The sequence below is a fragment of the Lithobates pipiens genome, unplaced genomic scaffold, assembly GCF_037356315.1.
Source record: "Lithobates pipiens isolate NorthernLeopardFrog02 unplaced genomic scaffold, aLitPip1_a1.2 Scaffold_22, whole genome shotgun sequence".
NCBI lineage: Eukaryota > Metazoa > Chordata > Amphibia > Anura > Ranidae > Lithobates > Lithobates pipiens.
In genome coordinates this window covers 34,165,977-34,310,155 of record NW_027507784.1, presented here as the reverse complement: position 1 = coordinate 34,310,155, position 144,179 = coordinate 34,165,977, and the positions used below count along the sequence as shown (strand labels likewise).

Below are 144,179 nucleotides of genomic sequence, written 5' to 3'. Positions count from 1 at the left end.
CATCTACCGGCCCCCTGGACCAGTATCAACTTTCCTTGATGAGTTCTCTGCCTGGCTACCCTTCTTTCTGTCTTCAGAAATTCCCACAATCCTTCTTGGTGATTTCAACATCCCTGCTAATACAAACACTCCTGTGACTTCTAAACTTCTTAGTCTAACCTCTTCATTTGACCTGAAGCAATGGGTACAGGCTCCTACTCATTCTGATGGCAACACCCTTGACCTTGTATTCTCCTACCTTTGCACTCCATGCAACTTCTCAAATAATCCTTCTCCTCTTTCCGACCATCACTTAATTAGTTTCTCTCTCTCCCTGTCTTCCAACACCCTTCCCTCCAATCGTCTAACAATCACCCGTAGAAACTTTCGCAACTTCAACTCTTCTCTCCTTTATTCTGCTGCTGCCCACCTCTATGACAAAATTTCTCCCCTGTCCTGTCCCAACCAAGCCACTTCCACCTACAATAAAACCCTGTCCTCCATCCTGGACAAGCTCGCTCCAATCACTACACGCAGAATCAGACCTCGACCACTACAACCCTGGCAAACAGATGACACTAGAATTCTCAAAAAACGTAGTCGTGCTCTTGAGCGTCTGTGGCACAAGACCAAGTCTCTCAAAGACTTCAACCAATACAAATCTGCCCTCCAAAAATACTACTCTTCCCTTCACACTGCCAAGCAGACCTACTTTACAACTCTTATTAACACCTTCTCATCCAGTCCCCGTAAACTTTTCTCTACATTCAACTCTCTACTCCGTCCTCCACCGCCTCCACCCACTGACTCACTCACAGCCCAGGAGATTGCCAATCACTTCAAAAACAAGATTGATTCAATCCGTGATGAAATCTCCACTCTACAGGTATCTCCCCCAGTTAAGACCCCACAGGCACTCTCAACACTCCCCTTATTCAAAACTGCCACTACAGACGAAGTTGCTAAACTCCTTTCTAACGCCCACCTAACCACCTGCCCCCTGGATCCTATTCCCTCTCAAACACTACAGTCACCATCTGACTCTATACTACACTCTCTAACCCACATCTTCAATCTCTCCCTCACCTCTGGCATTTTCCCCAATGCTCTAAAACATGCACTGGTCACCCCCATACTTAAAAAGCCATCCTTGGACCCTACCAATCCTAACAACCTACGCCCTATCTCCTTGCTCCCTTTTTCCTCTAAACTCCTCGAGCGCCTGGTTTACAACCAACTGAGTGACTACCTCATCAAAAACAACCTTCTTGATCCCCTTCAATCTGGATTTCGCCCTCAACACTCAACAGAAACTGCTCTTTTAAAACTCACAAATGACCTACTAACTGCAAAAACCAATGGACACTACTCTGTACTCCTACTTCTGGACCTTTCAGCTGCCTTTGACACGGTTGACCACCCTCTCCTCCTCAAAAAACTTTACTCCCTTGGTCTCCGTGACTGTGCTCTTCAGTGGCTCTCATCCTATCTATCCCAACGCACCTTCAGTGTCACTTACAATTCTACTTCCTCCACTCCTCTTCCCCTCTCTGTCGGAGTCCCCCAAGGTTCTGTTCTCGGACCTCTTTTATTTTCAGTCTACACCTCTTCCCTGGGTCAGCTGATAGCCTCTCATGGCTTTCAATATCATTTCTACGCTGACGACACTCAAATCTATCTCTCCACCCCTCAACTTACTCAATCAGTCTCCTCACGCATCACCAACTTATTAACAGACATATCTGTATGGATGTCACAACACTTCCTTAAACTCAACTTGTCCAAAACCGAACTTATAATATTTCCTCCCCAACGCGCCTCTTCCCCTAACTTCTCTGTCAAGAGCAATGGCACAACCATCCACCCATCCCCACATGTCAGGGTGCTAGGTGTTATCCTGGACTCTGAACTCTCCTTTCAGCCCCACATCCAATCACTTTCCAAAGCTTGCCGCCTCAACCTCCGAAACATCTCTAAACTACGCCCCTTTCTAACCAATGAAACCACAAAGCTCCTGATTCACTCCCTGGTTATCTCTCACCTTGATTACTGCAACTCCCTCCTCATTGGTTCACCTTTAAATAGACTATCCCCCCTTCAGTCCATCATGAATGCTGCTGCCAGACTCATACACCTTACAAACCGCACAGTGTCTGCTACCCCTCTCTGCCAATCCCTCCATTGGCTGCCACTTGCCCAACGAATTAAATTCAAAATACTAACACTTACTTACAAAGCCATCCACAACTCTGCCCCCAGCTACATCTCTAGCCTAGTCTCCAAATACCAACCTAATCGCCCACTTCGTTCCTCCCAGGACCTCCTGCTCTCTAGCTCCCTCATCACCTCCTCCCATATCCGCCTACAGGACTTCTCCCGAGCCTCGCCCATCCTCTGGAACTCACTACCCCAATCTGTCAGGCTGTCTCCAAATTTATCCACTTTCAGGCGATCCCTGAAAACCTTCCTCTTCAGAGAAGCCTATCCTGCCTCCATCTAAGAACTTCACTATTCTCTCCATTAGCTCATCCCCCACAGCTATTACCCTTTTGTATAACTTGACCCTCCCTCCTAGATTGTAAGCTCTAACGAGCAGGGCCCTCTAATTCCCCTTGTCTTAGATTGTATTGCATTGTACTGTCTACCGCAATGTTGTAAAGCGCTGCGTAAACTGTCGGCGCTATATAAATCCTGTATAATAATAATAATAATAATAATCTGAGACAAGTCAACAACAGGAGTCTGAAGAGGAGTCAGAGGAGGATGGTGCCAGTGTGGATGAGGAGGAGCAAGAAGAGCATGCTTTAAACCTTTCTGGGATCTCTGTTGTTGTGCGTGGATGGGGAGAGGAGAATGAGGAGGACGACATTATCCTGGATGATGAGCAGGAGCCAGGCCACCACACTGCTTCCAGTTTAGTGCAAATGAGGGTCTTCATGCTCCAGTGTTTTAACAGGGACCCCCGTATAAAAAGCATAAAGGTCAAGGACCAGTACTGGGTGGCAACGTACTTAGACCTCCGGTACAAACACAAAATGGTGGAAATGTTACCACCGTCACAGTGGGCTGACAGAATGAAGCACTTCCAGGCCTTGCTTTGAGAAATGCTGCATTCTGCTTTTGCGTGCGCTGGCAGAGGAGGAATTCCCATTCCCAGAGAAAGAGTTGCGGGTACCAATCCAACAGTGCCTGCAAGAAGAGGGCAGTTTGAAGATGTGTTGGTGACTTCTTATATGAGGTCATTCTTTCAGCCGACCCATCAACAGGTCTCATCCGGATGCAGCATCAGGGAACGCTTAGACCGACAGGTGTCCGATTACATCGGGTTAACGGCCGATGTGGACGCTCTGAGGAGTGATGAACCCCTGGACTACTGGGTGGACAGGCTTGACCTTTGGCCAGAGCTTGCCCAATTTGAAATGGAACTGTTGGCTTGCCCCTCATCCAGTGTCGTGTCTGAAAAGACGTTCAGCGCAGCAGGGGGGATCGTGACCGATAAGCGAACTCGCCAATAAGCTCACGACAGTGTTGACTACCTCACATTTATAAAAATGAATGAGGCATAGATCTCAGAGGAATTCAACACATGTGACCAGTAGACCATGTATATGCATAACTCTATAAACAATTTATTTAATTGAGCAAATAGACCTTTTTTCTACCTTTTGGCTCACTTCCTTGTACAAAAAAAGCACACCATATTATAATGTACCGTCCTGTTTGAAGAGGTTGAGCGGTGTCATATTTTTGGGTCCCACAGCGAGTTGCTGTTATCAGTGCTGCTGTCAGTGCTCTCTATCTCGGTGCTGGTGTCAGTGCTCTCTCTCTATCTCGGTACTGGTGTGGTGTCAGTGCTCTCTATCTCTTTGCTGGTGTGGTCTCAGTGCTCTCTATCACGGTGCTGGTGTCAGTGCTCTCTATCACAGTGCTGGTGTGGTGTCAGTGCTCTCTATCTCGGTGCTGGTGTCAGTGCTCTCTATCTCTGTGCTGGTGTCAGTGCTCTCTATCACGGTGCTGGTGTCAGTGCTCTCTATCTCGGTGCTGGTGTCAGTGCTCTCTATCTTGGTGCTGGTGTCAGCGCTCTCTATCTCTCTTGGTGCTGGTGTCAGTGCTCTCTATCTCGGTGCTGGTGTCAGTGCTCAGTCTCTATCGTGGTGCTGGTGTCAGTGAGCGAGATAGCAGTGGAGAAGCCAATCAGAAAGCAGTGCCAGCACCATGGCTGGGGATCAGCACTGGACTGGCACTCCCAGACCACCGCAATGGAGCCCTGCATAGGTGGGGGTAAGGGCCGGACAGAGGGAGGGGCTCAAGCACAGGTTGGCACACTGGGACACTGGCACAGGACTGCGCTGCCCTGACTGTGGCACTGATCATCTTCATAGCTTGCCCTGACCTTGCCTCTCCTACATGGCCTTCATGCACACCTGAATTGTCAAAATATCACAGATAAAAAAAGAATGCTTGTCGTTGTCGATCCCAGATTCACTTACATTTGTTATGTCAGTGTCCATATTGTGGGACTATGTGTGCACAGCTAGTAAGTATTTTGTGGCTGAAAATATAATCTGGAGGTTTTTAAGATTCGCCTCCCGTTAAAGTCAATGAGGTCTGCCGCAAACCTTGTGGTTCGCAAACTCTTGGCCGCGTTCACGGTTCACGTTCATGAAACGTCCCGTCGGAAGTTTGTCCAGTCACTAGTGATCAGCGCAAACGATATACCAAATATTACTACAAAGATGGAAGATCCTTGTTTGATATGTATTCTACTTCATAGATAAAGTGCAATAAATCAATAATTATATCAATACTATTGGTGAATCCTAATGCAAATTTCTGCTGTGCATGCAATTATTTAACTGCTGTGCAAAATGCTACTGTGCAAACTAAGCAAAAAAATTATTTGCAGTGCATTCAATTATTTAGCTGCTGTGCAAACTGCTACTGTGGAAACTATGCAAATAAATTATTTGCTGTGCATGCGATTATTTAGCTGCTGTGCAATCTGCTACTGTGCAAACTACGCAAATACATTATTTTCAAAAAATGCACAACACATTACCATAAATTCATAAAGTGAATAAAATAGCTGCTGCTGTGCAGATAATTAAACCAAACAATTAATATGGTGAAAAATCATGCAAATCATCATCAGGTGCTGAATATTAAATAATAATTGAATGAACACTAAATAGGGCAAAATGGTGCAAGGTTATCATAAAGTTCTGAATATCAAATGATCCTTTGTGTACACCTTTAAGTGTGTAGGTGTACCAATACAGTCTTATTTATATTGAGTAGTGATACCCATAAAAGTCCATCCATAAACAGTAAACGTGCAAATTAGTGCAAAAAGTGCTGGTGTGCAGCAATGTGACAGGCAAACTCTTCAGATGACATCCACTGTGTACTCTTTTGCCGCGTACACACGAGCGGACTGTCTGGCCAACTTAGTTCGTCAGACAGTCTGACAGACAGTCCGTTCTAATTTCGAATGAACGGACTTGACCACACACGATGAACGAACAGTCCACTGAAAACTTGCGCGATGACGTGTACAGCACGTACGACGGGACTAGAAATAGAACGTCTAATACACAGCAATGCAACCTTCCGCCGTGTAAATCCTTTCTGAGTATGCGCCATACTTAGTCCGTCCAACTAGCCTACTCACGAGCGGACTGTCCGCTGAAACCCAAGTTGAACGGACAGTATTTCGGAAATTCCGAAATACTTAGTCCGCCAGAATGTCCGCTGAAAAAGTCCGCTGAAGCCCACACACAAGCGGATTTCCGCTGAACTGTGTTTCAGCGGACTAAGTTGGACAGACAGTCCGCCCGTGTGTACGCGGCCTTAGTGTGCTCCACTCAGTGCTCTCTATGCGCTTACCTCTAAATGGGTAAGAAATGCCACTCAGATATTTCTAATGATGAGTAGTGATGGACGAACTTCCGACGGGACGTTTTGCCGACGCGAAACGCGAACGGGACCAAACGTTCACGAAACCGAACGTTCGCCGCGGGCCCCATTGACTTCAATGGGAGGCGAACGTTTCAAACGTTCATGTCGAATTTGCAGCCACGTGGTAATTATTAGGAGGGAAAACGTAGTTCCACCACCTGGACAATGACATAATACATGTATGAGGTGAATTTGGGATAGATAACTACAAGCATTCTTTTTTTATTTGGGAAATTGTTCTGACAATTCAGGACTGTGGAGCGCATGAAGGCAATGGAGGAGAGGGAAGGTCAGGGACCAGGGTAGGCAAAGAAGAGGGTGCAGGAGATGATCACCAGCAGCGTGACATACAGCAATGACACCTGCACCGTGATAGAGTCATCTGACAGCAGCACCGTGATAGAGAGTACTGACATCAGAAGCGTGACATAAAGCATTAACACCAGTACCGTGACATACAGCATTGGCAGCAACACAGTGATAGAGAGTACTGACATCAGAAGCGTGACATTAAGCACTGACATCAGCACCGCGATATACAGCACTGACAGCAGCACCGTGACATACAGCACTGACAGCAGCACCGTGACATACAGCACTGACATCAGAAGTGTGACATACAGCACTGACAGCAGCACCGCGACATACAGCACTGACAGCAGCACCGTGACATACAGCACTGACTTCAGAAGCGTGACATACAGCACTGACATCAGCACCGTGATATACAGCACTGACAGCAGCACCGTGATAGAGGGCACTGACATCAGAAGCGTGACATTAAGCACTGACATCAGCACCGTGATATACAGCACTGACAGCAGCACCGTGATAGAGAGTACTGACATCAGAAGCATGACATTAAGCACTGACATCAGCACCGTGATATACAGCACTGACAGCAGCACCGTAAGCAGCCCCAGTAGGAAGTCAGCACAGCACAGGGATGGTGTGATCCCCTCATAATAAGAACCCCCAGGAGGAAGTCAGCACAGCACAGGGATAGTGTGATCCCCTCATAATAAGAACCCCCAGGAGGAAGTCAGCACAGCACAGGGATATCATAAGCAGCCCCAGTAGAAATATGACACCGCTCAACCTCTTCAAAGAGGAGGGTACGGGCATATAGTACGGTGTGCTTTTTTGGGACAAGGAAGTGAGCCAAATGAAGAAAAAAGGTCTGTGTGCTTGATTAAAAAAATTGTTTATAGACATATACATGGTCTACTGGTCACATGTGTTGAATTCCTCCGAGATCCATGCCTCATTCATTTTTAGAAATGTGAGGTAGTTAACACTGTCGTGAGCTAGGCGAGTACGCTTATCGGTCACAATCCCCCCTGCTGCGCTGAACGTCCTTTCGGACAGGACACTGGATGAGGGGCAAGCCAACAGTTCAATTGCAAATTGGGCAAGCTCTGGCCAGAGGTCAAGCCTGCCGACCCAGTAGTCCAGGGGTTCATCACTCCTCAGAGCGTCCACATCGGCCGTTAACCCCATGTAGTCGGACACCTGACGGTCTAGGCGTTCCGTGATGCTGGATCGGGATGACACCTGTCGATGGGTCGGCTGAAAGAATGACCTCATATCCGAAGTCACCAACACATCTTCAAACCGGCCTCTTCTTGCAGGCGCTGTTGGATTGGTACCCGCAAATCCTTCTCTGGGAGTGGGAATTGCTCCTCTGCCAGCGCACGCAAAGGCAGAATGCAGCATTTCTCGAAGCAAGGCCTGGAAGTGCTGCATTCTGACAGCCCTCTGCGACGGCGGTAACATTTCCGCCATTTTGTGTTTGTACCGGGGATCTAAGTACGTTGCCACCCAGTACTGGTCCTTGACCCTTATGCTTTTTATACGGGGGTCCCTATTAAAACACTGGAGCATGAAGGCCCCCATTTGCACTAAAGTGGAAGCGGTGTGGTGGCCTGGCTCATGCTCATCATCCAGGATAATGTCGTCCTCTTCATTCTCCTCTCCCCATCCACGCACAACAGGGATCCCAGAAAGGTTTAAAGCATGCTCTTCTTGCTCCTGCTCATCCGCCCCGGCACCATCCTCCTCTGACTCCTCATCAGACTCCTGTTGTTGACTTGTCTCAGATAGAGTAGCCCCCCCTGAGAATTCATCCAGCATTGCGACTTCCTCATCTTCCCGCTCCTGCTCCTCCACAGCCTGATCAATGACACGACGCAATGCACGCTCCATAAAGAAGGCATAAGGTACCATGTCACTGATGGCGCCATGGCTGCGACTGACCAGTTTGGCGATCTCCTCAAATGGGCGCAGAAGTCTGCATGCGTCGCGCATGAGCAGCCACTGGCGCGGTGAAAAAAACCCCAGCTCCCCAGAACCGTTTCTTTCGCAGAGTTCATACAGGTAGACGTTAACTGCACAATATATAGAAAAAAACGTTACCCTGTGACACTGCGCTATCCAAACAAAACAGAAAAAGCTGCTAACACAATCACAAGGATATAAAACAGTGAATAATTAACAAATATCAAATCATAGTGTAGCGCTAAAGGAATTATAAATGACCTAATTAATACATGATCATACAATAATTAACCCAAAAAAACACCTTAAGTGTGAAAATTCATAAGTGTGTACAGAAATAAAAATGTAACACCAAAAAAGATAAATTAAAAGTCTCTATATAAATGTTGATCCGATCCAGACGTGAAATAAGGGTCACCATCCACCTTCTTGCAATAAAGCTAGCATGCAGACACCCTGTGGTATTCCCGTCACCTTTCAAAATAAAGGCTTACCGGATAACATGGATCCAAACGAATATATATTCGAAGGATCATGCAGGCTTGTACACTCGAATGCGAGATTACAGATGTAAATTATCCAGGGAAGTAACGAGTCAGACTCCTCATACAGATGCCCCAGCTAGTTGTTAAATCCTCAGCGGTAAAATCCAACTCAAAATGTTGAACTCATACAAAGAAAAATAAGGGGCCACAATAGTGTAATTCCGTTTAAAAGAAAAAATTTAATAAAAAAGTAATGAACTCACATGTAACCAAAAAACTACAAGATGGGTACTGTTTTCGGTTGGCAGAAATTGGTTCAGAATACACCCGCCACAGATATACAATCCACAAGTGGTTCCCAATCTGGAGGTTCTACTGCCCCACAGAGGGTCTCTCTGCCTCCTATGTCTTATAGCGAGGCTGCACAGAGTAAGGTGTATGATGGTCCACCCTCCTCTCAGCAGAGGGTGCACCATTATACTCCACACACCCCGAATAATCCTCATAGAGGAAGAGGTAACAATCGAGGAAAGAGAGGGGGTAGAGGTTCCAATAGAGGACGTCCATATAATCATGATGTTCACCAATATAGAGAGTATAATGACTCTTCCTACTATTCTCCATCACCTAGACGTGCTCCTCCTAACCCTCATTATAATGCCCCGTCTAACCCTCATTATAGTGGACCTCAATATTACAACGCGGCTCCTGTTTCTACATATAATAGGTTCTCTCCATTGAGAGAAATACGAGACCCAGACAATGTGAATAATGCCTATATACCACCTGGATATAATCCACCTAATACTAATTATAGGAGCCAGGATTTTCGCGAGGATCCGCATATTCGAAAAAGGGATCAAGACCCAAGAGAGGGTGTAGAGGGGGAGAGCGATTACAGAGGAGGAAAAAGAAGGCGGGTCTAGTGGGACAGGGTGTGTTTAATTTAAGTAAGAAAACCTTCTCCCATGCTGAATTATCAGTACTCGATAAGGGTTTAAAATATGCACCCCCTAAACAACTTAATAAATTCAATACTTTTATAGATATACACAAATTTATTAGAAAGATTAACATTCAGCGGTATTTGACAACTAATCCCTTCAGAACGGATTATCTAGCGGCCACATCGGGAACTGTGCATTCCGGGTTGGCTAATCCGTCTCTGTTTATACCCCCTGTACCCACTGTTCCAGCTGTAAAAATATTTAAGGATTTAGTATTAAAAGATCTTGATAGACTCCCCACGAAATGTAATAATAGAACCACTTTTTCAACAAATGGTTTTAAATCTTTATGTGAACAAAAAGACGTAGTTATACGTCCGGCTGATAAGGGGGGGGGGTGTTGTGATCCTGGACAGGGAACAGTACGAAACTGAAATGCACAGGATTTTGGGTGAGCCAGGTACTTATAAGCAACTCCCCAATAATCCCACGATTGTATATAAAAAACAACTTAAAGATCTTATTAATAGAGGTTATGATCAAAAAATACTGAATAATAAAGAAAAAATTTTTTGGTTCCCATTTCCCCACGAATTCCTGTAATCTATTACTTACCGAAGATCCATAAAGATCTGGTGAGCCCTCCTGGTAGGCCCATAGTGAGTGGCATTAATTCGGTCACCTCACGCATAGGCCGCTATATAGATTTTTATTTGCAACCCCTTGTTAAAAAAACCCCATCCTACCTTAAGGATACTGGTGCTACAATCAGGAGACTTGAAAACTTAGTGCTTCATGAGCAATGTATTATAGCTACAGCTGATGTAGCGTCCCTCTATACTTGCATACCTCAGGGAATGGGTATAGAGGCTGTCCGACATTTTTTGGACCGTGAGGACTCTCTGGCATCATTTCAATGTGATTACCTCATAGAACTTTTAGAATTTGCCATGGAACATAACTATTTTTGGTTTAACGATAAGTATTATTTACAACAACGTGGCGTAGCAATGGGGGCTAAATTTGCCCCCAGTCTTGCTAATTTGTTCATGGCCAAGTGGGAGGAGGATGTCGTCTATGCCCAGGGGAATCCTTCTTTGGTCCTGTGGGCTAGGTACATAGACGACATCCTCCTCCTATGGAGTGGTTCACCGGACTCGTTGACCGAATTCTTTATGAATTTGAACTGTAATGACAGGGGCATCTCACTATCGTTTGAAATGAGCTTTTCTAGGATTAATTTTCTTGATTTAGAGATTGAATTAGTAGACAATAAATTTGTGTTCAAAACGCACTTTAAACCGACGGACAGGAATAGCTTCATTCCCCTCGATAGCTGCCATCACAGATCATGGTTGAGTTCGATACCACGCAGTCAATTTTTACGACTGCGAAGGAACTGCACAGACCTTGATACGTTCAGGACACAGGCAGAAATCCTTAAACAAAAATTTGAGAATAAGGGATATGATGCTAGGGTTCTTGATGTAGAGATACAGAAAGTCATTGATACTAACAGGGAGAGCCTTGTAGTTGAGAAAGTACGCCAGGAACCTGATGATACTTATAGATGGTCTATGCTTACATCTTTTTCGGTACAGCACAAACAAATTAAGACCATTATAAATAAACACTGGGATGTATTAAGAAGTGACCCAGTCCTCAGCTCGAAGTTACCTGAGCGGGCGAAAGTACTCTTCAGGGGTGCACCCTCTCTACGGAACCGTATTGCTCCCAATGTTATTAACCCACCCTGTCGTCCATCATTTTTTCACAACTTAACAGGTTTTTATCCTTGTAAAAAATGTGTGGTATGCCAATTTAATATAGCCGGTAGACATAAAACAACTGAGTTTACATCAACAACAACTAATAGAACACACACTATAAAATCATTTTGTACCTGTAGCACCAGGTATGTAGTATATCTGATCACTTGCCCGTGCGGCAAACAATATGTGGGGAGGACAACAAGGACGTTTGCGATTAGAGTAGGGGAACATATAGCCTTAATAAAGGGTAAGGTCTCTAAACACACTGTCCCGAGACACTACAGGGAATGTCATAACAGCGACCCAACAGGTACCCAGTTTTTGGCTATTGACAAATATACACCCCCGTGGAGGGGTGGTGCCGTGACTCGGGGTGTTTCCAGATTAGAAACCTACTGGATATATACGATTCGATCTTACTCGCCATTTGGCTTAAATGTAGAATGGGATATTAATGCCTTCATTAATAATGGTTAATATGTATATCGGCAACATTTTATTCTAGCTTTTATTTTAGTTTATAATTTTAATATCTTTTGATTCCTATGTAAATGGTAGGTTTTTCTATCGTTGTTATTTATTGTATACTATTCTTGGGACAGAATTCTATCTGCCTTATATGTTATTAGTATCTGTTACGATGTACATTCCGGCATACGTCATATCGGTGCTGGTTTGTATTTTGTATTTTTTTAAGTATTGCCTATATATAATTACTCCCACTCCATACATATTAGTATGATGCCCCTTTGTTTTGGTATTTTTTCACTGGGGAGTAGGGGGGTGTGTAAGTGCACAGCCCCCGTATATTGTTTGGTCCGGAGTATGTTTACATGCGTTCCGCTGGACACCGGAGATGATGTATTTTCCTTCGTGTCACTTCCGGTGTCGGATGCGCTTTGGCCGGAGGTGACGTATTTCTTTTTACGTCACTTCCGATGTTTGATGCTCTCTGAGTGGAGGTGACGTATTTCCTTTTACGTCACTTCCGACGTCGGACGCACCTGTAGTGTTGGCGCTTCCGGTATGCGGTGCGTTCCAGCGCCGCTAGCTAGAAGCGTCAGGGTTCAGGTACATACGATACGCCCACTATGGGAGTAATTTCTCGTGGTGGGGGTGGCCTCGTTGGCGTGATGGGCCGTGATTGGTGACTATTGGAGCCATACCAACGTCTTTTAGTTACTCAGCCATGACCCGGAAACGCTGTTAACGGTACAACAAGGGGAAAAAAATTCCAATGTTCGGTATATTCAGATGGGCCAATGTTTGTTTTACTTATTGGCCTATTTCATATATGTTATGGCATGGATTGTTTGCTAATTCATGTTGTAGCATTGTAATGAGGCGTGGAACGCACGCCGGGCGCCATCTTAAACCGGAAGTGATATGTGGTGACACAGGCAGATGGAATTTTCGCCCTGATTGATTGTTTGCTATAAAAGTAAGGATGCTACAGTTGAGTGTTACCCCAGATGACGTCTTTAGAGGACGAAACGCGTCGGGACTTCTGCTGTAGCACTGTTTTTATGGAATAAGCGCTTGATTTTTTTGGTTACATGTGAGTTCATTACTTTTTTATTAAATTTTTTCTTTTAAACGGAATTACACTATTGTGGCCCCTTATTTTTCTTTGTATGAGTTCAACATTTTGAGTTGGATTTTACCGCTGAGGATTTAACAACTAGCTGGGGCATCTGTATGAGGAGTCTGACTCGTTACTTCCCTGGATAATTTACATCTGTAATCTCGCATTCGAGTGTACAAGCCTGCATGATCCTTCGAATATATATTCGTTTGGATCCATGTTATCCGGTAAGCCTTTATTTTGAAAGGTGACGGGAATACCACAGGGTGTCTGCATGCTAGCTTTATTGCAAGAAGGTGGATGGTGACCCTTATTTCACGTCTGGATCGGATCAACATTTATATAGAGACTTTTAATTTATCTTTTTTGGTGTTACATTTTTATTTCTGTACACACTTATGAATTTTCACACTTAAGGTGTTTTTTTGGGTTAATTATTGTATGATCATGTATTAATTAGGTCATTTATAATTCCTTTAGCGCTACACTATGATTTGATAGACGTTAACTGCACGTTTCTGCTGGAGCAGCCTATCAAGCATATAGAAGGTTGAGTTCCATCGCGTCGGGCAATCGCAAATAAGACGTCTGACCGGCAGATGGTGTCGCCGCTGAATGTCAGCAAGGCGAGCCATGGCCGTGTAAGATCTTCTGAAATGGGCCGAGATTTTCCTTGCCTGCCGCAAGATGTCCTGGACCCCAGGGTATTTGACAAGGAATCGCTGCACGACCAAGTTTAAGACGTGTGCCATGCACGGCACGTGCGTGATTTTGCCCTGTTTCAATGCGCTAAGCAGATTGGCACCGTTGTCACACCACTTTACCAACTGTCAAATTGAGCGGTGTTAGCCACTCATCTGCCTGTGAACGCAAAGCTGAAAGAAGTGCCGGGCCAGTGTGGCTCTTGGCTTCCAGGCACAACAGACGCAGCACGGCATGGCAACGTCTCACCTGGCATGTGGAATAGGTTCTGGGGAGCTTGGGCGGTGCAGCGGAAGAGACGCTAGCAGCGGAAAAGGAGGAGGCAGCTGAGGAGGAGAGGGAGGAGGATGGAGTAGGAGGAGGAGGAGAAGAAGAGCCAGACCTGCATGCAATCCGTGGCGGTAAAACCAAATCTACACGGGTGCCACGGGTTACATGCTTGACGGCCGTCAGAAGGTTCACCCAGTGGGCAGTAAAACTGATATACCTTCCCTGCCCGTGTTTGCTAGACCACGTGTCTGTGGTCAGATGTATCTTGGCACCGACACTGTGTGCCAGAGATACATTCACTTGCCGCTGAACATGGCCATATAGCTCTGGGATGCCCTTCTCTGAGAAATACTTCCTTCCTGGGACCTTCCATTGTGGTGTTCCAATGGCCACAAATTTGCGAAAGGCCTCCGAGTCCACCAGTTTATATGGCAGTAGTTGGCGGGCTATGAGTTCTGACAAGCCAGCCGTCAACCGTTGGGAAAGAGGGTTATCCGGCGTCATCATTTTTTTACGCTCAAACATTAGGCCCACAGAAGCCTGCCTTTTTGCAGAAAAACGTGAGCTTGGCGTGATGGAAGGTGGAGTGGAGGACAATTGTGAGGAGAGAGGAGAAGGAGAAGTAGAAGACGAGGCTGGACGGTGAGAGCCTGCAGTGTGGCTTTGTGTGTTCCGTTGCTCCCACTGGGCTCGGTGATGGCTGCTCATGTGCCTTCTTAAGGCGGTCGTCCCTAGGTGAGTGTTGGGCTTACCGCGACTAACGCATTGACTGCAAAGATTGCAGATGGCAACGCTATTGTCAGCAGCGGACACGTTAAAAAAAGCCCACACTGCGGAGCCATGTGCCGGTGTCCTGGGAGCGCCAGATGTGACCGTACATGGTCGATGACTCGCTCCTGATACATTTGCAGTCTGCTTTGTCCCTGCTGTGCAATGTAAGTTATTGCTGCTTCTCCTCCCTATCTGCTGGTCCATATCTCCCTCTGAACTCCCCTTCTCTTCCTCTCTTGTGGGCACCCACGTGACATCACTAGACACGTCATCATCAACGTCACCTTCCCCACCGCTATAAGTAGAGATCTCGGAGTAGGCAGCAACACCGGGGACCAACCTCCTCCTTGGGCTGATCTGGGTACTGTCGTCAGACTGCTGAGTAGCGCTTGTTGCTACCTCCTCTTCCTGATCCAATACCAAGAGTGGCTGCGCATCAGAAATGTCCTCTTGATATGGATCGGAAAATAATTCCTGTGACTCAAGCGGAAGGTATGTGGTGGTGGTGGTGTTGTTGGTGGTAGTGTCTTTGGGGGTGCACATAGCAGAGAGTGAAGAAGAGGGTGCAGATCGAGAGGATGAGGAGGGTGCAGAAGAGTAAGGCTGAGTGAGCCACTCAACCAAGTCTGGTGCGTCCTTTAAAGTAATTGAACGCACCTTCTGCAACTTCTCACTTTGGCTCAAGGCTGTTGCTCCTGCCCTACCCCTACCACCCCTGCGGAAGGGCCTGCCTCTTCCTCTGCCTGTCATTTTTTAAATCACCCTGTGACAAAACTCTTAGTCCCTATACCGCTGAAGGACTGCTGCAGTATAGGGCAGCAGTCAGCAGTAGTGCACCTCAACCCTATCTATTGTGGACCGATAGCGGTCCTTACAGAACAGCAGACTGTACCGCACTCAAGCTTATGTACCGTAGCACCCTATACCAAGTTACCAGTCCTTATAAGAACTTTTGTGGACCAAGCAGGTTGTGTGTTAGTGTTTAGCAGACTGTACGTCAGTCCCTATACCAATGAAGGACTGCTGCAGTATAGGGCAGCAGTCAGCAGTAGTGCACCTCAACCCTATCTATTGTGGACCGATAGCGGTCCTTACAGAACAGTACCGCACTCAAGCCTATGTACCGTAGCACCCTAGACAGACCAAGTTACCAGTCCTGATAAAGAGCTTTGTAGAACAAGTGAGTTGTGAATGTTTAGCAGACTGCAGCAGAAGGGCAGCAGTCAAGTCTAATATTCTTTCTATATTTGGAAGAAAGAATATTATACGTGTACAAGCCTATTACCGTACCACTGATACCAGTCCTGAAAAGAACCTTTGTGGAACTAATAGTAACAGCAAGTCTTTAAACTGACCCTCACTGCCTGACAACACTGCTTCCTTCCTGTCCCTATACAAAGTGGCAAAAAACAGTAGACTGGAACGATTAGTGGTTATGACACAGCTCTTTTGTGGACCTGATAGTAACAGCTAATGATGATGATGATGATGATGATGATGATGAAAGACTAATTTGGCTGTCCCTGTAGCATACACCGTCCTTTCCCTTTCTCTAAACTGACAAAAGACACTCAGGCTGCTGCAAGAATCAGTAGCACAGCAAACCTATAAACACCTAACACCTATACCAGTCCTGAAAAGAACTTTTGTGTACCAAATAGCTAGTGGCTTATCTCTCCCTACTCCACACAGGAACCTTTCCCTATAGTAACAGAAGAAAGAATGTAAAATGGCCACCGGATCGGGTGTATTTATAGGTTAGGGGGAATGTCCAAGTGTCCATGTGCTGTCATGTCTCAATTGGCTGTCCTGTACCACATGATAAACGTGTCATCAAAGGTTAAAGTTCTTTTACACATTAAACACGTAAGTCCGCCGGGGCGAACGACGGGAAAAGGCGAGCGAACGAGCGGACCGCGAACGACCGAAATTCGCCGCGAAACGACCGCCTGGCGAACCGTTCGACCATCACTAATGATGAGTGCTCCTGAGTGTGGTAACCAGGGATGATTTTGTTAAGAGTGCTGTATTTCAATAATGGCTCCCAGTTGGTTAGTTCGCCCATTCATCCAGGGCAAAAGAAAGCGAGGAATAAGCAGGAAGATCCCATAGCGTAATATGTCTCAAATAGGTTTATTTATGTTTAAAAAAATGGCTACTTACAACAATGCTTAAAACAACAGGCAGATCACACAATGTGTGGTGTTACAAACGTCTCTATGCGTCACTTCCGGTTGTTCCTTAATCCAGTAACTTCCCTATGCATTACGTCACAGGTCATGACTTCATCAGGGGAAGTGTGTGTGTAGCCCTCCCCTAGTTAGGCTGATAGGCTAAATTTAGTTTTTGGCTTCACTGTAGTGAGTAGAGCAGTAACCTATTGGTTTTGTCTGTTCAGGGGTTTCTAAGCCAGGTGTTTGATTCTTCCCAAATGCTTTTGGAAGAAGCTTACCGGATATAGGGTAGGGAGATGATTCAAATGGCAATTATAAATATTTATGATTCCCCAGCCAATCCCTGGAGGAAGGCTGTCATGTACCTGGCTTGTATTTTGTGATCCTATTTTTTGAATAAAAGGCAAAATATGCGGCTGTCCAGAATTTCCTCTTTATCTTGATTGATGTACCTGGGTGTATATAAACCAGGATGTTGCTGGTCCCACAGCTGCAGTGTTACTTGAGGAAATCTGGCGTTATGGCAATGTTCTCTCATTTTGATGCATTACCTTGGACTCACTAGCCCCACCTACTGCCAGCTGTGGACAACCTACAATCGAAACAGCCCATAAATAGCAGCTCTTCCTGTCTCTCAGTGCCCGTTTGTGTGGACTAGCTCCCTGTGTTGTGATTACCGTTTATGAACTTCTGCCTGAATTCCTGACTACTCTCTAGCCTGGTGATTTTGTACTTCCCCGCCAGCTCGTGTATGACCTCTACCTGCCTGACCACTCTCTTGATTTTGATCATGTACCGCTTTGCCTAATCTTTTGCGAACCTGACCTGCCTGACTAAGTTTTCGCCTGAATCCTCAGCACACAAGATCCACTTTGGAAATGACCTACTACAGGTGCCTTACTGTACAAATGGCCCACAATGGCAGTGGACCCTGCTGAGATTGTTAAGGCAATTTAGCTTCAGGGACAATTGAGTGGAGCTCATGAATAGCATCTTTCTTCCCTGGACATCAAGTTAGATGAACTTTGTACTATGCTTAAATCTTGCTTGCCAGGTCCTTCTGCAAAGGTCCAGGCTCCTGCTCCAATCCAACCCGCCTCTTCTGTACCACCCAAACTTCCCCTGCCTGAAAAATTTGGTGGTGATTAGGGATGAGCTTGGTGTTCGAGTCGAACGCATGCTTGACTCGAACATCGGCTGTTCGCCCGTTCAGCGAAGCCGGAAATCTGTGGGCCATTCGTGCAAAATTCGTGTGGCGCTCACGGCCCACAATGCACTGTGCGATCGCAGTGCATTGCTGGCTCATGATTGGCCAAGAATGCACTGTGACCCCACATGCTTGGCCAATCACAGCGCTGACAGCGAAGAGAGCCATAATTGACCACAGGCAGGATGCCTGTGTCCAATTATAGCTCAGGAGTTTTAGTACACACCCCACACTATATCAGGCCTCCAGCATGGCGGCCTTGTGTGTGTGTTCCGGCATGCAGGGAAAGAGCTAGATAGTCAAGGACAGTGTGTTCTTTTCTCAGGCATCTGCAGGAGTTAAAGTGGGTGTTGTGTGTCTCCAGCACAGGATACACATGTATCTACCCTTTATTGCTGGTGTTCTCTAATACAGGCATCTGCAGGAGTTAAAGTGGTTGTTGTGTACCTTCAGCACAGTATACACCTGTATCTACCCTTTATTGCTGGTGTTCTCTAATCCAGGTATCTGCAGGAGTTAGTGGGTGTTGTGTGCCTCCAGCACAGTATACACCTGTATCTACCCTTTATTGCTGCTGATCTCTAATACAGACATCTGCAGGAGTTAATGGGTGTTGTGTGCCTCCAGCACAATATAGACCTGTATCTACCCTTTATTGGTGGTGTTCTCTAATAGAGGCATCTGCAGGAGTTAGTGGGTGTTGTGCGCCTCCAGCACAATATAGACCTGTATCTACCCTTTATTGCTGGTGTTCTCTAATAGAGGCATCTGAAGGAGTTAGTGGGTGTTGTGTGCCTCAGCACAATATACACCTGTATCTACCCTTTATTGCTGGTGTTCTCTAATACAGGCATCTGCAGGAGTTAGTGGGTGTTGTGTGCCTCCAGCACAGTATACACCTGTATCTACCATTTATTGCTGGTGTTATATATTAAAGGCATCTGCAGGAGTTAGTGGGTGTTGTGTGCCTCCAGCACAGCACAGTATACACCTGTATCTACCCTTTATTGCTGGTATTCTCTAATACAGGCATCTGCAGGAGTTAAAGTGGGTGTTGTGTGCCTCCAGCACAGTATACACCTGTATCTACCCTTTATTGCTGCTGATCTCTAATACAGACATCTGCAGGAGTTAATGGGTGTTGTGTGCCTCCAGCACAATATAGACCTGTATCTACCCTTTATTGGTGGTGTTCTCTAATAGAGGCATCTGCAGGAGTTAGTGGGTGTTGTGCGCCTCCAGCACAATATAGACCTGTATCTACCGTTTATTGCTGGTGTTCTCTAAAAAGAGGCATCTGCAGGAGTTAGTGGGTTTTGTGTGCCTCAGCACAATATACACCTGTATCTACCCTTTATTGCTGGTGTTCTCTAATACAGGCATTTGCAGGAGTTAGTGGGTGTTGTGTGCCTCCAGCACAGTATACACCTGTATCTACCCTTTATTGCTGGTGTTATATATTAAAGGCATCTGCAGGAGTTAGTGGGTGTTGTGTGCCTCCAGCACAGCACAGTATACACCTGTATCTACCCTTTATTGCTGGTATTCTCTAATACAGGCATCTGTAGGAGTTAAAGTGGGTGTTGTGTGCCTCCAGCACAGTATACACCTGTATCGACCCTTTATTGCTGGTGTTCTTTAATACAGCCATCTGCAGGAGTTAGTGGGTGTTGTGTGCCTCCAGCACAGCACAGTAGACACCTGTATCAACCCTTTATTGCTGGTGTTCTCGAATACAGGCATCTGCATGAGTTAGTGGGTGTTGTGTGCCTCCAGCACAGCACAGTATACACTTGTATCTACCCTTTATTGCTGGTGTTCTCTAATACAGGCATCTGCAGGAATTAAATAGGGTGTTGTGTGCCTCCAGCACAGTATACACATGTATCTACCCTTTATTGCTATTGTTCTCTAATACAGGGATCTGCAGGAGTTAGTGAGCGTTGTGTGCCTCCAGCACAGTATACACCTGTATCTACCCTTTATTGCTGGTGTTCTATAATAAAGCAATCAGCACGAATTAGTGGGTTTTGTGTGCCTCCAGCACAGTATACACCTGTATCTACCATTTATTGCTTGTGTTCTATAATAAAGGCATCTGCAGGAGTTAGTGGGTGTTGTGTGCCTCCAGCACAACACAGTATACACCTGTATCAACCCTTTGTTGCTGGTATTCTCTAATACAGGCATCTGCAGGAATTAAAGTGGGTGTTGTGTGCCTCCAGCACAGTATACACTTGTATCTACCCTTTATTGCTGGTGTTCTATAATAAAGGAATCTGCAGGAGTTAGTGGGTTTTGTATGCCTCCAGCACAGTATACACCTGTATCTACCGTTTATTGCTTGTGTTCTATAATAAAGGCATCTCCAGGAGTTAGTGGGGGTTCTGTGCCTCCAGCACAGCACAGTATACACCTGTATCTATCCTTTATTGCTGGTGTTCTCTAATACAGGCATCTGCAGGAATTAAAGTGGGTGTTGTAAGCCTCCGGCACAGTATACACCTGTATCTAACCTTTATTGCTATTGTTCTATAATACAGGCATCTGCAAGAGTTAGTGAGTGTTGTGTGTCTCCAGCACAGTATACACCTGTATCTACCCTTTATTGCTGGTGTTCTCTAATACAGGCATCTGCAGGAGTTAGTGGGTGTTGTGTGCCTCCAGCACAGTATACACCTGTATCTACCCTGTATTGCTGGTGATCTCTAATACAGACATCTGCAGGAGTTCATGGGTGTTGTATGCCTCCAGCACAATATAGACCTGTATCTACCCTTTATTGCTGGTGTTCTCTAATAGAGGCATCTGCAGGAGTTAGTGGGTGTTGTGCGCCTCCAGCACAATATAGACCTGTATCTACCCTTTATTGCTGGTGTTCTCTAATAGAGGCATCTGCAGGAGTTAGTGGGTGTTGTGTGCCTCCAGCACAATATACATCTGTATCTACCCTTTATTGCTGGTGTTCTCTAATACAGGCATCTGCAGGAGTTAGTGGGTGTTGTGTGCCTCCAGCACAGTATACACCTGTATCTACCCTTTATTGCTGGCATTCTCTAATACAGGCATCTGCAGGAATTAAAGTGGGTGTTGTGTGCCTCCAGCACAGTATACACCTGTGTCTACCCTTTATTGCTGGTGTTCTATAATAAAGGAATCAGCAGGAGTTAGTGGGTTTTGTGTGCCTCCAGCACAGTATACACCTGTATCTACCGTTTATTGCTGGTGTTCTATAATAAAGGCATCTGCAGGAGTTAGTGGGTGTTGTGTGCCTCCAGCACAACACAGTATACACCTGTATCTACCCTTTATTGCTGGTGTTCTCTAATACAGGCATCTGCAGGAATTAAAGTGGGTGTTGTAAGCCTCCGGCACAGTATACACCTGTATCTAACCTTTATTGCTATTGTTCTATAATACAGGCATTTGCAGGAGTTAGTGAGTGTTGTGTGTCTCCAGCACAGTATACACCTTTATCTACCCTTTATTGCTGGTGTTCTCTAATACAGGCATCTGCAGGAGTTAGTGGGTGTTGTGTGCCTCCAGCACAGTATACATCTGTATCTACCCTGTATTGCTGGTGATCTCTAATACAGACATCTGCAGGAGTTCATGGGTGTTGTATGCCTCCAGCACAATATAGACCTGTATCTACCCTTTATTGCTGGTGTTCTCTAATAGAGGCATCTGCAGGAGTTAGTGGGTGTTGTGCGCCTCCAGCACAATATAGACCTGTATCTACTACCCTTTATTGCTGGTGTTCTCTAATAGAGGCATCTGCAGGAGTTAGTGGGTGTTGTGTGCCTCCAGCACAATATACATCTGTATCTACCCTTTATTGCTGGTGTTCTCTAATACAGGCATCTGCAGGAGTTAGTGGGTGTTGTGTGCCTCCAGCACAGTATACACCTGTATCTACCCTTTATTGCTGGCATTCTCTAATACAGGCATCTGCAGGAATTAAAGTGGGTGTTGTTTGCCTCCAGCACAGTATACACCTGTGTCTACCCTTTATTGCTGGTGTTCTATAATAAAGGAATCAGCAGGATTTAGTGGGTTTTGTGTGCCTCCAGCACAGTATACACCTGTATCTACCGTTTATTGCTGGTGTTCTATAATAAAGGCATCTGCAGGAGTTAGTGGGTGTTGTGTGCCTCCAGCACAACACAGTATACACCTGTATCTACCCTTTATTGCTGGTGTTCTCTAATACAGACATCTGCAGGAATTAAAGTGGGTGTTGTGTGCCTCCAGCACAGTATACACCTGTATCTACCCTTTATTGCTGGTGTTCTATAATAAAGGAATCAGCAGGAGTTAGTGGGTTTTGTGTGCCTCCAGCACAGTATACACCTGTATCTACCGTTTATTGCTTGTGTTCTATAATACAGGCATCTGCAGGAGTTAGTGGGTGCTGTGTGCCTCCAGAACAATACAGTATATACCTGTATCTACCCTTTATTGCTGTTGTTTTCTAATACAGGTATCTGCAGGAATTAAAGTGGGTGTTGTGTGCCTCCAGCACAATATACACCTGTATCTACCCTTTTTTGCTGGTGTTCTATAATAAAGTAATCAGCAGGAGTTAGTGGGTTTTGTGTGCCTGCAGCACAGTATACACCTTTATCTACCATTTATTGCTTGTGTTCTATAATAAAGGCATCTGCAGGGTAGATACAGGTGTATACTGTGCCTCCAGCACAGTATACACCTGTATCTACCCTTTATTGCTGGTGTTCTCTAATACAGGCATCTGCAGGAATTAAAGTGGGTGTTGTAAGCCTCCAGCACAGTATACACCTGTATCTACCCTTTATTGCTATTGTTCTATAATACAGGCATCTGCAGGAGTTAGTGGATGTTGTGTGTCTCCAGCACAGTATACACATGTATCTACCCTTTATTGCTGGTGTTCTCTAATACAGGCATTTGCAGGAGTTAAAGTGGTTGTTGTGTGCCTCCAGCACAGTATACACCTGTATCTACCCTTTATTGCTGGTGTTCTCTAATACAGGCAGCTGCAGGAGTTAGTGGGTGTTGTGTGCCTCCAGCATAGTATACACCTGTATCTACCCTGTATTGCTGTTGATCTCTAATACAGACATCTGCAAGAGTTAATGGGTGTTGTGTGCCTCCAGCACAATATAGACCTGTATCTACCCTTTATTGCCGGTGTTCTCTAAAATAGGCATCTGCAGGAGTAGTGGGTGTTGTGCGCCTCCAGCACAATGTAGACCTGTATCTACCCTTTATTGCTGGTGTTCTATAATTGTCATGGAAAGGTCCACCCGTTGGTGGCACTGTTGATCTCTTGGATTGCAGTACCAGTGTCCACCAGCGGGTGTCTTCTAACACCCAGGGCCTGTAATAAGAGGACCTACCTCCTGGTGGCACTATTGGATCCCTGGACTGTAGTACCGGCGTCCACCAGCGGGTGTACTCCGGCAGTGTGGAGCAGACAGCACCTGCTGCGATCAGCTGTTACGTGAGGGTAATCATCAGTAGTCTTATAAATACCCGGCAAGCCCTAACATGCTTGCCTTGGTGTCGCACTCTCCATGTGCCCTGACCGTGTAACCTGAACCTGAACCTGAACCTCTTGTCTCCTGTTAAAACTAAAGATATGTTGGTATTGCGCTGCTCCTATATTAAATAACCCTCCGAGGGTGATAAGTATAATGCCTAGTTACATAAATCAATAGTGTAATATAAAAATATATATATAAATGTCTACTGAATAATAACAAAAAGTGCAAAGTGCTACATTAAATAAAATAAAATAAACGCACCAAAGCGGTCATAGAATCCAAATAAGTGAAAATCAAGTGAACAAAGGTAAGTAACTAAAAACAATCTCTTAAAAAATTACTATTTTGATAAAGTGCAGAGAAAATGCAAAAAAAAAAAAAGTAAACGCACGACAGAGTCAATTGAAAACCTCCACGGAAACACAACTGCTTCAACTGAGTGCAAAGCCAAAAAACTGTGAATTGATCATAAAGTGCCAAGTGCATCTTATAAATGTGCAAATAAGTAAACACTCTCCAGAGGTGATATAAGTGGACCACCCTAATAGTAAACAAATGATATACAAGAAAATAAGAAAGAGTATACCTAGACCAAAAAGGGGGTACCCTCTCCTGATCACATGGGAATAAACTTTAGAATAAACAAAAAATATATATATAGTAGTAAACGCACTACAGAGCCGGCTGTAACATAAGTTATATCAGAATAAATCCGGCCTCTATAGATTAAATATACATATTGAAATCCATCAAAAAGAAAAAAATATAAATATTCAAGTCCATAAATAAACAACAGTCTCCTTTAAGTGCAAGTGCTTTGTGCAAACTTGTGCAAATTCAACTGAGGTGTGGATCTCCCAGTGCTGAATCCCGCTGTGATCACACTTTAGTGGGCAGTGGCCCCTTACCTATAGCAAGGAGGGATTTGCATAAAGGTATATAGATTTCTTTATATGTCTTCTCTCCTGGTAAATTGGGTCACCTTCTCCTTTAAATTTTATTCTTATTGCTCCATAGGACCCAATAGATTAATAGAGAGGGAATACCATAGTGTAGTATTTCACAAATAGCATTTATTAAAAAATTTCATACACAGGGTACTCACACATTAATAGATAGAAAAAAGCCTTTTTCTAGTAATCAGCAGAAAGTGCATCCACAGTCAGCTTCCTTCCCGTCCCTACGCGTGACATCACATCACGTGACTTCATCAGGGGATCTTGTCTCCTGTTACTTAAGATCCCTGCTCTGCAGCCCATCCATCCGTCCTCTCCCTCTTCTACTGATTCCCCTGTGTATGACCTTGGCCTGGCTTCTGTTGATGACTTTGGTAGTTCCCATTTATTGTATATATTTCTTGTTGTTGGTGGTTGGTAGTGCACTGTGTTTTTACTTTCTTTTATTTATAATAAACACTTTTGTTAATTTACTTACATGCATTTGGTTTTCCTCTGTGCAGTCCACACAGTCTGGTCTACTAATTCCCTGACAGTATACCGAGACCATCCCTGACCAGACGTGGCTGCATTGAGGAAGCATCCTGCCCTGTTAGTCTGCCAATATGGATTCCAATGAAATCTCGTATTATTCTCTGCTGGCAGAAGAGGATGGTGAATATTGTCGCCAGCTTCTAAAAAGGTGGACTAGTGACCAGCTGATGGAGACCATCCGATCAGCTCATTCCCTGGTGGATCAGGGCTACATGTCATTTGAGGATGTGCAGCCCTTAATCCAATTATGTGCAAAGCCAGCCCTGTCATGTTATCCCAAAGGAAGTGATGATTTTTCTCCCCCCTTCAATTTGGGCCAAGTTGAATCTCTGGTATGGTTGTTAGAGGATGATCCAGCCTATTTCATGGAATGTTATTCCTCTTGTCCACAGCAGGTGTTTTCTGATTGCATCCATTCAGTGCAATCTCTGGTTAGTCAGGCTGTGTCTGAATCAGTGTTTGTTCAACCTGTGCTACAGGCATGGTCAGATCTCCTGTATTAAGCCAAGCCACAACCTTCCAGCCCTGTCATTAATCACCTGCCTTCCCAAGTATCTATCTCCCCATTGCCTATGGCAACTTCAGCTACAGCCCAGTCTACTCCACTTCCTACCAAACACTACTATCCTGTCACCAAGTGTTGCACCTATCCTGCCTTCAATCCACCTGCCTCTTCTCCTCCACCTGTAACAGTCCCACAAAACCCACCTCCTGCCACTGTTCCTTGGTCTTCCTTTTGCCCAGATACTTTCTTTTCTCACAGCCCTGCTCCTACATACAAAGCTGCAGCGGCTAAGTCAAAAAAGAAACAAAAGTTCTTTCCGACCCGCACAATCCTGCCAGTAACCCAACCCGCCTCCGCACCAACCAACCCAGTCCCAGCTACCCAGCCTGATGTCCCAGTCCCAGCTACCCAGCCTGACGTCCCAGTTCCAGCTACCCAGGCTGACGTCCCAGTTCCAGCTACCCAGCCTGATGTCCCAGTTCCAGCTACCCAGCCTGACGTCCCAGTTCCAGCTACCCAGCCTGACGTCCCAGTTCCAGCTACCCAGCCTGACGTCCCAGTTCCAGCTACCCAGTCTGACATCCCAGTTCTGGCTACCCAGCCTGATGTTCCAGTTCTGGCTATCCAGCCTGATGTTCCGGCTACCCAGCCTGACGTCCCAGCTACCCAGTCGGACGTCCCAGTGCCTGCTCTCTAGTCCAACGTGACAGCCTTCCAGTCTGATGTCGTGCTGCCTGCCTTCCAGTATGATGTCGTGCCAGCCTTCCAGTCTGATGTCGTGCCAGCCTTCCAGTCTGATGTCCTGCTGCCTGCCTTCCAGTCTGATGTCATGCCGGCCTTCCAGTCTGATGTCATGCCAGCCTTCCAGTCTGATGTCGCTCTGCCTGCCTTCCAGTCTGATGTCGTGCTGCCTGCCTTCCAGTCTAATGTCGTGCCAGCCTTCCAGTCTGATGTCGTGCCAGCCTTCCAGTCTGATGTCCTGCTGCCTGCCTTCCAGTCTGATGTCCTGATGCCTGCATGCCAGCCTTCCAGTCTGATGTCATGCCAGCCTTCCAGTCTGATGTCATGCCAGCCTTCCAGTCTGATGTCCTGCTGCCTGCCTGCCAGTCTGATTACGTGCTAGCCTTCCAGTCTGATGTCCTGCTGCCTGCCTTCCAGTCCAACGTGCCAGCCCTCCAGTCTGATGTGCCAGCTTCCCAGTCTGATGTGCCAGCTTCCCAGTCTGATGTGCAGGCTTCCCAGTCTGATGCCCCTACTTCCCATCCTGATGCCCCTGCTTGCCAGCCTGATGCTCCTGCTTGCCAGCCTGATGCTCCTGCTTCTCAGTCTGATGTCCCAGCTTCCCAGTCTGATGTCTCTGCTTCCCAGTCTGATGTTCCAGCTTCCCAGTCTGATGTCTCTGCTTGCCAGCCAGATATTCCGGCTTCCCAGATTGATGTCTCTGCTTGCCAGCCTGATGTTCCGGCTTCCCAGATTGATGTCTCTGCTTGCCAGCCTGATGTTCCGGCTTGCCAGCCTGATGTTTCGGCTTGCCAGCCTGATGTTCCGGCTTACCAGCCTGATGTTCCAGCTTCCCAGATTGGTGTCTCTGCTTGCCAGTCTGATGTGCCGGATTTCCAGTCTGATGTGCCAGTTTCCCAGCCTGATGCTTGGATATTGGTGTTCCAGTCTGAAGTGCCGTGTCTCAGCCTGAAGTTTCGGTGCCCGCTACCCAGTCTGTGGAGTCGGTGCCTGCTACCCAGTCTGCGGAGTTGGTGCCCGCTACCCAGTCTTTTGAACCAGTGTCCATTAACTGGCCTGTTAAGCTTGTGCCCATTATTCGGCTTGCTGGACCAGTACCTGGTGTCCAGCTCGCTGAGCCGAGGCCCGTCACCCAGCCTGCTGGGCCAGGGCCCATTACTCAGCTTGCTGAGCCAGTGCCTATGATACAGCTTGCCCTTACAGTACTTGCTGTTCGGCCTAAAGACCCAGAGATTGCTGTTCAGCTCAAAGACCCGGAGCCCGCTGTCTGCCCGGATGTGCCCGCTGTCTGCCCGGATGTGCCCGCTGTCTGCCCGGATGTGCCCGATGTCTGCCCTGATGTGCCTGCTGTCCTGTTTGAAGTGCCCGGTACCCAGCTTGACGTGCCCTCATCCATGGTGTGGTTTGAGGCCATTAACTTTGGACAATTACACCTAGTTGGAGCGTCCGGAGATCGCTCCTTTGAAGGGGGGTACTGTCATGGAAAGGTCCACCCGTTGGTGGCGCTGTTGATCTCTTGGATTGCAGTACCACCAGGGGGGGTGTCTTCTAACACCCAGGGCCTGTAATAAGAGGACCTACCTCCTGGTGGCACTATTGGATCCCTGGACTGTAGTACCGGCGTCCACCAGCGGGTGTACTCCGGCTGTGTGGAGCAGACAGCACCTGCTGCTATCAGCTGTTATGTGAGGGTAATCATCATTAGTCTTATAAATACCCGGCAAGCCCTAACATGCTTGCCTTGGTGTCGCTCTCTCCATGTGCCCTGACCGTGTAACCTGAACCTGAACCTCTTGTCTCCTGTTACCTAAGATCCCTGCTCTGCAGGCCCTCCATCCGTCCTCTCCCTCTTCTACTGATTCCCCGGTGTATGACCTCGGCCTGGCTTCTGTTGATGACTTTGGTAGTTCCCATTTATTGTATATATTTCTTGTTGTTGGTGGTTGGTAGTGCACTGTGTGTTTTCACTTTCTTTTATTTATAATAAACACTTTTATTAATTTACTTACATGCGTTTGGGTTTCCTCTGTGCAGTCCAACAGGCTGGTCTAATAATTCCCTGACAATAATAAAGGCATCTGCAGGAGTTAAAGGGGGTGTTGTGTGCCTCCAGCACAATATATACCTATATCTACCCTTCATTGCTGGTGTTCTCTAAAATAGGCATCTGCAGAAGTTAGTGGGTGTTGTGCGCCTCCAGCACAATGTAGACCTGTATCTACCCTTTATTGCTGGTGTTCTCTAATACAGGCATCTGCAGGAATTAAAGTGGGTGTTGTAAGCCTCCAGCACAGTATACACCTGTATCTACCCTTTATTGCTATTGTTATATAATAAAGGCATCTGCAGGAGTTAGTGGGTGTTGTGTGCCTCCAGCACAGCACAGTATACACCTGTATCTACCCTTTATTGCTGGTATTCTCTAATACAGGCATCTGCAGGAGGTAAAGTGGGTGTTGTGTGCCTCTAGCACAGTATACACCTGTATCTACCCTTTATTGCTGGTGTTCTTTAATACAGCCATCTGCATGAGTTAGTGGGTGTTGTGTGCCTCCAGCACAGCACAGTATACACCTGTATCTACCCTTTATTGCTGGTGTTCTCTAATACAGGCATCTTCAGGAATTAAAGTGGGTGTTGTGTGCCTCCAGCACAGTATACACCTGTATCTACCCTTTATTGCTGGTGTTCTCTAATACAGGCATCTGCAGGAAATAAAGTGGGTGTTGTGTGCCTCCAGCACAGTATACACCTGTATCTACCCTTTATTGCTCGTGTTCTATAATTAGGGATGAGCTTCGTGTTCGAGTCGAACATACGTTCAACTCGAACATCGGCTGTTCGCCCGTTCGGCGAATTCCAAAAGTTATGGGCCGTTCGCGGCAAATTCGTGTGGCGCTCACGGCCCACAATGCACTGCGTCATCGCAGTGCATTGCTGGCTCATGATTGGCCAAGCATGCACTGTGACCCCGCATGCTTGGCCAATCACAGCGCCAGCAGCGAGGAGAGCCATGATTGGCCACAGGCAGGATGCCTGTGGCCAATCATAGTTCAGGCTGTGTAGTACATGCCCCACACTATATAAGGCCGCCAGCCCAGCAGTTAGTGGGTGTTCTGTGTACCTTCAACACAGTACACACTGATTGTTTTCGGCCGATTTTCGATCTTGCTGTTGTGTAGTGGTTGTTCTCTATGTGCCCTGACCGCAGTATACACCACTATATTCACCTCACCTATATAGCTAGTGAAATATCTTTTATAATAGAGCTTGCAGTCAGTAGTGTTAGGAGCTTGTACGTGCTGTCTGCGTGCTCTGTACCCAGTACACACCGCTATATCCACCTACATAGCTCTTCTCTATTTGAGCCCACTTGCCATCTGCAGGAGTTATTGGAAGTTGTGTGTGCCTCCAGCATAGCACAGTATACATCTATATATACCCCTTTATCTCTGGTGTTCTATAAAAAAGGCATCTGCAGGAGTTAGTGGGTTTTTTGTGCCTCCAGCACAATATACACCTGTATCTACCCTTTATTGCTGTTCTCTAATAGAGCCATCTGCAGGGCTTAGTGGGTGTTGTGTGACTCAATTACAGTATAACCCTTTATCTCTGGTGTTCTATAATAAAGGCATCTGCAGGAGTTAGTGGGTGTTGTGTGACTCCATTACACTGCTGTTTTACCCAACTCCCTTCAGGCCATTACCATGTCTGGAAGGCCAGCAAGGAGAGGCAGACAGGCGCGAGCCGATAAAAGAGGGCAAGCAGGCTCTGTGTCTAGAGACAACAGTGCTGGTCGTGAACGCGGTGCATTGTCATCAGCACGTGGCCATGGGACACGCTTGTCCTTCTTTTCGGCAGCTGTACATGTTGAGCCGCAACATGCCAACGACTTGGTAGAGTGGATGACCAAGCCCTCTTCATCCTCCTCATCCTCTCTCACCCAGTCTCAGGGTACTAGCAAAGCAGCTGCCAACGCATCGTCTTCCCTCCTCTCAATGTCATCATCAGTGACTCCTTCCCTAGACCCACCACGTCCTCCTGAGGAGTCTCCTGAACTCTTTGAGCACAGTGTTGGGTACATGCTCCAGGAGGATGCCCAGTGTTTTGTGGGCTCTGATGATGACACTCAGCTAGAGGAAGGCAGTAGCGTGAGCGCAGAGAGAGGGGATGCTCAAGAAGGACAGCAATCTGGCAGTCATGTTCCACAAGCTGCAGCATACTGCCAGGTTTGCTACAGCGATGAAGAGGGAGGGGATGATGAGGGCACTGACTCCACGTGGGTGCCTGGAAGGAGAGAGGAGGAGGAGGCACATGTCCAACGAGGCAGGATGCCCTACGGGGGCTAGCTTAGGGGCAGCACACCGACTGAATCACACTGCAGAGCTCCGCCTGTGCAGGGCGCTGCCTCTGCGCGTTATTCTAAAAGTTCTTTGGTGTGGGCCTTTTTTGAGACGAGTGCATCAGATCACAGCGTTGCTATTTGCAGCATATGTCTCAAGCGTATCTTGCGTGGCCAAAACATCAGCCGCTTGGGCACCACATGCTTGACCAGACATATGTTGACCTGCTATGCAGCTTGTTGGCAAGCGTACCTCAAAGACCCACACCAAAGAACAAAGCGGACCTCTCCTTGCTCCTCATCAGCTGGCATCTCCAACCCCACTAGACCTTCAGTCCTCTCTGAAACCTGCTCTGAGAGTAATGAAGGTGTAGAATTAGGTGTGTCACAGTCAAGTGCTTCCGGGAACTCTGCTAGTGGTACACCCACGTCTGATTATAGCAGGCAAATGTCCCTGCCCCAGCTGCTGGACCGGCGAAAGAAGTTCACTCCCAGCCATCCACATGCCCAGCGGTTGAATGCTAGCTTGGCTAAATTGCTAGCACTTCAACTGCTGCCTTTTCAGTTGGTAGACTCGGCCCCCTTCCGTGAGTTTGTACAATGTGCGGTTCCTCAGTGGCAGGTCCCCAAACGCCACTTTTTCTCACAGAAGGCGATTCCGGCTCTCTACCGGCATGTGAAAGGCAATGTCCTTGCCTCGCTGGACAGGGCGGTCAGTGGTAAGGTGCATATTACCGCTGACTCATGGTCCAGCAGGCATGGACAGGGACGTTACCTGTCTTTCACGCCCCATTGGGTCACTCTTCTGGCAGCTGGGAAGGATGCAGGACAAGGTGCAGTAGTGTTGGAGGTTGGTCCGCCACCATGCCTCCAAAATGCTACTATTGGTTGTGACACACCTCTCTCCTCCACCCCCTCCTCTTCTTCTTCCTCCATGGCCTCTTCCAGTGCTCTGTCCTCAGAACCAGCGGTGCTCCGTAGGCTTTCCAGGGGCTACCCAAGTACGCAGACAAAACGATGCCATGCCGTGCTTGCGCTGATTTGTTTGGGGGACAGGAGCCACACTGGGGCGGATGTTTTGTCAGCTCTGCAGGGGCAGGCCGAGAGGTGGTTGACGCCACGCCAGCTTAAGCCAGAAATGGTGGTTTGTGACAATAGCACCAACCTCCTCTCCGCCCTCCGACAGGGACAACTGACCCAAATGCCCTGTGTAGCTCACGTCCTTAACCTGGTGGTGCAGCGGTTCTTGGGCAGGTACCCCGGCTTACAGGATGTCCTGAAGCAGGCCAGGAAAGTCTGTGTGCATTTCTGCCTATCATTTATTGCCTGTGCTCGGCTGGCTGAGCTCCAAAAGGAGTTGAACCTGCCCAAGAACCGCCTTATATGTGACATGCTGCAGCGGCTGCACACGCAGTAGAGGGCCATCAATGAGTACCTGTGCGACTACGGCACCAGGACAGGGTCAGGGGAGCTCAGTTATTTCTCACCACGCCAGTGGGGCATAATCAGGGATGCATGCACTGTCCTGTCACTGTTTGAGGAGGCCACAAGGATGGTGAGCAGTGACAGTGCATGCATCAGTGACACTGTACCTCTTGTCCACTTCTTGGAGCATACGCTGCGTGGAATAATGGACAGGGCACTTGAGGCAGAACAGAGGCAGGAAGAGGAGGACTTCCTTGCCTCTCAAGGCCCCCTTTATCCAGACAGTGTTTCTGCTGTCCCACCCATCACACAGGAAGAGGATGAGGAGGAGGAAGAGGAGGAGGAGGATGATTGTGTCAGCATGGAGGTGGAGGCTGGCACTCAGCATCAGCAGCAGCAGTCTTGTAGGGATGATTTACAGTCCCAAGAAACACGTGGACTTGTACGTGGCTGGGAGGAGGTAGCTGCGGATCATGTTGTCCTTAGTGACCCAGAGGACTCTGGACCGAATGCCTCAGCTAACCAACGCTGCATGGCCTCCCTGATCCTGCAAAGCCTGCGGAAGGATCCTCGCATTCTTCAGATCAAGGAGAGGGACCATTACTGGCTGGCCACTCTCCTTGATCCACGGTACAAAGGTAAGGTTGCGACCTTATCTTGCCATCGCAGAGGGAGCAGAGGATGAGACGTCTCCGGGAGGCCTTGCAGAAAGGTCTGTGCAACGCGTTCCCAGAGACTGGGAGGTTACAAACTCCTGGTCCTGGACAACGTGTTGCTGAGGCATCGGTCAGAAGGAGCGGTGGAGAAGGTGGCCGTCTGACTGATGCTTTCAGACAATTTTTTAGTCCGCAGCCCCAAGGTATGATCGGTTCCAGCACCCATCGCCAACGTCTGATTTACATGGTGCAGGAATACCTAGGGGCAAGGTCAGACTTGGACACCTTTCCCACCGAAAATCCTCTGGCTTACTGGGTCTTGAGGATGGATCACTGGCCAGAGCTTGCACAGTATGCAATTGAGCTACTGGCCTGTCCTGCATCCAGCGTTCTTTCGGAACGCACCTTCAGTGCTACTGGTGGCTTTGTTACCGATCACAGGGTGCGCCTGTCCACCGAATCAGTTGATCGACTGACCTTCATCAAGATGAATCAGTCTTGGATCACCCACAGCTACCAAGCACCTGAAGCTGATGTAACAGAATAATTTTTTTTGAAATATCACATCCCTTCAAGACTGCCTATGCTGATGCTGAGTGACTGTCCTGTTATGTTGATTGTCTATCCTCTTCCTCCTCCGCTGATATGTTGGAAGAACATTTCTGGTTCTGGGCGATGCCTAAGGCCCAATTTTTCTGCCCCTGTTTAACAGGGGTGTTTAAGTACAATTTTTGATGCAATGCTTTGCAGCAGGGCTAATTCCTGCAATCAAACAAGAGTATATGGGAGAGGTTGCAGTGTGGTGGCACCAGTGCCTAAGGCCCAATTTTTCTGCCCCTGTTTAACAGGGGCGTTTAATTACAATTTTTGATGCAATGCTTTGCAGCAGGGCTAATTCCTGCAATAAAACAAGTGTATATGGCAGAGGTTGCAGTGTGGTGGCACCAGTGCCTAAGGCCCAATTTGTCTGCCCCTGTTTAACAGGGGCGTTTAATTACAATTTTTGATGCAATGCTTTGCAGAAGGGCTAATTCCTGCAATAAAACTAGAGTATATGGCAGAGATTGCAGTGTGGTGGCACCAGCACCAGTGCCTAAGGCCCAATTTTTCTGCCCCTGTTTAACAGGGGTGTTTAAGTACAATTTTTGATGCAATGCTTTGCAGCAGGGCTAATTCCTGCACTAAAACTAGAGTATATGGGAGAGGTTGCAGTGTGGTGGCACCAGCACCAGTGCCTAAGGCCAAATTTTTCTGCCCCTGTTTAACAGGGACATGTAATTACAATTCTTGATATAATATTTCACAGGAGGGCCCCTTCCTGTGCCCACCCAGAGTAACGGTGAGGACTTATAGTGTTGTGGCACCAGCACCACAACCACCAAAGGTCAGTTTTTCTACCACTGTTCAACAATGCCATGTAATTACAATTCTTGATATAATCGTTCACAGCAGGGCGCTCCAGCGCCCACCAAGAGTCACTTTGAGGGCTTACAATGTTGTGGCAAAACCAACACCTTGTTCTGCCATTTCTGCAGAGCATATAGGGCAGGCCCCTACTTTTAAACATCCAACTTACAAACATCTCCTACTTGCAAACGGAAGGAGACAACAGCAAGTGAGATGAAAAAAGATGTACGACAAAACAAATTATACAGGGGTGATAACCCTTCCCTATGTTTTCCAAAAAGCTTAAAAATAGTTTTTTTGACTGGAGCTACACTTTAAAAATGTACCAGTTGAAAATTACAAACAGATTCAACTTAACACAACAAACCTACACAGTCCCTGTCTTGTTTGCACCGCCTGTATACTGCTGTTCTGAGTATATAGGGCCTGGGGGCCACACACATTTCCTTTTTTTAATATGGGTACGGGGTTCCCCTTAATATGCGTACAAGACCCAAAGGGGCTGGTAATGGGCAGGGAGGGCTACCCATGCCATTTTTCTCAATGACTTTCAACCATATTGCAGGAACCAGAAATAACATTAAAACCGCAAGCAGTTTTAAATGGTGTTATTTCCGCTTAATATCATTTTGTGCAGGAACTGTTCTAAACACGGGAAACACGTGACATTTCATACTAAAGACACCCCCCAGGCACCATATTTAAAGGAATATTTCACTTTTTTTTTCACTTTAATCGTCATTAAAATCAGTGCTCCCGCCAAAACGGCCATTTTTAAAACTTTTTTTTGCACTGACCCATGTCCCCTGGGGCAGGAGCCAGGTCCCCAAAGGGACAGTATCTTGCATATTAGCCGTTAAAATGAGCACTTTTAATTTCGAACGTTCGAGTCCCTTAGACTTCAATGGGGTTCTAAAGTTCGTATGAATTTGGGGTCCGTTTGAAAGTTCTGGTGCGAACCGAACCGGGGGGTGTTCGGCTCATCCCTATCTATAATAAAGGCATCTGCAGGAGTTAGTGGGTGTTGTGTGCCTCCAGCACAACACAGTATATACCTGTATCTACCCTTTATTGCTGGTGTTCTCTAATACAAGCATCTGCAGGAATTAAAGTGGATGTTGTGTGCCTCCAGCACAGTATAAACCTGTATCTACCCTTTATTGCTGGTCTTCTATAACAAAGGAATCAGCAGGAGTTAGTGGGTTTTGTGTTCCTCCAGCACAGTATACACCTGTATCTACCGCTTATTGCTTTGTTCTATAATAAAGGAATCTGCAGGAATTAGTGGGTTTTGTGTGCCTCCAGCACAGTATACACCTGTATCTACCGTTTATTGCTGGTGTTCTATAATAAAGGCATCTACAGGAGTTAGTGGGTGTTGTGTGCCTCCAGCACAGTATATACCTGTATCTACCCTTTATTTCTGGTGATCTCTAATACAGACATCTGCAGGAGTTAATAGGTGTTGTGTGCCTCCAGCACAATATAGACCTGTATCTACTCTTTATTGCTGGTGTTCTCTAAAATAGGCATCTGCAGGAGTTAGTGGGTGTTCTAAGCCTCCAGCACAATGTAGACCTGTATCTACCCTTTATTGCTGATGTTCTATAATAAAGGCATCTGCAGGAGTTAGTGGATGTTGTGTGCCTCCAGCTCAGCACAGTATATACCTGTATCTACCCTTTATTGCTGGTGTTCTCTAATACAGGCATCTGCAGGAATTAAAGTGGCTGTTGTGTGCCAGCACAGTATACACATGTATCTACCCTTTATTGCTGGTGTTCTCTAATACAGGCATCTGCAGGAATTAAAGTGGGTGTTGTAAGCCTCCAGCACAGTATACACCTGTATCTACCCTTTATTGCTATTGTTCTATAATACAGGCATCTGCAGGAGTTAGTGGGTGTTGTGTGCCTCCAGCACAGTACAGTATACACCTGTATCTACCCTTTATTGCTGGTGTTCTCTAATACAGGCATCTGCAAGAGTTAGTGGGTGTTGTGTGCCTCCAGCACTGTATACACCTGTATCTACCCTTTATTGCTGGTGTTCTCTAATACAGGCATCTGCAGGAGTTAATGGGTGTTGTGCGCCTCCAGCACAATGTAGACCTGTATCTACCCTTTATTGCTGATGTTCTATAATAAAGACATCTGCAGCAGTTAGTGGGTGTTGTGTGCCTCCAGCACAGTATACACATGTATCTACCCTTTATTGCTGGTCTTCTCTAATACAGGCATCTGCCGGAATTAAAGTGGGTCTTGTACGCCTCCACCACAGTATACACCTGTATCTACCCTTTATTGCTATTGTTCTATAATACAGGCATCTGCAGGAGTTAGTGGGTGTTGTGTGCCTCCAACTCAGTACAGTATACACCTGTATCTACCCTTTATTGCTGGTGTTCTCTAATAAAGGCATCTGCAGGAGTTAGTGGATGTTGTGTGCCTCCAGCACAGTATATACCTGTATCTACCCTTTATTGCTGGTGATCTCTAATACAGACATCTGAAGGAGTTAATGGGTGTTGTGTGCATCCAGCACAATATAGACCTGTATCTACCCTTTAATGCTGGTGCTTCTGTTCTGTAATAAAGGCGTCTGCAGAAGTTAGTGGGTGTTGTGTGCCTCCAGCACAACACAGTATACACCTGTATCTACCCTTCATTTCTGGTGTTCTCTAATAAAGGTGTCTGCAGGAATTAAAGTGTGTATTGTGTGCCTCCAGCACAGAATACACCTGTATGTACCCTTTATTGCTGGTGTTCTCTAATATAGGCATCTGCAGGAATTAAAGTGGGTGTTGTGTGCCTCCAGCACAGTATACACCTGTATCTACCGTTTATTGCTGGTGTTCAATAATAAAGGCATCTGCAGGAGTTAGTGGGTGTTGTGTGCCTCCAGCACAACACAGTATACACCTGTATCTACCCTTTATTGCTGGTGTTCTATAATACAGGCATCTGCAGGAGTTAGTGGACGTTGTGTGCCTCCAGCACAGTATACACCTGTATCTACCGTTTATTGCTGGTGTTCTATAATACAGGCATCTGCAGGAGTTAGTGGGTGTTGTGTGCCTCCAGTACAGTATACACCTGTATCTACCCTTTATTGCTGGTGATCTCTAATACAGACATCTGCAGGAGTTAGTGGATGTTGTGTGCCTCCAGCACAGTATACACCTGTATCTACCGTTTATTGCTGGTGTTCTATAATACAGGCATCTGCAGGAGTTAGTGGGTGTTGTGTGCCTCCAGCACAGTATACACCTGTATCTACCCTTTATTGCTGGTGTTCTCTAATACAGGCATCTGCAGGAATTAAAGTGGGTGTTGTGTGCTCCCAGCACAATATAGACCTGTATCTACCCTTTATTGCTGGTGTTCTATAATAAAGGCATCTGCAGGAGTTAGTGAGTGTTGTGCGCCTTCAGCACAGTATACACCTGTATCTACCTTTTATTGCTGGTGTTCTCTAATACAGACATCTGCAGGAGTTAATGGGTGTTGTGTGCTCCCAGCACCGTATACACCTGTATCTACCCTTTATTGCTGGTGTTCTCTAATACAGGCATCTGCAGGAATTAAAGTGGGTGTTGTAAGCCTCCAGCACACTATACACCTGTATCTACCCTTCATTGCTATTGTTCTATAATACAGGCATTTGCAGAAGTTAGTGGGTGTTGTGTGTCTCCAGCACAGTATACACATGTATCTACCCTTTATTGCTGGTGTTCTCTAATATAGGCATTTGCAGGAGTTAAACCGGTTGTTGTAAGCCTCCAACACAGTATACACCTGTATCTACCCTTTATTGCTGGTGTTCTCTAATACAGGCATCTGCAGGAGTTAGTTGGTGTTGTGTGCCTCCAGCACAGTATACATCTGTATCTACCCTTTATTGCTGGTGTTCTCTAATACAGGCATCTGTAGGAGCTAACGGGTGTTGTGTGCCTCCAGCACAATATAGACCTGTATCTACCCTTTATTGCTGGTGTTCTATAATAAAGGCATCTGCATGATTTAGTGGGTGTTGTGCGCCTCCAGCATAGTATACACCTTTATTTACCCTTTATTGCTGGCGTTCTCTAATACAGGCATCTGCAAGAGTTAGTGGGTGTTGTGTGCCTCCAGCACTGTATACACCTGTATCTACCCTTTATGGCTGGTGTTCTCTAATACAGGCATCTGCAGGAGTTAGTGGGTGTTGTGTGCCTCCAGCACAGTATATACCTGTATCTACCCTTTATTGCTGGTGATCTCTAATACAGACATCTGCAGGAGTTAATAGGTGTTGTGTGCATCCAGCACAATATAGACCTGTATCTACCCTTTATTGCTGTTATTCTCTAAAATAGGCATCTGCAGGAGTTAATGTGTGTTGTGCGCCTCCAGCACAATGTAGACCTGTATATACCCTTTATTGCTGATGTTCTATAATAAAGGCATCTGCAGGAGTTAGTGGGTGTTGTGCACCTCCAGCGCAGTATACACCTGTATCTACCCTTTATTGCTGGTGTTCTCTAATACAGGCATCTGCAGGAATTAAACTGGGTGTTGTAAGCCTCCAACACAGTATACAATTGTATCTACCCGTTATTGCTATTGTTACATAATACAGGCATCTGCAGGAGTTAGTGGGTGTTGTGTGTCTCCAGCACAGTATACACATGTATCTACCCTTTATTGCTGGTGTTCTCTAATACAGGCATTTGCAGGAGTTAAAGTGGTTGTTGTGTGCCTCCAGCAGAGTATACACCTGTATCTACCCTTTATTGTTGGTGTTCTCTAATACAGGCATCTGCAGGAGTTAGTGGGTGTTGTGTGCCTCCAGCACAGTATACACCTGTATCTACCCTTTATTGCTGGTGTTCTCTAATACAGGCATCTGCAGGAGTTAGTGGGTGTTGTGTGCCTCCAGAACAGTATACACCTGTATCTACCCTTTATTGCTGGTGATTTCTAATACAGACATCTGCAGGAGTTAATGGGTGTTGTGTGCCTCCAGCACGATATAGACCTGTATCTACCCTTTATTGCTGGTGTTCTCTAATACAGGCATCTGCAGGAGTTAGTTGGTGTTGTGTGCCTCCAGCACAGTATACATCTGTATCTACCCTTTATTGCTGGTGTTCTCTAATACAGGCATCTGCAGGAGCTAACGGGTGTTGTGTGCCTCCAGCACAATATAGACCTGTATCTACCCTTTATTGCTGGTGTTCTATAATAAAGGCATCTGCATGATTTAGTGGGTGTTGTGCGCCTCCAGCATAGTATACACCTTTATTTACCCTTTATTGCTGGCGTTCTCTAATACAGGCATCTGCAAGAGTTAGTGGGTGTTGTGTGCCTCCAGCACTGTATACACCTGTATCTACCCTTTATGGCTGGTGTTCTCTAATACAGGCATCTGCAGGAATTAGTGGGTGTTGTGTGCCTCCAGCACAGTATATACCTGTATCTACCCTTTATTGCTGGTGATCTCTAATACAGGCATCTGCAGGAGTTAATAGGTGTTGTGTGCATCCAGCACAATATAGACCTGTATCTACCCTTTATTGCTGTTGTTCTCTAAAATAGGCATCTGCAGGAGTTAATGTGTGTTGTGCGCCTCCAGCACAATGTAGACCTGTATCTACCCTTTATTGCTGATGTTCTATAATAAAGGCATCTGCAGGAGTTAGTGGGTGTTGTGCACCTCCAGCGCAGTATACACCTGTATCTACCCTTTATTGCTGGTGTTCTCTAATACAGGCATCTGCAGGAATTAAACTGGGTGTTGTAAGCCTCCAACACAGTATACACCTGTATCTACCCATTATTGCTATTGTTACATAATACAGGCATCTGCAGGAGTTAGTGGGTGTTGTGTGTCTCCAGCACAGTATACACATGTATCTACCCTTTATTGCTGGTGTTCTCTAATACAGGCATTTGCAGGAGTTAAAGTGGTTGTTGTGTGCCTCCAGCAGAGTATACACCTGTATCTACCCTTTATTGTTGGTGTTCTCTAATACAGGCATCTGCAGGAGTTAGTGGGTGTTGTGTGCCTCCAGCACAGTATACACCTGTATCTACCCTTTATTGCTGGTGTTCTCTAATACAGGCATCTGCAGGAGTTAGTGGGTGTTGTGTGCCTCCAGAACAGTATACACCTGTATCTACCCTTTATTGCTGGTGATTTCTAATACAGACATCTGCAGGAGTTAATGGGTGTTGTGTGCCTCCAGCACGATATAGACCTGTATCTACCGTTTATTGCTGGTGTTCTCTAGAATATGCATCTGCAGGAGTTAGTGGGTGTCGTGCGCCTCCAGCACAATGTAGACCTGTATCTACCATTTATTGCTGGTGTTCTATAATAAAGGCATCTGCAGGATTTAGTGGGTGTTGTGTGCCTCCAGCACAGTATACACCTGTATCTACCATTTATTGCTGGCGTTCTCTAATGGAGGCATCTGTAGTAGATAAAGTGGGCGCTGTGTGCCTCCAGCACAGTATACACCTGTATCTACCATTTATTGCTGGTGTTCTATAATAAAGGCATCTGCAGGAGTTAGTAGGTGTTGTGTGCCTCCAGCACAGCACAGTATACACCTGTATCTACCCTTTATTGCTGGTATTCTCTAATACAGGCATCTGCAGGAGTTAAAGTGGGTGTTGTGTGCCTCCAGCACAGTATACACCTGTATCTACCCTTTATTGCTGGTGTTCTTTAATAAAGCCATCTGCAGGAGTTAGTGGGTGTTGTGTGCCTCCAGCACAGCACAGTATACACCTGTATCTACCCTTTATTGCTGGTGTTCTCTAATACAGGCATCTACAGGAATTAAAGTGGGTTTTGTGTGCCACCAGCGCAGTATACAACTGTATCTACCCTTTATTGCTGGTGTTCTCTAATACAGGCATCTGCAGGAATTAAAGTGGGTGTTTTGTGCCTCCAGCACAGTATAAACCTGTATCTACCCATTATTGCTGGTGTTCTCTATTACAGGCATCTGCAGGAATTAAAGTGGGTGTTGTAAGCCTCCAGCACAGTATACACCTTTATCAGGCCTTTATTGCTATTGTTCTATAATAAAGGAATCTTCAGGAGTTAGTGGGTGTTGTGTGCCTCCAGCACAGTATACACCTGTATCTACTGTTTATTGCTGGTGTTCTATAATAAAGGCATCTGCAGGAGTTAGTGGGTGTTGTGTGCCTCCAGCACAGTATACACCTGTATCTACCGTTTATTGCTCATGTTCTATAATAAAGGCATCTGCAGGAATTAGTGGGTTTTGTGTGTCTCCAGCACAGTATACACCTGTATCTACCCTTTATTGCTTCTGTTCTATAATAAAGGTGTCTGCAGAAGTTAGTGGGTGTTGTGTGCCTCCAGCACAGAATACACCTGTATCTACCGTTTATTGCTGGTGTTCTCTAATATAGGCATCTGCAGGAATTAATGTGGGTGTTGTGTGCCTCCAGCACAGTATACACCTGTATCTACCGTTTATTGCTGGTGTTCAATAATAAAGGCATCTGCAGGAGTTAGTGGGTGTTGTGTGCCTCCAGCACAACACAGTATACACCTGTATCTACCCTTTATTGCTGGTGTTCTATAATACAGGCATCTGCAGGAGTTAGTGGGTATTGTGTGTCTCCAGCACAGTATACACATGTATCTACCCTTTATTGCTGGTGTTCTCTAATACAGGCATTTGCAGGAGTTAAAGTGGTCGTTGTGTGCCTCCTGCACAGTATGCACCTTTATCTACCCTTTATTGCTGGTGTTGTCGAATACAGGCATCTGCAGGAGTTAGTGGATGTTGTGTGCCTCCAGCACAGTATACACCTGTATCTACCGTTTATTGCTGGTGTTCTCTAATACAGGTATCTGCAGGAGTTAGTGGGTGTTGTGTGCCTCCAGCACAGTATACACCTGTATCTACCCTTTATTGCTGGTGATCTCTAATACAGACATCTGCAGGAGTTAATGGGTGTTGTGTGCTCCCAGCACAATATAGACCTGTATCTACCCTTTATTGCTGGTGTTCTATAATAAAGGCATCTTCAAGAGTTAGTGAGTGTTGTGCGCCTCCAGCACAGTATACACCTGTATCTACCCTTTATTGCTGGTGTTCTCTAATATAGGCATCTGCAGGAATTAAAGTGGGTGTTGTAAGCCTCCAGCACACTATACACCTGTATCTACCCTTTATTGCTATTGTTCTATAATACAGGCATTTGCAGAAGTTAGTGGGTGTTGTGTGTCTCCAGCACAGTATACACATGTATCTACCCTTTATTGCTGGTGTTCTCTAATATAGGCATTTGCAGGAGTTAAACAGGTTGTTGTAAGCCTCCAACACAGTATACACCTGTATCTACCCTTCATTTCTGGTGTTCTCTAATATAGGTGTCTGCAGGAATTAAAGTGTGTGTTGTGTGCCTCCAGCACAGAATACACCTGTATGTACCCTTTATTGCTGGTGTTCTCTAATACAGGCATCTGCAGGAGTTAGTGGGTGTTGTGTTCCTCCAGCACAATATACATCTGTATCTACCCTTAATTGCTGGTGTTCTCTAATCCAGCCATCTGCAGGAGTTAGTGGGTGTTGTGTGCCTCCAGCACAACACAGTATACACCTGTATCTACCCTTCATTTCTGGTGTTCTCTAATACAGGTGTCTGCAGGAATTAAAGTGTGTGTTGTGTGCCTCCAGCACAGAATACACCTGTATGTACCCTTTATTGCTGGTGTTCTCTAATACAGGCATCTGCAGGAGTTAGTGGGTGTTGTGTGCCTCCAGCACAATATACATCTGTATCTACCCTTAATTGCTGGTGTTCTCTAATAGAGGCATCTGCAGGAGTTAGTGGGTGTTGTGTGCCTCCAGCACAATATACATCTGTATCTACTCTTAATTGCTGGTGTTCTCTAATCCAGCCATCTGCAGGAGTTAGTGGGTGTTGTGTGCCTCCAGCAACATATACACCTGTATCTACCCTTTATTGCTTGCGTTCTCTAATACAGGCATCTGTAGGAGCTAAAGTGGGCGCTGTGTGCCTCCAGCACAGTATGCACCTGTATCTACCATTTATTGCTGGTGTTCTATAATAAAGGCATCTGCAGGAGTTAGTGGGTGTTGTGTGCCTCCAGCACAGCACAGTATACACCTGTATCTACCCTTTATTGCTGGTGTTCTCTAATACAGGCATCTGCAGGAATTAAAGTGGGTGTTGTGTGCCTCCAGCACAGTATACACCTGTATCTACCCTTTATTGCTGGTGTTCTATAATAAAGGAATCTGCAGGAGTTAGTGGGTGTTGTGTTCCTCCAGCACAATATACACCTGTATCTACCCTTTATTGCTGGTGATCTCTAATACAGACATCTGCAGGAGTTAATGGGTGTTGTGCGCCTCCAGCACAACACAGTATACACCTGTATCTACCCTTCATTTCTGGTGTTCTCTAATACAGGTGTCTGCAGGAATTAAAGTGTGTGTTGTGTGCCTCCAGCACAGAATACACCTGTATGTACCCTTTATTGCTGGTGTTCTCTAATACAGGCATCTGCAGGAGTTAGTGGGTGTTGTGTGCCTCCAGCACAATATACATCTGTATCTACCCTTAATTGCTGGTGTTCTCTAATAGAGGCATCTGCAGGAGTTAGTGGGTGTTGTGTGCCTCCAGCACAATATACATCTGTATCTACTCTTAATTGCTGGTGTTCTCTAATCCAGCCATCTGCAGGAGTTAGTGGGTGTTGTGTGCCTCCAGCACCATATACACCTGTATCTACCCTTTATTGCTTGCGTTCTCTAATACAGGCATCTGTAGGAGCTAAAGTGGGCGCTGTGTGCCTCCAGCACAGTATGCACCTGTATCTACCATTTATTGCTGGTGTTCTATAATAAAGGCATCTGCAGGAGTTAGTGGGTGTTGTGTGCCTCCAGCACAGCACAGTATACACCTGTATCTAACCTTTATTGCTGGTGTTCTCTAATACAGGCATCTGCAGGAATTAAAGTGGGTGTTGTGTGCCTCCTGCACAGTATACACCTGTATCTACCCTTTATTGCTGGTGTTCTATAATAAAGGAATCTGCAGGAGTTAGTGGGTTTTGTGTGCCTCAAGCACAGTATACACCTGTATCTACCCTTTATTGCTGGTGATCTCTAATACAGACATCTGCAGGAGTTAATGGGTGTTGTGCGCCTCCAGCATAATATAGACCTGTATCTATCCTTTATTGCTGGTGTTCTCTAAAATAGGCATCTGCAGGAGTTAGTGGGTGTTTTGTGCCTCCAGCACAATGTAGGCCTGTATCTACCCTTTATTGCTGGTGTTCTATAATAAAGGCATCTGCAAGAGTTAGTGTTTGTTGTGCGCCTCCAGCACAGTATACACCTGTATCTACCCTTTATTGCTTGTGTTCTCTAATACAGACATCTGCAGGAATTAATGTGGGTGTTGTAAGCCTCCAGCACAGTATACACCTGTATCTACCCTTTATTGCTATTATTCTATAATACAGGCATTTGCAGGAGTTAGTGGGTGTTGTGTGTCTCCAGCACAGTATAAACATGTATCTACCCTTTATTGCTGGTGTTCTCTAATACAGGCATCTGCAGGAGTTAATGGGTGTTGTGCGCCTACAGCACAGTATACACCTGTATCTACCCTTTATTGCTGGTGTTCTCTAATGGAGGCATCTGCAGGAGTTAGTGGGTGTTGTGTGCCTCCAGCACAATATGCACCTGTATCTACCCTTTACTGCTGGTTTTCTCTAATCCAGGCATCTGCAAGAGTTAGTGGATGTTGTGTGCCTCCAGCACAGTATGCACCTGTATCTACCCTTTATTGCTGGTGTTCTCTAATACAGACATCTGCAGGAGTTAATGGGTGTTGTGCGCCTACAGCACAGTATACACCTGTATCTACCCTTTATTGCTGGTGTTCTCTAATGGAGGCATCTGCAGGAGTTAGTGGGTGTTGTGTGCCTCCAGCACAATATGCACCTGTATCTACCCTTTACTGCTGGTTTTCTCTAATCCAGGCATCTGCAAGAGTTAGTGGATGTTGTGTGCCTCCAGCACAGTATGCACCTGTATCTACCCTTTATTGCTGGTGTTCTCTAATACAGGCATCTACAGGAATTAAAGTGGGTTTTGTGTGCCACCAGCACAGTATACACCTGTATCTACCCTTTATTGCTGGTGTTCTCTATTACAGGCATCTGCAGGAATTAAAGTGGGTGTTGTAAGCCTCCAGCACAGTATACACCTTTATCAGGCCTTTATTGCTATTGTTCTATAATAAAGGAATCTGCAGGAGTTAGCGGGTGTTGTGTGCCTCCAGCACAGTATACACCTGTATCTACCATTTATTGCTGGTGTTCTATAATAAAGGCATCTGCAGGAGTTAGTGGGTGTTGTGTGCCTCCAGCACAGTATACACCTGTATCTACCGTTTATTGCTCATGTTCTATAATAAAGGCATCAGCTGGAGTTAGTGGGTGTTGTGTGCCTCCAGCACAGTATACACCTGTATCTACCGTTTATTGCTCATGTTCTATAATAAAGGCATCAGCTGGAGTTAGTGGGTGTTGTGTGCCTCCAGCACAGTATACACCTGTATCTACCCTTTATTGCTGGTGTTCTCTAATACAGGGATCTGCAGGAGTTAACGGGTGTTGTGTGCCTCCAGCACAATATAGACCTGTATCTACCCTTTATTGCTGGTGTTCTATAATAAAGGCATCTGCAGGAGTTAGTGGGTGTTGTGCACCTCCAGCACAGTATACACCTGTATCTACCCTTTATTGCTTTTGTTCTCTAATCCAGGCATCTGCAGGATTTAGTTGGTGTTGTGTGCCTCCAGCACAGTATACACCTGCATCTACCCTTTATTGCTGGCTTTCTCTAATACAGGCATCTGTAGGAGTTAAAGTGGGCGCTGTGTGCCTCCAGCACAGTATGCACCTGTATCTACCATTTATTTCTGGTGTTCTATAATACAGGCATCTACAGGAGTTAAAGTGGGTGTTGTGTGCCTCCAGCACAGTATACACCTGTATATACCCTTTATTGCTGGTGTTCTTTAATACAGTAATCTGCAGGAGTTAGTGGGTGTTGTGTGCCTCCAGCACAGCACAGTACACATCTGTATCTACCCTTTATTGTTGGTGTTCTCGAACACAGGCATCTGCATGAGTTAGTGAGTGTTGTGTGCCTGCAGCACAGCACAGTATACACCTGTATCTACCCTTTATTGCTGGTGTTCTCTAATACAGGCATCTACAAGAATTAAAGTGGGTTTTGTGTGCCACCAGCACAGTATACACCTGTATCTACCCTTAATTGCTGGGGTTCTCTAATACAGGCATCTGCAGGAATTAAAGTGGGTGTTGTGTGCCTCCAGCAAAGTATGCACCTGTATCTACCCTTTATTGCTGGTGTTCTCTAATACAGGCATCTGCAGGAATTAAATTGGGTTTTGTGTGCCTCCAGCACGGTACACACCAGTATCTACCGTTTATTGCTGGTGTTCTATAATAAAGGCATCTGCAGGAGTTAGTGGGTTTTGTGTGCCTCCAGCACACTACAGTATACACCTGTATCTACCCTTTATTGCTGGTGTTCTCTAATATAGGCATCTCCAGGACTTAAAGTGGGTGTTGTGTGCCTCCAGCACAGTATACACCTGTATCTACCCTTTATTGCTGGTGTTCTATAATAAATGCATTTGCAGGAGTTAATGGGTGTTGTGTGCCTCCAGCACAGTGTACACCTGTATCTACCCTTTTTTGCTGGTGTTCTCTAATACAGGCATCTGCATCCTTTACAGTTGGTGTGTGCCTCCAGCACAATATACACTACTCAATTGCTGATTTTCCCATCTCCGTGCAGGCCATTACTATGTCTTGAAGGCCATCAAGGAGAGGCAGACAGTCACGAGCCAATAAAAGAGGGCAAGCAGGCTCTGTGTCTAGAGAAAACAGTGCCGGTCGTGGATGCGGTGCATCGTCATCAGCACGTAGCCATGGGACACGCTTGTCCTTATTTTTGGCAGCTGGACGTGTTGAGCCGCATCATACTGAAGACTTGGTAGAGTGGATGACCAAACCCTCTTCATCCTCTTCGTTCTCTCTCACCCAGGCTCAGGGTACTAGCAAAGCAGCTGCCAACATGTCCTCTTCCCCCATCTCAATTCCACCAGTCACTCCTTCCCTAGACCCATCATGTCCTCCTGAGGAGTCCCCCGAACTGTTTGAGCACAGTGTTAGGTACATGTTCCAGGAGGATGCCCAGCATTTTTAAGGCTCTGCTGATGATACCCATCTAGAAGAAGGCATTAGCGTGAGCGCAGAGAGAGGGGATGCTCAAGAAGGACAGCAATCAGGCAGTCATGTTCCACTAGCTGGAGCACTTCTAGGTTTGCTCCAGTGATGAAGAGGGAGGGGATGATGAGGTCACTGACTCCACATGGGTGCCTGATAGGAGAGAGGAGGAGAAGGAGGCACATATACATTGAGGCAGGATGCCCTCCGGGGGCCAGCTTAGGGGCAGCACACCGACTGAATCACACCGCAGAGCTCCGCCTGTGCAGTGCACTGCCTCTGTACATTATTCCAAAAGGTCTTTGGTGTGGGCCTTTTTTGAGACCAGTGCATCAGATCGCACCGCTGCTATTTGCAACATATGTCTCAACCGTATCTCGCGTGGCCAAAACATCAGCCGCTTAAGCACCACATGCTTGACCTGCCATGCAGCTCGTTGGCAAGCATACCTTAAAGACCCACACCAAAGAACAAAGCAGACCTCTCCTTGCTCCTCATCAGCTGGAATCTCCAACCCCAGTAGACCTTCAGTCCTCTCTGAAACCTGCACTGAGAGGAATGAAGGTGTAGAATTAGGTGTGTCACAGCCAAGTACTTGCGTGCACTCTGCTAGTAGTACACCCACATCCGATTGTAGCAGGTAAATTTCCCTGCCCCAGCTGCTGGACCGTAGAAAGAAGTTCACTCCCAGCCATCCACATGCCCAGCGATTGAATGCTAGCTTGGCTAAATTGCTAGCACTTCAACTGCTGCCTTTTCAGTTGGTAGACTCAGTCCCTTTCCATGTGCAATGTATGGTTCCTCAGTGGCAGGTCCCAAAACAACACTTTTTCTCACGGAAGGCGATTTCGGCTCTCTAGCGGCATGTGGAAGGCAATGCCCATGCCTCGCTGGACAGGGCGGTCAGGGTTAAGGTGCATATTACCACTGACTCATGGCCCAGCAAGCATGGACAGGGATGTTACCTATCTTTCACGGCCCATTGGGTCACTCTTCTGGCAGCCGGGAAGGATGTAGGACAAGGTGCAGTAGTGTTGGAGGTTGGTCCGCCACCATGCCTCCAAAATGCTACTACTGGTTGTGACACACCTCTCTCCTCCACCCCCTCCTCTTCTTCTTCCTCCATGGCCTCTTCCAGTGCTCTATCCTCGGAACCAGCGGTGCTCCATAGGTGTTCAAGGGGCTACGCAAGTACAAAGGCAAAAAGATGCCATGCCGTGCTTGCGCTAGTTTGTTTGGGGGACAGGAGCCACACTGGGGCAGATATTTTGTCAGCTCTGTAGGGGCAGGCCGAGAGGTGGTTGAAGCCACGCCAGCTAAAGCCAGGAATGGTGGTTTGCGACAATGGCACTAACCTCCTCTCTGCCCTCCGACAGGGACAACTGACCCATGTGCCCTGTGTAGCTCACGTCCTTAACCTGGTGGTGCAGCGGTTCTTGGGCAGGTACCCCGGCTTACAGGATGTCCTGAAGCAGGCCAGGAAAGTCTGTGTGCATTTCCGCCGATCATTTAATGCCAGTGCTCGGCTGGCTGAGCTCCAAAAGGAGTTGAACCTGCCCAAGAACCGCCTTATATGTGACATGCCCACCAGGTGGAACTCAACGTTGGCCATGCTGCAGCGGCTGCACATGCATCAGAGGGCCATCAATGAGTAGCTGTGTGACTACGGCACCAGGACAGGGTCAGGGGAGCTCTTATTTTTCACCACGCCAATAGGGCATGATCAGGGATGCATGCAGTGTCCTGTCACCATTTGAGGAGGCCAAGAGGATGGTAAGCAGTGATAGTGCATGCATCAGTGACACTGTACCTCTTGTCCACCTCTCGGAGCATAAGCTGCGTGGAATAATGGACAGGGCACTTGAGGCAGAACAGAGGCAGGAAGAGGAGGACTTCCTTGCCTCTCAAGGCCCCCTTTATCCAGACACTGTTCCTGCTGTCCCACCCATCACACAGGATGAGGAGGAGGAGGAGGATTGTGTCAGCATGGAGGTGGAGGCTGGCACTCAGCATCAGCAGCAGTCTTTTAGGGGTGATTTACAGTCCCAAGAAACACGTGGACTTGTACGTGGCTGGGAGGAGGTGGCTGCGGATCATGTTGTCCTTAGTGACCCTGAGGACTCCGGACCGAATGCCTCAGCTAACCTACGCTGCATGGCCTCCCTGATCCTGCGAAGCCTGCGGAAGGATCCTCATATTCTTCAGATCAAGGAGAGGGACATTACTGGCTGGCCACTCTCCTTGATCCAAGGGTAAGGTTGTGGACCTTATCTTGCCATCGCAGAGGGAGCAGAGGATGAGACATATCCGGGAGGCCTTGCAAAAAGTTCTGTGCAACGCTTTCCCAGAGACTGGGAGGTTACAAACTCCTGGTCCTGGACAACGTTTTGCTGAGGCTTCGGTCAGTCACAGAAGGAGCCGGGGGAAGGTAGCCATCTGATAGATGTGTTCAGACAATTTTTAGTCCGCAGCCCCAAGGTTTGATCGGTTCCAGCAACTATCGCCAGCATCTGATTTACATGGTGCAGGAATACCTAGGTGCAAGGTCAGACTTGGACACCTTTCCCACTGAAGATCCTCTGGCTTACTGGGTCTTGTGGATAGATCACTGTCCAAAGCTTGCACAGTATGCATTTGAGCTACTGGCCTGTCCTGCATCCAGCGTTCTTTCAGAACGCACCTTCAGTGCAGCTGGTGGCTTTGTAACTGATCACAGGGTGCGCCTGTCCACCGACTCGGTTGATCGACTGACCTTCTTAAAGATGAATCAGTCTTGGATCACCACCAGCTACCAATCACCTGAAGCTGATGTAACTGAATATTTTTTTTTTGAAATGTCACATCCCTTCAAGACTTCCTATGCTGATGCTGAGTGACAGACCAGTCATGTTGAAAGGCTATCCTCTTCCTCCTCAATGATCCTGCTGATATCTTGGAAGAACATTGTTGGTTCTGGGTGATGCCACAAGCCCAATTTTTCAGCCCCTGTTTAACAGGGACGTGTAATTACAGTTTTTGTTGCAACGCTTTGCAGCAGGGCTCATTCTTGCACTCCAAATAGAGTATATGGGAGAGGTTGCAGTGTCGTGGCACCAGCACCAGTGCCTAAGGCCCAATTTTTCAGCCCTTGTTTAACAGGGGCATGTAATACAACTTTTGATGCAATGCTTTGCAGCAGGGCTCATTCTTGCACTCTAACTAGAGTATATGAGAGAGGTTGCAGTGTCGTGGCACCAGCACCAGTGCCTAAGGCTCAATTTTTCAGCCCCTGTTTAACAGGGGAGTGTAATTACAATTCTTGATGCAATTCTTTGCAGCAGGGCTCATTCCTGCACTCCAACTAGAGTATCTGGGAGAGGTTGCAGTGTCGTGGCACCAGCAAGCAGTGCTTAAGGCCCAATTTTTCAGCCCGATTTTTTTTTTTAAACAGGGGCATGTAATTCCAATTCTTAATATAATATTTCAGAGCAGGGCTTTTTCCTGTGCCCACCGAGAGTAACTGTGAAGACTTATAGTGTTGTGGCACCAGCACCACCACCACAACCACCAAAGGCCCAATTTTTCTATCACTGTTCAACAATGGCATGTAATTATAATTCTTGATATAATCGATCACAGCAGGGTGCTCTAGCACCCACCAAGAGTGACTTTGAGGGCTTACAGTGTCGTGGCAACAACAACACCGTGTTCAGTCAAAACAAACATCCAATTTACAAACGTCTCCTACTTGCAAACGGAAGGAGAAAACAGAAAGTGAGATGAAAAAAAGACAGACGGCAAGAAAAATTATACAGGGGTGATAACCCTTCCCTATGTTTTCCAAAAAGCTTAAAAATATTTTTTTTTTTCTGGAGCTACACTTTAAAAATGTACCAGTTCAAAATTACAAACAGATTCTACTTAACACAACAAACCTACACAGATATTACATTAAAATCGCAAGCAGTTTTAAATGACTTTTTTTCCGTTAAATGTCATTTTGTGCAGGGACTGTTCTAAACACGGGAAACACGTGGCAATTCACAGGCATACTATAGACACCCCCCCCCCCCCCGGCACGATATTTAAAGAAATATTTCACTTTTTTTTTCACTTTAATCATCATTAAAATCAGTGCCCCCGAAAAAACTGCCATTTAAAAAAAATTTTTTGCCAATGACCCATGTCCCCTGGGGCAGGAGCCGGGTCCCCAAACCCTTTTTAGGACAATATCTTGCATATTAGACATTAAAATGAGCACCTTTTATTTTGAACATTCGAGTCCCATAGACTTCAATGGGGTTCTAAAGTTCCACAAATTTTCGGTCCGCTCGAAAGTTCTGGTGCGAACCGAACCGGGGGGTGTTCAGCCCATCCCTATACACGTAACATCATAAGTGCTAAGGAAAATAAATTTCTCCGAGATAAATTGGCATATGAAAATCATTTTGTCTATAAATGGCAAAACTCCAATCAAACCACTCCCAAAAGAAAACCTTTCATTTCAAATGTTCCTCAAACAGATACACTGATACCTAATGCTGTCTCTTTCTCTTCCAGTACCTCTACATCTTATCGAGACTTAACCCAGGACAGGATTCCTAAGAAAAGGAAGGGAGACTGCTTGGATACGTCCACAGCTTCGTCACCTAGATCTACGGGAACGGTACACCAATTCACTATGGTCCCACCCAAGGCACATCGCACACAAGTTTTCACCCCTATGCCCAACACCCTTTCACGCCCAACCACTACAGTAGACCCCTCTAGCCACCATGCACTTAGCACTCCTGCACCTAGTTCACATCCTGCTCTTATTCACTCTGGACTCTCATCTAGGAGAGCCAGTGAACCTGCACTTTCTTCTATGTTTCCACCTCATTCACAACCCTCGGATCCCCGTATCGCACCTATTTTTTTAGCACAGACTCCGGAACCCAAAACACACCCACCCTCACTACCCCACTCTCAAATGCACAGAATCTCGAGGTTGTGAACCTATCCTCGGTCTCCTTAACCAAGGAACAAATTGAAGTTTTGAAATTTGGTTTATCATTTTGTCCATCTACTGATTTAGACAAATTTCAATTTGTTAAAGACATACATCTTTTTGCCAGACGTCTTCTTTTCAAGGTACTTTATGATAAAACTCAACACACAACTGATCCCAGTACCATCTCTGTGGAACCATCATCCAGTGAGCTTCGGGCCATGGAAGACCTGATGTCACTGTGGGACGATGGAAGCACAGATGATGAACAGTCTTCTGAGTTAATCACTCCTCATGTATCAGCCCTGGGAGTATTATTTCCTGCCCCGGCTATGTTCAAACCAAAATCAAAAACATTTCCTTTGCTTCAAAGCAACCCTAACATTTGGGCTTTTGTGAGCCAATTAACTCTTGAAATCAAGCATCTAAATTTGAAAACACAAGAACCCCACAATCTACCTTTCAAACACTGACAGGCACTTCAAAACCTTCAAAATAACCCTGATATAATCATTAAACCTGCTGACAAGGGTGGCAATGTATGCGTTATGGATGTAGGGGCATATAGGAAAATGTGCCTAGACATCCTCAATAATAGGGACTGGTATCGTCCAATATCCCAACTCATCATTGAGAATTCCACTACCAAGTATTATCATCTTATTTTTCAGGCGTACCGACATGGTACCATTGATCTTAATACATGGAAGTATCTAAATGTAAAAAACCCACAAACCCCCACATTTTATTCGTTACCGAAACTGCACAAATCCTTAGTTAACCCACCGGGTCGACCCATAGTATCAGGTTGCCAATGTCTGACTGAGAACGCTAGTGCTCTCATTGACAAACACCTTTTTCCACATGTACTATCTTTGCCATCCTATGTAAAGGATACCATCGATCTATTACGGATTTTAGATGGTAAACAACTTCCCCCAGGTACATGGCTGGTGGCCCTGGATGTTGAGTGTCTTTATAATTCCATCCCGCACTCAACAGGTATCCAAGTCATGCATTCCTTCCTTCGGGAACGGGGTTCTACTTCGCAGAACTATGACAAATTTGTGCTTCAACTCTTGGAGTTCATTCTCACGCACAACTATTTTATGTTTGATCGTTCCCACTACCTCCAGGTGCAGGGCGTAGCTATGGGCACCAAATGTGCCCCTACCTACGCCAATCTGTACCTGGGGGAGTGGGAACGACAAATTTTTTCAGGTGACCAATCCCGGACTGGTGCCAGTTCATCTTGGGTTGGCACCGTTACATTGATGACATTTTGGTATTATGGACTGGTTCCCTTGATGAACTACATGAATTTTTTGATAATCTGTCCACTAACCAATTTAATCTCAAATTTACGATGGTATTTAGTCAGACCCAGATCAATTTTCTGGATATACACATTAAATTGGATAAAAATGGTGTTATTGATTCAGCTCTGTATCGTAAACCTTCTGCGGGTAATACCATTCTTCATGCTGGAAGTGCTCACCCTAGACCACTTCTTGATAGCATCCCCTACAGCCAATACCTCCGTTTACGTCGCAACTGTTCTCAAGACATTGATTTCGAATTAGCAGCACGGGACCTTACCACACGACTTAGTCAACGTGGATACAGCAAAGCATTATTAAAACGCACCTACAACAAAGTATTAAAATTGAACAGAAGTGATTTAATTTACCCTAAACCCAGACCTACCTCTCATACACCTATACGTATCATAACACAGTACTCACGTCAACATCATCAAATGAGAGCAATTCTAGACAAATATTGGCCCTTATTAACGGCGGATCCAACAATTCATAAATATATCAAGCCTTTTCCCCAATTGACATACCGTAGATCCCAGTCCATGAGAGACCGACTAGTTACAAGTCATTTTAATACTCATCAACCTGTCAAACCTAATCGTACTGGCACCTATCCATGTGGCCACTGCGATATCTGTCGCTTCATTTTAGGATCAGCACAAGTCACACTGCCTAATGGTTCCATTCGCACCATTAAACACAATGTGACTTGCAAAACTGTGGGGATTGTCTACATTGCTAATTGCCCTTGTGGATGTTTCTACATTGGAAAGACCAAGTGCCCATTCTATAAAAGAATCAGAGATCACATGTTGCCCCTATCTAAACGATTATGCACTACAGCATTAAACAGACATATAGGTAATTCCCACAATTTTGACTCTTTGACTTTAACGGTGTACATTTCGCAGCTCTGGAGCATGTGCCCATTCATGCTCGGGGTGGTGAAATAGACACGTGTTTACTTCAACTGGAAACCCAATGGATATATACCCTAGAAGCCACTAATTATCCAGGTTTAAATGAATACATTACATTCAAACATTTTCTGTAAAAATCATTATCCTTCATACTATACAATAACCAATATGTTCAACTCTGAACCCATGGAATTCTCCATGGGGTGCCTGATTCTTTGGAAATAGGGCCACCCACTTTCCGCTAAACCGTCAGTTTTTTCATACTCTTTTTTTTTTTTTTTTCTACTATTTTGCTTTGTCCTGATGTTTGTCCATCTGTCGTCGCGTCAGTCCTTTCTGTTTTGTTTCTATGTTTCCTGGTTGACATGTGTTACTTACCCTGGCTACACCTTATTCCTTGTTTTCACAGTCTGAAACAAAACATCACAGATTTACTTAACAACTGTTGGTTTATCCATTTTTTATTTTATTCATTTCCTTTCTGGTCTGTGCATTAACTAACTAGATTCATTCTTACTTTCACATAGTATTTTAAACATTATTGACTTTTTGCTTATGCTCCCTAAATAGTGCAGTTATCTTTATTGACGTTCTGTAGTGATACATACGTTCCCAACTAATTACAACTTGTTCATTGTTTCATTTTACATCTTTGAATCTGTTTGGAGTCGGCCGACAGGCACAGTCCTCTCCCCTTCTTTTTGTCCATATGTCTCAAAGGATCTAGTCGAATTCAGATTAAATAGCCACTTTTTGGCTGTGAATTACTAAGACCAATCCATATTGGCTTTATTATATTACTTTCAAAATTTTTTCTTTGTCTTTTGTCTCCAAATCTGCCCCCCTTTGGGAGGGCCCCCTCTTGGAAGAGCGCATCTGATCACCTTATTTCCGCACAGTTATGGGTGCCTGTATGGACACACAGGTCCAGCTATGTGGAAGCTGGACCTGTTAATATGCGGGCTGCTAGGCGTGCGCATCCGCTCCACTGGGTCTCTGGATTGACATTCTATGTAGGGCTCTTCTGAGCCCTCTTAAGTGTCTCTCCCGTGATCCCCGTTATTACCTGTCGCGGCGTCCTGATCTCCTTGGTCACGGAGACGCCGCCGCGGAGCATTATGGGGATTGTAGGCCCTTATGTGTGACGCGATTGCGCGCGCATGCGCAGTTCCGCATTCACTGTCCGCTCACATCCGGCGTCGTTGATTAGACGCCGGATGGCGAGGGAGATAAATAGGCGTTCACCAACACTGCAGGTACGTCCGCCCTGCTGAGTCCATGTGAGATGATATCGCCGCAAGGTTAGTTCACAGAACAAGCACAGAGTCTGTCCACACAGACCATGTTGCTGTTCCAATTTTTCCTCCCTTCCTTCTTGCTTAATTTATCATAATTTGTCTTGGTCATTTTTATACCTTAGACTGATCTGTTCTGGCGGCTCCGCTCAGAGCCTGAATGGTGTGGCTCCGGTGCTGTCTGCTGTGTGGTATGCTTGGGCTGCTGCCTATATGATACAGCAACAATTGAGACTGCATTTCTTACATGCTTTTGGTAAGCAAGAACTATTTCAATTGATTAAAAATTACCTTTGAGCATACTGCTCAGTCAATTCCCCCTTTTTTTGCTCTGTTTTAGGGCTTTTTTTTTTACACATTTGAATATTCTTCTGGTTTTGTGTTCCTCTAAATTACCCCATTACAACTAAGATCACCTCATGGGCCTCTAGAAATAATTTCAAGGACCTCTCTCTGTGCAATCTCCAGCCTTTCGCGTGTAACATATCTTACACTTAATTCAGTACAGGTATGATTTGAATTTATCCCTTATTGTAATGGACTTTTTAAACCTATCAATTAACCAATAATCCCTATGGAAGCTTTTTTAAGCTCCTTGTGAAGTTTGTATAATATTAGACCTGTCTGTTTGCTTAATTTGTCTCCTGCAGTCACCCTATTGGCGGTTTTTAGTGATCGGTTCGCTCTCCAGTCCCGGGTGGGGTCTTCCTCTTAGGGACTAGACGCATTTGTTCTAGATTGGTAGGTATCATTTTGTTTATACTCTCCAATGACACACACATACCATCTGTTTCACTTTATATTGATCAATCCTTTGAGACAGTTGGGCGATGCTGAGGATTAGGATTGTGCTTTTCTGTATATGACCGGCTCCATTAATTTTGTTTTTGTTTTTTCTCCATTTATAGTGAACCTTTTCATTTGTATTTTAAACAAAATAATCTCTCTTCCACCAATTATTGGCTCCCCTGAAGAAGCCTAATAATAGGAGAAACATGTCGGGAATTTTCCATCTGAACTGCCAAGAATATGGTTATATAAACTAATTGATGGATTTTGTATACTGTTTTGTATGGTAACCAATGTGTGTATTTTTGCTAATTTTGATCTAATTGTATTCTCTTGATCGTTTTTACTATATTTAATAAAACATTTCCTTTTATCCAAACATTTATATACTTCTCTCATACTATTATCAGCACCGTAACAGTCCCGTCTGTCCTCTTTCGTTTTTCCCATCCCTAGTGGTGATACAGAGGACTGCAGAGGCTTTTTAAATGTTTGCCGTTTGCATTTCCGCAACAACCCTAGGACTTTTAGCACTTCGTCTGCCCAAATGACTTTTGTCAGCCTTGTTAAAGGGGAAGGACCTGGCCTGGGTCTCTCCATACCTGGAACACAATGATCCTGTGCTACAAGGCACTGACACATTTCTGGCTTCTCTACAGACTGTATTTGGCAAGCCAGATAGAGCTTCTGCAGCTAAGTACTCACTTTTGGACATACAGCAAGGCAAGCCCGGATTGGCCACAGGGCAAACCGGGCATTTGCTAGGCCACGTGTCCTGCTCTTTAAGCCCACGTCAGTCCCCTGACCTTTCCGCAGCTGCCAGTTCAGCTCAGGCTCATCCATCGGCACCAGGGGGACTGAAACATGAAGTGGGAGGAGCTAGAGGAGACACCTCTCCACAGCCACCAGTATAGTTCATCCTTTGGTGCCGGGGGGCATGACCACGAAGGGGAGAGGAACCTGCTGCGGCCGAATTAGAGAGAACGTAAGTGCGGGCCCCTGTAGCCTGAATAGGAGGAGCAGTGGGATGGCGCATATAGAAGAATCATTCTTTCCATCTTTCTCCCGCAGTCTCTGAATGCCTGCTTCTGTCCTCTCCCTCTGGCAGGCTTTCAGGTAGGAGGAAGATGGAGAGAATAATTATTCTATATGCAGCCATCCCACTGCTCCTCCTATCCTGCTTATCTCTGCTGCCCCCACAGTGATCTCTACCTCCCACAGTGCTCTCTAACCCCCTACAGTGCTCTCTACCCCTGCACAGTTCTCTCTACCCCCCCACAGTTCTCTTTACCCCCATAGTGCTCTCTAGCCCCCCAGTGCTCTCCACCTCCCCCATGCTCTCTGCTGCCCCCTGTGCCCTCTGCCTCTCTTCCTGTGCTCTCCTCCTCCTCCCCTGTGATATCCACCTCCTCATGCTCTCCGCTGCCCCCTGTGCCCTCCACTTTTCCCGTAGTGCTATCCAGCCCCCCATGCTCTCCTCCTCCCTCCTGTGCTCTCCACCTCCCCCATGCTCTATGCTCTCCCCCTGTGCCCTCTGCCTCTTCCCTTGTGCTCTTCAGCTCCCCCAATGCTCTCCAGCCCCTCAGTGCTCTCCAGCTCCCCAGTTCTCTCCACTTCCCTTCTGTGCTCTCCACCTCAGCGCCTAGAGGCGATTCAGTTTGCATTGTGCGCTATACAAGTATTTCATTCATTCGTTCACCTCCCCCCATGTTCCATGCTGCCCCCCTGTGCCCTCCGTCTCTCCCCCTGTTCTCTCCAGCCCCCATGCTCTCCACTGCTCCCCTGTGCTCTCCACCTCCCCCTGTGATATCCACCTCCCTCTTGTGATCTCCACCTCCCCCATGCTCTCCGCTGCCCCCTGTGCCCTCCACTTCTCCCCAGTGCTCTCCAGCCCCCCCTGTGCTCTCCACCCAGTGCTCTCTAGCCCCCGCGCTATCCAGCCCCCCTGTGCTCTCCTCCATCCTTTGCTCTCCACCTCCCCATGCTCTATGCTGCTCACCTGTGCCCTCCGCCTCTCCCCCTGTGCTTTTCACCTCCCTCCTGTGCTCTTCACCTCCCCTCATGCTCTACGCTGTGCCCTGTGCCCTCCGACTCTCCCCCTGTGCGCTTCACCTCCCTCCTGTGCTCTTCACCTCTGCTCATGCTCTACGCTGTCCCCTGTGCCCTCCGCCTCCTCCCAGTGCTCTACAGCCCCCCAGTGATCTCCGCCTCCCCCCAATGCTCTCCACCTCCCCCCTGTGCTCTCCGCCCCATGTTTTTCTGCCCTCCCTGTGCTCTCTGCCCCATCCTGTGTTTTTACTTTCCCCTGTGCTCTCCAACCCCCCTCTCCCTGTGGTCTCCAGCCCCCCATGCTCTCCAGCCACCTTGTGCTCGCCTCTTCCTCCCTGTGTTCTCTGCCTCTCCCCTGTGCTCTCTTCCCCCCCATGATCTCTGCCTCCCCACACAGTGCTCTCCAGCCCCCCTGTGCTCTCGCCCCACTCCATGTTCTCAAGGTTCTTCCCTGCAGCAAGGTACCAGGTCTGTGGCACAATATGCTATTGAGTTCCGTAGAGAGAGAAGAGAAAGGAGGGCACACCAGCCTTGTGCATTATCCTTTGGATATGTATTTATTGAAGACATAAAAAGAAAACTACTCACAAACAATTGTATAATTTCTTGCAGTAAGACAGTAAGAGTAGTCATCAAGTGGCAACATCTAGTTACAGACGAGCAAGATTCTCCAGAGGTCACAGAGGAGCTAACACCACTCTCTACAAACTGACGCGTTTCAAAGGGATCGACCCTTCTTCCTTAGAGCTCAGCAATGGGCACTCCCTCAGCAGTCCCTGTATAAAATTGTTTGTGAGTAGTTTTCTTTTTATGTATTCAATAAATACATATCCAAAGGATAATGCACAAGGCTGGTGCGCCCTCTTTTCTCTCTTTGATTTTTAGGGTTCCCCACCCTTGAGGGCAGCAAGGCCAGTGTGTGTTTTTTCATAGCCGGTCTGGTGGTCCGCTTATGCGCAGGAGTGCTTTCGTTTTATCATTGAGTTCTGTACCCTGGCTGCTGAGACTATGTTTTTCTACGTAAGGTCTTACAGCTCGCATTAAGGATTAATTCATCTATAAGACCTTGAGAAATTCATAGAGCTTTGTGTTCGTCTGGATGTCTGGTATCAGGAAGACTCAAGAGAGACTCATGCCACTTACACACGGTCGGACTTTCCGGTAGAATATGTTCTACGGAATCATTCCGTCAGACAATATGATCTTATGTGGGATAATCCGATCATTTTTCTTTAAAAAAATTCAGACGGACCTAGAAATAGAACATGTTTCAAATCTGTCCGACAGACTCAATTCCTATCGGGAAAACCAATCTTCTGTATGCTGATCCAACGGACCAAATACAACTCAAGGGAAGCTATTGGCTACTGGCTATTGAACTTCCTTTTCTAGTCCCGTCTTACGTCATCACATTCAAAACGAACGGATTTTCGAACGGACTTTAGTCTGTTCAGGTGTGGGCAAGTCTGTTTGTTCAGAAGTCTGTCAAAAGTCCATCGGGAAGACCGTCTGACCTTTTCTGCCAGAAAGTCTGGTCGTGTGTACGCGGCGTTAGAAATCACAAGCTTACTATGCTAGTTTACTGTTTAACCCCTAACTTCCAAGCACCACCTCAGCCAGAACCTGAAATCTCAGTTTAACCCCAGGCACCCGTGGAACCCATGGAAGTAAGCTGTCTCCCCCTAACAGAGTCGGAGAAGCAAAGAAGACGTGTATTGAGCCTAAGCCTGTACTGTGGACTTAAATGACATTTGTTATCTGTCTGTCCTTCCTTTCCAGTAAAAGGCAGGGTCTAACCAGTGTTGGGGGAGCTGGGTTAGACCTTACAGGTATATCCTCGAAGAACAAGATTATTGTTCTCAGAATTATCCTTTTAGCCGCTAAACTTGTCTCCTGTGAGGCTTTTGTGGATTCTGGAGCCGCTGCCATATTTTTGAACTACACTTTTGCTGAATAAAATAACATCCCATTTGTTCCACCCTGAATGGAAAACCGTTGGGAGATGGCATTGTAAAATTTGAGACTACGACGATCACCCTTCAGGTAGGCGTACTCCACAAAGAGGAAATTGTCTTGTCTCTTATTGATTCTCGACTTCTGGACGTTAGCCTTGGTTACCCATGGTTACAACAACACAACCCTTCTTTTGATTGGGGAAATGGTGAACTAACCTCTTGGGGGTCATCCCCTGTTATCTAAACTGTTTGTCTCAACCCAAAAGACTTTCTGGTTATCTGTTGGATTTTGTGGCCCTCCCACCTTCCTTGCCTCACGAATACCATGGGTTTTCAGACATATTTTGCAAGCAAAAGGCAAAAGGTAAAAGGTTTTACCTCCACATCGTTCTTTTTACTGAGCAATTAACTTGATTCCTGGAGCACCTCTTCCCAAAGGAAGGACCTATCCCCTGTCTTTGCCTGAACAAAAATCCATGGAGGAATATGTAAAAGACAACTTGGAAAGAGGTTTTATCCGACCCTCTTCTTCTCCAGTAGGGGCAGGTTTTTTCTTTGTTGAAAAAAAAGATGCATAGACTATTGAGGGTTAAATCAAATCACAGTAAAAGACTCCTACCCTTTGCCTCTCATTCTAGAACTGTTTGATGTACTTAAGGGAGCCATTATCTTCTCTAAGCTGGACCTCCAAGGATCTCATAATCTGATTTGAATTAGACAGGGGGATGAGTGAAAGACAGCATTCAACACCCATAATGGACATTTTGAATATCTGGTTATGCCATTTGGGTTGTGAAATGCCCCTGATGTCTTCCAACATTTCATGAATGACATTTTTCCCAATTTCAGCAATAGTTTTGTGACCATCTACTTGGAGGTCATTTTAATCTTTTCCAAGACTCATCTAGAGCACATCTCACATGTAAAGCAGGTATTATAACGACTGAGAGAAAACCACCTTCACGCGAAGATTGAGAAATGCAGTTTCCATCAAAACCGTATTCCTTTTCTTGTATACATTTATAAGTGCTGTCAGCAGTGGCGGAACTACCGCCATGGCAACCCACACGTTCGCTATGAGGCCCACAGCTAAGTGGGGCCCACAGCCAAGTGGGGCCTGGTCCTAGTTGCCAATAAATAGCGCTTTTTTGCTGCCTACCGTCGCTAGAGGTCCACGGACAATATCTCCGCCGGCCACCATTTTCCAGAAGACAAGACGAGTTAGACACAAGAAGGGAGCCTACCGAGTGGCTACAATAGAAATAGAGCTGTGGCGCCGCCCACTCCCCACCCTCGGTCTCTCTGTCATCTGTGATCTGCTGTGGAAAGGGGTGGGGGGTGGCCGGTGCCACAGCTTAATTTCTATTGTAGCCGGCCGGCTCTGCCTCTATTTTTTTCCCCCCCTCAGCCTTCAGTAATGGTGGTGGAGACATTGCTGTTGGTATATAGAAGGGCTCCAATGGTGGGACACCTGAGATGTAAGGAGGCACTCCGCTAGCTGGGAACAATGACGCCTGAGATGTAAGGAAGCACTCTACTAGCTGGGGACAGTGACACCTGAGATGTAAGGAAGCACTCCGCTCGCTGGGGACAGTGACACCTGAGATGTAAGGAAGCACTCCACTAGCTGGGGACAATGAAGCCTGAGATGTAAGGAAGCACTCCGCTCGCTGGAGACAGTGACACCTAAGATGTAAGGAAGCACTCCCCTGGGGACAATGACACCTGAGATGTAAGGAAGCACTCCACTGGCTTGGGAAAGTGACACCTGAGATGTAAGGAGTCACTACGCTGGCTGGGGACAGTGACATCTGGGATGTAAGGAAGCATTCCACTGGCTGGGGACAGTAACACCTGAGATGTAAGGAAGCACTCTGCTGGCTGGGAACACCTGAGATGTAAGGAAGCATTCTGCTGGGGACACCTGATGGCATCTGGTGGCAGGCAACGTGGCAAGTGACACATTCAGGGCTCCCACTGATTCTGATTCTGCATTATGGTAAGTTGAAGTATTTCATTTCATATTACAATGTAATAATAGAAATAATGCACTTCAATCACCCTGACACCATGGTTCCGGGATGATTGAAGCGCTAACACCAGATGTTTGGAGTATCTTCACCTGCTGATTGTTAAACTTTCTGAAATACACATATTTCTATTGTGGTGTAGAATCTGGGCCTGCTGTCCCTCCATTCCTCTTTTTTTCCTTCCTCTCTCTCTCTTTCTCTTTCTTTCTTTGTTTCTCCCTCCATCTCTCGTTCATCTCAGACTCTAACCACACCTTTTTGAGTCACGCCCCTTTAAGACACGCCCGATATTACAATTAAACCACGCCCATACTTCGCCAACATAATGTTATTAGAAACTCTAGGTGGATGAAATTGCTGGATATAGGGTGCAGTGGGGGATAAAAAGAGGGAACTTTTACCTGTACATCACAGTTATCACTTGTATGTCACAGTTTGACTACCTGCATTCCATATCAATTCTTATATTGTAATCCACTTTTTATATTGTCCTCTATTAAACCATTTATTTTTTCAGTTGGTTTTTATTATTGTGTTCCTCCAATAAATATTCAGCGGTGTGCCGTTTTAACCTGTACTGGGACTTGTTGTCCCACAGTGCAGACATATAAATACCACACTGCTGACACTTCCTCCCCAGGCCTATTGAAGGAGCGGCAGCTCAGAGCGCATAGCCTATCTGCTCATCCCTTTGTTGGAAGTCCTCCCCCAGAAGTGTACCCTGAAGTAACTAGATGACCCGTGACATCACGTGCATTCCACGCCGGCCCCATCGTCTTCCTGATGGCCACAGGAGATACTCTCTGCTGATAAACATCCATTTGCAGCCTCACAGCTCTGCAGCTCCATCCGGATCGGGAATTGAGCAATCTTCCAAGGATCAATGATTAACAGATGAGCCCTTTTATCATTGTTGTCTTGTAAGTGTAACTTAACGTTGTGTCATCAAAATATACATTTTAATACTACACTCAGGTGGCACTTCCCCTTTTTACCCTTTTCTTGTGTAGTAGGGGAGACGGAGCTTTCTAGGATAAGTGGTCAGTATGGTTAAATAAATAGGCCGCCATGGTGCATTGACTGGGGGTGTGGAAAAGGGCAGGCTCTATTGTAGTTTTCAATGGGGCTGGATAGTGAGAAAGTAGTGGAGAGTGTCAGTAGAGAGAGTGAAAGAGAAAGAAAGGTTTGAGGGAGAAGGAAGGAGAGTAAGGAAGAGGGATGAAGGGGGGATCAATATTATTTCTGCACATATGACACCCAAATCTATCTCTCTTTCCCTCAGCTCAGAACATCAGTTTCCTCCCCAACATATCAGACTGGATGTCACATCACTTCCTAAAACTCAATCTATCCAAAACTGACCTCATAATATTTCTTCCCCACTGACTTCTCTGTCAAGATCAATGGCTCAACCATCAACCTGTCCCCACATGCCATGGCGTTAGGTGTAATCCTGCACTTAAAACTCTCCTTTCGGCCCCACATTCAATCAATGGCCAAAGCTTGCCACCTCAACCTTTGCAACGTCTCTGTGATTGATTACAGTAATCAGGAGGTACAGAGCCACTTACATGGGCTCTGTACATTTTGCCTGTTATGCATTGGCCCAACCACAGTGTTATCACAGGACTGCTTAAGCTCAGAAGCTCAGTTCTCCAAGGAAATACCAGTACATTAGGGGAATAGACCAGCCGTTCATGTGCAGTGGCTGGCCCACAAGAAGTTAAAACATAACACAAGACCACCAGCTGTGTATAGAAAGTGTTTATTTTTGTTCTCATCACCTCTGTTAGGTGTTCTTAGCAATAGGGAAGTTTATAATCAAAAGACATAAAGTGATTATCACACCAAACTCTGAAAATGCAATCTAATTTCTAAACCCAATCCTTAAGGTGTCACTAAACCCACTTCATTAAAAAAAAAAAAACTATGAATAAATGGTGCATTACATGCTGTTTATACTCACTATGAGATTTGTTTTCTGTATTCTGAAAAAAGCCTGGTTGATCCTGCTGCTCTCTATCTCCACCTTCTGTTCATGTCCCCAATTCAGTTAGGGATTTTGCAGCGGTGGTGGCAACTTTGCACATGCTCAGTTTACAGTGAGCATTTCCACCCTATCACACCTGGGCGGCGCATGTGACTGGCAGAAATCCACCCACACCATGTTATTGCCAAAAAACAAATAAAGATTTGATTTCAAATATATAGTTGTATGATATTTAAAATTGTTTATTGATAATAATACATTTTACTCTGTATTCCAAAGGCTGTCTCTTATTTTATTATTTATGTTGCATATGTGACCAACAGCAGAGGACTAGAAGCTCCTCCTACTTATGTTTCCCTGCAGACAGGCTGGGGAAGATCTGGGTCATGTGACAGCTGTATATCGAATAGGAAAAAGCTACTTAGAATTTTTTTTTATTATTATTATTTAAATAATTACAGTGCCATCATCCACATACATAAATTGAAGGGACAATGTAAATTAATTAGAGTGTGTTTACTATCACTTTAATGTAGACCTCTCAGTAATTTTACAAGACTGCATCACTCAATTACTGACGTATTACAGTAAACAACATCCCTTTTTTTTTTTATTCCCCTTTTTTCATTAAATGCCAATCCTCAAGCTCCAGTTTGCATCTTTATCCTAGGCTTAGATGATGTCATCAGTCTGCTGCATTCAGGAGGAAGCATTTCCTCAGTCTCCCCTCCCCCAGTGATAAGAGTGCAATGTTGTAACTTTGTAGTGAGTCACAAGGTAAGAGGATGCAGCAGAGGCTGATCTGTGTCAGATATGAGTGAACACAGCCAAGAACTGCACAGGCACCTGGATTTACGTGACCGTGTCATCTCTGAGCCAACATCTCAGTCCAGGACATAGCTGGTGACCCTGGATGAAAATCAGATAAAGGCATTGACAGGGAAATAGTGTGGTCTCTGTGGGAGGTAATAAATACCTGGAAGTGTTAAACATTTCCAATTATTTAACATAAAAAGTATATGTTGTGTTAGGGCAGCTTTAAACAGACAATATAATCTAATCCATCCAGTTAGTTATCCTTACCTACCCTAACCCTTTATCCCCTGATCATCACTTCTCACACCCCTGTACTCATTCCAAAAAAATACAATTCAGTTATCTTCAGTACATCAAAACAAAGTAATTAGATATGATTGATTTATCCCAATGATATATGAAGTAAAATTAAGAAGAATACATCACTGAGATTACCATGATTATACAATGTGGTTATACATGAAATATATACACTTAAAGGAGTTGTAAACCCTCGTGTTTTTTCTTCTTAATGCATCCTATGTATTAAGGTGAAAAAACGCCGTCGCTCTCTCCACGGGGTCCCGACTCTTCTTTGGATAGATTGATAGCAGCACAGCAATTGGCTCCCACTGCTGTCAATCAAATCCAATGACGCGGGGAGTGGGGCAGAGCCATATATTTGGCGGCTATGGAATGACTTGGGAGCGCGCCCGCAAGGTAACCCCCCGGGGGAGCACTTCTCCTAGGGGGTTATCTGGCGTGGGGAGGAGCCACGAAAGCCACCGAGGGACCCCAAAAGAGGGTGTTTGGGGCCACTCTGCAAAACAAGCTGCACAGTGGAGGTAAGTATGATATGTTTGTTATTTAAAAAACAAAACAAAAAAAAAACATTCTTTACAATCACTTTAAGCCTCATGTATGTATTCAATTGGCCAGAATATGAATTTACACACGCTTATGCCACGTACACACGACTGGACTTTCCAGCAGAAAAGGTTCGACAGTCTTCCAGACAGAGTTACAACGGACTTCCGACTAAACGGACTTGCCCACACACGAACGGACCAAAGACCATTTGTTTTGAACGTGATGACGTATTACGGGACTAGAATTGGAAGTTCAATAGCCAGTAGCTGCTAGACATGTGCAAAAGGAAAAAATTTGTTTAGTTTAGTTTTGTTTTAATTCGTTAATTAATTAATTTCGTTTAGTTATATTCGTTAAATTCCTTAAATTCGTTTTGTATTTCATTTCGTTTTCTCAAAAAATCGGTCACATTCGAAAATATTTCAACCAAATTCGAAAATATTTCTACCGAATTCAAAATGATTTCAACATGATTCGAAATTATTTCAACTGCATTCAAAACTATTTCAAACACTTTTCTGAAGCAGAGAATGACATTTTGCTACCCGACTTTGGGGCCCCATAACTCGGGGTCACTTGGAGCTAGCTATAAGTGGCCCCGAGATACATGGCCCCAAATTCGCGTGGCAACATGTCATTCTCTGCTTCAGAAAAGTGCTTGACATTTTGCGAAGATGGTTGTATATTCTTTCTATTTTGTTTTATTAAATTATATTTTTTCTAATCTTTTCTATTTGAATTAGAAATTTTGGAAGATGGTTAGTTACTTATATACATCTGTCACATCAACTTCTCATACTTGCAGTGTACCAGTGCAAAAAAACACACACATCTTATTTCATTTATATTACTTTTCTGCAGAAGAGAATGACATTTTGCGACCTGAATTTGGGGCCACGTATCTCAGGGCCACTTATAGCTAGCACCCCCAAATTTGGTATGTAAACACAGTAGAACGAGCACTGCAACATATCCAAATTTGGTGATATGTGGCCCCAAATTCGGGTCGCAAAATGTCATTCTCTGCTGCAGAAAAGTACTTTCATTTTGCCCATATCTGGGGTCGCTTGGTGGCAGGTGACGTGGTAAGTGGACAATCCACAACTTGGTCACATGGCACTCGTGGCCGGTCATGTGGCACTCGTGGCTGGCCACTTGGCACTCGTGGCAGGTCACGTGGCAAGTTACGTGGCACTTGTGGCAAGTGGACAATACACAACTTGTGGCAGGTGACGTGGCAAGTGGACAAATACAATAATTTGGTATGCAAACACAGTAGAACTAGCACTACAACATATCCAAATATGGGGTTTCTAGCTCCAAGTGACCCCGAGTTATGGGGCCCCAAATTCGGGTCGCAAAATGTCAAGCACTTTTCTGAAGCAGAGAATGACATTTTGCGACCCGATATGTTGTAGTGCTAGTTCTACTGTGTTTGCATACCAAATTTGGTGTTCCTAGCTATAAGTGGCCCCGAGATACATGGCCCCAAAGTCGGGTCGCAAAATGTAATTTTTCGAATTTGATTCGAATTTCGTTTGAATTCGTTAGCATTGCAATTCGGTCATTCGGATGCATCCGAATGTCCGAATAATGAAAATTTATCCGAATTTCAATTCGGAATGAAACAAAATGCACATGTCTAGTAGCTGCCCTTGCATCGTATTTGGTCCGTCAGACCAGCATACAGACAAACGGTTTTCCCAATAGAAATTGATTCCATCGGACAGATTTGAAGCATGTTCTATTTCTAGGTCCGTCTGAATTTTTGAAGAAAAGAGTCAGATGAAACCCACAAATGATCATAATATCTGACGGAATGATTCCGTTGGACCTTTTCAGCCGGAAAGTCCGGTCGTGTGTACGCGGCATTACAGGCATTTAGCTCTGTCAAGCATTTTTACCACTCAAACGCTCCTCTCCTAAACATACAAATGAAGTTTTTTTTTTAAATCTCTATATGCTCCTTCTCTAATATGCCTGTTAACACCTATGTGGGAATGGCCACATAGGCTAGCATAGGTATAGTCATAGGTTAACATAGAGGTGAACTGTAAAAGTGGTCATTTTTATATTCTGTGTGGATGAGGCCTTAAACGCATTTAAAAACCATAGTGATGTGGTATTTATTTTTGAAAAATGCTCATAGCAATTTGTCCTGTGAAAGTGCATGTACATGTGCATTTTCTGTGTATATGGGGCAAATTAACAAATGTCATTAGGTCATTTCCTAAGCTGGATGAATATTTTCCTTGATTTAAAATGGAAAATAATGCATTTGGCCACTAGATGGCACTGATAGGGAATTTCTAACATATTTAAAGTCATGTGCTGGCAAAGTTTAGTATTTTTCATTTTGAGTCACATGCTTTTTGATTCTTCTCTGTTAAGCTATTGAATGATTTCTTTAAGCTTTGCAGAGCTTTGTCTTTCTTGATGGATTTCCAGCCATCTGGTATTTTCGCTGGGTTTGCATTATATTCTTTAGCAAACTCCTCATTAAAGGTTGAAAAAATATATTTCCAGTAATCTGAGCACTCAATGCTGGGATCTGGTTGTATGGACCACTCTGGATAAATGGTACGATACTCTTTGAATGGGTGTGGTATGCATCCTGTGTCTAAATTTATAAAAAAAACATTAGATGTAACAGATGTACTACATATATCAGTGCTCAAATCTCCCCTAAAACCCCATCTATATCTTCCCAATCCATGGGGTCTGTGGATAGTAGCAAAGTGCTCCTTGTGTTCACCACCTCCGGCCTCACAGGGGACTTTACAGAATGGACATTGCTTCCCACAGCCAACAACCTTCCTAAACAATACATCCTGAGGCTTCACCGTCACCCTGGAGAGTACAGACTTTATATCCATAGATTGCAGCTCTGATAAGACTTCTGTTTCTGTATCTCGGAGGAAGAGCTGAATGTCAGATGAAAATTGTCCAACATCAGCCGTGTTCTGGAAAGTGACGGCTTGTATCTCATTCTGTGGGATCACTAATTCTTCCTTTAGGATCTCACATACACTTTTCAGAAAATCTGAGACTGATGAACTTTTAAGAGAGTTTTCTTTAGTAAGAGCTGTTCTTATGTTTTTTTCCAGTGAAGAGAGCAGGTTTTCTTGTAATGGTTTTAGGATTTGGGGCTTTGCATACGTTTCAGTGTAATTTAGTATCCGGGCTTTTGTATATTCCTCATAGTTTCTCATATAGTCCACATATTTCTGGAAGGACATTTCTTTCAGTAGCTCATCCAGTAAAAACTCTTGAAAGAATGTTCTACTGCTGAATTTCTTTTCTGAACCTACTAACTCATCCACTATTTTCTGCCCAAGATGACGGAATACATGATCCATCATTGCTGGTTTTAGGCATCGCTCACAGAATTCTTTGGCTTTAGTCTGACAAATGTCTTTCTCTTGAAATATGCTGATAAATGTTTCTATATATCCAGGCTTTAGTTTCTCCAAACACAGTTTTGGATCGTTCTCTCTAATGAATTTATCACGCATCTTCTGAAACTCTCTGGAAGCTTTTCCAAGAATGTGAATCTTAATATCCAGTTCAAACCATGTGGACAAATGAAGATTTTTGGACTCCTCAGAAATCTCTGTTGTGATCATATGAAGTAATTCCAGGCAGTAGTTGTCACAATAGTCCTCTCCAGTTCCCACCTTCTCTCTGATATATTTGTTACATTTATCTATAATAGAATGAGCAAAATCATTTATTTTGTCAAAATGTTCATCTTTAGTCTTAAAACCAAATGCATCTAAAAATGTTTTTGCCAATTTCTTCCACAATCCACTTTCAACATATTTCTCATCCATCTTGAAATCAGTCTGTTTGATATCTGCCAAGTCCTTCACACCCAGTAAGTGTTCATTTACAGCTGATCCTTTATTGCTCATGTCATTCATTAGATGATAAAACATAGATCCACTGACATTGTGTGTTTTTAATTCCTCTATCTGTAGATCTGTCAGTGTTTTCTTCCACATCTCCTCAAATTCTCTCTTTAACTCTTCATCATTCAGGTTGTTTTCTTTCTCTCGGCACCTCTTGAGGAGATCTGTGATTTTGCCTTCCATCAATTTCTGGGAATTTGTTTGTATATTCTGAATTTTGAATTTTCCTTTTTGAATTGAAACAGCTTCATCCAACTTCACAAGGGAATTCCTATTCAATTCTTTCTTCAGGAATTGTGTGCTCAGAATAAAGTCTTGTTTGTATCGTTCTATTAGATGAACATTTTCATTTTTATTGTCAAAGTAGTTTTTAAGGGATTCCAACATTTTAGTTTCTCTATTAAACAACAAATTGTTGAGCTCATTCTTAAATTTAGAGCACAGTTCATCACTTAGACTCTCTGCAGTCTGATTCTTAATGATTGTCTCTGTACGGATCAGCCAATCATGGACAGCTTTTCGGAACTCCCATTCCCACTGTGAGTATTCTATAGACAGTTTATTATAAGCTTCTGCCACCAGACTATTCCTGAAACTGAAGATGAATTTCTCATGTTTTACAGCTTTCCATAAACTTTCTATCCATTTTATAAATTCAGGAATAGTTAAAGGCTTGTACAGGGATCCTTTGCTTGTCATTAATTCTAATAAATACTTTTTCAGTTCAGACACATGTTCACTGTACCCAGAATTTACTGGAGCCATTGGAGGGACCCCAAGCCAGAGCCCAGGAATGTACCAGTTGTCCTTCTCCAGATTGTAATCCATCACATCACTGAAAGATTTGAATTCACTTTTCTTTTCCATCTCTGCAGCTAGTTTTGTCATTTCATTCAGTTGTTCCAGAAGTTTCTTCCTATCTCTCATGTTCTTGTCATGAGCGGACACATCGCTCACATTCTGATGTACAAACTGGCATTTGGGTTTCTTTCCTATTTCTTTCATTCTAAGAAAAGCATGGACCACAATCTGTAAAATATCCTTCATTTCTGTTGTATTTTCCATGGCCATATTGATGATGGTGATATCACTCAACCCAACCACTAGTGTGGCCAGTTCATTGTCATGTTCATAACTGCCCTCCAAGGAAGCCAACTCTGGAGCTTTCAGCCCCTCAGTGTCAATGATCAGAATGAAGTCACAGCCCAGCTCCTCCTGGAAGTTCTCTTTCACATTAAGAAGAGTCATGAAGGCTCCTCGTGTGCATCGTCCACTGGCCACCGGGAACTGCAGACCAAACATGGTGTTGAGAAGAGTGGATTTTCCTGTACTCTGCACTCCCAGCACAGTGATTACTCTCATTCTGTATTTCCCCCCTGTTCTGATGTCCAGCTCAGTAAGGACATCAGTTATCCACCGTAAGGGAATGTTGGAGGCATCTCCATCTATCAGCTCCAATGGAAAACCACCCAACAAAAGATTAGCCGCAATTTCTGGCAACCTAGTAAATTGTCTTTGTATTTTTTTTATTTTATTTTCTTGAACCATGGAACATTCTGCTTCATAAAACTGTCCCATCTCACGTAGGAAATGTTCAATCCCTAAAGAACTGTCAGAGATTTCCTGGTCTATCTGTCTGAGCATTTCCTTATTATCTAAGATATTGTTGCATTTTTTTTTGTATTCAGCTTGTAGTTTAGAAAGATGCTTTCTAGCAATTGAATCAAGTTCAAATTTCATCCATTTCAGAAAATATTGTTTCTCAGTCTCAGACAATTGAGTGATTGCATTAATAAAGAACATTAAACCATTGGGCAGATCATGGTTATGTTGTTCCTCATGTAATGAAATGCGTTTATTTATCAATTCATCTTGATATTGTTGTGTGTTTTTACCATCTTGCTTTGTCATTCTGCAAAGTTCCTTTTCAACTTCAGATAACTGTCTCCAGAGATCTCCCTGTAACTTCATAGTGTTCTTTTTGTACTCAGACACATTTCTTATTTCTTCTGTAATTTCCTTGGCATGTTCCCTGGCCTTCTGACATTCAGGAACTCTCTCATCCACTTGGATGCTTAATCCATGAGTTTCTTTCTCAAGATCTCTCATTTTCTTTTCTTTTGGCTTACTGTTTAGGAAATTAATTATAGTACTTTCTAGTCTTTTTACAAATTCTGCCTCATTTGCAGTGCCTTCATATATTATCACATTTGTTTTTGTCAACTTTAGCACTGGCATTAATTTTTGAAGGGCCATCTTTGTCTGTGTACTTACAGTTTTGCCAGGACCGGGAGTAACAATGAAGTAATACTGGGTGTCAGTGGTTGGGAAGGATGATAACAGTCTGACTTCCCTCTCAGAAATATCCTCAATGAATATAAACACAGCTGATGAAATTCTTGTCAGAAATGTGAACTGATCCCGGTTGGTCTCCAGGTCTCCTCGTAGGTTGGTCACTGTGATGGGTTCTGCAAAAACATTAGACTTACCACAGGGAAAATACCAAGAAACTTCTACCAGTCCATCAGATATTTCCCTTGCAATGTTTCCTCCATTCATATTGTCATGTATGAAGAAGTCATTATGTAGCTGAGCTGGATTAAGAACTTGGTTCAGGGTTTTAGATTTGGATAATTTGTTTTTTCCCAATCTGACATAAGACAAGATTGGCATTGAAGTATTCACCACATTTTCTTCTCTGAACCCTTTACTGTCCGCTAATGACTGAGGTCTCCACTTTTTCACTATGTCCCTCATTGCCCAAAGCATGAGGGTGCAGTGTGACCCATCACCAGCAGGGAGCAGCAGAGGGATGGCAAACTGACACATGGACAATTTGGTTACAATCTCTTGTTGCAGAAAACTGTCTGAGCAATGCAGGAGGACACACAGGACATCCAGGGGGTGAATGGAGGCTGATGAATTATTACCTGAAACTAAAGAAGTATTAAATAGGCTGTCAACATCATCATCCTCACTATTGTGTAAATTGACATCAGTAGACTGATCTTTCTCAAGACGAATGTCTCTTGCAGTCCTGTTTAAGGCCATAAGTTTCCTTAAGTAATTCCAGGGAAGATCCTCTACAGTTTCTGGTGGTTTGTCGTGTACATTCTCAGGGCCAATACTCAGGATATCCTTCAGAGTCAATTTTGTAGTCAGGAAAGGCTCCATGTTCATTTTCTCTGCTAGATGAAGTAAGGTCGTTCTTCTGGTATGGAGCTCTGTAAGAAAAAACATTGTTAACTTTACATGTTTCTACATTACCAGTCAGTCTACATGTAAAGTTTTAATCAGCTGGAAAATACAGTATAGACAAGAACACTTCTACAACCACATACCTCCCAACATTTTGAGATGAGAATCAGGGACACCACCTAACAAACATATGACACTTTTTGGGCCCTCTGATTCCTCTTGTCCCAAATTGTAATGTAACTGTAATGTCTGCCCTCATGTTGTAAAAAAACACCGCACAAACTGTTGGCGCTATATAAAACCTGTATAATAATGTATAATAATAATAGGACATGCCCCCTGCCGCACCCTCTTAAAGGATAAATATCCAAAAAAAAAGGTTAATTAAATATGCAAGGGCTTTTTTTTTACCACTACAATTCCTTTATACTGACTTTTGAAAAGCACAAATGCAACAATTTAGAAATTGGATGAAAGTTTTAGCACTGGGCAACACATTTTGAAAGATAAAAAGTTAATTTTATAAACAACTATATGGATCAGACCAAAATGAGGGACAAATCGGGGGGGGGGGGGGGGGGAGAGGGACAGATGGACATTGCTCCAAATCAGGGACAGTCCCTTTAAATCAGGGACAGTTGGGAACTATGCAACCATATCAGTCCATGCAAGGGCACCGAGCATCTTATTTACAGTATCTCTGAAGATATCTGAATAATACTGGCCATCGGGACTACCGGGAGATTCCCGGTGGGCCAATGGCTCAGTGGGCCGGTCAGGTGCAGTCCTGGAGCCGCTCCTCACTGACAGTGAGTGATCGATTTCACTCCTGTCAGGAAGAGAAGCTTCCGTCATGTGCTGGAGAGAGCATTAGGCGTTATGCTCTCTCCAGCCTGCAGGGGGAGATAGACAGCTGGCAGACTTTACTTCTTCTCTCCCCTATCACTTGTTATCACATGACTGGAGAGAGGAAGAAGAGAAGCTGCCTTCAGAACTGTGAGTAGGTGCGGAGGGGAAGACACTGATGTAAGGGTCCTGCTGATGGGACTCTGATGTAAGGGGGCTGCTGATGGGACTCTGATGTAAGGGTCCTGCTGATGGGACTCTGATGTAAGGGGGCTGCTGATGGGACTCTGATGTAAGGGTCCTGCTGATGGGTCACTCTGATGTAAGGGTCCTGCTGATGGGTCACTCTGATGTAAGGGTCCTGCTGATGGGTCACTCTGATGTAAGGGGGCTGCTGACCGGACTCTGATGTAAGGGTCCTGCTGATGGGACTCTGATGTAAGGAGGCTGCTGTTGGGACTCTGATGTAAGGGGGCTGCTGATGGGACTCTGACGTAAGGGTCCTGCTGATGGGTCACTCTGATGTAAGAGTCCTGCTGATGGGACACTCTGATGTAAGGGGGCTGCTGATGGGACTCTGATGTAAGGGGGCTGCTGATGGGACTCTGATGTAAGGGTCCTGCTGATGGGACTCTGATGTAAGGGGGCTGCTGACGGGACTCTGATGTAAGGGGGCTGTTGATGGGACTCTGATGTAAGAGTCCTGCTGATGGGACTCTGATGTAAGGGGGCTGCTGATGGGACTCTGATGTAAGGGGGCTGCTGATGGGACTCTGATGAAAGGGTCCTGCTGATGGGACTCTGATGTAAGGGAGCTGCTGATGGGACTCTGATGTAAGGGGGCTGCTGACGGGACTCTGATGTAAGGGGGATGCTGATGGGACTCTGATGTAAGGGTCCTGCTGATAGGTCACTCTGATGTAAGGGTCCAGCTGATGGGTCACTCTGATGTAAGGGGGCTGCTGACGGGACTCTGATGTAAGGGTCCTGCTGATGGGACTCTGAAATAAGGGGCTGCTGATGGGACTCTGGTGTAAGGGGGCTGCTAATGGGTCACTCTGGTGTAAGGGGGCTGCTGATGGGTCACTCTGGTGTAAAGGGGTTGCTGATGGGTCACTCTGGTGTAAGGGGGTTGCTGATGGGTCACTCTGGTGTAAGGGGACTGCTGATGGGTCACTCTGATGTAAGGGGGCTACTGATGAGTCACTCTGATGTAAGGGGGCTACTTATGGGACTCTGATGTAAGGGTCCTACTGGTGGGACTCTGATGTAAGGGTCCTGCTGATGGGACTCTGATGTAAGGGTCCTGCTGATGGGACTCTGGTGTAAGGGGGCTGCTGATGGGACTCTGATATAAGGGGGCTGCTGATGGGACTCTGATGTAAGGGTCCTACTGGTGGGACTCTGATGTAAGGGTCCTGCTGGTGGGACTCTGATGTAAGGGTCCTGCTGATGGGACTCTGGTGTAAGGGGGCTGCTGATGGGACTCTGATATAAGGGGGCTGCTGATGGGACTCTGATGTAAGGGTCCTGCTGATGGGTCACTCTGATGTAAGGGTCCTGCTGATGGGTCACTCTGATGTAAGGGGCTGCTGACGGGACTCTGATGTAAGGGTCCTGCTGATGGGACTCTGAAATAAGGGGCTGCTGATGGGACTCTGGTGTAAGGGGGCTGCTGATGGGTCACTCTGGCGTAAGGGGGCTACTTATGGGACTCTGATGTAAGGGTCCTACTGGTGGGACTCTGATGTAAGGGTCCTGCTGATGGGACTCTGGGATGTGAGGGGGCTGCTGATGGGACTCTGGTGTAAGGGGGCTGCTGATGGGACTCTGATGTAAGGGGTCTGCTGATTGGACTCTGATGTAAGGGTTGTGCAGATGGGACTCTGATGTAAGGGTCCTACTGGTGGGACTCTGATGTAAGGGTCCTGCTGATGGGACTCTGGGATGTGAGGGGGCTGCTGATGGGACTCTGGTGTAAGGGGGCTGCTGATGGGACTCTGATGTAAGGGGGCTGCTGATTGGACTCTGATGTAAGGGTTGTGCAGATGGGACACTCTGATGTAAGGGTCCTGCTGATGGGACTCTGATATAAGGGTCCTGCTGATGGGACTCTGATGTAAGGGAGCTGCTGATGGGACTCTGATGTAAGGGGGCTGCTGACGGGACTCTGATGTAAGGAGGATGCTGATGGGACTCTGATGTAAGGGTCCTGCTGATAGGTCACTCTGATGTAAGGGTCCAGCTGATGGGTCACTCTGATGTAAGGGGGCTGCTGACGGGACTCTGATGTAAGGGTCCTGCTGATGGGACTCTGAAATAAGGGGCTGCTGATGGGACTCTGGTGTAAGGGGGCTGCTAATGGGTCACTCTGGTGTAAGGGGGCTGCTGATGGGTCACTCTGGTGTAAAGGGGTTGCTGATGGGTCACTCTGGTGTAAGGGGGTTGCTGATGGGTCACTCTGGTGTAAGGGGATTGCTGATGGGACTCTAATGTAAGGGGACTGCTGATGGGTCACTCTGATGTAAGGGGGCTACTGATGAGTCACTCTGATGTAAGGGGGCTACTTATGGGACTCTGATGTAAGGGTCCTACTGGTGGGACTCTGATGTAAGGGTCCTGCTGATGGGACTCTGATGTAAGGGTCCTGCTGATGGGACTCTGATGTAAGGGGGCTGCTGATGGGACTCTGATATAAGGGGGCTGCTGATGGGACTCTGATGTAAGGGTCCTACTGGTGGGACTCTGATGTAAGGGTCCTGCTGGTGGGACTCTGATGTAAGGGTCCTGCTGATGGGACTCTGATGTAAGGGTCCTGCTGATGGGACTCTGATGTAAGGGTCCTGCTGATGGGACTCTGGTGTAAGGGGGCTGCTGATGGGACTCTGATATAAGGGGGCTGCTGATGGGACTCTGATGTAAGGGTCCTGCTGATGGGTCACTCTGATGTAAGGGTCCTGCTGATGGGTCACTCTGATGTAAGGGGCTGCTGACGGGACTCTGATGTAAGGGTCCTGCTGATGGGACTCTGAAATAAGGGGCTGCTGATGGGACTCTGGTGTAAGGGGGCTGCTGATGGGTCACTCTGGCGTAAGAGGGCTACTTATGGGACTCTGATGTAAGGGTCCTACTGGTGGGACTCTGATGTAAGGGTCCTGCTGATGGGACTCTGGGATGTGAGGGGGCTGCTGATGGGACTCTGGTGTAAGGGGGCTGCTGATGGGACTCTGATGTAAGGGGGCTGCTGATTGGACTCTGATGTAAGGGTTGTGCAGATGGGACACTCTGATGTAAGGGTCCTGCTGATGGCACTCTGATATAAGGGGGCTGCTCATGGGACTCTGATGTAAGGGGGCTGCTGATGGGTCACTTTGGTGTAATGGGGCTGCGGACGGGACTCTGATGTAAGGGAGCTGCTGATGGGACTCTGGTGTAAGGGGGCTGGTGATGGGACACTCTGATGTAAGGGAGCTGCTGATGGGACTCTGGTGTAAGGGGGCTGGTGGTGGGACACTTTGATGTAAGGGGGCTGCTGATGGGACTCTGATGTAAGGGGGCTGGTGGTGGGACACTCTGATGTAAGGGTGGCTGCTGATGGGACACTCTGATGTAAGGGAGCTGCTGATGGGACTCTGGTGTAAGGGGGCTGCAGATGGGACACTCTGGTGTAAGGTGGCTGCTGATGGGACTCTGATGTAAGGGGGCTGGTGGTGGGACACTCTGATGTAAGGGGGATGGTGGTGGGACACTCTGATGTAAGGGGGCTGCTGATGGGACTCTGGTGTAAGGGGGCTGGTGGTGGGACACTCTGATGCAAGGGGGCTGCTGATGGGACTCTGGTGTAAGGAGGCTGCTGATGGGACACTCTGATGTAAGGGGGCTGCTGATGGGACTCTGGTGTAAGGGGGCTGCTGATGAGACTCTGATGTAAGGGGGCTGCTGATGGGACTCTGGTGTAAAGGGGCTGCTGATGAGACGCTGATGTAAGGGGCTGCTGATGGGACTCTGGTGTAAGGGGGCTGGTGATGGGACTCTGATGTAAGGGTCCTGCTGATGGGACTCTGATGTAAGGGGGCTGCTGATGGGTCACTCTGGTGTAAGGGGGCTGCTGACGGGACTCTGATGTAAGGGGCTACTGATGAGTCACTCTAATGTAAGGGGGCTGCTGATGGGACTCTGGTGTAAGGGGGCTGCTGATGGGACACTCTGATGTAAGGGGGCTGCTGATGGGACTCTGATGTAAGGGGGCTGCTGATGGGACTCTGGTGTAAGTGGGCTGCTGATGGGACTCTGATGTAAGGGGGCTGCTGATGGGACTCTGATGTAAGGGGGTTGTTGATGGGACTCTGATGTAAGAGTCCTGCTGATGGGACTCTGATGTAAGGGGGCTGCTGATGGGACTCTGATGTAAGGGTCCTGCTGATGGGACTCTGATATAAGGGGGCTGCTGATGGGACTCTGATGTAGGGGGGCTGCTGATGGGTCACTCTGATGTAAGGGGGCTGCTGATGGGACTCTAATGTAAGGGGGCTGCTGATGGGACTCTGGTGTAAGGGGGCTGGTGGTGGGACACTCTGATGGAAGGGGGGTGGTGGTGGGACACTCTGATGCAAGGGGGCTGCTGATGGGACACTCTGATGCAAGGGGGCTGCTGATGGGACTCTGGTGTAAGGGGGCTGCTGATGAGACTCTGATGTAAGGGGGCTGCTGATGGGACTCTGGTGTAAGGGGGCTGGTGATGGGACTCTGATGTAATGGTCCTGCTGATGGGACTCTGATGTAAGGGGGCTGCTGATGGGTCACTCTGGTGTAAGGGGGCTGCTGATGAGACTCTGATGTAAGGGGGCTGCTGATGGGACTCTGGTGTAAGGGGGCTGGTGATGGGACTCTGATGTAAGGGTCCTGCTGATGGGACTCTGATATAAGGGGGCTGCTGATGGGACTCTGATGTAGGGGGGCTGCTGATGGGTCACTCTGATGTAAGGGGGCTGCTGATGGGACTCTGATGTAAGGGGCTACTGATGGGTCACTCTGATGTAAGGGGGCTGCTGATGGGACACTCTGAAGTAAGGGGGCTGCTGATGGGACACTCTGATGTAAGGGGGCATCTGATGGGACTCTGATGTAAGGGGGCTGCTGATGGGACTCTGGTGTAAGTGGGCTACTGATGGGACTCTGGTGTAAGTGGGCTACTGATGGGACTCTGATGTAAGGAGGCTGCTGATGGGACTCTGGTGTAAGGGGGATGGTGGTGGGACACTCTGTAAGGGGGCTGATGATGGGACTCTGGTGTAAGGGGGCTGCTGATGGGACTCTGATGTAAGGGGGCTGCTGATGGGTCACTCTGGTGTAAGGGGGCTGCTGATGGAACTCTTATGTAAGGGTCCTGCAGATGGGACACTCTGATGTAAGGGTCCTGCTGATGGGACACTCTGATGTAAGGGTCCTGCTGATGGAAATCTGATGTAAGGGGGCTGCTGATGGGACTCTGATATAAGGGGGCTGCTGCTGGGTCACTCTGATGTAAGGAGGCTGCTGATGGGACTCTGATGTAAGGGGGCTGCTGATGGGACTCTGATGTAAGGGGGCTGCTGATGGGTCACTCTGGTGTAAGGGGGCTGCTGATCAGACTCTGATGTAAGGGGGCTGCTGATGGGACTCTGATGTAAGGGTCCTGCTGATGGGACTCTGATATAAGGGGGCTGCTGATGGGACTCTGATGTAGGGGGGCTGCTGATGGGTCACTCTGATGTAAGGGGGCTGCTGATGGGACTCTGATGTAAGGGGCTACTGATGGGTCACTCTGATGTAAGGGGGCTGCTGATGGGACACTCTGAAGTAAGGGGGCTGCTGATGGGACACTCTGATGTAAGGGGGCATCTGATGGGACTCTGATGTAAGGGGGCTGCTGATGGGACTCTGGTGTAAGTGGGCTACTGATGGGACTCTGATGTAAGGGGGCTGCTGATGGGACTCTGGTGTAAGGGGAATGGTGGTGGGACACTCTGTAAGGGGGCTGCTGATGGGACTCTGGTGTAAGGGGGCTGCTGATGGGACTCTGATGTAAGGGGTCTGCAGATGGGACACCCTGATGTAAGGGTCCTGCAGATGGGACACTCTGATGTAAGGGTCCTGCTGATGGGACTCTGATGTAAGGGGGCTGCTGATGGGACTCTGATGTAAGGGTCCTGCTGATGGGACTCTGATATAAGGGGGCTGCTGATGGGACTCTGATGTAGGGGGGCTGCTGATGGGACTCTGATGTAAGGGGCTACTGATGGGTCACTCTGATGTAAGGGGGCTGCTGATGGGACACTCTGAAGTAAGGGGGCTGCTGATGGGACACTCTGATGTAAGGGGGCATCTGATGGGACTCTGATGTAAGGGGGCTGCTGATGGGACTCTGGTGTAAGTGGGCTACTGATGGGACTCTGATGTAAGGGGGCTGCTGATGGGACTCTGGTGTAAGGGGGCTGCTGATGGGTCACTCTGATGTAAGGGGGCTGCTGATGGGACTCTGATGTAAGGGGCTACTGATGGGTCACTCTGATGTAAGGGGGCTGCTGATGGGACACTCTGAAGTAAGGGGGCTGCTGATGGGACACTCTGATGTAAGGGGGCATCTGATGGGACTCTGATGTAAGGGGGCTGCTGATGGGACTCTGGTGTAAGTGGGCTACTGATGGGACTCTGATGTAAGGGGGCTGCTGATGGGACTCTGGTGTAAGGGGAATGGTGGTGGGACACTCTGTAAGGGGGCTGCTGATGGGACTCTGGTGTAAGGGGGCTGCTGATGGGACTCTGATGTAAGGGGGCTGCAGATGGGACACCCTGATGTAAGGGTCCTGCAGATGGGACACTCTGATGTAAGGGTCCTGCTGATGGGACTCTGATGTAAGGGGGCTGCTGATGGGACTCTGATGTAAGGGTCCTGCTGATGGGACTCTGATATAAGGGGGCTGCTGATGGGACTCTGATGTAGGGGGGCTGCTGATGGGACTCTGATGTAAGGGGCTACTGATGGGTCACTCTGATGTAAGGGGGCTGCTGATGGGACACTCTGAAGTAAGGGGGCTGCTGATGGGACACTCTGATGTAAGGGGGCATCTGATGGGACTCTGATGTAAGGGGGCTGCTGATGGGACTCTGGTGTAAGTGGGCTACTGATGGGACTCTGATGTAAGGGGGCTGCTGATGGGACTCTGGTGTAAGGGGAATGGTGGTGGGACACTCTGTAAGGGGGCTGCTGATGGGACTCTGATGTAAGGGGGCTGCTGATGGGTCACTCTGGTGTAAGGGGGCTGCTGATGGAACTCTTATGTAAGGGTCCTGCAGATGGGACACCCTGATGTAAGGGTCCTGCAGATGGGACACTCTGATGTAAGGGTCCTGCTGATGGGACTCTGATGTAAGGGGGCTGCTGATGGGACACTCTGATGTAAGGGTCCTGCTGATGGAAATCTGATGTAAGGGGGCTGCTGATGGGACTCTGATATAAGGGGGCTGCTGCTGGGTCACTCTGATGTAAGGAGGCTGCTGATGGGACACTCTGATGTAAGGAGGCTGCTGATGGGACTCTGGTGTAAGGGGGCTGGTGGTGGGACACTCTGATGGAAGGGGGGTGGTGGTGGGACACTCTGATGCAAGGGGGCTGCTGATGGGACACTCTGATGTAAGGAGGCTGCTGATGGGACTCTGGTGTAAGGGGGCTGGTGGTGGGACACTCTGATGTAAGGGGGCTGGTGGTGGGACACTCTGATGCAAGGGGGCTGCTGATGGGACACTCTGATGCAAGGGGGCTGCTGATGGGACTCTGGTGTAAGGGGGCTGCTGATGAGACTCTGATGTAAGGGGGCTGCTGATGGGACTCTGGTGTAAGGGGGCTGCTGATGGGACTCTGATGTAAGGGGGCTGGTGATGGGACTCTGGTGTAAGGGGGCTGCTGATGGGACTCTGATGTAAGGGGGCTGCTGCTGAGACTCTGATGTAAGGGGGCTGCTGATGGGACTCTGGTGTAAGGGGGCTGCTGATGGGACTCTGATGTAAGGGGGCTGCTGATGGGACTCTGGTGTAAGGGGGCTGCTGATGGGACTCTGGTGTAAGGGGGCTGCTGATGGGACACACTGTAAGGGGGTTGCTGAAGGGGCTCTGGTGTAAAGGGGTTGTTGATGGGACTCTGGTGTAAGGGGGCTGCTGATGGGACACTCTGATGTAAGGAGGCTGCTGATGGGACTCTGGTGTAAGGGGGCTTCTGATGGGACTCTGATGTAAGGGGGCTGCTGATGGGACTCTGGTGTAAGGGGGCTTCTGATGGGACTCTGATGTAAGGAGGCTGCTGATGGGACTCTGGTGTAAGGGGGCTTCTGATGGGACTCTGATGTAAGGGGGCTGCTGATGGGACTCTGGTGTAAGGGGGCTGGTGGTGGGACACGCTGTAAGGGGGCTGCTGAAGGGGCTCTGGTGTAAAGGGGCTGCTGATGGGACACTCTGATGTAAGGGGGCTGGTTTCACTGCACACTGTGGGCTTCTCACAATAAGCATTACACCTGAATGACTGTCCTGCCCCTTCCATTCATTGAATTTTATTTTTTTCAATTATAGAGGTTCAGCATCACATGTGAATGTTATTTGGGGAGGTCTGCAGGCAAATACAACCTACATAGGAATGTCCCCTCCTCCAGACTATCATCCTGATAACAAAGTGATTGTAACAGGAACATTTTTATAAAAAAAATAACAAACATGTTATACTTACCTGCTCTGTGTAGTGGTTTTGTACAGAGCAGCTATAATCCTCCTCTTCTTGGGTCCCCCGCCAGCAATCTGGGCCTATTTCCCCTTGCCAAGTGCCCATTATAGCAAACCACTTGCTCTGGTGGCACTTGTGGGTGCTCGCTCCCGAGACGGCTCTCTGCATCCATAAGATACGGAGAGGCTCAGGGAGGGGGGGAGCTGAATATTGAAGTTTTTTTACCTTCATGCATAGAATACATAAAGGTTAAAAAACTTCAACCTTTACAACCACATTAAGGCAGTTTTATTTTTGCATACCTCTTCCCAAATGCCAGTCCACTGCTTGCATCAGGTCTGAAGGGTCTTGAGAGGAGTATGGTGATAGGGTGCTGTGATGTTTTCAGGAAACTATGTACAGAGCCCTGTCTGCCCCTCTTACCAGCCATGATCTTCATGAATTGCAATGAGAAGCACAGAGACCCAGCTATTGTCACTGGGACTAAAATAAGGTGTGGAGTGAATACAGAAAGGTTTTATTTCCAAAAATTTAATTGGTGAGGAAATAGGAAAAGCAAATGCAAGAAGATTTAACTTAACATTTAAGGAAGGGTTTGCAGAGCCTTAAGGCCTTGTTTGGGGGCAGTCAAAATGGGTGGCTGATCTGCATATTTACCACCCCAACTGCTCCCCCATTTACTGCAAAGTTGAGCTGCATGATTCGGGCCAAAATGAGAATCATAATTTTTTTGCTTAGAATAAAAATATTGCGATTCTCGTGGCGTAAAATCTTTCACATTATACAAAAAAAAAACTTTAACTTTACTGGTTAGTTTTTTTATTTTTATTCATTAAAGTGTAATTTTTTCCCAAAAAATTGCATTTGAACGACTGCTGCGTAAATACAGTGTGACATAAAAATTGCAACAATGACCATTTTATTCTCTAGGGTCTCTACTAAAAAAAAATAATATATATATATATATATATATATATATATATATATATATATAATTTATATATATAAAGTAATTATATATATATATATAAAGTAATTTTCTAGCAAAAAAATTATTTTAACTTTAACAACAAATGTCAGAAAAAGGTTTAGTGTTTAAGTGGTTAAACTTCCCTCATTTTCACACCTCATTTGATCTAAAGGATCCAGTTCCAATGCTAAAGAATGTTGATATTCTTGGCAGACTGCCCGCTTTTTTTTCTCTTTCTTTTGACAGCTGTCTGCTTTAGCAGAGCAGAGAGAATTCTCTGCATAGAAAGAATCGGGAAATACTTTTCTCTTTCGTTCATTGACGGACACAGCTCCATTAATCTTGACCGTAGGGTTATTACATCACCTTCAGGAGAGGACTAGGTAGAACATGTAATACATGTGAAAAACAATAGAACTGTACAGTTCAGCCCAGGGGGCGCTCCCTCTGGCAATAAACCCTCAGCCTGCTTCCTGCAGCTCAGTTTTTTCTTCCTAGTGACCTGCGGGACCATCGTTCCTGGGTATTTTTTTCAGGATTTTTGCCTTTTGCGCAAGATTTTAAGATCCTGTGATCATTCTATCAACAGCCGGCTGGGCGACAGGCTGAATAATATAGATCCTTGTAGTCTCCCCAGCCTGGTCATCGAGCGTGTGCAGGCCCTAGCTATGTGGTGGGTTGGCCACGACATGCCGCAATGCTCTGGGGCACACATATGACCGGACTACGGATGTCTTTTTCACAGTGTGCCGTGGCCCGCAGTCACCCGTACTGCTCGGGTGTGGGTCTGTGATGGGATGTCCCCAGCTCGTCCGGATGTTAAGTACAGCTCTCCCTGCCTCGGCAGGACAGAGAAGCTGGGCTTTCCCTGGGAGGTCGATTAGGGGGCCCCTCTTCTCAATTTCTTCTCTCCCTGTCCCTGTTCTCCCTCCCCTTGTGGGGGTTGCTACCTGACTGGGCTGTATTGCGGTGTGTGTTCCTGGGCCAGTGGTCCTCCGGGGGGCTCTGATCCTTGATTGGGGGCTGTGTTGGCTGTCTGTGTACCTTGCTGTCATCTGTCTCTCTGCTGGTGTCTGTGTATTTTCTGTGTACATCATGATCGTTGCCCATTTTCTGTTAGCCTATGTGAGCAGCATGGATGAGTTCAGCGGCCATTTTTCCTGTGTATTTTTCTATACAAGGGCGCCCCGTGACCATTTTCTTGTAGCCTCAGCGCGGTTTTTCTCCACAGCGCTGGTTCCTGTGCCTCAGAACAGTGCGTTGTTCCTGGACACTTGTGAGCTGACACAGGACACAACGATCAGTGACAGCACGGCGCAGCACTCGGTCAGGGTGGTGGGGGTGGGATTGAGCACCTTGTCCTAAGTCCCCAAGGGTGGCAGACAGGGTGGGTCAGCATGGCATCAGAAGCTTGCATTTCTTCCCCAGACCTCCCTGCAATTGCAACCGGCTCGCCTGCAAATAGTGCAGTGCCTTTGGACGCTTTGTCGTCGGTCCTTGAAATGTTCGTTGCCAGGGTGGAGGCTGTGTGCGGGCGCACGGGGGGTAAGAAACGGCCCCTGCCCGCCCGTCCTCCAGAGAGAGCTCTGATTCAGACTTGGGCCCAGCAGTGACTGGCAGCCCCTGTTCTGATGTGTCAGAGGACGCTGACCAGGACCGATTGGACAGTGAGGATGATTCCGGGTCCACGCAGGAAAAAGCACTAGTTGGAGCACTTATCACTGCTGTGTGTGATACTCTGAAAATACAGGATGCAGCAGGATCCTCTGCTGAGGTGGCGGCCCCTTTTGGGTCCCATAAGCCAGCCCGTACAAGGTGTTTCCGTATCTGACTTATTTATTTATTTATTTTCAAAAAAGTTTTTATTGTTTTATCAAGAGATCGGAATACAGAAAATAGAAGCCATATGACATTCAGTTGTTACAGAAAGTTATCAAGTACCACATTTTTATACAGCGTAGTGATAATCTAAAATAACATAGAACCATTTATAGGTAAAATAGCGTATAAGACTCAGCTCTGATTTTTTTGACAGTGTATAAGATATGTTAGAAAAGAAATGAAAGGAAAATTAAAAGTACCTGTAGGATCGCTCTGTAATTCCCCTTAAGATCGGGGTAGAAGCTATACTAATGAGTCCACTGTTATTCTGCTTAGCTTAATTTGAAAGGATCATCTGTATAACTATGAAAATAAAGGGGTGTAAGGGAGGGAAGGTAGGATGGATTCTCACATCCTACTAGAGATACGTACACAGTGGTGAAGGGAGGGGGGGCTAGGGAAAGAAAAGGGTGGTGATGAGATTTACAGGGAAAGAAAAAAGTTTGAAGGGAAATATAGATAGGGATAGGGATAAGGATAGGGATACTCCGCTACTCGCCATCTACGAAGTCTGGCCTATGTATCATTAATGACCATACCTCCTTCTTCCTAACTTGTGAGGAGGCATGAGTCATAAGGGGGTTCTACATTGTAGCCCCGTGTGGTGGATCTGAGGAATTTTATGTTTGGGGGTAATCTAGTTGTGTTGAGTAGGATCTTTTGAGTACAAATTAGTGCTTATCCGATCAGTACAGGCAGGTGACTCAATCAGATAGGTTGTTGAATTATAGTGTGAAAGTCAGAGATGGTCACGAAATGCTTCCAGGGGGCCCATTTTGATCCAAATTTTGTTGGTGTGTCTTTGTTTATATCAATCAGTTCTTCCAGATCTGCTATTTTGTCTACTCTCCGGAGCCAGTCTTTGGTGGAGGGGATGTTGGGAGACTTCCAGTGAACCGGGATGCACTGTTTGGCCACGCAAATTAGATAGAGTGTTAAGGATTTGTGGTAAGAGGCTTTGAAGGAGACATTGTGGTGGAGAAGGTATTGAGCTGGAGTAAAGGGTAAATCCGCGCCCGTGACCTTTTTGATCAACTCGTGTATTTCCTGCCAAAAGGGTTGTATGGCCGGGCAAAGCCACCACAGGTGGAGGAGAGTGCCACAATGTTGTTGGCATCTCCAGCAAGTATCAGGAGTTTGAGGGTCCCAAGTATGTTTTAGAGCAGGTGTTCGGTACCAACGACTTTGGATTTTATACCCATTTTCTTGGGTCGAGACATTCAAAGTGCCCTTGTGAATGTTGAGAAATATATTTTCCCATTCTTCACTGGACAAGGATATTTCCAGGTCTCTTTTCCAAGCCTTGCAAGCTAGAGAATTCTCAGGACTACATCCTTGAAATAAGAGTGAGTGTGTCTGGGAGATGAGATGAGTCTGGGGTGTCTTGGAAGAACAAAGTCTTTCATAGGGGGTCAATTGTCTAGAGCAATCAGTACGCTTACCAATGTATTTTAAGTAGTGTCGTATCTGTTGGTAGGTCCATATGGGTATGGGAGGTTTATGCATATCTGCAGCTAATTGGTTTGCCGTTAGCATTCATCCGTTTTTGTAAAAGGATTTCACTAATATCGGTTCTTGAGTCCAGTGTCTAATGAGGAAAGTCTCGTGCATTACTGGGGGAAAGTCAGGATTCAATTTCAGTGGTGTTAGGGGTCCAGTAATTGATGAGATGTGATTTTGTGAGCATGTGGTATAGAAACACTGTAGTGTTGGGGCAATAAGCGGATGGGATTTGATCGTATTAGGTGTGTTGGAACGTTGTATCCAAGGCAGAGAGTGGAGTGGGGAATCTAAGAATGAGGCTTCTAGGTCTACCCAGTCTTTAAAGGGTAAATGAATATTCCAGTCAATTATCCTCGTGAGTAGCTTTATAGTAATTCATAATGTCTGGGAGACCTATGCCACCTCTGTCTTTGGGTAGAGAGAGTTGGGAGTAACTGATTCTGGGCCTCCACATACCCCAGAGAAAGTTAGTACATGCCTGTCTATATGATTTAAAGAAAGCCGGTGGTAGTTTTATCGGCATTGCCTGTAGTAAATACAGGATGCGTGGGAGGACGTTCATTTTTAGACTGACTTATTTTTATGAGTTCTTATACGAGGAATGGGGAAGCCTGCAACGGACCTTTTCGGAGGGCTGAGGCAGTGGCCCGGTCCATGTTTATGGTAGTGGGGTCAGCGCTACGACTCGTACTGGCCAAGGCATTAGTGTCGCAGACACTTACTGAGTGGGCAAAACTATTGCACCGTGAATTGGAGAAGCAGTAGTCTCCTCCAGTCTGTGTGGAACTAGCAGATCAGTTGGTGCACGGCCTTAAGTATGTCTGTGATGTGGCCCTGGATACACTTCCCCTGCTCTCCAGAGCATCAGTATCAGCAGTGGTGCTGCGGCGCCTGATCTGGCTGAAATGCTGGACTGCAGACAAGATTAATGGAGCAGTGTCCGTGAATGAACGAAAGAGAAAATAGGATTTTTGTACTCACTGTAAAATCCTTTTCTCTGAAGTTCATTGAAGGACACAGCACCCACCCCTCGTATTAGTTTACGTTATACTGCTTGTTGACATACTGAGCTGCAGGAAGCAGGCTGAGGGGTTATTGCCAGAGGGACTGCCCTCTGGGCGGAACTGTACAGTTCTGTTGTTTTTCACATGTATTTCATGTTCTGCCTAGTCCTCTCCTGAAGGTGGCATAATAACCCTATGGTCAAGATTAATGGAGCTGTGTCCATCAGTGAAGAAAGAGGAAAGGATTTTACGGTGAGTACAAAAAAACGATTTTTTCAAGATCACAACGGGGAAAAATATCATGATAACGATTCTTCACGATTAATCGCGCAGCTCTACTGCATAGGCAGTGAAGGAAGGAGTTCATATGCCACAATCGTGATGCTTCGCATTGCAGCACAACAAAAATGATCCCCACTGTTGCATTCACTGGGCAATATCACCCTCTGAACGCAGACCATTCAACTGATTGGGGGGACACCCCACAACTACATGAATTGCACACAGAGAGATAGAGCAGTGCAGCTCTAAGGGTAGAGGGTAAGCTCTAAGGGTAAAATTTGGCTTTAATCATAAAAAGGTTTGCACTCACATTTTGAGTAAATAAAAACAGGCAGGGAATGGTTCTCTTTCCTGAATGAATGCATGAATGCCTGATGAAGGAGCACGCATGCTCCAAACGCGAGCACTATAGCCACGTCCCCGATCTCAGGCTTGTGACACCTCGAGCAGACGTGCCTGCTGATGTTGTCCATCATGGAAAAACACACTCCGGGGCTACTCACTACGCTGGAAACGACCGGGATCTGACCCCCCGCCGCAGCCCAGTAGGAAACAGGAAGCCAGCCGAGGACGCCTTAAAGAGAACCATTCCTTGCCTGTTTTTATTTACTCAAAATGTGAGTGCAAACCTTTTTATGATTAAAGCCAAATTTTTTAATGATTTACTACCCTTAGAGCGGCGCTGCTCTATCTCTCTCTCTCTCCTATACTACAGAGTACCTTCTGCTCTGAGGAGCTGGCTGCCGCTTGCAACATATAACAGAACTTATAGTTTTGAACTGAAAAAGCTGTCTCCATTTTTCACAAAGAAATCCCTGTGTTCCCCATTTCTCCAGCTGTATTATTGCCCTAGAACTGTTCACTAGCAGCTCTTACTAGCACTCCATCCCCCCCTTTTTAAAATGAATTGCACACAGTTGTGGCATGCTAGTGCGGGGTATAAGGAGTTAAAATAGTCAGTGAGGAGGCTCTTCAGAGAGTAACACTGGTGTAAACTAGCCCTAAAGTGCAACTCCAACCAGATCTCTTAATGTGGTTTTGAATGGATTGAGGAAAGGTTAGAACCTCTGTCAGGTTCTTATTGGCTTTTGTATGTCTAATGACGAGATTTTTGCTTATGACCAAAAAGGAATTGGAAATGTATCCAACAGAGGAACAGACTAAAAGAAAAACATGATTTTTTATTATTGTGGAGAAATTGAATAACCTGTGACAATGTTTTTATTGCTCTGTATACCTTCCTTTCCCAGTGACAACAGCAAACCCCATTACCCAGTACAGCCATTGCATGAATAGGAAGCAGGCCCGGATTGGACATAGGACAAACCGGGCACTTGCCCAGTGGGCCGCGGCTCCTGGGGCCGACAGGCTGCAAGTCCTTGTGGGCTCAAGGCTTGAGCTTGCGCCGTTCATCCAGCCTCTCCTCGGCCACCCGGCTGCCAGTTAAACTCAGCCATCGGCACCGGGGGGAGGAGCTAGATGAGACGCCTTCGGCTGCCTCTGCGTGGTTGCACGGCCGCCCGTATAGGTCAGCCGTCAGTGCCGGGAGGAGGAGCCAGAGCACACACCTTCGTTCGAGAAGTGCCGGTGTTCTGGCAGATAGTGTCCTGCCATCATATAGCATCCGCCCCGTACTGCGCATGCGCAGTACGGAGCAGACGAAGCTTCGGCAAATCTCCGAAGCTAAACGGCGCCTGCACCATGAGTGGAGGTGGTAGCCCCACCATCCAAGCGGATAATAGGGTTGTGAATATTAGAGGGCCCCTCGCGGGCGAGCTTTGCTTCGGGCTTGGCCTCACTGCGCTTGGCTCTTTTATATTCCTACTCCATGTCCACTTGGACGGTGGGGATAGAAGCTGGACTCACGGTGCAGGCGCCGTTCATCCTCGGCAATTTTTGGAATGTGTGTTGCTGTGTACTGCGCATGCGCATGCGCAGTACACAGCGGATGCTATCGGATGGGGGACCTTATATGATAGGACACCGGGAAAGTAAACGTGAGTTCAGCTTCCCCTGTAAACTGCATAGGAGGAGGGGTGGGGGCTACTGCATACAGAAGAATAATTCTATCCATCTTCCTCCTGCAGTAGTGGAATGCCTGCGAGAGGTAGAGGAGAAGCATTCAGAGACTGCAGGAGGAAGATGGAGAGAATGATTGTTCTATATGCAGCCGCCCCCACCGCTCCTCATATCCTGCTTCTGTCTGCTGCTCCCCATACTCTCTGCCACCCCCCCATACTCTCTGCCATCCCTCCATACTCTCCACCTCCCCCCATGCTCTCTGCCATCCCTCCATACTCTCCACCTCCCCCCATGCTCTCTGCCATCCCCCCATACTCTCCAGCTCCCCCATGCTCTATGCCATCCCCCCATACTCTCCACCCCCCCATACTCTCCACCTCCCCCCATGCTCTCTGCCATCCCTCTATACTCTCCACCTCCCCCATGCTCTATGCCATCCCCCCATACTCTCCACCTCCCCCCATGCTCTATGCCATCCCCCCATACTCTCCACCTCCCTCCCATGCTCTATGCCATCCCCCTCATACTCTCCACCTCCCCCCATGCTCTCTGCCATCCCATCATACTCTCCACCCCCCATACTCTCCACCTCCCCCCATGCTCTCTGCTATCCATCCATACTCTCCACCTCCCCCCATGCTCTATGCCATCCCCCCATACTCTCCACCTCCCTCCCATGCTCTATGCTATCCCCCCATACTCTCCACCCCCCCATACTCTCCACTTCCCCCAATGCTCTCTGCCACCCTCCCATGCTCTCTGCCACCCCCCCATACTCTCCACCTCCCCCCATGCTCTCCGCCACCCCCCATACTCTCCACCCCCCCATGCTCTCTGCCATCCCCCCATGCATTCTGCCACCTCCCCCCATGCTCTCTGCCATCCCCCATACTCTCCAACTGCCCCCATGCTCTCTGCCATCCCCCCATACTCTCCACCCCCACATGTGCTCTGCCACTCCCCCATACTCTCACCTCCCCCCAAGCTCTCTGCCACCCCCATGCTCTCTGTCTCCTCCCATGCTCTCTGTCTCCTCCCATGCTCTCCGCCATCCCCATGCTCTCTGCCACCCCCCCATGCTCTCCGCCTCCCCCCCATGCTCTCCGCCTCCCCCCCATGCTCTCCGCCTCCCCCCATCCTGTCTGTCATCCCCCATACTCTCCACCTCCCCCCATGCTCTCTACCACCCCCCCATGCTCTCTGCCTCCTCCCATGCTCTCTGCCTCCTCCCATGCTCTCTGCCACACCCCATGCTCTCTGCCTCCTCCCATGCTCTCTGCCTCCTCCCATGCTCTCTGCCTCCTCCCATGTTCTCTGCCTCCCCCATGCTCTCCGCCTGCCCCCCCATGCTCTCCGCCTCCCCCCATGCTCTCCGCCACCCCCCCATGCTCTCTGCCATCCCCCCATGCTCTCTGCCATCCCCCCATATTCTCCACCTCCCCCATGCTCTCTGCCACCTCCCCCCATGCTCTCTGCTACCTCCCCCCATGCTCTTCACCTCCCCCCATGCTCTCCACCTCCCCCCATGCGCTCTGCCACCCCCCATACTCTCCACCTCCCCCATGCTCTCTGCCAACCACCCAAGCTCTCTGCCACCCCCCATGCTCTCTGCCTCCCCCCATGCTCTCTGCCTCCCCCCATGCTCTCTGCCTCCCTCCATGCTCTCTCTCCCCCCATGCTCTCTGCCTCCCCCCATGCTCTCCGCCTCCCCCCATGCTCTCTGCCACCCCCCATGCTGTCTGTCATCCCCCCATACTCTCCACCTCCCCAATGCTCTCTGCCACCCCCCATGCTCTCTGCCACCCCCCCATGCTCTCTGCCATCCCCCCATGCTCTCTGCCATCCCCCCATGCTCTCCGCCTCCCCCATGCTGTCTGTCATCCCCTCATACTCTCCACCTCCCCCCATGCTCTCTGCCACCCCCCCATACTCTCCACCTCCCCCCCATGCTCTCCGCCACCCCCCCATACTCTCTACCTACCCCCATGCTCTCTGCCATCCCCCATACTCTCCACCTCCCCCCATGCTCTCGGCCATCCCCCCATACTCTCCACCTCCCCCCATGCTTTCTGCCATCTCCCCATACTCTCTACCTCCCCCCATGCTCACTGCCATCCCCCCATACTCTCTACCTCCCCCCATGCTCTCTGCCATCCCCCCCATGCTCTCTGCCATCCCCCCCATACTCTCCACCTCCCCCCATGCTCTCTGCCATCCCCCCATGCTCTCTGCCCTCCCTCCATGCTCTCTGCCCTCCCTCCATGCTCTCCATCTCCCCATGCTCTCCACCTCCCCATGCTCTCCACCTTCCCCCCATGCTCTCTACCGCCCCCATGCTCTCCGCTGCCCTCCCCGTGCTCTCCACCACCCCCGTGCTCTCCACCACCCCCGTGCTCTCCGCCACCCCCTCATGCTCTCCGCCACCCCCCCCATGCTCTCCGCCATCCCCCCATGCTCTCTACCTCCCCCCATGCTCTCTGCCTCCCCTCATGCTCTCCGCCACCCCCTCATGCTCTCCGCCACCCCCCCCATGCTCTCCACCATCCCCCCATGCTCTCTACCTCCCCCCATGCTCTCTGCCTCCCCTCATGCTCTCTTCCACCCCATGCTCTCTGCCACCCCCCATGCTCTCTGCCACCCCCCCATGCTCTCTGCCACCCCCCATGCTCTCTGCCATCCCCCCATATTCTCCACCTCCCCTCATGCTCTCTGCCACCTCCCCCCATCCTCTCTGCCATCCCCCATACTCTCCACCTCCCCCCATGCTCTCTGCCATCCTCCCATACTCTCCACCCCCCATGCGCTCTGCCACCCCCCATACTCTACACCTCCCCCATACTCTCCACCTCCCCCATGCTCTCTGCCACCCCCCATGCTCTCTGCCACCCCCATGCTCTCTGTCTCCCCCCATGCTCTCTGCCTTCCCCCATGCTCTCTGCCTCCCCCCATGCTCTCCCCCATCCCCCATGCTGTCTGTCATCCCCCCATACGCTCCACCTCCCCTATGCTCTCTGCCCCCCATGCTCTCTGCCACCCCCATGCTCTCTGCCACCCCCATGCTCTCTTCCTCCCCCCATGCTCTCTGCCACCCCCCCATGCTCTCTGCCATCCCCCCATGTTCTCTGCCACCCCCCATGCTCTCCGCCTCCCCCATGCTGTCTGTCATCCCCTCATACTCTTCACTTCCCCCCATGCTCTCCGCCACCCCCCCATACTCTCCACCTACCCCCATGCTCTCTGCCATCCCCCCATACTCTCCACCTCCCCCCCATGTTCTCTGCCACCCCCCATGCTCTCCGCCTCCCCCATGCTCTCTGCCATGCCCCCATACTCTCCACCTCCCCCCATGCTCTCGGCCATCCCCCCATACTCTCCACCTCCCCCCATGCTTTCTGCCATCCCCCCATACTCTCTACCTCCCCCCATGCTCTCTGCCATCCCCCCATACTCTCCACCTCCCCCCATGCTCTCGGCCATCCCCCCATACTCTCCACCTCCCCCCATGCTCTCTGCCATCCCCCCATACTCTCCACCTCCCCCCATGCTCTCTGCCATCCCCCCATGCTCTCTGCCATCCCCCCATGCTCTCTGCCCTCCCTCCATGCTCTCTGCCCTCCCTCCATGCTCTCCACCACCCTCCATGCTCAACACCTCCCTCCATGCTCTCCACCTCCCTCCATGCTCTCCACCTCCCTCCATGCTCTCCACCTCCCCATGCTCTCCACCTCCCCATGCTCTCCACCTCCCCATGCTCTCCCCCTCCCCATGATCTCTGCCGCCCCCATGCTCTCCGCTGCCCTCCCCGTGCTCTCCACCACCCCCGTGCTCTCCACCACCCCCGTGCTCTCCACCACCTCCGTGCTCTCCGACACCCCCCCAATGCTCTTCGCCACCCTCCCTGTGCTCTCCACCTCCCCACATGCTCTCCACTGCCCACTGTTCTCTCCACCCCCATGCACTACGCTGCCCCCCTGTGCTCTCCTCTTCCTCCCTGTGTTCTCTGCCTCTCCCCTGTGCTCTCGCCCCACCCCATGTTCTCAAGGTTCTTCCCTGTGCTCTCCAACCCCCCATGCTCTTTCCTGGTCCCACCTCACCTCTCCCCCACACCTCTGGTGGGTTCCCCCTCCCCCTCTCAGGGGATCTGTCAGGGAGGAGAGTGGGGAAGGGTCCAGTTAACATGTCATGGGCTGCTCAATGCAAAATGCCCGGGCCTATTTTTTGTCCCAGTCCGGGCCTGATAGGAAGAGAGGGGAAATCTCTCTGATAGAGTCACAGACAGAAGTCGAAGGTAGCATGGCAGCTGACTGTGGGTGGGAGAGAAAAGTAGAGGAGGAACAACTACATCTACCTGTGTCCCGGAATGAATAGAAAAGGAGCAGAGGAAGCTGATCACAGAAGGGGGTGGAGAGGAGAGAGGGACTGTTATTAGCATGGGACATTGGGAGAGTTACTGAGCACATACCTGAGCACATACCGGAAGAGAAAGAGAAAAAAGGGGGGGCATGAACTCAGCTCAGCCCCAAGGTACCAGTTTTACTCCTTTTTCAGCTACCAGTCAGTTTCTTATAGTGGGGTTAGTTTACTTACTACTCGCTAAATATTATTCAAGCTGACTTTGGTGAAGCAGAAAATGGAGAAATTCTTACAGTCACCTAGAGATTCAGCCTGCACTACCTCCACTAGATTCACAGTGTCCCCTCTGCTCTTGGCACCAACTGATGATGATTGGGTGGTCTTAGTTTCCAAACTAGTCCTGGAAGGTTGTCTAACCTACGGTCCATGCTCTATGCTTCTTTTAAAGATTTGATGACTGCAGCACTGGCTAAACCCTGTACTGACATGTAGCGCCACCTCCTGAAGAGGACGCGCTGTGTTTTTTTGAAAGTTAAGGTTACACCTGAACTGCAGTTTGGTATGGGTATAATTGTTCAAAATTTGGACCTCAGCATCAGTCTGACTGGATAATAGGATGTTCAGCCTGGCCACAAGGGGCACTGTCTCTTCTGGCAGGCATGGAACCACAGTCTGGTTGGGTGCTTTAAGTTTACTCTCTCTCTGAGCCCGCCCAGTGGGAGTGTCACTCTTGCTGTGCTTTCTGGTAGAGGGTACTTAAAATGCGGATGTCACGTGGTTCGGGGTTCCGGTCCAGAATTATGTTCTGACTTCATGGTCCTGGTCCTCCTGACCAGCCCCCAGGAAGGCTATGGCCTGGGGTGCGGATCCACCCAACTTATTGTCTCGGGGCTGGCTAGGATTCCGAGGTGGTCCGGTGCCATCTCATACTGCAGCACTGATATAAGTAATATTTTTTCCACAGTAGTGTGACAATCCCTCCACCTCCGGTCTAACTAATCACTCTCACTTTATGGCATGGACCCCTGTGCAAACAGGTGGTCATGCAAGCGGGTATCAAAGGGGTTAACATGGACCATAAACTTCTTTCACGTCTCCTTAGATCTCAGCAAGGACGCCAGGTCATGGGTACAAAGAAAAGATCTAAGTGCTCACCGCTTAATTATAAGATTGAATTTTTGTGTTCAAACACAAACTACTCTCATTATCTCATCTTAAAATATAATCTTTGTCCTCCCCACAGGTATGCTCTTACTGCTGCAACTTCAGCTAGAATCGCATTACTGAAAACTGTCTCCTATGTCTCTTAATTTTAGTATGCTCTTGGCGTAAACATCTGTAGATTGTCCACATTGCTATTGTTTATGTTTCCTCCCTATGCCTTTCTTTTAAATTATGGTCTCCTTATCTTTATTAACTATGCACCTATAAGTCTGTTTCTGAAGTAAGAATTATTATTTTTTTTGGTACAGCCAGTTTTTATTATCTCCCTGATTAGTAATTAAGCCCCGCCCCCATTTCTAGCAGTATATAACTAAGCATCTCTTGGGAAAGGCACATTTGCCAAGGGGTGGCACGTTTGCAGATGGGGGTCTTTCCCAAAGTGGGGGGATTTCTCTAAGTGGGAGCACTTCTGACTCTGCACTTCAGTGAATGCACAAAGCAAAGGAACACAAGAAAACACCTTAAAATATAATACAGGTGACCTTTTTACACTTTCAGATCTTCCTCCCCCTTCTAAAATGCAATGTCTACCACTCCTTCTGACAGCTGTGTCCTCTATCCTTAATCAAACTCTCCTGCACACCTTTTCTCCACCCCATACCTTGTATATCTCACCCTCACTTCTGTCCTCTCCATATTATTGCACTCAACAACTCTGGCTAATTCTAAATCCACACACCCAATGCTCCAAACCACTGGGGCATGTCCCCTCATATAAATCACACTCCCACATTACCACCCTCACCCTTCTGCTTCTCCTATCTTCTGGTGATTGTTTCCCCAAACCCTGGGCCTCCTTCATCTAACTGTATTCAACACGCCCATTATCGTGCACCCTCTGGCTGCAGCCGCAATGCACATAATGTAGTTCCCATTTCTCTTCTTCCCAAGACCAGACTCCCTTTCTCTTGCACCCTTTGGAATGCTCGCTCTGTCTGTAACAAACTCGCCTCCATCCACAATCTATTTATCGCTAACTCATTTAATCTACTTGCCATTACCGAAACCTGGCTTCACGAATCCGACACTGCATCTTCTGCTGCTCTATCCTATGGTGGTCTTCTTTGGACTCACTCCCCCAGACCCAATGGTCACAAAGAGGCGGTATTGGAATCCTTTTAGACCCACATAGCACCTTTCAAGTACTTCACCCACCTCCCTCTCTGTCACTCTCCTCATTTAAGGTGCACTACATTCATCTTTTCTCCTCAGTTTCTCTAAGGATAGCTGTGATCTACCAGCCCCCTGGTCCAGTATCATCCTTTCTTGACGACTCCCCTGCCGGTCTACCCTACTTTCTCTCTTCTGAAATCCCCACAATCATTCTTGGGGACTTCAACATCCCTACTAATACTAACATTCCTGCAACTTCCAAACTTCTCAGTCTAACCTCCTCCTTTGACCTGAAACAATGGATACATGCTCCTACTAAGTCTGAAGGCAACAACCCTGACCTTGTCTTTTTCCACCTATGAACTCCATGCAACCTCTCCAACTATCCTTACCCTCTCTCTGATCACTACCTTATTAACTTCACTCTCTCCCTCTCCTCCACCTCCTCTCCTTCCAAACACCTAATGGTTACCCGTAGAAACCTTCGCCATCTCAACCCTTCTCTTCTCTACTCTGCTACTGACCACCTCTATGACAAAATCGCACCTCTGTCCTGCACCAACCTAGCCACTTCTGTCTACAACACTTCACTTCTAGCCTCACTGGACACACTGGCCCCCCTCACTATACACAGAATCAGGCCCTGCCCCCTTCAAGCCTGGCAAACAGATTACATTAGAAGTCTGAAAAAACACAGCCATGCTCTCGAATGCATGTGGCGTAAGACTAAGTCCCAGAAAGATTTCAGCCATTATAAATCTGCCCTCCAAAATTAAAATTCCAGCCTCCTCACTGCCAAGCAGACCTATTTCATCACTCTCATTAAAAACGTATCATTCCGCCCCCTTCAACACTTCTTTACCTTCAACTCTCCTTCATCTAACTGTATTCAACACGCCCATTATCGTGCACCCTCTGGCTGCAGCCGCAATGCACATAATGTAGTTCCCATTTCTCTTCTTCCCAAGACCAGACTCCCTTTCTCTTGCACCCTTTGGAATGCTCGCTCTGTCTGTAACAAACTCGCCTCCATCCACAATCTATTTATCGCTAACTCATTTAATCTACTTGCCATTACCGAAACCTGGCTTCACGAATCCGACACTGCATCTTCTGCTGCTCTATCCTATGGTGGTCTTCTTTGGACTCACTCCCCCAGACCCAATGGTCACAAAGAGGCGGTATTGGAATCCTTTTAGACCCACATAGCACCTTTCAAGTACTTCACCCACCTCCCTCTCTGTCACTCTCCTCATTTAAGGTGCACTACATTCATCTTTTCTCCTCAGTTTCTCTAAGGATAGCTGTGATCTACCAGCCCCCTGGTCCAGTATCATCCTTTCTTGACGACTCCCCTGCCGGTCTACCCTACTTTCTCTCTTCTGAAATCCCCACAATCATTCTTGGGGACTTCAACATCCCTACTAATACTAACATTCCTGCAACTTCCAAACTTCTCAGTCTAACCTCCTCCTTTGACCTGAAACAATGGATACATGCTCCTACTAAGTCTGAAGGCAACAACCCTGACCTTGTCTTTTTCCACCTATGAACTCCATGCAACCTCTCCAACTATCCTTACCCTCTCTCTGATCACTACCTTATTAACTTCACTCTCTCCCTCTCCTCCACCTCCTCTCCTTCCAAACACCTAATGGTTACCCGTAGAAACCTTCGCCATCTCAACCCTTCTCTTCTCTACTCTGCTACTGACCACCTCTATGACAAAATCGCACCTCTGTCCTGCACCAACCTAGCCACTTCTGTCTACAACACTTCACTTCTAGCCTCACTGGACACACTGGCCCCCCTCACTATACACAGAATCAGGCCCTGCCCCCTTCAAGCCTGGCAAACAGATTACATTAGAAGTCTGAAAAAACACAGCCATGCTCTCGAATGCATGTGGCGTAAGACTAAGTCCCAGAAAGATTTCAGCCATTATAAATCTGCCCTCCAAAATTAAAATTCCAGCCTCCTCACTGCCAAGCAGACCTATTTCATCACTCTCATTAAAAACGTATCATTCCGCCCCCTTCAACACTTCTTTACCTTCAACTCTCTACTTCGCCCTCCACAGCCTCCACCCACTAACTCACTCACTGCTCAGGAGATTGCCAATCACTTCAAACAGAAGATTGATACAATTCGCAAGGAGATCTCTTCTGTTCAGACACCCTCCATGCCTTACACCTCTTGTCCGCAGGTACAATCATTACTTCCCTCTTTAAACCCCACCACTATAGAAGAGGTTGCTAAATTACTTGCCAACGTCCATCTTACCACCTGCCCTCTGGATCCTGTTCCCTAACAAAAGCTATAGTCACCCTCTAGCTCGATTCTACACTCTCTAACCCACATCTTCAATCTCTCCCTCTCTTCTGGCATCTTCCCCAATTCCTTAAAACATGCACTTGTCCGCCCCATACTTAAAAAGCCCTCACTGGACCCATTCAATCTTAACAACCTACACCCCATCTCCTTGCTCCCCTTTTTATCCAAACTCCTTGAACGTCTAGTCTGCAACCGACTGAGAGTCCACCTCGCTGATAATGGCCTTCAGTCTGGATTTCATCCTCAACATTCCACAGAAACTGCTCTCCTAAAACTAACAAATGATCTACTAATGTTCAAAACGAAGGGACACTATTCTGTACTCCTACTTCTGGACCTCTCTGATGCCTTCGATACGGTTAACCACCCCCCCTCCTCAAAAAACTCCATGCCTTTGGTCTCCGTGACTGTACCCTTCGCTGGTTTTCTACCTACTTATTTAACCGCACCTTCAGCGTTATCTACAATTCTACTGCCTCCTCTCCTCTTCCTTTCTCTGTTGGGGTCCCCCAAGGCTCTGTTCTTGGACCTCTCCTATTTTCAATCTACACCTCCTCCCTGGGTCAGCAATACCATCTCTATGCTGACAACAATAAAATCTATTTCTCTACCCCTCAACTCACTCCGTCAGTCTCCTCGCTTATCACTTTGTTACTATCAGATATATCCATCTGGATATACTTCGTCAAACTTAATCTATTCAAAACTGATCTTATAAATATAAATAATTTTTTATATTTTTATCAGTGTCAGTTAGTGTCGGTGTCATAAAAACATAACAAAATGCAAACTATTGTTTTTAGCTGTAGTACAGGTTCACTCAACATACAACAATATATTTGCTATCGCTGCAATCGTCGGAAGCAGGAGAATTTATTTTGGGTTGTTGTTTGGTGGTAGGTTATGATAGTAACAAGAAATATACAGCTAAATTTAACTTGTCCTAAAAAAAAATAAAAAATGTGGTATAATCCACCAGGATGCACTAAGTAGTTGTGATGATTTGTATGGTTTTACTAACACATGCCAAATTTTCAAAATTGTGCTTAGGCATTAACATTTGTTTTACCCTGAGGTGGGAAGGGGTTAAAATAACTGAAGTCTAAGAATATAGCATTGAAGTAAGAATGGGTGACTTTTTATAAAGGAACCAAATCATTTGCATAGTTTAGGAAACAATAGAAGGGTCGGCGCTTATAATAAGCATTTGTAAATCTGTTCAGGCCAGGATTCTTATCATAATGAAGAGCACAGCTAGTTTTCTGTATTTCTTCCACCGTGAGGTGAATTTTGTACATTGGGTGGGGGATAATTGAGGTAAGCCATAGTTAAATAAATAATGTTGGATAGAAGGATCAGAGAAAAAAATAAGGTGAGTTTGTTTGGGGATTATAAAGCAAATGATAGCAGTCAATAAACTGATTAGATATATTTATAGTAGAGCTGTGGAAATGAAAGATTCATTCCTCAATTAATGGTTAATTGTTTTGATCGATCAAAATTCTTTTGATCGGTACATACCTCTCCGCTGACTTCCAGGTCGTTGGGGAGTTCCGTCGGAAATCTGGTGACGTCACGGACATCGACGTCGCCGTACTCCTCACCCTTCCCCAAGTGCCTCAGTCTGCTAATGAAGGGAAGCGGGAGGAGTCTGATAAGGACTAGATTGCTTGCACTTCAAGGATCGTTCAGTGCATCTTACCCCTACAATTGTGATATATATATATATATATATATATATATATATACACACACATATATATATATACCATAGTTTGTAGACTAAATAACTTTCCTACAGACTACATAATATACCCAGTGGTAATTAAATACCACCAAAAGAAAGCTCATCTTTGTGTGGAATAAAAATTATACAAATTTAATATGTGTACAGTGTTGCAAAACCATGCAATTGTCATTCAAAGTGTGACAGCTCTGAAAGCTGAAAATTGGTCTGTTTATGTAAATTATAGCACCCATGAATGAGATTGTTGACTTAACCCCTTCCCACCTCAGGGTAAAACAAATGTTGAAGAATTTGTTACCCTAAAAAAAAAATATTGATCCTGTTCCTTTAAAGCATATTATATAGCACAGTGCTTGTGCTGTATAAAATGCTTTAAAGTAACAGGATCAATATATATATATATATATATATATATATATATTTTTTTTTTTAGGGTAACAAATTCTTTAACATTTGTTTTACCCTGAGGTGGGAAGGGGTTAAGTCAACAATCTCATTCATGGGTGCTATAATTTACATAAACAATTGTTGGCTATATAAGTATGGGAGATAGATATCCTGGATATCCTATATATCCTAGATATCCTAACTGTATATACCCTCCTTTATACTTACAGCAAGATAAATAATTAAACTGTTGACAATATACAAATGTGAAGGCTTTATTCCCTTTTATTCCCTTTGCTATGAACCAGAACTTTTAGTGGTTGAAGTATCCTAGTGTTTGCCGGAAACATCACACAGCCAGAGGTCAGTGAAATGCTTGTTAATAATTAAGGGAATAATTCCCCAACATCTTTTTTTTAACTTTATTTAAATTAGAGGAAATAAAAATAGTGGAAATTTTAAGTACAGTCTGAACAGAAAGGTAACTCACCATCTAAGTCTTTGGATGTATCACAGGCTAAAGGCTTCATCTTTTCATCAGGAATCTTTTTACAGTCTTGCTCTGCTGTTTGTGGAAGTAAATCTGTTTTCTCTTCAGAATCTATAGCCTTAAGCCGATCTATAGGCACCTCAGGAGTGACAGGGCTGTGAGATTCTATTTTATGTGAACCTTCTGCATTATCTCCTGAATCATTACAATCCTGTGGAGTTGCAGGATCTTTATCTTTATTTTCCATAACCAGGCGACTGGAAGATTTTATCTCGCTCACATCACCAAGATTATCTTCAGTTTTCAAGCTGTTGGGAATCTCTTCAAGCGTATTACAACCCTGAGGTGGCCCAAGACTGGAAGACTTCAGGTTATGCAAGCTGTCTGCATTTTCTTTATTATCTTGAGGGGATAAGAGGCTGGGATGTGTTGGTTCACACTTGTTATGAAGATTATCTTTCCTTTCTTTATGCTTCTTAAGGTCTACATGGCTGGTAGACTCCAGCTCACAAAAGTTTTCCACATTCTCTTTATTATCTTGAGAGGATATGAGGCTGGAGGATGTTGGCATATCAAGATTATCTTCACTTTCTTTATGGGCCCCAAGTTCACACAAGCTGTTTGCATTCTCTTCCAACTCTTTACAATCCTGAGGTGCCACATGGTTTGAAGAATCCAGGTTACACAAGGTGTCCACATTCTCCTTATAACTCTGATGGGATATGAGTCTGGGAGATGTAGACTTATTCACATCATCAAGATTATCTTCAGTTACTTTATGGGGCTCAAGTTCACACACGCTATTCGCATTCTCTTTATTATCTTGAGGGGATATGAGGTTGGAGGATGTTGGCTCACACATATCATCAAGATTATTGTCAGTTTCTTTATGGGCCTCAAGTTCACACAAGCTGTCAGCGTTCTCTTCCAACTCTTTGCAATGCTGAGCTGGCACAAGGCTGGAAGACTCTAGGTTACACAAGCCTTCCACATTCCCTTTATTACCCTGATGGGATATGAGGCTGGGATATGTTGGTTCACACTTGCTATGAAGACCATGTTTAGCTTCTTTATGGTTCTTAAGGACTACATAGCTGGTAGACTCCAACCCACAAAAGCTGCCCACATTTTCTTTATTACCTTGGGGGGATAAGAGGCTGGAGGATGTTGGCTCACACACACCATTAAGAAAATTATCATTTTCTTTATGGGCCTCAGGTTCACACAACCCATTAGCATTCTCTTCTAATGCTTTACAATCTTGAGGTGTCACAAGGCTGGAAAAATCCGGGTTACATACGCTATCCTTATTCTCTTTATAATCTTGAGGGGATATGAGGATGGAAGATGTCCTCTGATTTACATTATCAGGCTTATCTTTACTTTCTTTATGGGCCTCAAGTTCACACAAGTTGTCAACATTCTCTTTCATTTCATTATCACCCTGTGTCAGTACAAGGCTGGAAGATTTCAGGTCACAGAGGTTGTTCATATTCTGTTCAAGCTTTTTCTGTTTATTAAATGTAACACGTGTAGTAACTTCAATTTTGTGCACGTTTTCTTCACTAAATTCTAACTCTATTGTTAGTTTTAATTTCTGACGTTTTGGTTTCTCATTGCTGCAATCCATTAGGTCTGGTTATGCCATCTGAAAAGGAATACCATATAGGGTGTCAGTCATCAGTATCATGTTTTATAATTCAGACAGTCTGTTAAGTATATACACATATACTATACATAGACGTACATTCTATCTAGGCAAAACATACTATAGATAATCCATAAAATAATGTTGAATGGACCTGATTCAAGGGTATTATCTCAGTAGCTATTATTATAGTCAAAATACAGTCTGACCTATGACCTATTCATGGTGTCACAACTTGCTTTCCTTATCACTGTATTGTAAGGTTAATTTACACTTCTACACTTAAGAAGACTTTTAGCATACTCCTAAGTACACTTGTGAGGATAGGTTTTTGGCAGACTCCAGCACTACAATAAAAGCATGGTGCCTGCATATACCTTTAGATGTGTTCCTCTGCAGGCTGGGATCCCTGCTGTAAGTGACACATTTTAAAATATTTCTGTTAGTCACAAGTGCTGAACTCACCATTCCAACTTACTGCATGTCCCCCTATTGGCCCATATATTGGGTCACCTTCGTGATTTTGAGTATTAGTGAAGAAGCAAAGTTGTGGGGGCAATATACAAGAGAAGAAAGTGTTAAACTTAGGATTTAGGACTCCGGGGCAGAAGAAGAATATATATGAAAATGTGTGTGGGTATCATTTCCTGCCTAACTAGTAATCCTTGAGCCTGTCAGTTCTTTTAGGCAACTGTCAGGCTTGCTTTAAAAACCTGTACTAAGTGAAATGTGTTGGCTGGCATTTCTCATTAACCTACAGGATATACAATGTACTTGGCTGTCACTGGCTTAAATATGTTCTTCACCTAGATGAGGGTCTGGTATAGATGTTAATAGGGGATCCCACAAAAGAGCTTGGGGTCCCACTAAAAATATATACCAGATTATTTTGATTGATTAAGGTCTGGTGTGAATATCAAGAGGGACCCCAGGCAGAAAAAAACTGCATAAGTTAACCCCAAAAACATGGATTTAAAGAAGGAAACCCATGCAAAAAAAGGGAAAATGTTATGCCCCCAATTCAAACCAAACCTTTGTCTGATCATGCAGCCCAGCAGGCTAGGAAAGGGGGCATGCTCTTTCCTCCCCTGAACCATACCATACCATACCAGACCAGTACTTTGTCATGGAGGACCCTTTTGGAAAATTATCTTGTTTCCTTCTTGATGACAAGGCTCTCTTCCCAAAAACCTGGCCTGGTAGTTGTGGGGGTCTATAAGATTTAAAAAATCTGAATGACCCTTTTAAATAAAGGAGGTCCTCCAGATACTAGCCTCCTTGACCAAATATGGACTTGACCATATTTTGGCAATAACATCATGGGACTTTCCATGACTTCTTTCAAGTATCAGCAGCTGAGATGACCAGATCTGCATAGCTAAACTTATAAACTGAGACCAAACGACATATGCTTAAGTGAGATTTATTTACAGTAAAACAAAAACCATCCAAATAACAGCAAACATAAAAGTATCTTGAACAAGGGGCGTGGCTTGGCCGGGGGCGAGGATGGCGGCACGTTAACTGAGCTCCGAGGAGAGAGTCGGCAAAAAGCCTATTTTGTCACGCACCAGCAGCCTAACATGGGTCGGAAAACCCAACTCACCCCACACTCAAGTGCCCGACGGAACCTGTCTAGCGGTACCGCCCGGAACATCAATGAAATCTTCCGTTCTCAATCCATGCAGCGGCAGAGCGGGCCGGACAAGATGGTGCGGGAGCATGGCGAGGAGGAGGAATTCAGTGAAGACTCACAATCAGCTACAGAAGACGCAGGTAGGAGTCTTCCACCTCCCTCCAAACCCCTCACATATGAACACATGTCGGGCTTTGCAGCAGACATAAAGTCCACGTTTTCGGCCGCCATTACAGACTTAAAATCAAATCTGCTTGTCCTTACGGAAAAGATCTCTGCTGCAGAGACGGCGGGAAAGCGAAGAGACAGAGAGATACGGGCCCTGGAGTCAGTGGCGGAGATGCATACATCCCACTTTATTGACATGAATCGCCATTTGGAGGACTTAGACAATAGGGGGAGGAGGAATAACATTAGGGTACGGGGGATACCCGAGTCGGTAGAAGCAGAACAAATTGCCCCAGCGCTGCAGAGACTCTTTAATAGTTTGTTAGACAGACAAGAAGACACTGCAATAGAATTTGTTCGGGCGCACAGAGCACTTAGGGCGAAAGGCCCCGACTCTGCACCCCCCAGAGACATAGTTACATAGTTACATAGTTAGTCAGGTTGAAAAAAGACACAAGTCCATCAAGTTCAACCAAAAAAAAAAATATATATATATATAATAAATATACCAGCCCATATACCCAATTCTATACCCACAGTTGATCCAGAGGAAGGCAAAAAAAAACCCAGCAGAGCATGATCCAATTTGCTAAAGAAAGGGAAAAAATTCCTTCCTGATCCCCCGAGAGGCAATCGGATTTTCCCCGGATCAACTTTACCTATAAATTTTAGTACCCAGTTATATTACGTACACTTAGGAAATAATCCAGGCCTTTCTTAAAGCAATCTACTGAGCTGGCCATAACCACAGGGAGTCTATTCCACATTTTCACAGCTCTTACTGTGAAGAAACCTTTCCGTATTTGGAGATGAAATCTCTTCTCCACTAGACGTAAAGAGTGCCCCCTTGTCCTCATTGTTGACTGTAAAGTGAATAACTCGACACCAAGTTCCCTATATGGACCCCTTATATATTTGTACATGTTTATCAAATCCCCCCTTAATCTCCTCTTATCAAGAGAGAATAAATTCAGTTCCTCTAATCTTTCCTCATAGCTGAGTTCCTCCATGCCTCTTATCAGTTTGGTTGCCCTTCTCTGCACTTTCTCCAGTTCCCCGATATCCTTTTTGAGAACTGGTGCCCAAAACTGAACTGCATATTCCAGGTGAGGTCTTACTAATGATTTGAACAGGGACAAAATTATGTCTTTCTCTCTGGAGTACATACCTCTCTTAATACAGGAAAGGACTTTGCTCGCTTTGGAAACCGCAGCTTGGCATTGCATGCTATTATTGAGCTTATGATCTACCAAAACCCCCAGATCCTTCTCCACTATGGATTCCCCCAGTTGTACTCCCCCTAGTGTGTATGATGCATGCATATTCTTAGCCCCCAAGTGCATAACCTTACATTTCTCAACATTAAACCTCATCTGCCACATAGTCGCCCAATTAGACAGAGCATCCAGGTCGGCTTGTAAATTGGCGACATCCTGTAAGGACGTTATTGCACTGCATAGCTTGGTGGCATCTGCAAAGACGGAAATGTTACTCTTGATCCCAGACCCAATATCATTTATAAAGATATTAAAAAGCAAGCGTCCCAGCACTGAACCTTGGGGTACACCACTCATAACCTTAGACCATTCAGAGTAAGAATCATTAACCACTACTCTCTGAATTCTGTCATTAAGCCAGTTTTCTATCCATCTACAAACTGATGTTTCCAAACCTGTAGACTTTACCTTACACATGAGCCGTGTGTGCGGAACTGTATCGAACGCTTTTGCAAAATCCAAATATATCACGTCCACCGCCACCCCTCTGTCCAAGGTTTTACTTACCACCTCATAAAAAGAAATCAGGTTTGTCTGACAACTCCTGTCTTTCATGAATCCATGCTGTCTGTTGCTCAAAATATTTTTTTCCTGCAAGAACTCGTCTATGTGGTCTTTTATTAATCCCTCCAGTATCTTCCCAACTATAGAAGTTAAACTAACGGGTCTATAATTACTTGGTAAAGACTTTGTTCCCTTTTTAAATATAGGCACCACATTGGCCCTGCGCCAATCCAGTGGTACTATTCCTGTTATTAATGAGTCCCTAAAAATTAGATACAATGGCTTTGAAATTACAGAGCTCAATTCTTTTAGGATCCGTGGGTGGATGCCATCAGGTCCAGGTGCTTTATCCACCTTTATTTTGTCCAAATATTTCTGGACCATATCACTTTTGAGCCATTGTGGATTTGGGGCTGCGTCACTACCACCCCCATTATGGACATGAGCTCCCCCATGCTCCTTTGTATACACAGAGCTGAAGAAAGTATTTAATAAGTTAGCCTTCTCTTTGTCCCCAGTCACCCACTCCAGATTATTTTGCAAAGGGCCTACATGCTCAGACTTAACCTTTTTACTATTAATATATTTGAAGAATTTTTTGGGGTTTGTCCTACTGTCTTTTGCAATCTGTCTTTCATTCTGAATTTTTGCATCCTTGATTTCCTTTTTACATATTCTGTTATATTCCTTGTAACATTTAAATGACACTAGCGTTCCTTCATTTTTATATTTTTTGAAAGCTCTTTTTTTATAGTTTATAGCTTTTTTAACTTTGGCCGTGAGCCACATCGGCTTTATTTTTAACCTTTTAAACTTATTGCCCATGGGAATATACTTTGCCGTGAGATCACAAACAAGCTTTTTGAAGAATTCCCATTTCTGTTCTGTGCCCATTGGTGCCAATATTCTCTCCCAGTCTAAGTCCTGGAGAGCGGCCCTCATCCTTGGAAAATTTGCCCTCTTGAAATTAAGTGTTTTTATCTTTCCCGTATGTGATTTTTGCTTACAGCTAACATCAAATGAAATCATGTTATGGTCACTGCTACCCAGATGTTCCTTTATCTGAACATTAGTAATACGTTCTGCATGGTTTGAGATTACCAGGTCCAACAGAGCATCATTTCTAGTTGGGGCCTCAATAAACTGTACCATAAAATTGTCCTGTAATAGGTTTACAAATTTTTGCCCTTTAACTGTCCCAGCAGTGCCATTACCCCAGTCAATTTCTGGGTAGTTAAAATCCCCCATTATTATCACTGTCCCAGCCCTTGCAGCCCTTTCTATCTGTGCAAGGAGCTGAGTCTCCACCTCCTCATTAACATTGGGTGGTCTATAACAAACTCCAATGATTAACTTTGAACTACGCGCATCTGTATGCAGTTCTACCCATAATGCCTCAGACTCATCACACTCTCCGCCCACTAGTTCCTCTTTCTCACTCGCTTTGAGATTATTTCTCACATACAGACAGACCCCTCCACCTTTCCTTTTAACTCTGTCTTTCCGAAAGAGCGCATAGCCAGGAATATTAATAGCCCAGTCATGTGAGGAATGAAGCCAAGTCTCAGCAATACCGATTACATCATAGCTCTCCTGATGCACCAGAGCTTCCAACTCGCCTATTTTGCTTGGCAGACTTCTGGCATTGGCGAACAAACATTTTAATGTATTAATATATTTTGACCGGTCACATACTATCCTCTTGGGTGTTCCAAGATTACACCTAGGACTCGCTACTATATTTACCTTGGGTTTATGTGCTTCGGTTACCCTACCACTAATGCCCCTAATATTACCCTCTGGAATATGCTCCCCGCTGACTATCTCTATCTCTGAACCCACCCCCCCATCACCTAGTTTAAAAAACCCTCTAACTTTTTGACCATCCTTAATCCCAGCTGATCTGCACCCTCCTCATTTAGGTGCAGTCCGTCCCTTCTATAGTACCGGTTATCGACTAAGAAGTCGTTCCAGTCCTCCAGGAACCCAAACCCCTCCTTACTACACCAGCTTTTGAGCCACTTGTTTACTTCCCTAATCTCCCTCTTCCTTTCTGGTGTGGCTCGATGTACTGGTAGTATTCCTGAGAATACTACCTTGGAGGTCCTTTTCCTCAACTTAGCTCCCAATTCCCTAAAATCATTCTTTAGGACACTCCATCTGCCTCTGACTTTGTCATTGGTGCCAACGTGCACCATGACAGCTGGGTCTTCCCCAGCCCCTCCCAGTAATCTGTTCACCAGATCCGTGATGTGCCGAACCCGAGCGCCCGGCAGACAACATACAGTTCGGCACTTCAGGTTGTTGTTACAGATTGGCCTCTCTGTCCTCCTAAGAATTGAGTCCCCTACCACCAGAATCTGTCTTTCCTTTCCCTTCGCTCCCCCCCCACTCTCACTGGAGGAGTTCTTCTCCTGGCAGCTAGGAGAATCCCTCAGCTCCAGCAGTGCTGGTCCCTGACTGGGATCACCAATGTCACTCAATGGAGCGTACTTATTGGGATGCTCCAGCCCTGGATCGGCCTCCCTGGCACTTGCCCCTCTACCCTTCCTGACTGTCACCCATCTGCTCTCTGCTACTGCCTGCACCTCCTTGTCTCCACCCACCTCTGTGCTGGCCCCTGTCGGCACCTGCCGTGTACGTTCCTGGTTCTCATTTAGGGTGGAGGGGCCTCTCAGTGCTGACAGTTGCTTCCCCAGATTCAGAACCTGGGCTTCCAGGGAAACAATGTGCTTACATTTTGCACAGCAGTATTCACCCTCGATCAGATGATCAAGGAACGCATACATGCCGCAAGATGTACACAGAGTCGCCTCTCCACACCCGTCAGTCATCGTACCTATTAATTTAATGAGGATTAGAGATTATACCCAGTCCAAATTACCTAACAACTAGCTTCCTGACACTGATACTCAACAAGACAGTACACAGGTACTCACAGATCAGCGTGCACCCACCATGCACAAGCACTAACGATATACACACACACTACTCAGACAAACACTCGGGAAGTCTCACACTGCACAGCTACTATGACCCCTGTTATAACCTCCTGTTTTCAACTCTGGTTTTTAACTCACCACTTTGACCAGTTCCACTTAGACAGAGTCTCAAAGACTCAAGATGAGCAGGCTCAAATGAGTTCTACACAAACTTATATAGACCTCAAGCACCTGTGCCCAATTAAACCCTCCCCTTAATTAGTAGGCTGAAGGAAGGAAAGGAAGGAGAGAAGAAAAAAAAAAAAAAACACTATTTAAAAAGTGACAGAAAAGGGTATAAAAAGTTACAAGAAAAAGCCCCAAAAGAACCTAAAAATGCAACCCAGCAGTCACCAGCAGTCAAAAAGCAATACTTATTGACAATCCACTCAAGGCTCCACTGTTCAGCTTGCAACCAGCAGTTTGGCAATCTCACATGAGTTCTACCCAAACATATATAGACCTCAAGCACCTGTGCCCAATTAAACCCTCCCCTTAATTAGTAGGCTGAAGGAAGGAAAGGAAGGAGAGAAGAAAAAAAAAAAAAACACTATTTAAAAAGTGACAGAAAAGGGTATAAAAAGTTACAAGAAAAAGCCCCAAAAGAACCTAAAAATGCAACCCAGCAGTCACCAGCAGTCAAAAAGCAATACTTATTGACAATCCACTCAAGGCTCCACTGTTCAGCTTGCAACCAGCAGTTTGGCAATCTCACATGAGTTCTACCCAAACATATATAGACCTCAAGCACCTGTGCCCAATTAAACCCTCCCCTTAATTAGTAGGCTGAAGGAAGGAAAGGAAGGAGAGAAGAAAAAAAAAAAAAAACACTATTTAAAAAGTGACAGAAAAGGGTATAAAAAGTTACAAGAAAAAGCCCCAAAAGAACCTAAAAATGCAACCCAGCAGTCACCAGCAGTCAAAAAGCAATACTTATTGACAATCCACTCAAGGCTCCACTGTTCAGCTTGCAACCAGCAGTTTGGCTAGTATGTTGCCTCCAGAGCTTTCCCCTAAAAGAGGACATAATGAGATGAGCCAGGAGGAACGATCGCATAATTTTTAATGGCGCCTCCATTATGCTATTTCAAGACCTATCGCAAATAACACTGCGCAACAGAAGAGCTATGCGCCCCCTGCTGGAGGTACTTAGGGAAAAGGAGATCCGGTACTCATGGCGCTTTCCATTCGCCTTGGTGGTCCTGCAGGGAGGGAAACAGATTTCTCTCCGCACCCCTCATGACCTTCCAGGATTTTGTGAAGCTCTGCACTTAGAACCGGTGCCTCTGCCGGACTGGTACCAGGAATTTCAGGGGTCGCTACACGACAAGAGTCCTCCCGACTCGCTCCCTTCTACCCCGGAAAAACACCTCACGAAGAGCTCGAGACACAACAAAGGTCCACACCACTCCATGGGGACTCCTAGTTCCAGACCCGTTCCGTCCAGGTCCAGAGATGAGGAGCACAATTGATTCTCAAGCTGCCATATGAGAGGTCGCTGTTCTCGGGGAAAAGTTTTTTTTTTATTACCCAGATGACTCATTAATCTTTAGCAGTTCATTCCATTTGCCCTTAAATGACTGGGTCCTGTTATTCGTTTCCCTGTTACAGGTATTACAACCCCAGCAGAACAGTGAATTACAGCTACAGGCTGCATCGAACACCGGATATTTCCACTTCATGTGGAAGGTTAAGTTTTTTTGACAAACTTATATAGCAACATTTAGTTGACCAGCTGCTGACTCTCTCCTCACTCCCAGCGTAGTTATCACAGACATTTTCTTGTTTTGTTGGTACTCTGTACCCGAATTGTCTAGTTATTTGCTGGGAGGACACTCTTTTATTATTTTTTTTAGATTACTTTTTTTTTTTTAAGTATTTCTGTTTTGGTGAGCGATTAGCCGCATAACAGATCCCTAGATAGCAGGTTACGCTATTTGGCCTGACCCACGTCCCTACCAAGCCTATTGGGGCCGGGAGGGAAAAACATTTTTTTTCTGTTTCCTTATTTCCCGGCCTCAGAGGGACTAGTTAACCCCCCTGGGGGTTGGGCTCAACCTACAGGGGTTATATAAGAAGTATCTTACCAGTGGGGGACGGCTCTCTATTTTCAGCTGTCCCCTCCTTACTATTTTCTACTGTTTCCTTACCCATTCTTCCATCTCCCTTCTTCTCCTCCTACCTTTCCCCTCCCTTTTTTTTTTATTTATTTTTTCTTCTTTCTCTCCCTCTCTCTTCTCTTCAACTTTTTCCTTTCTCTTTCACCCCGTACTTTTCCCTCTCCCCCCTCTCCTACTTTTGCTCTGTCTTCCTTCACTCTACTATTAACATTTTTGCAGATTACATAGTCAAGGAGTAAATTAGCCTAAGTGTGGATTGTTATTTTACACTGTTATCTACTAACCTAGTACTTTATACCGTTGTAGATTGGTTTTCACTGACTACTTACTGAGTGCTACCGACTCACATTGTTTAAGGAATGGCTTATGCTAAACTGGGACGCGCACCTTTGGTAATTTCGCACAACGTGAAGGGACTGAACATCCCGGAAAAGAGATCCACTTTACTCAGAGAACTACAGAAAGGTAGGCCACAATGTGTCTTCCTCCAGGAGACGCATTTTATTTCTCACCAGGCGCACAGACTGACCAATACATTTTTCACCAGAGCTTTTCATGCAACGAACAATCTGTCTAAGACGAAGGGAGTCTCAATACTCCTGGGCAAGGATACTCCTTTCGAGGTGACTGAAACGTTGTCAGATCCAGAGGGCCGATACGTTTTTTTGAAGGGGTCCTACAGGGGCAAACTTCTCACCTTAGCTAACGTTTATTTCCCCAACACGAGTCATCTCCAATTTTGCAGACACATGGTGAGGGAACTACAAGGCTTCGCAGTGGGCTTTATTATTTTAGGAGGGGACTTTAAAATCCCACTGGACCCTCTGGTAGACACCTCCTCCGGCAAGTCATGTGTCACATTTCAAATCCTGAAGAAGATCAAAAAACTCTTACAGGCCCTACACTTGGTAGATTCGTGGCGCCTATTAAATCCAGAGGGAAGGGATTATACATACTATTCAAGCCCACATAATAAATATTCCCGCATTGATTACTTGTTTGTGACTCAACGTGACCTGGCGGAGATTGTTGAAGTTCACATAGGCACACAGGCTATTTCTGACCATGCCCCAATTGCCTTATCTATGGATTTCAGTAAACAGAGTCCGAGAAGCAATACATGGAAACTGAACCCTTCCCTTCTGACGGACCCGGCGACCTTACCCCAAATCGAGACGGCCATCAAGGAGTATTTCACGCTTAATGACCTCCCAGGGACAGATCCGTTAGTGCTTTGGGAAGCGCACAAATGTACTATTAGGGGGGTATTGATCAAGCTTGGGGCTAGACGTAAACGCGCACAAGAGAAGGAGATGACAGGTTTGCTTGAGAAAATAGCAGGACTTGAAACGCTACACAAACGCACATTATGTGAACGTACGGCCACGGACTTACTGAACACTAGGAAACAACTGCAGGACTTGTTGCACACAAAAACCAAACGTCTACTTTAAAAAAAAAAAAAATCAACTATGAGGGGGGAAATAAAGCAGGCAGACTGTTAGCCAGAGCTCTGAGAGAAAACAATTCAGGACAGATCATAGGCGGCATTCGTAACGCGGAGGGTACTTTAGATGTGAAAAATGATGATATCGTGGCCCACTTTCACAAATATTACACAAAGTTATAGAACCTACCACCACAACATAGACCCAAGAACCTTGATGGGAACAGAGCTCAAATTATTAGTGATTTTCTAAGAGAAATCAGACTCCCAGCCCTCGAGGAACAGGACTCCCTAGCTCTTGAGGTACAGATATCAGACAAAGAAATTAAACGAGCTATTACTGACTTAAAGACAGGGAAAAGCCCAGGGCCTGATGGCTACTCGGCCATCTACTATAAAACCTTCGTGGATATTCTCTCTAAACCCCTTAAATCAGCTTGAACTCCCTGTCCTCGCCCAGAGCGGTTACTCCTGAGTTTTTGTCAGCCCACATAGCGGTGATACCCAAACTCAATAAAGACCCGTCTTCGTGCACAAATTACAGACCAATTTCCCTTTTAAACCTGGACCTTAAAATCCTGACCAAGATCTTGGCTAATAGATTGAGCCCACTTCTGTCCGAAATAATTGGCCCAGAACAGGTGGGCTTTATGCCTGGAAGGGAGGCCAAAGATAACATTATAAAAACATTATTATTGTCACAGCAGGCGCGGTTGGAACAGATCGGAGGCCTTCTCCTGTCCACGGATGCGGAGAAGGCCTTCGATCGGGTGGCGTGGGATTATATGATGGCCACGTGTGAAAAGGTGGGATTGAGGGGTCGGATGATGTCCTGGATTTCAGCGATTTATCAAAACCCCACGGCCAGGGTGAGAACCAATGGCTCCTTGTTGAAACCCGTGATCATTGCTAACGGAACCAGGCAAGGCTGCCCTTTGTCACCCCTCCTGTTTATTTTGTCCCTTGAGCCGTTTATCAGAGCAATCAATAACGATAACTCGATCAGAGGATTTAAGATACAGGACAGGGAGTTCAAGGTTGCAGCTTACGCCGACGACCTAATGTTCTTTTTGACAGACCAACATACGACAATTCCCAATCTAATGGAAGCATTTGCTAAATTCGGCTATATTTCCAATTTAAAAATAAACTACTCTAAGTCGGTAGCCTTAAATGTGGATCTGACCCAAGAGGAACTAAATAGAACTAAACTTAATTGTCCCTTCCAATGGGAGGATGTGGCTCTTAACTATTTGGGTGTTCGGGTCTCCCCGGATACCAAAAAAATGTTTGCACTCAATTTTACCCCGCTCCTGAAAACCATTGAAGAAGACTTGAGATCCTGGGATGTGGGGTGGTTCTCCTGGTTTGGCCGGGCAGCAATCTTGAAAATGTCTGTGTTACCAAGTTTGATTTACCTGTTTAGAGCTCTACCAGTCCACATTCCTAGAAGCTTCTTCCTTAAACTAAACTCCCTGGCCATGCGATTCCTTTGGCATAAAGGGAGAGCAAGGATCAAATTTGCTTTACTCACGAAACCCAAAGAGCAAGGTGGGATGGGGCTGCCGGACTTTAAGAAATACCATCTAGCAGCCCACATCGCTAGGATAATTGACTGGCATTGTCATGAGGCGGACAAAGACTGGGTGAGATGAGAGGGAATGCTACTAGAAAATAGATTGCGCTTTTCGCCTTGGACTAACTTGAACAGACTCAGGGAAACGCTCAGTCTAAACCCCCTGACAGAAACGACGCTGACTATACTGCACGCTAACACGAAACGATTAGCTGTGACCTCCCCTCTTGGTCCTTTGACACCGCTTAGGGACAATCCTGACTTTACCCCAGGTGTGGGAAACGTTCTCTTTTATAAGAAAAATTAGACTACCTCAAGAGTAGTGAAAGACTGTTTGGACCGGGGCAAGATGAAAGATTTGGAGACTCTTAGGAGGGAATGGGAGGAACCTTCATTTCCCATGTGGGTATACTTCCAAACTAGAAGTTTTGTTACCTCCACAAAACATAAACAAAACTTTAGTAGACCGATGACTGACTTGGAGATGATCTGTGCGTCTGGTGAGAAACTACAGAGGGCAACCTCAGTGGCCTATAGTTGGCTGCAAAAGTTAACAAAACATGTTGCTGACAGATCCAGAGTGAAGTGGTCTCTTGGACTACGAAGGGATATTACAGATTCACAATGGAGGACCGCCTGCACATTGGCCCATAAGTGCTCTATAAGTACAAAAACACAAGGGACATGCTACAAGCTATTGACCAATTGGTATCACACACCTGACAAAATACATAGATGGTTTCCGCAGGTCCCAGAAGTGTGCTGGAGATGCCAAGGAGATGTGGGTACACTGACGCATATTTGGTGGAGCTGTGCTAAGTTGACGCCCTATTGGGATGAGGTGAGAAATTTAATCGTACACATCACAGATACCCCAACCACATTAGATGCGGCTTGTTGTCTCCTGCACATAAATGATATTCCCCTGAAGAGGTACAAACATTCACTGCTCAAGCATCTCATTAATGCAACCAAAGCGCTGGTGCCGGTGTGCTGGCGGTCCTCCAGAGTCCCCACATTAGCTGACTGGTTGAAAAGAGTGGCAGACACGCACTCAATGGAAGAAACGGTGGCCCAGGCCAACGAATCTGTGGAAAAATGTCATGCTACATGGTCTCCATGGATAGCGTTCCGGTACTCCAAAAAATATGCTGACATTCAGAGAGACATGTGCAACATTATTCTGCCTAGTCAGAGGACCTAATTTTACTTAACACCTGTTACTTAGGTTCTTTTTTCTCTTTTACTCCTGTTTTATAACCCTTTTTCTGTTTATATTCAAATTCCGATTGAGAATAATACTGTCATATCAGCTCGGTATATGTAGGTAATGACCACCTTTACCTTTCCTTACCATCGAATTAGAGCCTTATAACTAGATGAATGCATACCAGATAGAGATTTTGGTTTGAAGAGGGTTTACCAACATTTCTTTAGCAAAGTTGAGAGGTTTTATATGGCCTTGCGTAGGCACACATGATGATGACATGTTCCCAAATACTCCAAACCATATTGAGCTTAAATACCCTATGTGATATATAATGCTCTGTATTGTCATACAAATATATAGTACTGACGTGGTATAATGTTTGTATAATTATAGATACTTCTTTGAAATGACAGATCTCAGCTGAGCTGAAGTATAACATGTTCATGTTTTCTTTTCAATAAACGCTTTTGATGTAAAAAAGTATCTTGAACAAATACCCCAATGGCAGAATACTAGACTAATAAACCTAACAAACAGAAACTAACTAACACCTAACTATATGCAGTACATATACAGGGAACATAGAAAAGCAGAGAAAAATGAGAGCAGAAGGGAACCAAAACTGGGGTCAGGAACAAAGGAGAGCAGGCGCAAGGCAGAAGGAGTACAGAGTACGAGTTACAGGCAGGAGCAAGATCAGGATTACTGACAACAAGCAGAGGAAGACCTGCATACCTTCTCAGCAACCAGCATCAGGTAGAGACTGATTATTGGAGACTGTAGGCTGCTGGGAGACACCTACTGGTGGACACTAAACTGCAACCTCCTGCTCTGGGAAGCATAGTGCCACCATCAGGTGAACCAGGTCCTGACAAGTACTCTTGTTTGTCAGAAAGCTCCCGTTTACACTGAATGCAAATGCACACTGACTACAGGGCAGACCAGCAGCTCAGTTATATACTGTTCAAGCTGTGGTCAATGGTCTATCTTTGTGACCCAGTAGTTGAGGGTGATCCATTTGGAGAGTCTCTGCATCCACTTTTGCCAGAGATAATTGATCACCATGTGATACAGTCACTACTGATGGTTCAGGCTGTAGACATCTCTTGGCACTGAAGACTTAAAAAAGACTTTCACCTGGTAAAGTGGATCAAGGAGGGTTTCTAACCAGCAATGGTCCCTCTTCGTAATGCATGGAATCCCAGGATCTATTTGAAGGCTCTGGAGCATGAGGGAGTCCATGTGCCACAAATTACTGGATTACATTTGCATCTAGAAATGATATACTTTAGAATCACAATTCATAGTAAATGATAAATTCTAAATGTTCTGTACTAATTCATGCTTTCAATATCAGCTTTATGGAAAATCTTTAGGTGTTTTCTAATTACTATTTATTAGGGCTGCACTGATATCATTTTTTATTGGCTAGTACGAGTACTGACAATTCATGTATTTGCTGATACTGAGTGTCGATACTTTGTGGAGTAATTTGCATCAATACAAAAGAAAAATAGCGCAAAAATAGCACTGCATTCCTGTTCAAATCACATACAATTCTTTGCAGTGCGATTTGTGCCCATTTATTTTGTATTAACGCAAATCACACCATAAAGTATCGGTTTTGGTATCGGGAGTATTTGCGCAAGTACCGATACTCATGCAAATGCTTGGTACCGATACCGTTATCAGTGCATCCACTTCGATACCACTAAGCTACTTATTCACTCCCTTGTTATCTCTCGCCTTGACTATTGTAACTCCCTCCTCACTGGCCTAGCTCTCCACAAGCTATCCCCTCTTCAGTCTATCATGAATGCCGCTGCCAGACTCATTCACCTTACCAACCGTTCAGTGTCTGTCACTCCTCTATGCCAATCCCTCCACTGGCTTCCCATTGCCCAACGAATAAAATTCAAAACAATAACATACAAAGCCATTCACAATTTTGTCCCGAGCTACAGCACCAATCTTGTCTCCAAATATCACCCAAACCGTCCTCTCCGCTCCTACCAAGACCTTTTGCTCTCTAGCAACCTTGTCTCCTCCTCCCATGCTCATCTCCAGGACTTCTCCAGAGCCTTTCCCCTCCTCTGGAACTCACTATTCCAATCTATCCAGTTATCACCTATTACTGTACACTTTTAGGCGATCCCTAAAAATACATCTCTTCAGGGAGGCCTATCCTGCCTCCAGCTAACAACCAAATATTCTACTCCCCGACATCAGTTCATCCCTCAGGCCGCGTACACACGGGCGGACTGTTCGCCCAACTTTGTTTCAGCGGACAGTCTGACGAACAAAGTTTTTCGGAATTCCCGTTAGACAGTCCGCTGAAACTTGGTTTGAGCGCACAGTCCGCTCGTGTGTAGGCTTGTTCGTCAAACTAAGTCTCGCGCATGCTCAGAAAGAATTTACACGGCGAAGGTTGCATTACAGTGTATAGGACGTCGTATTTTTCGTCCCGTCGTACGTGCCGTTCACGTCATTGCGCACGGTTTCAGCGGACTGTTCGTTCATCGTGTGTGGTCAAGTCCGCTCATGCTAATTTTGAGCGGACTGTTTGTCAAACTGTTTGGCCGCGTACACACGCGCGGACTGTTGGCCCAGCTTTGTCCGTCCAACAGTTTGAGCGAACAGTCCGCTCAAACTTAGCATGGACGGACATGGCCACACACGACGGACGAACAGTTTGCTGAAACCGTGCGCGATGACGTGAACGGCACGTACGACGGGACGAAAAATACGACGTCCTATACACTGCAATGCAACCTTCCGACGTGGAAATCCTTTCTGAGCATGCGCGAGACTTAGTTGGCCGAACAAGCCTACACACGAGCGAACAGTCCGCTGAAACCTTGTTTCAGCGGACAGTTTTTCGGAATTTCCGTAAGACCTTGTTCGGCCAACTGTCCGCTGAAACTGTCCGCTGAAGCCCCACACACGAGCGGACTGTCCGCCCAAACACTGTTCAGCGGACAAGGTTGGGCGAACAGTCCACGCGTGTGTACGCGGCCTTAGACGAACAAAGTTGGGCGAACAGTCCGCCCGTGTGTACGCGGCCTCACAGTCCCTACCTTTTTTTTCACCAGCCCCTCCCTCTTAGATTGTAAGCTTGCAGAAGCAGAGATCCTCTAACCCTCTTGTTTTGCATTTTACTGTTGGTCTAGTGTCTCCCTGTAAAGTGATGCGCAAACTGTTGGTGCTATATAAATCATGTATTATAATAATAATAATAATCTCATAGTATCTATGTGCAGAAAATTTAAAGGATGCTGGAAATTGATGTATGTTCCTTGATTAGAGTAACTATATTTTAAGGTATGACATTTCCAGTATTGTATATTTTCTTTCTCCTTGGAATTAGTGTACATATTTACTCATAAAAATAGAGGTGGACAATAAGTGGGGACCCTGCATGAAGTCCTAATTTTATTGGACCCCTTTTACATCAATAAATTCTACCCTGCAAAGAGGAATTTATGTATAAAGGCAGTGCCCGGGTTACAAACAACATAGGGTCTTTAGGTTTTTTCTTAAGTCAAATTTGTTTGTAAGTCGGAACAGGTCCATTTTTTTAAGTGTAGCTCCAGCCCAAATTTTTCTTTTACGTTTTTTGGATAGCATAGGGAAGGGTTAACACCAATGAAATTTTTGTTTTTCTGTCTGTGTCCCTGTTCAGAAGTTTTCATCTCACTTTCTGTCCCAATGACAATTGGATTTTGAAAAATTTGGGATATTGTGGAAACAAGGATTGGTGATAAAGCATCAGTGGAGACAGCTTTTTCACCAGAACTCTTAGCCCTTGTACACACGGTCGGACATGCCGACAACAAAATCCGTCTGATTTTGTCTGACAGATTTTGTCCGAAACTGGTGTTGCGTACACACGGTCGGACAAAGTTGTGGAAAAATCAGATTGTTCGTAACATGATGACGTTATTTCATTACGACGGGACTATGTTCAGGCTAGTAGCCAATAGCTTTGGTCTAGGAATTTGATATGAGCATGCATGGCACTTTGTCCGATTGGAATTCTATAAAAACGATCGGTCATTTTGTCGGAAAATTTTACAGCCTAGCTCTAAAACTTTGTCGGTTGGATATTCTGATGGAAACAGTCCAATGGAGCCCACACACGGTCAGATTATCCGACAATGCGGTCCGATCGGAAATTTTCCGTCGGAATGTCCGACCGTGTGTACAAGGGCTTACAGGAGTGAACTTCCCTTCCTAGGGGCAAATTTCTTCTCACTTCCTGTTGTCTTCCTCCGTTTGTAAGTAGGAGTGGTTTGTAAGTCAGAAGTTTGTAACCCGGGGGACCGCCTGTAATTGATATCAACCCATTGTGGGGAGTAGGGGTGTAGCTGGTAGTGGATCATAGTCCTCTTGATTTACATATTATATATGTTTCTTATTAAACTCAAACAAGCGTACATATTCGCCAGCACACCATGGATCGACAATTTTTCATCCAAAAGATTTAATGGAAAGCTCTCCCGATTACAGGGAGAGCTTATCAGTGACACTGTCACTAGGCAGAATGGGGAGATGCTTGTTTACTTTAGCATCTCCCCATTCGTCCTCTCCTTGAGACGATCGTGGGTATCCCCGCGGTGATCGAGTCTGTTGGACCCGTGACCTGACTCATGGAGCTCGCGATGGGCACACGAATGGCATGGCGGCAAATTCAAAGGGATACACCTGTACGCCCATATGCCAGTCCGTGCCATTCCGCCAACGTATATGTGCATGCAGCGGTCGTAATGTGGCTAGAGAATGAAATGGAGATCATTGCAATAATTTATGTCACACCGTATTTGCCCAGCGGTCTTACAAATGGATTTTTTGGGGGGAAAAATACACTTTTTGAATTAAAAAAATAACAAACCAGTTAAGTTAGCCCAATTTGTTTATATTGTGAAAGATAATGTTACGCTGAGTAAATTGATACCCAACATGTCTTCAAAATTGCGCCCGTTCGTGGAATGGCTCTTAAAAATCTCCATAGGCGACGTTTAAAATTTTCTACAGGTTACCAGTTTAGAAGTACAAAGGAGGTTTTGTGCTATAATTATTGCTATAACAATGGCAGCGATATAACAATGGCAGCGATACCTCACATGTGCGATTTGAACACTGTTTACATATGTGGGCGTGACTTGCGTATGCGTTCTCTTCTGCGCGACAGCTCAGAGGGACAGGGCTCTAATTTATTATTATTTTTTAAATTATTTATTTAATAATAAAAAATTTCTTTTTACACTGTTACTTAAAAAAAAATGTAACCACCTTTATTCCTATTACAAGGAATGTAAACATCCCTTGCAATAGAAATAAGCAGGACTTGTCCTTTTTAATACGAGATCTGGGGACCTCAGTTCTCGCATCTACACAAAAATGCAATAAAAAAAAATGGGCCCTTTAAGACCAGAGGGCAGAAATGACGTTTGACGTCGCTTCAGTCCTCCAAGGGCATCGAGCCGAGTTGGGTCCATAATACCCTCACTTGATTTCCTGCCCATACCTCCAGCACAATGGATGCTTTCCACTGCTCCCGATGGGTAAGCAATGGAGACAACTGGGAGGCAGCAGGGGGGGCACCTCTTCTGCTGCTGAGACCACTTTTATGTGAAAGCGGACCGCACTCTGTTTAAAAAGATACTGGGGTTATGGCAGCTACTACTGCCATAACCCTGGTATTTAACATCAAATTACCAATGTAAATATACAGTGGGCAGTCCGGAAGTGATATGATCAAGAAACACCCCCCCCCCCCCCCCCCACACCCAAGTGCATGTCTTGAATGTGGTTTACCCCAATACACAGCAAGTTAAAACACATTAGGGGCATTACCCATCTTTGTTACTTTAGTAAAATAGATTGATCTGCTGACATAGGTGCATGGTCTCTACTTTTCTGAACAGTACTATCCAAGCTTGGACAGACTCATTGTCTGGAACCAGCACCTGGAGCTGAGTGTCAGGGGCATTGAGCAGTGCTGATTAGAGATGGCCTTGTGGTTCGCCTAGCGGTCGGTTCCCGCCGAACTTTGCTCGTTCACGATTCGCCAAACCGGCGGACTTATGGCGCTGTTCGCGGCGGACATATTCGTTTACATTGTGAAGAACTTTGACCTATGACATATCCATCATGGGGTACAGGCAGTGGCGGCTGGTGAAGTTTTAAGATGGGGGGGCGCTAGACCACGCCCACCCTTTTGACCCATCCCACTTCTCATAAGCCCCACCCATTATAGAATCCACCAACTCCGTCCCCTGTAGTACATCATATACAAGGCTCTACAGTATACACAGGGCCCTATACTTCATATACCAGGCTCTACGTTATAGACAGGGCTCTGTACATCATATACCAGGCTCTACATTATACACAGGGCCCTATACTTCATATACCAGGCTCTACATTATAGACAGGGCTCTGTACATCATATACCAGGCTCTACATTATAGACAGGGCTCTGTACATCATATACCAGGCTCTACATTATACACCAGGTTCTAATGACACATCAATATGTCTGACAGCCCAGCCACACTCCTCGTTCACCAGAGAAAAAAAAACAGGAAACACAAAAAAGGTGCTCGGGAAACAGCAATAGGCAGAGGTCACCGCACACAATGAAGTACAAGAAAGCCTAATAAAATAAAACAAATACAGTCATCACATTTAGTGACTGCAATAATGCAATATCTTACATGTTTTCCTTTGGTGGTGGGATCAGAGGGATGGTGATGATCAGAGACAGAAGGATGGAGGTGGGGTGGGGAGTTGGATCAGTGGTGGGTGGGATGGGATCAGGGACAGAGGGATGGATCAGGGACAGAGGGATGGATCAGGGACAGAGGGGTGGATCAGGGACAGAGGGGTGGATCAGGGACAGAGGGGTGGATCAGGGACAGAGATATGGTGGGTGGGATGGACCAGGGACAGAGAGATGGTAGGTGTGATGGATCAGGGACAGAAGGACGGTGGGATGGATCAGGGACAGAGAGATGGTGGGTGGGATGGATCAGGGACAGAGAGATGGTGGGTGGGATGGATCAGGGACAGAGAGATGGTAGGTGGGATGGATCAGGGACAGAAGGACGGTGGGATGGATCAGGGACAGAGAGATGGTGGGTGGGATGGATCAGGGACAGAGGGATGGTGGGTGGGTGGGATGGATCAGGGATCAGGGACAGAGAGCTGGTGGGTGGGATGAATCAGGGACAGAGGGATGGTGGGTGGGATGGATCAGGGACAGAGAGATGGTGGTTGGGATGAATCAGGGACAGAGGGATGGGTGGGTGGGATGGATCAGGGACAGAGGGATGGTGGGTGGGATGGATCAGGGATCAGGGACAGAGAGATGGTGGTTGGGATGAATCAGGGACAGAGGGATGGTGGGTGGGATGGATCAGGGATCAGGGACAGAGAGCTGGTGGGTGGGATGAATCAGGGACAGAGGGATGGTGGGTGGGATGGATCAGGGATCAGGGACAGAGAGATGGTGGTTGGGATGAATCAGGGACAGAGGGATGGGTGGGTGGGATGGATCAGGGACAGAGGGATGGTGGGTGGGATGGATCAGGGATCAGGGACAGAGAGATGGTGGTTGGGATGAATCAGGGACAGAGGGATGGTGGGTGGGATGGATCAGGGATCAGGGACAGAGAGATGGTGGTTGGGATGAATCAGGGACAGAGGGATGGGTGGGTGGGATGGATCAGGGACAGAGGGATGGTGGGTGGGATGGATCAGGGATCAGGGACAGAGAGATGGTGGTTGGGATGAATCAGGGACAGAGGGATGGTGGGTGGGATGGATCAGGGATCAGGGACAGAGAGATGGTGGTTGGGATGAATCAGGGACAGAGGGATGGGTGGGTGGGGGGAGGCTTCATATGGGCTGTGTGTTTCACAAGAGCCTCCACTGCTCAGTTTCCCAGGTTTGTGAATGGTTTACTTTAATTACAAGAACTTTTGTCACTTACACAAGACAGATCACAAAATATGTCACGCATGCAGAATGTACTGCAAATACATCTAGTTTACTTAGTGGTAAAGCATATGCCATATACAGCTAGCTTGCTACAACATAGCATGCTCACGGTTTGAGAGCTTAACGGTAAGACGAACATCCAGTCTTCCTTGATCTGAGCTGTCACAGGCAGTTTGAAGAAAAAAAAAAAAAAAAGAAAAATTGCCATGGCACTTCAGAGAGGAGGAGAATTCTAACAAGAAGATTTGTTACTTAAAAGGCATCTGCTGATCGTCAGTGCTGCCCGTGTAAAGCCTCCCCCTCCATCCATCCTGTAGCTCTGCCCCCCTCCTGTGGATTTCCAGCAATTCTAACCTTGTTGTTTCATAGTGCAGCAGGCCAGCAGCAGTTCACATTCCTCTGCTCCTCCGCTCGGCGCGCTGATCCGACAGGGGAAGACCGGAAGTGACGGCTAACTAGTCTGTCACTCAAACCCATAGCATTGTAAACCTATGGGCGCCGGGCGGATGCAGATCGGCATTTGTACTAGCGCCACAAGGCGGGTTAAAACCCCGCAAATGAAGCGCCGCGTCTGCAATCTTGTGATTGCGTTGACGTGGCGTCTTCACATAGTGCACTGTGTCCAGCGCTGCACTGTATCCGGCGCTCGTACACAGTGCACTTAAGGACTTTTTTTCATTTTTTTTTTTTTAAAGGGCCATTTCCAAAAAAAAAAAATATTTTTTTTTTCATTTTTTTTTTTTTTTTTTTGTGACTGCCTGGAGGGGGGGCGGCGCCCGGGCGCCCCCTATGGACGGGCCGCCACTGGGTACAGGACAGCCAATTGAGACATTTCAGCACATGGACATACCCCCTACCTTTTCAATAGACCTGATCTGGTGGACATTTTATATTCTGTCTTTTGTCAGTGTAGGGAAAGGACGCTGTGTGGAGCAGGGACAGTCAATCTGTAATCACTAGCTATTACTATTAGGTCCACAAATGTCCTTTTAAGAACTGGTATAGGTGTACAGTATATAGGGTTGTAATACACTTATAATATACTTTCTTTCAAATATAAAAAGCATATTTTAGTACACTGAAGTGCTGACCAATTCTGCAGCTGTCTTTTCTCAGTGTAGGAATAGAGTTTGCTGTTTGGAGCAGGGACAGTCTGTAATTCACTAGCTAGCTACTATTAGGTCCACAAAGGTCCTTTTAAGGACTGATATAGGCGTACTATTTGGTGTGCAGTATATATTGATGTAATACACGTATAAAATCCTTTCAAATATAGAAAGCATAGTATAGTGCATTTCCACTGTGCAGGATTGTGACTGCTGAGCAGTTCTGCAGCAATACTACAAAGAGTGATAAACACAATTAGAAAAAAAGTATTATAACTGGTGTGATAGACCAGTGGCCCCCCAAAACGACACATTGAAGCGGGGTGTTATATACTTTCTTCCACATACATACTGCACTTCTCTAGAGACTTTTGTCACAGGGTCATTTAACAAATGACAGGCAGAAGAAGAGGCAGGCCCTTCCGCAGGGGTGATAGGGGTAGGGCAGGAGCAACAGGCTTGAGCCAAAGTGGGAAATTGCAGAAGGTGCATTCGATTACGTCAAAGGACGCACCAAACTTGGTTGAGTGGCTCACTCAGCCTTACTCTTCTGCACCCTCCTCATCCTCTTGATCTGCACCCTCTTCACTCTCTGCTGTGTACACCCCCAAAGACACTACCACCAACACCACCATCATGGCTATATGGCCATGTTCAGCGGCAAGTGAATGTTTCTCTGGCACACAGTGTCGGTGCCAAGATACATCTGACCACAGACACGTGGTCTAGCAAACACGGGCAGGGAAGGTATATCCCTTTTACTGCCCACTGGGTGAACCTTCTGACAGCCATCAAGCATGTAACCCGTGGCACCTGTGTAGATTTGGATTTACCGCCACGGATTGTATGCAGGCCTGCCTCTTCTTCTCTTCTTCCTACTCCATCCTCTCTCTCCTCCTCGGCTTACTCCTCCTTTTCCTCTGCTAGCGTCTCTTCCGCTGCGCCGCCCAAGATCCCCAGAACCTATTCGACATGCCAGGTGAGACGTTGCCATGCTGTGCTGCGTCTGTTGTGCCTGGAAGCCAAGAGCCACACTGGCCCTGCACTCCTTTCAGCTTTGCGTTCACAGGCAGATCAGTGGCTAACACCGCTCAATTTGAAGTTGGTAAAGTGGTGTGTGAAAACGGTGCCAATCTGCTTAGTACATTGAAACAGGGCAAAATCATGCACGTACCATGCATGGCACACGTCTTAAACTTGGTCGTGCAGCGATTTGTTGTCAAATACCCTGGGGTCCAGGACATCTTGCAGCAGGCAAGGAAAATCTCAGCCCATTTCAGAAGATTTTACACAGCCATGATCAGACGTCTTATTTGTGATTGCCTGACGCGATGGAACTCAACTTTCTATATGCTTGATAGGCTGCTCCAGCAGAAATGGGCAGTTACTGACTACCTGTATGAACTCTGCAGCAGGACAGGTTCTGGGAGCTTGTTTTTTTTTCACCGCGCCAGTGGCTTCTCATGCTGGACACATGCAGACTTCTGCGGCCATTTGATGAGATCACCAAACTGGTCAGTCGCAGCCATGGTGCCATCAGTGACATCGTACCTTATGCCTTCTTTATGGAGCGTGCATTGCGTTGTGTCATTGATCAAGCTGTGGAGGAGCAGGAGCAGGAAGATGAGGAAGTCGCAATGCTGGATGAATTCCCAGGGGGGGCTACTCTATCTGAGACAAGTCAACAACAGGAGTCTGAAAAGGAGTCAGAGGAGGATGGTGCCAGGGGGGATGAGGAGGAGCAAGAAGAGCATGCTTTAAACCTTTCTGGGATCCCTTTTGTTGTCCGTGAATGGGGGGAGGAGAACGAGGAGGATGATATTATCCTGGAAGATGAGCAGGAGCCAGGCCACCACACCGCTTCCAGTTAAGTGCAAATGGGGGCCTTCATGCTCCAGTGTTTTAACAGGGACCCCCGTATAAAAAGCATAAAGGTCAAGGACCAGTACTGGGTGGCAACGTACTTAGACCCCTGGTTCAAACACAAAATGGCGGAAAAGTTACCACCATCACAAAGGGCTGTCAGAATGGAGCACTTCCAGGCCTTGCTTAGAGAAATGCTGCATTCTGCTTTTGCGTGCGCTGGCAGAGGAATTCCCACTGCCAGAGAAAGAGTTGCGGGTACCAATCCAACAGCACCTGCAAGAAGAGGGCAGTTTGAAGATGTGTTGGTGACTTCTGATATGAGGTCATTCTTTCAGCTGACCCATCGACAGGTCTCATCCGGATCCAGCATCAGGGAACGCCTAGACCAGGGGTGCCCAACCTTTTGAAGAGCGAGGGCCACTTAAGCGACACAGCCCACTCTATGGATCCTCTTATCCGATCCACCCTAGCGGAAGGAGATTGATCCCCATCCATTTTTTTTTCTATCGAATCAGATTGGAGGTTGGTGGGTGTAAAAGGACACAAATCTGTTTATATCTGCTGTTTCATAGAGGTGAATGGAGGGTTCGATTGAGTTGGACCGATTGTGTGAAAGGGGCCTTTCACACTAATGCAGCACAGTGCACCTGTGTCTTTCCTGCGGGTTAGCTACACTTTGCCATAGACTTCTATTATATCCTGCAGGTGTGGTGCACTTTCTGAAAGCTCACCAAACCCACAGGTAATAACAGAAGTCTATGGCTCAGTGCAGGTAACCTGAAGGTGCACTGCACCTGTGGATCAATTTGAAAGCAGCCCAGTAACCACTGCGCAGATATGCCCATATATACACTGCAATTTTGGTAATAAACTGACCTTTAATAACAGTTTTCCATTCAGGTATCGCCTGCGGGTGCTGTCCCCGGCAGAGGGCATTTGGTATCACTGCACCTGTGGCAAGAGACAGCACTATACAGGAAGCATCAGCTTATGTAGCTCTGCTCCACAGCTGCTTGCTTTGCCGGCTTCATTAACAACACAGATGCTCTGGGATGGCGGGTCTGCAACCTATGATCTGGGCCTGCTAATCTGCCACCCCACAGAAAGAGGTCGCGGGCCACATCAGAGGGCTCCGCGGGCCACTGGTTGGGCACCCCTGGCCTAGACCATCAGGTGTCCGACTACATTGGGTTAACAGCCGATGTGGACGCTCTGAGAAGAGATGAACCCCTGGACTACTGGGTGGGCAGGCTTGACCCCTGGCCAGAGCTCGTACAATTTGCAATGGAACTGTTGGCTTTCCCCTCGTCCAGTGTCCTATCTGAAAGGACGTTCAATGCAGCAGGGGGGGATCATGACCGATAAGCGTACTCGCCTAGCTCATGACAGTGTTGACTACCTCACATTTATAAAAATAAATGAGGCATGGATCTCGGAGGAATTCAACACATGTGACCAGTAGACCATGTATATGCATAACTCTATAAACGATTTATATAATCTAGCACTAGACACGTGCATTCATTTTCGTCCGAATGCATTTTCGTCCGAATTTCAGGTATTTTTGTTTTCGTTTTGACAAACGATAACGAAAGCACAGAATCCGAAAAACGAAAGATCCGACATAAATAAATGCTTTATTTTCGTTTTCTTTGTTACAACAGTTCAATATAGAATAGGAGATTCGACATGACTCTGACAATAACAATCTGTGTCTATAGAACCTGTGGTCGAATGTGCCTAACCTTACATCTATTAGTCTAAGATTATATAGAGAAAATATTCGACAGAGAAAAAAGATTTGACAGAGAGAAAAGATTCTGCAAGTTACTGTCCTAAAAAGTGTTTGGGGACCCGGGTCCTGCCCCAGGGAACATGTATCAATGCAAAAAAAAAGTTTTAAAAAGGGCTATTTTTTCGGGAGCAGTGATTTTAATAATGATTAAAGTGAAACAATAAAAGTGTAATATTCCTTAAAATTTCGTACGGGGGGGTGGGGGGTGTCTATAGTATGCCCTGTGAAGGGGCGCATGTTTCCCGTGCTTAGAACTGTCTCTGCACAAAGTGTCATTTGTGCAGGAAAAAAAGTCCTTTAAAAACACTCGCAGCTATTATGAATTGTCGGCTCCGTAATACAGAGAACACTCATTGAAAGTCATTGATAAAAAAATAAATAAAAAAGCGTGGGGGTCCCCCTAATTCAATTACCAGGCCCTTCAGGTCTGGTATGGATATTAAGGGGAACCCTGCGTCAAATAAAAAAAAATTGACATGGGGTTCCCCCTAAATATCCATACCAGACCCTTAATCCGAGCACGCAACCTGGCAGGCCACAGGAAAAGAGGGGGGGGGACGAGAGAGTGCCCCCCCTCCTTCCTGAACCATACCAGACCACATGCCCTCAACATTGGGAGGATGCTTTGGGGGTCTGTGACCCCTCAAAGCACCTTGTCCCCATGTTGATGCGGAGAAGGGCCTCATCCCCACAACCCTGCCCGTTGGTTGTGGGGGTCTGCGGGCGGGGGGCTTATCAGAATCTGGAAGCCCCCTTTAACAAGGGGACCCCCAGATCCCGCCCCCCTGTTTGAAATGGTAAGGGGGTACAAAAGTACCCCTACCATTTCACAAAGAAAGTGTAAAAAATAGTTAAATAAGAAACACACTTTTCAAAAATTCCTTTATTAAAAAAAAAAAAAAAAAAAAAAAAAAAGATTCCAGCGGTGGTAATCCACTCTTGCTATCCAGCGACGGACGATCATCTCTCCGGGGTCCAGCGATGGCTCATCTGAATCAGAGCAGCGAATCCATCCATCTTCTGTCTCCACGGAGGAGACACTGCGGGGATTCCGGCGGCCTGACGTTTGTTATATGCGGAGGGCGGGGCCACCCGTCACATGACCCCGCCCCCTCTGACGCAAGGGGAAACACAGGCTTCCCCGTGACGTATGGGTGACCTCGCACCCCTCTGATGTAACGGAAACCTGCCTGTGTTACATCAGAGGGGTGCGGGTCACCCATACGTCACGGGGAAGCCCGTGTTTCCCCTTGCGTCAGAGGGGGGTGGGGTCAGGTGACGGGTGGCCCCACCCTCCGCATTTTTTTTATTTTTAATAAAGGAATTTTTCAAAAGTGTGTTTGTCTTATTTAACTATTTTTTACACTTTCTTTGTGAAATGGTAGGGGTACTTTTGTACCCCTTACCATTTCAAACGGGGGGGGCATGATCTGGGGGTCCCCTTGTTAAAGGGGGCTTCCAGATTCTGATAAGCCCCCCGCCCGCAGACCCCCACAACCAATGGCCAGGGTTGTGGGGATGAGGCCCTTCTCCGCATCAACATGGGGACAAGGTGCTTTGAGGGGTCACAGACCCCCAAAGCATCCTCCCAATGTTGAGGGCATGTGGCCTGGTACAGTTCAGGAGGGAGGGGGGTCGCTCTCTCGTCCTCCCCTCTTTTCCTGCGGGCTGCCAGGTTGCGTGCTCGGATAAAGGGTCTGGTATGGATTTTTAGGGGGACCCCCACGTCAATTTTTTTTTAAATTTGACGTGGGGTTCCCCTTAATATCCATACCAGACCTGAAGGGCCTGGTAATTGAATTTGGGGGACCTCCCCGCTTTTTATTTATTTATTTATTTTTATTTTTTTATCAATGACTTTCAATGAGTGTTCTCTGTATTACGGAGCTGACAATTCATAATAGCTGCGAGTGATTTTAAAGGACTTTTTTTCCTGCAGGGACAGTTCTAAGCACGGGAAACATGCGCCCCTTCACAGGCATACTATAGACACCCCCCCCCCGTACGAAATTTAACCACTTCAGATCCGCGCTATTGCCAAATGACGGCATTAGCGCGGACCTACATTTCCGGGACTACGTCTATTGACGTCGTCCCGGTTACGAGCGGCCTGCGCGCCCCCTGAGGGGCGCGCGCGGCGCGCTCTGTGATCGGCGAGTCCGTGAGACTCGCCTGATCACCGATCCGTGCAAGGGGTCGATCCTGACCCCTTATCACGTGATCAGCTGTCAGCCAATGACAGCTGATCATGTGATAGAACGGAGCCGGTAATCGGCTATTATTCCTCCTCGCGCTGACAGCGCGAGGAGAGAAAAAAAAAGCCGATCACCGGCGGCCGTGATCGGGACATCAGTCCCGATCACGGCCATCAATACAAGGGACCACCTGCCACCTGCCTGTGCCCACCTGCCTCCCGCAGTGCCATCCTGAAGTAAAATAAAAGCAAAAGTAAGTGCCCCCCGTCAGTGCCCCCCGTCAGTGCCCATAGTGCCCACAGTGCCACCCACAGTGCCACCCACAGTGCCACCCACAGTGCCACCCAATCTGCCTTAAAGGTGCTGCACCCCAGTGCCACCCATCAGTGCCCAGCAGTGCCGCCCATCAGTGCCCAGCAGTGCCGCCCATCAGTGCCCAGCAGTGCCACCTATCAGAGCCACCTATCAGTGCCACCTATCAGTGCCCATCAGTCCCATCTATCTGTGGTACCTATCAGTGCCCATCCGTGCCACCCATCCATGCCACTTATCCGTGCCACCCATCCGTGCCATCTTATCTGTGCCCATCTTTGCCCATCAGTGCCGCCTTATCTGTGCCCATCGGTGCCGCCTTATCTGTGCCTATTAGTGCCGCCTTAACTATGCCTATCAGTGCCCACCGGTGCAGCCTATCAGTGCCCACCAATGCAGCCCATCAGTGCCCACCAATGCAGCCCATCAGTGCCCACCAATGCAGCCTATCAGTGCCGCCTAATCAGCGCACTTCAATGAAGGAGAAAAATGACCCGTTTGCAAAATTTTATAACAAACTATTAAAACATGATTTTTTTTTTTTTTTTTTGCATCTTTTTTTGTTTGTTTAGCAAAAAATAAAACTCCGAGCTGTAACTAAATACCACCAAAAGAAAGCTCTATTTGTGGGAAAAAAATGATAAAAATTTCATTTGGGTACAGTGTTGTATGACCGCGTAATTGTCACTCAAAGTGCATCAGCGCTGAAAGCTGAAAATTGGTCTGGGACTGAGGGGGGTTTAAGTGCCCAGTAAGCAAGTGGTTAAAGGAATATTACACTTTTATTGTTTCACTTTAATCATTATTAAAATCACTGCTCCCGAAAAAACGGCCGTTTTTAAAACTTTTTTTTGCATTGATACATGTCCCCTGGGGCAGGACCCAGGTCCCCAAACACTTTTTAGGACAGTAACTTGCATATTAGCCTTTAAAATGAGCACTTTAGATTTTGAACGTTGGAGTCCCATAGACTTTAATAGGGGGTCTAAAGTTCACACAAAGTATGCTATATACTAGCTCCGTCGAATCTTCTTTATACATTCGACAGACACCATAAGCCTTCAAAGACAGATTTGACTGCAATTCATGTGGTTTTGCGGACGAATGCAATTTATGAACGAAAAACGAAATAAATAAAAACGAATTTCGGGAGTAACTAAATAAATTCATTTTTCGGACGAAAACGAAATTCCGAAATGAAATATTTTACTCTGCACATGTCTATCTAGCACACGGACCTTTTTTTCTACCTTTGGCTCACTTGTACAAAAAAGCACACCGTACTATATGCCCGTACCCTCCTGTTTGAAGAGGTTGAGCGGTGTCATATTTTTGGGCCCCTCAGCGAGTTGCTGGTGTCAGTGCTGTTGTCAGTGCTCTATATCATGGTGCTGGTGTGGTGTCAGTGCTCTCTATCTCAGTGCTGGTGTCAGTGCTCTCTATCTCGGTGTTGGTGTCATTGCTCTCTATCTCTCGGTGCTGGAGTCAGTGCTCTCTATCTCGGTGCTGGTGTCAGTGCTCTCTATCTCGGTGCTGGTGTCAGTGCTCTCTATCTCGGTGCTGGTGTCAGTGCTCTCTATCTCGGTGCTGGTGTCAGTGCTCTCTATCTCGGTGCTGGTGTCAGTGCTCTCTATCATGGTTCTGGTGCCAGTGCTCTCTATCTCAGTGCTAGTGTCAGTGCTCTATATCACGGTGCTGGTGTCAGTGCTCTCTATCTCGGTGCTGGTGTCAGTGCTCTCTATCTCGGTGCTGGTGTGGTGTCAGTGTTCTCTATCACGGTGCTGGTGTCAGTGCTCTCTATCTCGGTGCTGGTGTCAGTGCTCAGTCTCTATCGCAGTGCTGGTGTCAGTGTTCTCAGGGCTGGTGTCAGTGAGGGAGATAGCAGCACAGAAGCCAATCAGCAGGCAGAGCCAGCACTATGGCTGAGGATCAGCACTGGACTGGCACCTCTGGACCACCGCAGTGGAGCCCTGCATAGGTGGGGTAAGGGCCAGGCAGAGGGAGGGGTCAGGGGCTCAAGCACAGGTTGGCACACTGGGACACTGGCACAGGACTGCGCTGCCCTGACTGTGGCACTGATCATCTCCTGAACCCCTTCATAGCCTGGCCTGACCTTGCCTCTCCTCCATGGCCTTCATGCGCTCTTGAATTGTCAAAATTTCATAGATAAAAAAATAATGCTTGTCGTTGTCGATCCCAGATTCACTTAATACTTCTGGTATGACAGTGTCCATGTTGTGGGACTATGTGTGCACAGCTAGTAAGTATTTTGTGGCTGAAAATATATTTTTAAGGTTCGCCTGCCATTAAAGTTAATGGGGTCCGCCGCATACCTGCGGTTTGCGAACATATGGGTACATTTGCGAATCGCGTTCGTGAAACATCCTGTCGGAAGTTCGTCCATCACTAGTGCTAATAAGTTCCTGGGTCCTTGCGTTTTATGCTTAAAGTGGTTGTATTGACTAAAGACTAAAAAAAATGGGGCACCACTCGGTGATGTCGCCAAGTGGCCCCACCCTAATCTATATAAGAACTGTCAAAGAGTGGTCATTCGGCAGTCAGCTGTCAATGAGTGCGGAGCATTTGTTTTTCTTTTGTGGGTTCTGGTGTTGCGCGGGCATCGTGATTGATGATTGATTTACATAGTGGGGACAATAAAGGAATTGTCAAAAACTGTCTGTGTTTTTATTACTTTTTGACACTTTTTTGGTAAATGTGAGGGGTACTATGTACCCCATACTTAATCACATGGGGGCGGGATCTTAGTGCCCCCGTCTTAAAGGGGGATTTCAGTTCTGATAAGCCCTCTGCCCGCAAACCGCCATAACTACAGCCCATGGTTGTAGGGAAGAGACCAATGTTCCCATCAACATGGGGACAACGTGCTTTGGGGTGGGGGGCAAGTGCTTACTCGCCCCCCCCTTTTCTGACCTGCCAGGCTGCGTTTTGCTGCAGCATGTTCTATATATGCTACCTATGTGCCACTTTACAGGCAGACTAAGGGGACCCCCAGGCACTATATTTAAAGGAATTTTTCATTTTTATTGTTGCACTTTAACCACTTAAGGACCGCCTCATGCCTATGTACGTCGGCAGAATGGCACGGCTGGGCACAAGCACATACCTGTACGTTGCTTTTTAAGTGCCCAGCCGTGGGTCGGGAGCGCGTCGGCGGGGCGCACTCCCGACCCGGTCCTGTGCTCTGTGACCGTGGCCAGGGGACCAGCGGACCCGATCGCCGCCGGTGTCCCGTGATCGGGTCACAGTTGAAGAACGAGGAGAGGTCAGTGTAAACAAACCTCTCCCCGTGCTTCCCTATGTGGCTGTCACCGATCATCTCTTCCCTTTTATAGGGAAGGACGATCAGTGACGTCACATGCCAAGCCATGCCCCCCTATGATAAAAAAATAAATAACGTCATACATACCACTACACTGCCCCCTAGTGGTTAACTCCTTCACTGCCAGTGTCATTTACACAGGAATCAGTGCATTTAAATAGCACTGATTGCTGTAAAAATGACAATGGTCCCAAAAATGTGTCAAAAATGTCCGATGTGTCCACCATAATGTCACAGTCACAATAAAAATCGCTGATCACCGCTATTACTAGTAAAAGAAAATATTAATAAAAATGCTATAAAACTATCCCCTATTTTGTAAACGCTATAACTTTTGCGCAAACCAATCAATAATCTCCAATTGCGATTTTTTTTTACCAAAATATGTAGAAGAATACGTATCGGCCTAAACTGAGATAAAAAAAAAAATTTTATATATTTTTTGGGGATATTTATTATAGCAAAAAGTAAAAAAATATTGCATTTTTTTCAAAACTGTCGCTCTATTTTTGTTTATAACGCAAAAAAGTAAAACCGCAGAGGTGATCAAATACCACCAAAAGAAAGTTCTATTTGTGGGGAAAAAAAACGCCAATTTTGTTTGGGAGCCACGTCGCATGACCGTGCAATTGTCAGTTAAAACAACACAGTGCCGAATCGCAAAAAGGGGCTTGGTCCTTTGGCTGCAAATTGGTCCGAGGGTTAAGTGGTTAAGCATCGTTAAAATCACTGCTCCTTTAAAAATGATTGTTTTAAAGCAATGTTTGCATTGATACATGTTCCCCAGGGCAGTTCCCCCACACCCCTTCTATGATCAATTACTTGCATATAAGCCTTCAAAATGGGCACTTTTGATTTCTCATGTTCGGCTCCCATAGTCTTCAATGCTTGCTAAGGGGGCATGCGGAGAAAAGGAGGAGCCCAGAGCGCCGGCGTGGGACCCCAGACGAGGAGATATGGGCTACTCTATGCAAAACCATTGCACAGAGCAGGTAACACTTTTGTTATTTAATAAAACACTGAAGCATTACTATCACTTTAAGTCAGAAGATTTGTCAATTGTCTCTGCCCCAGAAAAAATAATACAGCAAAAATGTCCTCTTGCATTATTTAATTTAATCAGCATTTTTGATATGCCATGTGTTTCCTATAGAGGCAGCTTCTCCTTGGACCAAAGTTTTTACTCCTTTTTTCTTCAATAGTTTTTACACCTTTTTTCTTCAATACTTAAGCATTGACTGCAAGGACCGCACTGATCCAATAAGTTGACATATTTTTTTATTGTAAGAACCTTTTTTGTTCTATTACTAATTCCCTCCAGAACTCCCATCCCTTACAGGGAGATTCAGACATATCCAGACCCATCCAGAGCCTATAGAGCCCTACAGCATTTCAGTACATATTTTATATTACTGTACTTTCACACTGAACCACTGATCTGCTATAAGTGATAGTTTTCTTTTAATACAGTAAATGTATTGTCCTCCAGATAATATAACAAGAATACAAACATAAAACATGTCTAATAAAATAATATATGTTATCAGAGACCCTAAGATCCCAGTGAGTAGATCACATCCCTGGATTATCTTACCTTGATATATTCAGTCACATTGTACTGTCGGTGTGAAGCCTTCTGTTCCTCTGCTGAGTATGAGGCTCGCGGCTCGCTTTATATAGAACATCACGGATGCCTCACTGACTTTCACTTTTATATATTTCGTAAGACAGGCGGGTTCCATGGTCATAGATTCCTCCATGCCCCAAGGATACAGTGAAAAAACCTGATAGTGAGATAAAGTAGCTTTCACTTGTACTTGTTTCATTTTACCCCACCTTATATATTGTCACAGAAAATGTATTCCTTCTATGTGCACCAAATAGAAGGTCACGTCATACAATTTAATCTTAAGCCTGTGCAAGAAGCTAAATACTCATATAAATATACCTATAAATGAACAAATGATCTATGATTCATTATTGATAAGTACTGTATAATCTGATCATAAGGTCCTTCCTTAATGGTTGTTCCATTTGTAACCACAGCTGGGATAGCGAGTTTGTGTTTCAGTGGACTTTTAAAGCAGAACGCCAGGCACAGACATTTTTAAAAACTCTTAATAGTAAAGAAAAAAAAAAACAAGGTGTGTAAACTGTGCAGATCCCTTCAATTTACTTAACAATCCATATATATATATATATATATATATATATATGTACAGACTACGGCTTTAAATGTACTTCTAGCATGGCTGTGAAAGTGGTAGTAAACTCAGTAACACCCTTGTACCTACAGGTAAGACTATCATACAATAAGTCTATAATTAGGCTTACCTGTAGGTACAGTGGATATCTCCTAAACTAGCACTGTTTAGGAAATATTCAGAATACATGCAGCCAGTGACATCACCGGCGCATGGGCTCTGAAGGTCTGGCTTTCAGTGCCGGACCTTCAGAGCCCGTGCCATAAACGGCGGCTCCCATGCGCATGCCCCGAATTGATGTCATCGTGCCCCCGGTCATTTATGTACCCGGAGACCACGAACCTGGAAGGAAGACTGGGGGAAGATGTCAGCCCTTTTAGCAGTGACATGGCAGCGCTGGAGGGCTTCGTTCTAAGGTACATTTCTTGGAATGTGCTAGTATGCTAGCACATTATGACATTGCCTTGTAGGGAATTTTTATTTCCCAGCTGCTGCAGGTTTACTACCGCTAACAGAATGCAAGGAATTCTGTGAATGGACAAAGGGAGATGATGAGTCACTCTTAGCGCTGGCACCTCCTGGCCTTTTAAGAGGTTTAAGATGCTAGGAGGGTTTAAGATCATCACTGCGGTCACATGATCGTAAAGCTCCCAATCACTAGTAGTGATCAGAAGCTTTTGGTTAGGTGCCAGTAACTGTGGCGGGAGCACGCAGGACGCGTACTTTCAGCACAGCTGTATTGACCCTAATTCACGTAAATATGCGGCTGCTCGGAGCCAAGGCGCAGGTGATGGGAGGCCGCATATTTAAAGTAGTTAAAGGACAGGATCACTTCACTGTATGAGAGCCTCAGCCCTCAAAGCTGCAACACTGGAAGTACAGTGATAGATGCAATCTCTGCCATATAGAAATGTGAGAACTGAGAACGGACGTGGCTGGCCCCTGCAGTGGGCAGAGTGCCTCAAAATGGCACCAGCTCACACTGCTCCTCAGAAGCTGCAGCAGCGGACCTCTTTGGCAGACACAGCGCTCGCTCATCCTCAGACTCGGTAACCTCAGATAACCACCTCATTCTTGGGGTCACAAACAGCCCAGTAAAGCAGAGGAGGAACATTTCAGAAGTAGAGGGACAAACTGCTGAGATGAGGCTGACCTTGATAGCATGGCTGACACTGCAGGATATGAAGAGCAGCTAGACTCTGTTTATACCACTGGGCAGCTTGTTTTAGACACTACTCTTAAGGACATGCTTAAGAACAGGCTCCACAACAAGATATTATGGTCTTTTGCGCAATACACAGGGAGATTTTGGTGCTGTGGGATACAGAGTAGATCATATTGAGCATAAAATGAGAGAGTTTACAAAAGCCCACAATTAATTAATTGTAAACGCTCATAACAATCTTGACGGGGAGCTTAAAAATCTTAAGTCCAAGTGGCTGATCTAGAGAATAGATCCTGCAGAAACAACATTTAATTCAAAGGATTTCAGAATCCATCAAAGAGGCTGAGCTAAGGCCAAGCTTGCAATGCATGACTGCTGACATTTTACCATCTATACCTCCCCACTACATAATGATTGATCGGGCTCATTGACTTCCTAAACCAGCTTACCTACTGGATAGAGTGCCTAAGGATGTAAAAGCCAGGATTCACCTTTATCACATGAAAGCTCAAGTGATGTGTTTCACTCAGCAACATCCCTCACTACCTGATCCCTACTCAGGGGTGACACTTTATACAAACATCTCCCAGGCAACCATGCTTTCCCATCAAAACTGGACATATACGATTTGCTTCATTCCGCATTCAAATTCGGATAAAATTTTCATTATTCAGAGATTCAGATGTATCCAAATTTCTGAATTACAATAGTAAAATTTTTTAATAATCTTAAATACCAAAACAAAATTGTGTTGGAAATAACAAATGTAAACCAAATTAGAAACACATTTGAAACAAATTAAACAATTAAATCAAATTTGAAAACAAACTTGAAATGTAAAAGATATTACTGATTTCCTTCAAGGACTGTTTGTATTAGAATATTGTTGTCTTCTGAAATTTGAATTTTGAAAAAAATAGAATAGACTATAACTGAATAGAATATAAAATAATGAAATAGACTAAAACAGTATAGGATGGATTAGAATAGAATAGAAAAGACTAAAATAGAAAATAAAGGAATAGAATAGAAAGATACAATAGAATATAATACAAAATAATGTAATGGAAAAAAGGAATAGAATAGCAAAGAATAGAATAGAAAAAATAGAAAAATAAAAAGAACTGTCTTCTGAAATTCTAATTTCAAATAGAAAAGAATAAAATAGAATGTAGCAGTCTTTAAAAATTAGAATTTTGAAATTTGAATAGAACAGAATAAAATAGAAAGAATATAGCCGTCTTACGAAAATCTAATTTAGAAAAAAATAGAATAGAGTAAAACAGAATAGAATAGAATAGAAAGGAGCAGAATAGAAAAAATAGAATATAATAGAATAAATAAGAAAGAATATAGCTGTCTTCTGAAAAAAAAATTTCAAACAGAATGAATGAATGAAATACTTGTATAGCGCACAATGCGAACTGAATCGCCTCTAGGCGCTGTGGCGAGCTTTGATCATCAGCTAAAAGAGGAAGGTCTTAAGTTTTTTCCTAAAAGCCAGGTGATTTTCTTCCAGACGGATGTCCATTGGTAGAGCATTCCATAGCCGAGGCCCTTGGACAGCGAATCTCCGATCCCCCTTGGATGTATACCGGGCTTTGGGCACGAGGAGGAGGTTTTTGTTAGCTATAGAACCAGCTAATAGAACCAGCTATTCTTCACAATGAATTTGGATTAATTTGATAGTTTCAATCCAAATTTGATTCAAATACTTTTAATACCAAAAATTGAAAATGTCAAAAACAAATAAACAAAAATTAATTCTGCTCCATCAGAGGATAAAGTCACGTGACATGACACAATGCGAAAGGACTATTGCACGTGACCGGAAGTGACGTTGAAGCTGTCTAGAAATACAAGTTTTGATATTTAGCCGCAAATTTTTCATTGCATGTAAGTGCCCATTTGGCTTTTTTATTCAATAAATCCTTTATTATACAAGTTACACTATGAGAGGCTTCTCCTTTTCTCCTTAATACATGTGCAATTTGTGCCTGTACAGGCTATCGTTGACACTGCCACTTATCCCGCGGATCACCATCTGAGCCACGATCGGATTGAGGGCTGGCTGGACGATTGTCTTTGGGCCATCTGGACACCCGGGAGTTCTCTATGCCCATTTCAGCTACTGATAAGGTAAGCGCTCTGTGAGCTGATTGTCCAAGGAGGATCCCTTAAGAAGCACTTTGCAAGAAGCACTTTATTCGTTTTGCAAGATCTTGTTGTTTATCCATGATTCATTCTGGCTTCATATGTTTGGACTTTTTTTTCACATTTAGCACATTACACTTTACTCTATTGTTGCAATATTAGTGTATTATGTGTTTATTATCTTTTTAGTATATCACGTGTTTTACTTGTTACTTTTGTCATCACTTTTAGAGGTTGCGCTCAACAATATTTTGTTTATCCAGCTACAGATAATTGTGAATTTTCACCTCAGTATGCACTGTCTATGGCAGTTCTGCCTTGATGCTAAACACACGGCTATTCAGGGCCATAATTCAAGCTTTTTAGCTTCCCTTGGAAAACCCGTCCATTCAGCTGATTCTTATGTTTTTTTTTCCCCTGCACATGTTTGTACAGGATGTCTTTTTATACAGGAGCTGTTTTGCAGCTAACATTTTCTTACAAAGGTTTTTGGTTCTTTTGTTACTCCTATAATTCTGAAAATGGATCTCTTTAATTCTTACATTTAGCTTTATCCTAACTACAGAAAATTCTAACTACACCACTAGATGACAGCATCGTATTTATGATGGTCACTATGTCACCAAGACCGGCCATAGACAGTTTGAATCTCAGCCTGGTTCAGCAGGAACTGGCCAAGATTCGAATCAAGTGTGGGCAGGCTGAATGTAGCCAGTTTGACTTGGGTACCACCAGCCTGCCAGATTCACTTGCAATTATTGCTAGTGGCTAACCACCCCCGCCCAGAGCTGACAATTGATTGGCTGGAGGAATGCCCCTGTCAGCACTATCTGTGTTGATGGGGGCTTATTAATTAGGCAAATTAGGGGGTCATCTAAGGCCTCATGTTTACAGGGGCCTCTCGGCCACCTAATTTGCCTGACCTGCACACATGAAGCATCAATTCTTGGGGAAGATTCCTCTCCATTAGCAGAGCTGTTCGGGTTCCTCTCCACCACAGTAAATTACCTGGATTCGCTGGGACCTTGCCAGTGTATCCAGGCTAAATTCTGCTGGAGCAGAGCCAAGTTCCGTCACTTTGTCATGAAAATCGCATGAAGAGATTGTCCTCCAGGTCTTCTGATTTACGATCGTCGTGGGTACGCACGATCGTACGAACGCCCTTACGTTCGTACACAGGTGCGCGGGCACGTGCGCGGTCGCGTGCGTGCGTCCGTGTTGGCGCCAAACGGCCTATTTAAACTAGCCTCTTGCTAATAGTCTTTGCTGTCTGCTCTACAGCGTTATACCTGTGAGACCTGATCCGTAGTGTTTGTTACTGTTTGACCCGGCTTACCTGTGACCCATCTGCTATCTGCCTGCACCCGACCCCGGCTTGTTGTGACGATTCTCCTGCCTGCTCCCTTGTACTTCACTTCCAGTCTGATATCTGACCCGGCTTGCTTTGACCATCCGTCTGCTTAAGGTGAACCTGCTCATATTGAACTGTGTCATCTGCTACAAATAACCTGCTTGGTATTGAACTGTTCACCTGCTGCAAGTGCCTGCTTATATTGAACTGTTTAACTACTGCAAGTACCTGCCTATATTGAACTGTGTCATCTGCTACAAGTAACCTGCTTGTATTGAACTGTTCACCTGCTGCAAGTGCCCACTTCCCTGCACTGCTTTTCCTCTGTTGCAAATTACCTGTTCCATTGAACCGTCTTATCTGCTATAAATTACCTGCTGTTCCATTCGCTGTGATTACCTGCTCCACTGAACTTCACCTACCCATCCTACTCATCTGTTGATCCTGCCAGGCACCTGTACCCCTCATTACTCCTGTGTTCCCTGTTACATTGCCAGGAGACCGGTAGTGGGAGTCGTAAGGGAGGCCTCTTTCCGCAATCCGGGCTCGCTACTAGAAGGTACGTGACACACTTGTTGTCTCCAATGTGGGCATACCCGTCCCGCAGCTCATGCATTTGGTGACTCACGCGCTTCGATCTCAGCTGGAGCAGAGATGCTGATTACCAGAGTGAACTAAAGCCACAGCTGCATACTCCTCAGCTCTGCTTCCTACAGACAGGAGGGACACCGCTGCCGCTGTGAATGATCTGCCGAGCTGATCTGAGGTCTGTGATTAATGTACTACAGAGGACATGTCATAGAGGTTACCTGACTGGACGGATGTCTGGCCGCCCTGGCTCACGCCGGTGTGCGCCGGTGCGCATTGGCGCTCGTGTTCCTGTGCGCATGGCTGTGCGCGCTCCTGTGGGCACTCGTGCACGTGTACTGACTGACCCTGGTGCGCATGTTGGTGCATCGACTTGTGTGCTTCTGGGGGCGCTGGTGCACGCACGGGCGTTCGGGCACGTGCGGGTTTGCTCCGGCAGGCCTATTTAGTCTGACTGAACCCATTGATCAGTGCTGCCTGATAAACAGCTCGCCATGACCTTGTTCCCTGAACCTAAATTCCAGCTTGACTACCTATTGACTCAGCTTGCTCTTCTGACCTTCCTGGATATCTGCCCGCACCTGACCTCTGGCTCGTTTTTGACCTTGCTCCTGTCTGCTCCCTTGTACCTCGCTGCCTGCACATTGCTGAACCCGGCCTGTACCTGGACTTACCTTACCGGCTCCTGCTCAGTATCTGCTGCCTGCATTCCTGCTCCCCACCTAGCTGTCTGAAGACCCTTCTCTTCCAGCATCAGGACTCACCTACCAGGCTCTCATACTCCTCCGTACTCCTGAGCCACCTGTCTTCTCTACCAGGGGCCGTGAGTCGGATACGTAAGGGAGACCACCCTCTGTCCAAGTGGACTCACCCGTCAGGTATGTAGGCTCTGATAGGACACTTGCATGGGGGGGGGGGCATCAATCTAACAAAAATAAATATTGCAATGGTTTGGGGATGGGGGTGAGTGGGTAAAAGGATACT

The 144,179-nt window shown here is 46.3% G+C and overlaps 1 protein-coding gene across 1 annotated transcript; it reads right to left on the bottom strand.

Moving 5' to 3' along the window:
• Nucleotides 1–64,628: 64,628 nt before the first annotated feature.
• Nucleotides 64,629–137,465, bottom strand: LOC143923542 (interferon-induced very large GTPase 1-like). The gene is made up of 3 exons (XM_077447299.1): nt 137,328–137,465; nt 102,549–104,196; nt 64,629–73,669 (listed from the first exon to the last, which is right to left on the bottom strand). The coding sequence occupies exons 2-3, from the start codon at nt 104,176–104,178 to the stop codon at nt 68,886–68,888; spliced, it is 6,414 nt and encodes a 2,137-aa protein (XP_077303425.1). The 5' UTR covers nt 104,179–104,196; nt 137,328–137,465; the 3' UTR covers nt 64,629–68,885.
• Between the last annotated feature and the right edge of the window lie 6,714 nt (nt 137,466–144,179).

Bases quoted from the DNA above. Each gene is read 5' to 3' on its own strand.
- LOC143923542 (XM_077447299.1), bottom strand. From the start codon at position 104,178: ATGGATTGCAGCAATGAGAAACCAAAACGTCAGAAATTAAAACTAACA. The intron at 73,670-102,548 runs GTGAGTTACCTT...TTTTTCTTACAG, and splicing joins TACATCCAAAGACTTAGATG to AGCTCCATACCAGAAGAACG.